Here is a 144,179-nt window from a genome sequence, read left to right on the forward strand (position 1 = left end):
TCACTGCAACAGTTCGTTCATAGGAATTTTTCTATCCACTTTTGTCTATTGCAACATCACCATCTCGAATTCAGTGTAGGAGTGTAACAATGTCATGATTAAAAACGGATACATGTCTGGTTGCTACTCAGAATGCCTTTTCAAGCTTTAACTGACTTTAATATGTTTTTTGTAGGGACAATAGCTCAGGGGCAACCCGCTTGTCTAGGAAACATGACGACGCAGGGTTCGATCCCCGGGTACGCGTTTAGAAACCCCTGGGTTTAGACCACTGTTATAAATAACCTATTACAATCACTGCATTGCAATAGTCTGTGCCACTGGGTTTTCAGACAGATCATGGTAGATGTGCTGGCTCAGACTGGCCTTATGGTAATGCCCGAAGTGCACCCCATAACACTAGTGTTGGCCCGTTTATTTGTTCAAAGTGGCCTAGTTTGATGAAGTACTTTCACTGTGCAGCTCCTAGCTCTGGCCATAGTTACTGAACAAACATTCTTTAAGTTGTACAATTTGGAACACATTTTACCAAAAAATGCCCATGTGGTTACTACTGAAACAGTCTGTCATCATTATTTCTTTATCTTGGAAACTGAGCCAAATTCAATAAAAGATAGAACAACATCTAAACACTTTTGGAGGACTCTGAAACATTAAAACAGTTCATAAAGAAAATGTTACATTGCAAATAATAAAATCAAAAATTCAATGGTTAAAAGCTGAATTTGATTTTGTGTCAGCGCAAAATACTCATTTACTCATAACAGCTGATATCGTACTAGTCATCGTCAATGCTTGCTCAATGAAATTCCAAACAGACTGCGCCCTGTGTTTACCCTGAAATGAAAAATGAGACACAACACTCTTTCAAACTGCCTAATCCCCAAGTTTCTGAAGGAAGGAAATACATATGTTCTTCTTACGGTTGCGTAATTCAGGCAAAATAGCAGGAAGTGAGAGAAATCTTCCTCGACTAAACATCACAGAAACACTTACAGTTGCTGGCTTGACTTTTACCTCAGAGACAATTAGATTTGCCCAATTGCAGCATATTCGATCTAAGTCTAATTAACAGCGCTGTTAGCCTCTTATTAACCACCAATCCAAATAGTTCCTCTGTTTGGGAAAGATAGAACTGAAATGTCCTTTTTCTGGATTGTGCTGTTTCTCTCTCCTGTTCCCTGATCTCCATGAATTGCTCCCATACCTTGTTAGTTCTTATTTATTAGCCAAAATATACTTGTGTAAGTGCAATGACCCTATCTTTGCCAACTCCCTATTAATGTATGCAAGCTACGGGCAACTTGTGCAGGTACCAGTAAGACAACTGTTGCCAGCTGTTGTGTTAGCTCTACATTTTTGGTGTGCCACAGGTGGAACCAGTACACTAGTGGGCTCAATGCAATCAGATCTTCAATAGATCTGTATCCCGATGTACTGGAAGGCCGGACAGTTTTGCAGGAGACCCATTATTCAGTGCAGGATATAATGTGTCTTGGTCTGAAATAAAAGGGGCCTTCAACAGCCCCAAAGAGCAGATCCATGAGTCGCAACTGACACAGCTTTTCCCTTGTGAGAGCCAATTGCCCAGTTTGCCGGCATACTGCCAATTTTCTTCCCAAATTCATCTAAGCCTGTTTCGTGCCTGTTTCAATTTAGGATATCGACTTATGGTTACTCCTAGATAGCTAAATTAAAACACCCATTCAAGATTTCCACTACTAGCCTTATGGGACGTCGAAAACGCCTGTTCCTACTCGCACACATTATTTATTTATTTATTTGAATTTTTGTAACGCGCCAACATGCCCGTGGGCCTCAGGGCGCACAAAGAACAAGAACAAGACAAAGACAAACAAGCATAAGAGGCAGATGGAGAAACGAGTCAGGAGATTATTCCAGGTTAAATAAGTGAGTCTTTACGGCACGTTTGAACGCTGTATTGCTCTGGATCTGCCGTATACCAGCTGGAAGTGTGTTCCATAAAAGGGGACCCTGAGCATCCAATGTAGTACCTCCAAATTTGGTTGTCCTAAATTTAGGATAATTGAGAGTGACCGCAGAAGAAGAGCGAAGGTTCCTCACGTGAGGTTTGATGCCTATACGGGATGACAGATGACATCCCGCTGAGACCGAGGCATTTATGGGTCGTAGTAAGCATCTTATCCTTTATGCAGTGTTTGACGGGTAGCCAGTGGAGTTTTTTCCTAAAAGTAGAGAAGTGTGTGCGACGTGACTGATTGAAAATATTACGCACAGCATTGTTCTGTGCCACTTGTAAGGATTGGATGTTAGAGGCTGTGGTGCCCGCCAGGAGCCTGTTACAATAGTCCAATCTTGAATTTATCAATGCAGTGGACAATAGAGCACAGTTCTCTTCCAATATGAATGGTCGAAAATTTCTAATTCTCTTGTTTATAGCACCACAACTAGATTTAATGCTAGAAATATGTGATTTCATGGAGAGTTCTTCATCAAGTACTACTCCTAAGGTTTTGACTTTCTTTTGAACTATGATGGTGTTATTGGCAATATGGAAAGAGGCGTAGTTAGGATCAAGTTTTGCCCGGATGTTTTTAGATGCCACAATAAGGAGTTCAGTCTTTTTATCATTAAGAGCAATAGAATTACAAGCCATCCAATCTTGTATGGCCTTATATATTCGGTTAACGGTTTCCGAATCGCTGCTGTATGAGACACTCAACTGAATAAGAACCTGACTGTCATCAGCGTAATTCGTATATTGCACTCCTAGTTTGTTCAAAAGATCGAGAAGGGGCGGGATGTAAAGGTTGAAGAGCAGCGGCGACAGACAGGAGCCCTGAGGGACTCCACATGACTGAGAGATAGGAGAAGATTGTTTATCACCCACGTAAACCCTTACAATTCTGGGACCCAGAAAGGAAGCAATCCATTTGGATGCAATTGCAGAGCAATTGGCGACCTCTCCAAACCTTGACACTAGTAAGCTATGATCAACTAAGTCAAAGGCTGCGGAGAGATCCAATAGCATGAGCAGAGCAGCTTGGTTTTTGTCAGCTATGCTAGCAAGTGTAGATTTGAGATCCAGCATAGCTGTCTCAGTTCCGTGACGAGCTCTATATCCCGACTGACGGGTACCCAAGATGTCGTATTTTTCAACATGGGCCTGTAGCTGTATGTAGGCCAGTTTGTCAAGTATCTTGAGAACATAGGGCACGTTAGTTATGGGTATGTAATTGTCACTGTTGGCTGGGTCAAGGCCTTCTTTTTTCAGTAGAGGAGTGATCCATGCTGACTTTAGCAGGTCCGGCACCAGACCCTCATCAAAGGAGAGGTTAACCAGTTTGGTAATCCATGGGACCAGGGTCTCTAAGGACTCCTTAAGAATGCTGGTGGGGCAGTCATCTGCTGGACAAGATGTGGCTTTGAGGTCCTGAATGATTTTGAATACTTCATCTTCAGTATAGTGCGTGAAAGAGAATGGAGGGATAGTATTTTCACAGGTGTTGGGTGAAGTGGTATCAGTAGTGGATTGTGTAATGGCTACGTTGCCAAGGGCTTTACTGATTTTTTCTTTATGAGAATCAATCTTAAGTAGAAAGGCATCATGAATGCCCTCACACCACTTATCATCCTTGATAATATTGTTTGTGGGAGGAGGCTGATTTTGGAATTCCGCTAAGATTTTGAATAGCTCCCCGGTGTTTGATTTAGCATTCACTATTCTTTCGTTATAGTGTGTGGCCTTTGCTTCTGTAATGAGCTTTTTATAGTTGATTACCTTTGATTTGGCCACATTTAGCTTAAGACCTCTTTGGTTCATATTATCCTTGTATTCCTTTACGAGGATTTGGATGACTTTTGTGTCCTCGAAATTAAAACCACATCATCAGTGTAATCTAGGACACAAATATCCCCACCCCCATTTTTGGTGTATCTGTTGTCAGTTTGCTTAAGTTCATAAATAAAGAGTTGACATAGTGATTAAAATGTAATGGGGCCAGTACACAGCCCTGTCTTTTCCCCAAGAATGAATAAAGTTTTGGGGTATGTTCCCCAACTTTCAATCATAGCAAACCCTTGCTGAAAGGTCTCTATGCATTTCAATTAGGAAAAATAATGGTAAGAGAGGCCTTCATGCCTTGCTCAGAGTGAGCCATGTGTTGCAATCAAATGCAAAAGAGAGGCCCATGAAATCCAAATAGATCCCAGATACATCCCAGAATTATAACTGTGCACATACATATCGATGGACCGTTTTAGTACCCCTTCCCTTGAAAAAACTGTATTGAAAATGTTATAGAGCTTTACACTTTCTTGCTCAATCTAATGTTCTAGAGTACAACACTCTGCCAAACAGTTTTTCAGATGTATCAAGGCCAGAGATTGGCTGATAAAAATTTGAATAATGGAACTATTGTAGCTTCCTTCCAATTAGGAGGGAAAACTCATACTTAAAGCATTGCATTACATTATAAAGTAAAAATTGCAGACCAGATCTTTGTCTCATTTTTAAATAATTCATTCGGGATTGCATCTGCAGCCTTCCCATTTGCTAGGGTGACCAAAGTGTCTTCTACTTTGGACAAGGTGAAGGCCACACACTCTGTGTCTGTCACTCCTGTATGAAGCACAAACACATCCAGGATTCTAGTATCCCAATGAATTGTATTGATTCTCAGGTTTTGTAATGCAACCTAATATTTTAACCATTTCCCTGAACCAATAACTACTCCTGGAACCAAAAGGACCCATTGACGGGGCCATGCCTTTTGCTAATATCCTTCACAAATTCCTAGGAGTTGTCAGAAGGATCAGCCTGTTCTAAAAAGGATAAGCTTTCTTGCTTCCATTCTAATTCTCTGTCCACAGTATTTTTATAGTTGTGTCTAGCCCACATTATTTGAGATTCCTCCCTGAAAAGATGTTTTAATACAGTTAGGAGAATCTTCTTTGCCAGCCTAGATTTCCTGTCAAACCAGGCCTAAACACTTTACCCAAAAGCCATTACCCACCTACAGATAATACAAACTTGTGAAGCTATCCTCTTAATATTCCCCAGTGCAAATGCTATTATTTGTGGTGAAGATTTGAGTCTGATGTACATTCTATATCATTCAAACAATGTGTAAACATGTGAGGACGTTGATCAACACATTCCCACTTCGATACCTTGAGAAATGATATCTGTTCTTTTGAGGAGTTGTACCATTTCCCTGATCATTGCCACTAACTTTCAATGTTAATATTAGTGGGTCGTTGTCGTGGCCGTAATATGGATTTGATTTCAATGTCTTCAACTTGGGGCCAAATACCCATTTATACTAACAAATAGTCAATGGTGGATCTGGATCTCATATTATAGTAGGTCACTCTCCCTGAGATGTCTGAAATAAATCTTACATTTTCAGATTGGAACCCAAACGCCACCAAATTAGAGCAAAACAAGTCTACCCACCTGATTTCAACATAGCTGGAAGTGGGATAACCACAGCTAGATTCTGTTCTCTGGCCACCTGTTGTTCCATTTCACAATCACTTAGTTTAGGTTAAAATCCCAACCCATGAAGTGTGCCTTTTTTTCAGTGCTATGTATTGTATTTTTACTATATGTTATGCCATCAATAAGACTGGTGAAAGGATCACCTAGAACTGGGCCATGCTGAGAGTTACAGAAGTTTGTTACTCGGCAGCATCCCTCACCCTCTGTAGTTATATCAACTGAGAAGAGTGTTGGGGACAGATAGTAGAATTGTCAAGCTTACTTTTCATATTTGATCGCAAGTATGTTAAAAGGCCACCACTAGTCTTGTGTCTCTTATTTATTGTGAAACGTTGACAGTGGAAGTGCAACCTCCCAAGTTTCCTGTAGCAGGACTACATCATTCTGTGCAATACAATCCATGCAATGCTGCACTTTTGATTTTTATCTCAAGCCATCTACATTTCAAGACAACAGTCTAATGGTGCTATCACAGCCAGTGTCTCATACTAGACCTTCACAGGCAGTGTGTGGTGTATGCACCCATACACCTTCTTCTTGGCTTTTTTCAATCTGCTTAATCCACCCATTGTTTTCAATAGCACTCCCAGCGAGGATGGACTTAGATCCAAGAGTTGGTCACCACTGTGTGTGGTCTCACCCCTTGTGGAAGTTGCCTCAAACACATGTGTTGGCCTGTGACCATATTTCAGCAGGAATTACTTTTTTGGGGTATACCAATCATTGTGCATTGACAGAACGTCACCTGTTTCTCTGGATAGATTCCTAACCCTGCTTCAGCCATAACTACGCTTTTACAACAGACAAAGTCATGTATGTGGGAATTAGCAAAAGAGACTCTCACACTACAACTGCACTATATGGAGTTTGACATGATTTTTAAATTGGCAAGGTCTTATTGGAGATCTCCAGATCCCTAAAGTATCTGATAGAACCTTTTGTTCATGTTCTTCTGTCCGCAATCTGAAGATAGTGGGCACGGAAAACCATGGTTGGAAGCCCAGAGAGCTCTGATGTCGAGCCCGGGCCCACACCACACACAAGTGTGTGCAGGGGCTGACCGGCCCGACCTCAGAGCAGCTTGAAAAAACAGAAGACACAAGCATGGAGAGAAGATAAGTGTTTGTGTGCGTGTATGCATGTATGTGTGTAGGCGTGTATGTATGTATTTATGTGTCTGTATATATGTGTGATGTGAGAGTCAGTAAGAAGGTTTGGGCAAGCATTGCAGTGGCAGAGGGGCACCAGCGTGTTGTGTTATATTGCTTGAGTAAACTGCAGTCCCTCTAGTTGGGCAGATCCATTGAAACAGAGATGGAGATGGTGATAACGAGGAGGGTGTGGATTGCTTTCATTATGGAAAATGTTATCCAGTGCTACCCTGGAATGGCATGAGTCCCACGGGGATGTGGCACAAAGCAGGTCACACACAAGTTTCCATGTTGCAGTAGTGGCCTCACATGCCAATTCTGGTTTAGCTTCATACTGCAGCTCTCTGGCCCTGTCAGCTACAGGTCATCTTTATACCTGCTTGTCCTCTATCTAAGCAGTCAAGTTTTGCTCTTCTCCAGGGACAGCGAATAAAGCAGTATCAGCAACTGAGACTTCCAGATGGAGCCCATGTGAAAGAAAAGACGAGAACCGGTTTTGTTTCCCAAACTAGAACTTTGACAGCAGGAGGTCTTGGAGGTTCGATAGCATGACTTCCTTTCTGTCTTTGTCTTCAGTTCAAGTGCCTTCTGGCATATATTGACATGGAGCCGGTCTGCCATATTCATGGACAATTTAATTGAGGATGGTGGCCGCGAACCTTAATCACAGGTGTAGTTCTTTTTAAAAATCCTGTCAGCACTCAGTCAGTGGTGGAGGCCACTTCAACTTCAATGGGATTCTGTTCTCAAGAAACTCATATATTTCCAGAAATGGCTTTGGCTCATTCTGCCCTTCCAAATTCCATGCATACGAACCAGGACCAATATGGCGACATCTTTGTTGTGCAAACACACAATCGGAGGAATAATAATGTCTGATTATATTACCGCACTAAAAAATGTAAGATTAGGCACCCTGTGTGTGAACCCTAGGGTGTAGTCAAACTCTACTTTCTCAAAATAATGATACTGCCACCAGAGTAGGCTCTTGCCACCCCGAAGAGACAGTTACGTGCCGGTGCACAATGAATTACATGATGTGACCTGTGCCATGCTGGGCAAACTGCAGGAACTAGAGTTTATAAAGGAAAAAGTCAAAACACAGATAGACGCTGGGGAGACGCTGGGGAGAGTTGCGGTTTATGACCTTCAAACTTACATTCATTCCATATGTGTGGGGTCCGATTTATCTCAAATACATTCTAAAACGAGATTCCCAATCCAAAGGAACACTTCTCATGTTCTTTCCCGATACCTCGGTCATCAATAATCATCAGCAATATGAATTTGAAAATGTTCAATAACCCATATCTGCATTATACGAATTATTTTACTTCTGACATCAGTTATCTGACTGTGAATGTAATAATAATAATATAGCTGCAGTGAGAACCCATGTTAGCAAACTGGGTTCTCATTGCAATGGTAGGTACACCTTCCTAAACTACCATACCGGTGTTATTGACTTAATGTCAAGCTTCATTCTGCGTTCACTTATGTAAGCTGATTTACAGAATTTCATTCATGTCAGCCGTCTTCAAGCTTTTTTGCTCTGGCCCTCCCTTTATTAGAAACGATTTACCCTGCACCCACGAAGTGGTGTAGGCACTAATATGTTTGAGCAGTTGGGTTAAAATATTCTGAGATCTTTTTAGACAATGTTTCTAAAATGTATTCTGTCATAAAGGATATTTTTTTGACTAATCGTAAACTAAACAATTACAAACAATACTCAGAAAATGCAATAAGCAGAGCCCTTAACTGGGTGGAATGTATTACACGTACTTAAATGAAACATTATCCCCCATCCTTCTGCCTTCCATCCCCCCTTCAAGAAGCATATTTATATCAAATGAGATACACAGAGGCAGTCTAGACGAGGAACAATGTAGCAAGTAGAGTAATTTCCCCCATCCCCACAGGCAGCGCTCCTCCAGTTTCACAGCTTGGCGAACAATACAAAAAGTAGAAAAATGCTCCAGGATACAATAGAATGGAGCGATTCCAAACGTTGACGAATTCAGGGGTGTCTTTCGTTTGTTGGCAGTTAAATCTCCCCAATAAAGACCCAACAAGTGGACTTAGTTGTGGCACAGACCGCAACGGTCCCAGCACTTTAGATAATGGGTGTATCGGCTACTTTTGCTCCCTAAAAATAGGCAAATACTCCCAAAAAATAAAAGCAGGGAGTAAAAATACTCCCAACAAAAAGTAGAAAACAGACACATGGAACCTTCTACCCCGCTTTCATCCACAAAGCTTCAAAGATATGTTTGGACCAGTAGTCCACGTAGTACCACAGGAAAGACACTAATTTTATTTCTGCTGAACAGAAGAAGTAATCTTTTAAGGTGCAAAGAAACAATTACTACAAAAACATTTGCGTTTTCCAGTTAAAACCTATTTTTATTTGCTTATAAAATAGTCTCATTGAGAATTGGGCATACATTTTTACTGCCTAAAAAAACATTTTAGTCTCAACTTTAAAAAATAGGTAGTAAAATACTCCCACTTCCAAATCTTATTTGGAGCACTGAGTGGTCCTATCTGAAATATGGCCCACCCCCTCACTATGACCCTGCACTCACTCTGGCTGTTCCTGAAGGCTACTATGTCACTAATATAGACAAAACAGCGGGTTGAAGTGGGGGATTGCACTCATACATAACACCTTTCTAACCTAAGCCTAGTAGTGGCTTTACACAGTTATTTATTAACTGATATTGCCTACCCCAAACCCATTTAAAAACATTATCCAAATGGGGTAAAAAAAACTTTTTGTAGCAGACTGCGCGAACACAGTGACAGAATTTCAAGCATACCCTTCCGTTGCGCAGCTAAAAGATGACCACAAAAAGCAAGGTACTTACCTGTCAATCTACTCTTATAAAACAGCCAGGTCTACTTTAAAGATGCTTTGCACGAGGGAAACACTGCTTAGCTATGGGCAGGTTACGGAAGACTCTGGGCCTCATTACGAACTTGCCGGTCTGGATACAATGGTACCGTAAGCTTGCCGGTACCGTTTTATCCAGACCGGCAAACTCTGAGTTGCGCTCACGGGTGCCTTTCATTCCGCCAGGTCTGACCTGGCAGAATGAAAGGCACCCGCCAGCACAGCATGCCTGTAGAAAGGCAAGGCATCGTTATGAACAGTGCTGGTCCTACAGGCATCTCCATTCCCACTGGGAATGGGGATCACCCAATTCAACTACCCACGAAAGGGCAATTACCAGGTCCGGCGGGACCAGAATACCCCAGTAATTGCCCATTGGTGGATGCCGGACTTTCTTGCAAGTTTGGAGGTAGCCTTGCCGGTTTTACAGGCAAGGCTACTTCCAACCTTGTAATGAGGCCCTCTTTCTCTTGCAGATACTGTAAGGTAGAGACAGCAAGAGAAATCGCAAAGCATATATTGCTAACTTGTGTAGCATTGAAGCCGTTAAGGCAAAGACTATTTCATAGGAAAAAAAATCCTTAATGAACATGCTATCCTATCAATAGATCACATTTGTAAATACTGGGGACCACCCCTAACATCAACAAACTCGGCCATAAATATACTTCCTTCAACATAGACAGCAATTCGATCCAGGTAATGAAGGAGGTCAAAAAAACTGGGTTTTTACCTTGACTCTAGCCTTACTCTGACAAAACAAGTGAATGCCATGGCATCCGCCACGACTTACACTGGCAAACTGATCAGATCATCTAAACCTTTCCTTTCAACGAGCAGTTGCACCACATTGGCAAAAGCACTCGTGCTTTCCAAGCTGGACTATTGCAATGCTCTTTACATCGGAGCTAACAAATACATTACAAATAAAATTCAAATACTCCAGAACAACGCCTTGAGAGCAGCGCTAGGAATATCTAAAAGAGTGCATATCTCCACAGAGAGGAGAAACAACAATTGGCTATCCACCATTGATGAAATCAAACTCAAAACTGCCTCCCTAACGTTCAAATTCCGTAACAATGCAGCACCTCTCTATCTCACAGGGAGATTTAACAAAAAACCGACAATCTGACCGACCAGAAGGGTCTACTCAAATTGCCTAACAATTCCCCTATTCAGACGAGCCACCATAGGCGGTAACAGCTTCCCGGTCAAAGCCCCCAGCTATAGAACTCCTTGCCCCCACATCTAATGGAAAACCAAACATACCGACAGGTGCAATCTTATCAATTGGTTCAAATCAAATAATATCTAAAGTCATCCTGACTTGAGAGAGAAGGCCATCTAACTTCTACTTCCCACTATCAGCTCCTCTTGACTTCCTCTCCCCCTACCCACCCTCTGCACTATAACCTGTATTTTATTTTTGATAATTTAGTGTGTAATTTGTAAATGTTGTAAATTCACTGTGACACACTCTTTGACACTGTACATTCCTTATGTAATAATTATGCAACATGTAAATGATATAAATTCCTGTAACACATACTGTAACCTGTAAGCTTAAAATATCCTTGTCTCCGCGCCCTCATACCTCCGAGTCTGGCACGTGTTATAAATAAGGAAACAAACAAACAAACTGTCTTACCAGCGGAATAACTTCAACTGCAAATGCAGTCATGTCATTCTTTAGCTCATTTATGCCGGCATTGGATGTTTAGTCGACTGTAATTGTTTCTTTTATCTCATTGGTTTTAGATGATTAATTGTTCCTTGTGATGAATTCTTTTTCTCTCCTCCTTTATTTGCTGTTTCTTTTATCTGTTTTTAATGATTCATTTCCTTTGTCTTTTTTTAATATGAGACTGTATAGTGTGTTTGAATTGTAGTATTGTTAAAGGGTGAATTAATTTGTAACCAATAAAAAAAGTATTCTCAGCAACTTCAATCTAGGTTTTAAGGACGCTGCAAGTCACTAAGTGTTAGATATTTGCTCTCCTCTCCAGAATCTAGGCTTTCAGCAAAACATTATCTTTGCAACACATGCCAAAGTCCACATCTTAGACTGGGTTTTATCAAGAAACTTTCATCTTACAAACACTCATGGCACACAATTGGACTTGACTGACCATTATCAAATCTCTTACTATTGCAGTCCCTAAAGAAATGAATGATAAACTATTAAAAAGTATTCAAGTCAGTTGCTGCAAGCAGAGTGATAGGTGCTGAAGTCAGACAACCAAGGAGCTCCAATCTTAACATAATGGTTTTGACCCTAACAGCAAGTTCTCAGATCCAGTCAACAATTACAAGGTCCTACGCAACACTGCTGTATGTATTTTGACTAATACATCGAGGCAAGTTTATATTTCGCTATAAAGATCCTGATATTTACAGCCAGGTATCTAAGTTCCTTGAACAAATATCTAGCAACCATTCCTGGACGATCATTCCAAGTTTTGTCCTCATTTCTTGGGATTCATTGCCGACAGAGATCTGCAGTAATAGTGCTCTATTAGTCTTTCATAAGAAACTAAGGACCTCCTCTTCCAAAAAATCATGTTGTCTTCTGTCACTTATTGTTATTTGGTAGTTGTCAGTCGAGCACATAGATACCAGGTTTATGGTTGTTAGTACAAATATTAATCACCCACAATTCAAATAAAATCAAATACAATCAAATTAGTGCTATTTAAGGTGAGATAGTTAGTGAAACAGTTGGAGATGAATTTTAGCAATGTTTCATGCTGCAATCCTGGTTTTGAAGAGCATCTTAAATTCAATAAAGAAATAAATGGGTAGACAGTGCATATATTTAGTGTACCAAATCCATGTTTATTTATTCATTTATTTATTTTTGCATTTGTTGTAGCGCACTGAACCCTTAAGTATCTAAGCACTGGTTACATTGCATGAAAATGTATACACAGACAGTACATGAAGGTTTATATACAAACGTACATGGGGAGGAGGGTGAGGAGAGACAGGAATGGAAGTGGCTTGGTGACTAGCTCAGGGACCTTTCGGCAAAGAGACAATTTTTTCGTTTTTTTTCTAAAGGAGGGTTCCTTTCTCAGGGCAATGGGGAGATTGTTCCAGAGTTTTACAACTGTGACTGAAAAGCTCAATCTACTTCAGTCTTGTTGGTGACGTTCTGGCTCATGATACATGATTGTGCTTGGACAAGCCTACGGTGGGCTGGAAGGCATTGTTGGGGACTTGCTCAAGTTACGCTCAGAAGTGCCTCCGAAGAGGGCATTGCAGTAGTCCAATTTGGCTCTGGTGATGGCTCTAGCTATAGTGAGGCAGTTGGACGTGGTGAGGAAGGACTTGCTTACATTCAGAGGTTTGGCAGTGTGACCTGGCATGAGAGGTCAAGGATATCGTCTAGGTAGATGCCCATGGTCTTGGCTGAAGATGAGGTATGGATCACTTTGCCGTCAACGTTAAAGGCTTTAGAATCTGGATCCATGTTGCAGAGAGTGGTGTGTGAGCCTACAATGAAGATCTCAATTTAGTCACCATTTAGACATAACTGGTGGGTTGCCACCCAGTTCTGGACAATGTCATAAACTGAGTTGATGGCTGCGACATATTGGTGGCAGGGGCCTGAGAGAGGGAGGAAGATCTGGGTGCTGTCAGCATAATTTGTGTAAGATATGCCAAGGGCATCCAGGCGATCAAAGATGGATTTAGTGACGCTTACCTGAGTTCTGCCAGAATGGACCGGGACCTACCTGCCTCCTGATGGCTGCCTACTCTAGGCTGTAGCTAATGTCCACACCTCCTAAAGGAGCAAACACTTGTGCTGAGTAATGCGCTAACGCTCTTGCCTCCAAAGGGATAGGATTGTATTGTGATAGTGAAGCTATGATGAGATGCTGAAGGTGTCTGCCCTTCTGTTGCTTTACTGTGTCTTGCTGACAGCCTTGCTGTGGATGACAGAGGAAGGCAATGAAGTATTGTGTGATATGAGTAGTCGTGGCTTCTGAACGACATTCGTTTCAGCTCAACTCAGTTCTAACAGTTGGTTTACCAAGTGGAGATCTCGCCAAAGGAATATAGTAGTTTTATGGAATGCCAATGGTTGTGTTTCTGGTATCTGCAAAAAATAGGATTCATGAAACAATTGTTGATGATCTTCTTCTAAGAAATGTTCTGTATGTAATTTGAGTTATCTTACTGCTGGTTGCAATTGTATCGCTCTCTTCATAATCATAAAATGTATTTTTCTTTTACAGAGGGTTTGTGGTGAAGATTTGAAGTGCAGGCAACACCACGGGTTAGTGATACTTGAGATAATGGGCCTCATTATGAGTATGCCAGTCCAGTAACAACGGTGGTGGCACCGTTGGTACCGGACCGGCATACTCTGAGTTCTGCGAGCTAGTGCCTTTCTTTTCACTAGGTCTGGCCTGGTAGGCTCTTGGGTGCCCGCTCGCCGACCTTGAGGGTAGCACCGGCGCCATCATGAATGGTGCTGGTGCTACCGTCCTCCCCATTCCCATTGAGTCCCATGGGACTCGAATGGGAACGGGGAGTAATATTTTGTAATATTTTCCGGTGCCTGGCAATGGGCAATAACTGGGACCACCGGGACTGTAATACTCCGGTAATTCCCATTGCCAGGCACTGAAAAAAAGGCTCTGGTGGCAGCCATGCCATTTCTACCAGCAGGGCTACCGCCAGGGTCATACTAGGGCCCAATGTCTCCAGAGCCTTGCTTAAGGCATTGCTTTGAAATGTCAGTTGAGTGTATAACTGCACTAAAGGTGTCTGTCTTGGGCGCTCGCGGCAGGGAGCTAACCCGTTAACATCACAAAGCGTAGTTCCACAAATCAGAGTGACAGAGAAGCGGCCAAGCTCTGTGACACCCGTTAACTTCATGGGTCATGGATGAGGCTGCACAGGGTAGACACTGTTCTCAATAGTGCATAGACGCTCAGTACCCACTGCGTATGAGAGACTAAATGTGAGTGAATGCCTTGCTTCTGGGTTTTCCGGTTTTCCATTACGTCACAGAAGCTGTTCTTTAGTTAAGTTAATCGCAACTTACTTGTAGAGTAGCTGCTCCTCTTCACCAACACGAGCATGCTACCAGTGAATCTAAAACGTGATGTTTGTTTGAATGTTCTTCTGATGACTGAAAACGAAGGTTAGGATCTAAATCCAAGGCACATAAAGTTGGTTATACTGGTATCACTTCCTGTGGCGTAATCTTCATGAATGGAGCAAGCTTTAACAAAGGTTCTCTCAAGTTCTGAATGTCGGTAAATGTCCAGACAAGTTTCCCTGAACTTGCCACTAATGCTAAACAATGGAAACCTAACAGGGTGGGGTTTATATAGTCTAGTCTTTTGCAATGCTACACTGCTCCCTAGTGTTTTAATTTGGAGGACCAAACAGGGGCCATTTTAGTGTATTTGTCTGTGAATAAATGGGCAGCCATTTTGGAATGATGTTCAAACAACATTGAAGCATATTAGATGCGGCTTTGGAGTAGCTGTGATGTGGCTTGCTACGCCTGTTTACCGACGCTTTGCTCTCGCTCACTTCTGCCACTGCCAGAAGAATTGGAAGTCTGGAGAGTCGCTGTGAAGGCGTGTGGGAGCAGGAGCATGTGTTCATTGATGGCACACTTGTAATAATATATCAAGGGAGGTGTGGGGGAACGCAGTATAGCTGAGGGCCAATCTCACTCGTGTTGTGAGTGCTAAGTGCTGAAAACAGAACACTGAACACTCTTTGAGCTGAGGAAGCTGCCATAGTTGCAGCACAGCTGTAGCTGACTCGGACCCGACTAGAGCACTGTGTGCATTCTGCGCCCTGCAGAAGGAAGGGTCCTAAGCCAGGTGGCAATAAGGGTTGCCGCCTGGAAAGTGGGAGTGAGACCTTAGCCCTTGGGGTTCAGGGCCATAACACAGCCTCCGGCCTGCACTTATTGGTGAGGTGGATGGGTTGAGTGGAAGTTTTTCCTGCTTCTGCACCCCCCCCCTTTCTCCCTTTTATTCCTTTTAACCGCTCTGACACTCCTCTGGTTAAAGGATCAAGTGCGTGATTGGAGTGATGAGGCAGCACCGTTATGCCCTCTGTAGTGGACCTATGGGCCCTCAGGGGCTGATAAAAGGCCTAGGAGTGGCAACAGACGTCATGCAGCTGGCAAAGACGTTCCGTTCTCTAAAAGGGGAAAAAGGAAGGGATGACTAGCACCATGAATCCAGCAATACAACCTAAAATTACAGGGTTCCCTTTGCCCCCCATTCCTTCCAGCATAAGTGATAAAAATGATCCTATAAAATGTATAAAACAGTGAATATGCCTAGCATTCCTGATCATGAATGACATGCATCATGCTTTTTCAATTGATAATGATGGCTCATTTCTAAACTTGGTAATGGCCTTCAAGTGGAAGTCTTTGGCCCATAGTTCGTTCTATCTGGCTGAAATTCCTGGCCACAATTATGAGGATTCTCTGGAGACTAATCTAGCTGCTACTCTGGATTTGAAGCACTTTGTCAAGCTCTGTGATCTCAGATGAAGGTACGACCCTCACCAACGAAAGAGCAGATCAACAGCTGGGGGCCCAGAAATGGAAGCCTGTGGTACCTTACGTGAGCACACCATCAACATGATCCTGGCAAAAACTGAGGCTCTTCATACATTATGCTCTAGACTTGCAGCTGAATAACAAGAGATGAAGGCCTTGGTGGCTAAGATCATGGATGCAATTCTAGACAATAGTGCACAATTTATGGTGAATAAGGAGAGCTCCTCGCCAGGGGTTGCTGTTTCAGTCCAGCCTGTGATAGGGATTGGGGAACAGACAAGGGGAACAACTAATGCACTTGCACGCCTGGAGGTGGATGCAGACCAGAGGGATACCTGGGCGAAGTTGGACCTAACCTCCGCCCGAAGGAGCGATTTACTTTCCATCACGGCAGCAGAGCAAGATGCTATTGGTGTGCTTTGCCATGTGATCTCCATGCTGAGAGATCAAGGGGCCTAAAAAAAGGAGATTCCTGCCAACTAGGAGAACTGCTCATTGGTTGAAACGACAATGGAAACATTGTAGATTTGAAGCCTGGTTGTCCTGGGCTGGTGGTCTTGGCATCTAAAGGTAGAAAAGCTGTGGTAACCTGAGATATGGGTATTGGTACCTCCAGGCAAGCAGATCTAAGGGGTCCCTTGGACAAATGGATCACCTCTGCTAGAGGACAAGAACAAGGGTAGTTGGATGTACCCAAAGCCATCAGGGACAAAAGGAGCCAATTTATGTGGACCATAACCCAAATCGACATGCAGATAGTAGCCTAAAAACTAAAATTGGTAGCTTGTTGATGGGCTACAAGGCAAATGACAACCCCATAGATCCTGAAATGGATGAGCGTGCATCCCTTGACCTTGGCCTATTCAGAATGTTGGGAAACTTAGTAAAGGTGCAAGAGACAGCCCTAAGGGTTGATAGTCCATTTTTGAAGAAAGATCCTGGCTTGTCAGCAATTAGTAGCAGATATTTGCTAAAGATTGAGCTTCCTAAGTGGCACGATGCCTTGAATTGGGCACTTATTCAATTAAGCTCCCCAGTAATTGCTTCTCTTCTATGTACTTCGGCGGGAGCATTACAAAACTTAGGATTCAAGCTAACAGTGTGCCACATTCCTACCCCAAACCTGGGTGGTGGTCAGTTAGACCCATAAGATGGGTCTCGGCTCTAGTCCTCTCCATACAGACCCCGAATGTTGGTTTGGTAAGTTGGAAATAATAGGGTTTCAATAGCTTTATGGGGAGCACAGATAGACACAAAATCTTCCTGGAAGACCAAATACTCTTCTTACAAGGAACATGGCTTTGTGTACCAATGGTGGTGGATAGCTTTAGAGCTTTTCAACAAAGGGTGATAAAAGGCTCTACAGGAAGATTGTCTGGAGAACTAGCCATATTGATTCAAAATTCCATGTTGATAGAAGCAGAACTTCCTTGTGTAGATACCTATGGCCTACTGGTCGTAAAAGTAAAACTGAAGGGGCTATGCCATTGTCAGCCGATATTGCTAGTTAATATATATATAGTAATGCAGCTTGCATAGAGGTGGGTGTCTTGGCTGAAAAATGTAGAGGAGTTTGTGAAACGTTTTGTGTGATTGAAAGGGTTCCAACATTATTATGGCTGGTGATTTCAATACGGTTCTTCATGGAGTGGAAATCAATGAGGGAGAGTGTACCCCAGAGAAATGAAGGAGGGGAAGAGGAAGGATACATTTGGTCCGTTTTTCAAACCACATGGAATTTGAGAATCTTGAATTGTGCAATAGAGGGAGATGTTACCCTGAGGTCAACTTGGTAGTTAGGGACGAAGATAGCTTATTTAGATTATGTGGCATTAATATTAGATCTCTTTGAGATATGTCAGAATTGAGGGTGGTGGCCTCGAATTGAAGTGATCACGCACAGCTATGACTGAGTCTGAAGGTCCCCCTTAGTGCCCCTTGTGGGCGTATGATGAATGGGTTGACAGTTAGTCAGACAGGAACTAGACTCTCAAGATATGTGGGGAACCTGGTTGGCTATAATAATTGTGTCCAGAATTTTATGGTAGGATCTTCCAAAAGACAAATGAACGTTTGGATTACTCCAAACCGTTTCAAGGCTTTTTTGGAAAGTTTTAAAAAGACCTCTCAGGGATACACGAAGGAGGGGAATAAGAGAACTCTTCATTATGATGCAGTGGTCCAAGAGAAAAAGAGACTGCTTAGAAGAGAGATTTGCGTGGTGAGAGAATCTGGTCAGGTTCGGTGGCCATTAAAAGTATGAAATTAAACATTTAAGAACTGGACAAAGAGCTATAGATTCATACTGATACAGAATGATGAAATTAAAATGCTGGAGACCCTAGTCAAAAGAGATACAAGAAACTTCTGGGAAATAATTAATTCTATGCAAAATACCCAAAGCCACCTGCAAAGTAATGTGATGGCAGAGGGCAAGCGGATAAAGCATTTTCAGTATGTATATAGAAAATAAGATTTTGTGGTTGCCTGCCCATTCGCTAAGCCAGTATGGCAATTGAATATGTCAGCAGTCCCAATGGAGATGATGATAAGAAGAGCATCAAACTCGAGGGCAGCTGGACTAAAAAGCTTTTTGAATCCTCTATTGAAGTGAGATCGTGCGCTATGGCCAAGGGTATTATTTATGTTGTTTGAATATATTCTGCAAGAGCGGGTGGTGCCGACTTCTTGCCGTACAGCCATTGTAGTGCCCATATATAAGAAGAGAGATAGTACGAATCCGGGGAGCTATCGTCCGATCTCTCTCCATGACACAGAGAGCAAGAATTTCTCAGGATTAGTCCTGAGGGAACTTGAGTGCTGAATAAATAAAAGGGGCCTTTTTTATTATTGTTTTAGCTGAAACTAGTCAACTTTACAATGTTCCTTTTCATAATCATATGAATATAATGAAACATAACAAGAAATTTGAAAACAGCCACATGAACACAAAGATTTACAGCATACAAAGTCGTATTTCAGTTGTACAATGTGTAACAGTTGTTATTAACACTTATCTTAAGATGAAGCAATTGTTTAAGAAAAAGAAAAAAAAATGTAATAAAAGGAAAAAATAAAAATAAAATTAAAACTTGCAAGACATCACAGTGAGCCAGTTCACTTCATTTCATTCCATTAACTTCCTTATGAATATTTGATACTGTTATGCTTCTAACAAATCGAATAGTGCCAATTCTTAAAGATAAGGACAGCCCAGAGATGATGATCATCCACAGGGTATCTGCAGTTAAGTCAACATATTCTTTTAGTGGCGGTTTTCAATACAGTAATATTTCTTTAGATAGGGCTTTACAATCTACCAATATATGTCTCAATGACTCTACTTGTCTTTCATTTTTGCATAATCGACAAAAGTTTTCTTGCAGTAAAATACATTTGCTTTTTGCGCGGACTTCTTGTGTTGCCCATAAATTTAATCTTACTCTCAGGTAGTCTGCTCTGTGGCGCATAGATGGACATTTGATCATATATGGTTCAGGAAAACTGTATTTCTTATGCGTAAAAACGCTTCCATTGAAGTCTTAGTACTTCAGGCAAGTTCGTCTATTTCTTGCCCAGTCCCATTGAAATAATGTAGTTTTAACGCATATGGGATTTTGTAGCAGTACTTCGATTGATGCATCTGCATAGGGCAAAGCATTTATCGCTTCCTGATGCCACTTTTCCACAAAAACATCTTTAGATTGCAAAAGATAACAAGCTAAGGACCCTAATAGCATATCTGAATTGTATGCCAATAGGCACTTCCGTAAAATGCATGTTATTTGCCAGAGATATCGGGCATATAGCGATATTAAACCCAACGCATTACGAATGAGCGCAATTGGAATACAATCTGGGAAGCCTAAAATGCCTCTCCAAAATTTGGCTTCATATTTTCCCCATGTCAATTTAGGTATAACTGGTAACCTTTCTGATCCATACAATAGAATTGGTGTAATTTTTTGTTTAAGAAAAGTCTGGGTTGGGATAATAGAGCATAATAGAGCATTTTCCAAATTTTGCCTGGATTATCAATAATTGAGAAGTCATTCTACTTAGCTTAAACCCCCAGTTTGACATTTGCGGTGTATTCATAGTGCCAGAAATAACAACACCCAAATTTGTATATTCTTGAATTTGTTCTAGTTGCATCTTTTGGATGGACCACTTATTTTGCCAGATTGAATTACATACCATTACTTTAGTTTTTTCTAAGTTAATTATTGGTACATTTCTATCAGCATAATCTCAGAGTGCTGGTGTTGGTATGTAAGGCTTGAATGAGTGTAATTATGTGAGTCAGGCATTTGTCTCGAGCTAATTTTCTTAACAGCAGTTTGCGTGAGACTGAGTCATATGCTGCTCGTAAGTCAACAAATACCATGTATAATGCTTGATTACTGGCCTGATGGTGTTTAATGATTGATGTCAGAGTTAGTAAGTTGACTGTGGTTCCCAGTCCGTGTCACGATTCCTGCCCCTCGTGTCCCCAGCCTTCCAAGATGTCAGGCTGGAGCCAGGCCACAATCACCTACATGGCCCTCAAGGGCCTCTCCATCCCTCCAAAGACCCACTTGGACGTGGCACTTGTGGCACCAGACCCACTCACTCCAATAGGATAACATTGGGTATTGGACTTGTAGTGCATTGATGGGGACAAGATGGATGCCCCAACATATTTCGGTTCCCAGAACTGCATGTACAGTCTAGTCTTTTGCGTGTGGTTCAGCCCAGAGACACCAGAGACTATTTAAGCCACGCCACGCCCAGGCTGAGAAACATGCTTTGCGTTTTCTGCAGCGTGACTGTGTTTGGATCACTGTGTTCGGATCGGTCTCCAGCAGGCCTGCATCTTTCTTCTGCGCTCAGCTCCAGCAAGAACAAGAACACCGTTAGGAACAGCCTTACCTTGTGGCGCTTCTGCCCATCATCAGCGGTGTCATTCCCATCCCAGCACACCGCTTCCTAAGGAAAAGGGAAAAGGCATTCAGCAAATCTTCGCTTATTTTTAAAGACTGTACGAGCTTCAAACGCTTACCTGAATCCCAGCCGCTCTCGGGGAACTCTGTCTCCGGAAATTCTCATCCATCTGCAAGAGGGAAAAGACACTCCAGGTTAGCGTGGAAACATATAGAGGCACCGCATACCGCGCTTACTCACTCCATTTCTTCTTCATAACCGGCATCCACGCTGAAAACGTCGCAGCACCTAAAAGACACAGAAAAATAACTCAGTTCAATACAAATACGAAAGGGTTGCATCGCGCTCTCTCTCACCTTCAGCCCTACTCATATCAGCAGCACGTCGCTATCCCCGGACGCCGGCCATCATCGAAGGAAGGAAAGGAATGAAGTTAGATAACTGTTAAAAGACTCATTATACTACCTTTCGGACTCTTTCCAGTGGAGTAACTAGGCAGCAACGAGCCCGCATTAATCAACGCGTCCCTGCACTGAAAGCAGGACAGAGAGCACACTTTCCAAGAAAACAAGGTGAGCTGTGGATCAAAGGGAAGGGTTGGACCCCTGGGAAGAAGGGGTTCAAGTACACAGAGACAACAGGGAGTTAAACTCTACCAATACTGTGTTTCAGGCCCAGTCTCCAGTCGAGTAGACTCCAGGGAAGGGTTCAAGGTCGTAAGAGGTCAGAACAGGCTGAGTGACAGAATGCAAAGCCACACATCAAAATCCACCTGGGTGTCATGGAAACATCAGAAACCGACCAGTTAGCCCACATGTTGAGGCAGCTACGTTCCGAAGTACATGCAGCCAGGCAGGAGACCAACACCCTGAGGAGAGAGCTGATAGTAGCCAAGGAACGCACTGATGATTTAAGTGGGCAACTTCTCCAGTCACAAGCAGGGCATGCACCATGGCCGGGAAGCCTGTCCTCGATGCCAGCACCATCAGCCAATCCCATTCAGATAACCCTTCCTGGGGCAGTTCCCTTGGCCCTGCCCGAACGATTTACGGGGGATCCCAAGAGGTTTGCAATGTTCATGAACAAGTGCCACCTGCACTTCCTTTGTAGACCAGGGGCCTTTCCGAATGACCAATCACGGGTCGCTTTTGTGCTATCCTAACTGAGTGGTAGCACCGCGGACTGGTCTGTACCCTTTGTAGCCCAAGACGATCCTTTGCTGCATGACTCCATGGGCTTTCAGCAGGAGATGGAAAAGCTGTTCGCCAGTCAAACTCATAGGCAGGCATTAGGCAACGAACTTCTGTCCCTACGCCAAGGGAATCAAGACCTAATAACATACATAGCCACCTTCAATAGACTTGAAGTTGAAACAGAATGGCCAATGGAGAAGAGAACCACGTTATTTCATCAGGGGTTGCGGGGGGAGCTCAAGGATGTTATTGCACAAGTAGTAACCCCCCCTGAAAGACTGCTCAGAATTCATTGACCTTGTTGTTCAACTGGATCATAGGTTGCAGGACCGAAGAGCAGATCGAACCAGACCGGACCCTCGCCCTATGTATGTGCGTTCAAAGGACAATATTGCCCGCACAACCGAAGGTTCAGGAGAACCAATGCAAATCGGGGGGTCAGATCCCCCTTGACTAAAGCGGAAAGGGATAAAAGGAGACAGCAGCAGTTATGTCTGTACTGTGGAAGGTCAGGTCATTTCCTTAAAGAGTGCCCTGTGAAGCCACCGATGAGGATGGTAGGGGCCACGGACAAGGAAGATACCATCAAGGTATTAGAAAACTCCCCAGCCCGGCAAGTGTAGGGGTCCACTTGTCGAGCGAAGAAAGTGAACTACAGACCTCCCATTTTGCATCTGTGGTCTTGATCAATCACCAACAACCATCTCGGATGCACGCAGTAAGAGCGTATAGTGACAGTGGAGCCGTTGGGAATTATATCGACCAGGATCTTGCGGCAAAGATGGGGCTTCCGTTACGCCCTAAATCAACCACCGACACTGTTACCACTGTCGACGGCACGGAAATAGCTTCTGGTCCAGTATCCCAATGCACTGCAGCTTTAACCCTTCTGTGCCAGGATGGACACCAAGAATCTATCGTTTTTGACCTCATTAAGGCACCACAGTTCCGGTTGATTTTTAGAATGCCATGGTTTGTAGCTCACAATCCTCAAATCGATTGGCGAGCAAAAGAATTGACCTTTCCCGAGACTTGCGCCCACACATGTTATCGCCAGAGAAACCACCAATCGACACCAGAACCTCCCCGCTTGCGACTGTGGCAATCGGCACCCTACCAAGTGAATACCAGGACTTTGAAGATGTCTTTCAGAAAGAACAGGCTAATACCCTGCCACCGCATAGACCATACGATTGCCAAATCGGCCTGATATCCGGCACACAAATCCCTTGTGGGCGAATTTACGCACTCACGGAACCAGAAAACCAGCACCTGAAGGCCTATCTTGACCAATACCTGGGCAACGGGTTCATCCGTCCCTCGAAGTCTCCAGCAGCCAGTCCTCTATTCTTCGTACCGAAAAAGGAGGGGGACTTCAGAACGTGCATCGACTATCGCGCACTGAACAAGATTACTGTAAAAAACCGCTACCCTCTGCCACTGATCTCTAAATTGCTTGATCAAGTCAAAGATGCCCAAATCTACACAAAACTAGACCTGAGGGGGGCATATCACCTTGTTCGCGTAAAACAGGGGGACAATGGAAAACCGCTTTTTGCACCAAATACGGCTTGTACGAATATCAAGTAATGCCCTTTGGCCTTTGCAGTGCGCCTGCAGCATTTCAACACTTCATGAACGATGTCCTACGGGAATTGATTGATGTCTGTGCTCTAGTGTACATCGACGATATTCTAGTATATTCCGCATCAAAGCAGGACCACGTTAAACACGTCCCATCTGCATTGGAGAAATTCTGTCAACACCAGCTTTACGCCAAGCTCGAAAAGTGCTCATTCCACGTCTCCGAGGTGGAATTCCTGGGCTTTATTCTCAGCCCGAATGGAATCCGAATGGATGTACACAAGGTAGATGCTATCCTGCACTGGCCATCCCCAAATTCATTCAAGGGGGTTCAAAGTATGCTGGGTTTTGCAAACTTCTACCGCCGGTTCATCCCAGGATTTTCATAAATTGTGCATCCCATCACGTCATTGCTAAGGAAAAGCAACAAAAAGTTCCAGTGGACAACAGAAGCCGAGGAAGTTTTCTAGGAACTCAAAGCAAGATTCACATCTGTCCCAATCTTACGCCACCCTCGCCCTGATCTCCCATACCTGGTGGAAACGGACGCCTCAAGCACAGCTATGGGAGCCGTTCTCTGACAAAAGGACCTCGAAACGGGCCAGTTACACCCTGGTGCCTTCTGGTCATGTAAATTCACACCCCCTGAACTCAATTATGCTATCACAGACACTGAACTCCTGGCCATTAAGTCAGCCTTTAAGGCATGGCGGCACTACCTCTTCGGCGCCAGACACACAATCACTGTAATAACTGACCACCGGAACCTCCAGTACCTAAAAACAGCAAAGGCCAAATCCTCACGACAACTATGTTGTGCTCTTTTTTTTGCCGAATATGACTACATGATTACATTTCGACCAAGGGTGAAAAACGGGAAGGCCGATGCCCTTTCCCTTATGGGGGTGGAAGAGCAAGGGTATCAGACCTCTGACCCAATAGCAATCAGCCCGGGTGACAAGCTCCTAGGAATCGCAGCAACCATAACTAAGAAAGAATTACATGAAGAAATCCAAAACCTGATGAGTCCGGAGCAATTACAAGCGTGGAGAACATTACATGATAAAAGATCAATTGCACTACTTCAGGAATCGTTTATTCTTACCAAACCAAGAACTACCAGAACAAGTCATGTCCAGTTATCATGATTCCTTGATCGAGGGCCACCCTGGAATCACTAAAACCCTAGCCAAGGTAAAACAAAATTATTGGTGGCCCACGTGGCGTAAAGACATTATCCAATTCATCATATCTTGTGGAGTGTGTGTTTAAAACAAGTCATCCAAGCAGAAACCGGCTGGGCTATTACAACCATTGGAAATCCCACCAGCACCCTGGCACACGTTGTCCCTCGATTTTATTACTGACTTACCACCCAGTCAAGGGTTTAACACTATTCTTGTGGTCGTGGACCTATTTTCAAAAATGGCACATTTCATTCCTCTTAAAGGGCTCCCAAATGCTTCCACTCTGGCAAAGGTATTTCTTGAAGGCATCATACGGCTCCATGGGTTTCCTTCAGGTTTGGTCTCAGTCAGACCGAAGTACTCAATTTGTATCTAACTTCTGGAGAAAATGTTGCTCTATGGCCCAGATCGACATCCGGCTATCCACCAGTCACCATCCCCAAATGGATGGTCAAACTGAGAGGACAAATCAGAAGCTCGAGCAGTATCTGCGTTGCATGTTACACCAAGCTGAAGGAAGCTGGTTCGACCTATTAAGGATAGCTGAATATGCTTCTAAAAATTCCCTACACACCAGCACTGGGCAGACACCCTTTTATACCATGTATGGCAGGCACCCATGTACTTCTGAGTTGGACGTTCCTACAACCCTGGAAATGCCAGCAGTCAAAACCTTGTACACAACCATTTCTCAAACCTTTAAAAGGGCAGCTGAATGCCTACTTCAAGCTAAGAATCGTCAAAAGAAGTTTGCTGATCAACACCGACCAAAGGCCCCTAACTACCAAGTGGGTGACAAAGTCTGGCTGGCATCTAAACACGTGTCCATTAAAGGAACCTGAACTTTCCGTCCAAGATACCTGGGTCCATTCACCGTCACCTCTGTGATAAATCCTGTGGCGGTCAGACTAGCTTTGCCGTCAAACATGCAGATTCATCCTGTGTTCCACGTGTCTCTCCTTAAACCTGTTCAACCTGGGACCCGGGTAGCAATGCCACCACAGCCAATGGTAGTCACTGGTGAGCCAGAATTCGAAGTCAAGGACATCCTGGATTCAAAGTACGTCAGATCCAAATTATACTACTTAGTAGACTGGAAGGGGTATGGTCCCCAAGACAGGACATGGGAGCCTTATGAGTACATCCATGCACCTCGCTTGCTTAGATGATTTCATCAAAACCATCCAAACAAACCAGGACCGGACAGAAGGGCTACCTTGAGATGGGCCTTGGGGGGAGTGCTGTCATGATTCCTGCCCCTCATGTCCCCAGCTTTCCAAGATATCAGGCTGGAGCTAAGCCACAATCACCTACACGGCCCTCAAGGACCTCTCCATCCCTCCAAAGACCCACTTGGAGTCAGACTTGGTGCTTGTGGCACCAGACTCACTCACTCCCATAGGATAACATTGGGGATTGGACTTGTAGTGCATTGATGGGGACAAGATGGATGCCCCAACATATTTCGGTTCCCAGAACTGCATGTGCAGTCTAGTCTTTTGGGTGTGGTTCAGCCCAGAGACACCTGGGATACCCAGAGACTATTTAAGCCACGCCCAGGCTCAGAAACATGTTTTGCATTTTCTGCACCTGCAGCGTGAAACTCACTGTGTTCGGATCGGTCTCCAGTAGGCCTGCATCAGCTCCTACAAGAATAAGAACACTGTTAGGAACAGCCTTACCTTGTGGCGCTTCTGCCCATCATTCATCGCTCCTTCTGTTCTGCGGGAATCTTCGGCGGTGTCATTCCCATCCCGGCACGCCACTTCCTAAGGAAAAGGGGAAAGAACAGGAAAAAAAGCATTAGTACAGTCTTTAAAAATAAGCAAAGATTTGCTGAATGCTTATTCAGCAAATCTTTGCTTATTTTTAAAGACTGTACGAGCTTCAAACGCTTACCTGATTCCCAGCCGCTCTGGGGGAACTCTGTCTCCGGATCTTCTCATCCATCTGCAAGAGGGAAAAGACACTCCAGGTTAGAGTGGAAACATCTAGAGGCGCCGCATACCGCGCTTACTCACCGCATTTCTTCTTCATAACCGGCATCCACGCTGAAAACATCGCAGCACCTAAAAGACACAGAAAAATAACTCAGTTCAATACAAATACAAAAGGGTTGCATCGCGCTCTCACTCACCTTCAGCGCTACTCATCTCAGCAGCACGTTGGCATCCCCGAATGCCGGCCATCATCGACGGAAGGAAAGGAATGAATTTAGAGAACTGTTCAAAAGACTCATTATACTTACCTGTCGGACTCTTGCGAGTGAAGTAACTAGGCAGCAATGAGCCTGCATCAATCAACTTGCCCCTGCGCTGAAAGCAGAACAGAGAGCACACTATCCAAGAAAACAAGGTGAGCTGTGGATCAAAAGGAAGGGTTGGACCCCGGGGAAGAAAGGGTTCAAGCACACAGAGACAAAAGGGAGTTAAACTCTACCAATCCTGTGTTTCAGGCCCAGTCTCCAGTCGGGTAGACTCCAGGGAAGGGTTAGAGGTCGTAAGAGGTCAGAACAGGCTGAGTGACGTCCCCGTGGATACCAGGTGAGCGTTACAGTCCAGCAATAAATCCGGTTTGGCAAGGGTCATGTAATGACTGTTTATTAATCCACTCATTAAGATCTCGTAGTATAAAGCAGGCGAATATCTTGCCAGATACATCTAAAAGGGCGATCGGCTTATAGTTGGTAGGATTGGCCCGATCGCCCTTTTTAAAGATTGGAATTATTACCAATCTTCGTCAAGAATCGGGAATTATGTTGGTTTTAAGAATCAGGGCAAAAGTGTTGTTTGATATCAAAGTTACTAAGACCGTCAGGTCATGGCGCCCTAGAGGAACTAGATTTGTTAATGAAGAATAAGATGTCTTCTATCAGGATTTGCATTTGCTCCAAACTCCGATTTGAAGTTTTAATTTTAAAATCTTTCAGACCAGTATTGGCATATAACCTTGTATAGTGTTGTATCCAGTCAACTTCTAGAACTCCATTTATTTGAACTGGATATTGAGTTTGGTTAGTTGCAATATTCAGAAGACTCCAAATTTCGGCAGAATTTTTTTATCTTACTGCTGATAACATAGTTTTGCTGTCATCCTGATAGAGCCAGGTTTTATGGGCTTTGGTCCAATTTCGATATGTATTTTTTATAATTCGAAGAGCTTCAAATCTTACAGAGATCGGAAGTTGTAAGACCAGTCTCTTCTCTCTGTGGAACAATGATTTCCGCTGTTGCGTTTCTGTGTCGAAGCTATGTCTCCTGGTATGCTTTTTTTGAGGTACAGAGCGAGAGTTTAGTTTGTATAAATGTAAAGCTGAAGTAAATGTTTCATCTTCCCAATTGGTGGTTGCTATTAATCTCAAAGGGTCCATATGAAAACTAGTTAACAAGTGTATATTCCATCGGAATCTGATTTGGCAATTATTCACGTTAAGTCTTGGAATGTATCTACTGGTTTGTGAGATCGATGATGTGCTATCAGAGTACCAGCATGCAGTAATCATTTCATGATCACTATTTGGGGAGTGCACTACTTCAAATTTGGACACTAAACTAAATAAGTTAGTATCCACAAACATGTAGTCAATAATTGAGGCATTTGTGCCCCTCAGCCAGTTATAATGTGCTGGACAATCGCTTTTAATTAAGCCATTAAGCATCAGTAGATTATAAGATTTCATGATTTCTTCCCATTTAGCACATGATGGGTTTGGGCTATAAGATGTCGACGCCAGACAATGTAGTTTTAAGTCACCAACAACAAAAAGGTTTGTAACCTCAGGGGATTGAAATATTACTTTAAGCAAATTCTCCATCTCACCAAAGAACGTCTTATCAGCCAGTCCCATGGGGTTCCGATAAACATTTATTAGGGACATGTGTAACGCATGAAACATTATTTTAACCATTTGTAGAAAAAGATTTGGCTGAGCCCATGGGTGTATCCTAAACCAAGATTCAATGTTAACTGCTACCATTAACCCAGAAGATGGTCTACCCTTAGTTCCTTTAATTGCAGGGGACAAAAGAATTTCATAACCATTCAAAACAGGTTCTGTGGTAAACCACATTTCCTGAAGGGCTATGATATTGTACCTTAGCAACTGTGAAGAGTCCCTCAGCAGATGACAGTGACCGCAGGTATTCCCGCTTATAATTGAAAATTCAGTGGGTTTTTTCTCCAAGGATATCTATGAAGTGTAACACGTGTTTGTTACAGCTTCATAATTTAGCTCGGGGTTTCCTTGACACGGTCTCCTAGAATTGCAATTATACATGCCATTATATAATTTCAGCTGTTGGATTTGGGTTGTAGAAGTTATCTCTACCCCTTTGTCCTTTTGATTCTCATAGACTGTTGGATCAATGGCCAGAATGAAGCCCATTGCAAAAAGGTCAATTCTTGCCTGCCAAAGAACGTTGCGAACAACATTTGAGCTCAACCACAGTCGAACCATAGAAAGATTTGAATCATTCAGAAATTCAACCTAAGTGATGTCGTTGGAAGAGACGGTATATCCTCAAATATTGCCAGAACACTAGCTCGACACAAGTTATATGCCTCAAATGGAGCTGCACGGCATTTCAGTATAAATCGATGATTGTTATTTTGATTTAGCATGTGTCTTGACAATTTATTAGAAGTTATTTGTTGTTTCTTTTGCACAGGATTCTTTTGATCAGGTAAATATAAAGGCATGGTAGTAATTTCTTTTTCTTTTGAGGTCATGTTTGTATTGGTCATATTGGACCATTCGCATTGCAGAAAAAGTATTCATCCATTGCATGATGGATTTCAGCTCTAATGTTCGTAGGTACATTTCCCATAATATCATTTTTCAGGACAGCTTCTTTGGAGGAATGTGGAGACATCTCAACCATTGATGGATTTAAATTCAAAAGGGGGTTAAGCTGTGGTGCATAATTCAAGTCACTAGAAGATTCGTTTGGTACCTCTATTATTATCTCGGATTGTACAACCTCATGGTGGGGCAAGGCAGAGTTCGAAGTATATGAAGTCAGAGTTGTTAGTTGTTAGCTTATGTTGTTTGCAATCTTCAAGAGTTCTTCGAATTTCTGCCTGAACCTCTTGCAGAATTTCTTCAGAGAAGAGAGATTTATTCTGACACACTCGTGCTGCTTTTAAAGTAGAAGATTTTTTCTCATTAGGGCAATGCATAACTATAGGAGATTTTGTTGGTGGCTCATTAAAGTTTTCCCCAGAATCTAAACAGTCTGTATGAATCGCAATGCAGTCTGCTGTAATAGCAGAAGTAGGTTGATTGATTCTAGATTCAGTGTCTTTTAGAGCACATGGAGTGTCAATCAACGTAATAATCTCATTTAAAGTCTTTAATATTTTTATTCAGGTGTTCCTTTTTACTTAGATGTTTGTATTTGTTCTGTATCACTTTCATTATATTTACATTTGAGTTTTTCACTGATGTTAAACGTTGTACAAACTGTTTGATTTTCGCACTACTTTTATTTGTAGGATTTTTTTTATTCTTTTTTTTTTTTGCAGCTTATTGGGGATGACGTTTATAACACAATCTTTATCATTCCCTTTTGGCTGTATATCAAACATATTGTACATCGTGCTAGGCCTAGCTGTTAATGATGAAACTCGTTTAAGTGAGGGAACATTAGTGTCTTCCTGACAGGTCTGAGGAACAATGACCTTTTCAAGTGTTGGGAGAGGACAGGTATGAGCCTGAGTTTTTAATTCACAGGCTTTTTTGACTTCTCTATGTCTATATAAGCACTTTTGGTTATATTGATCGGCAACACCGATATCACACTTAGGTTTAACATTTTGTTTCTTGTCGCAATCAACCATCCACTCAAGAATCCTGTCAGTTTTCTGCATTTGTTGCGTCACTTTCATATCTAAGGATTCAAATCATTTAGCCAGAGACGTGATTGCTGTACTCATTGCATTTAGAGTAATTTCCAATAGAGGATTGTTTTATTCACTAAGTCATTTAGCACAGGCAAGGGTTGAGGAGAACAAACATCAAATTTTTTCCTCGGTTTTGAACGGGCAAAGGATGTAGGGCTCTCGACTGGTGAATCGCTAGAGTGATTAAACAGACTTCAAGATTGGTATAAGCTTATCTCAGCCGTGTGAACAGACTCATCAATAGGAAGAAATGAGTTTCGAAGAGGTGGTAAACATTTATCATTAGTAGATGGAATCTCTATGATTTCCTCATCATTTTGACCATTACTAACGGCTGAGACATTGTTACCATAAAAAGAAGTATCTTTTCTTACCTGGGAGACTCAAGCTCTTAAAGCGGCTTGCGTGTTTGTTATTTCCAGTCCCCTGTGAAGTCATTCAAAGCCATAGCCATAATCTGTGTATCAGAGATAGTTAGATTTGGTGCATTTGTCTCTGAATTGTGAGCACTTAAATCAATACTTACAATTTATATCAGATGGTAAATCAGTAAGTATGCGTGGTGGGTAGAACTCACGAATATCACTTGTAGTACTTATTTTTTCTGAGGAGATGGGTGGTTGTCCACATATTCTCCTCCTGATGGCTATTACTGGAAATGGTTTCACGGGTGTTACCGTTAAACACTCTTACAGCTTAAGGGAAAATAAAATAAAACACGAAAATATAAACGCGTTACGCTGTCAGCTGAATCAGCTTAACAGCGTAACAGAGACTTGTAGAAGCGACTATAATGGAATTATATGAAAGAGCACAGCGACTGCAAAACCAGCAATTCTTTATGGGGAAGAAAACCTTCACAACTTCCAGAGGGGTAAAACAAAACGGCAAAGTTCAACTTTAGTGGTTTCTGCAAAAATAGTTCCAAGGGGGAGAGAACCCTTGCAGCCCCCAACCGTTAAGGAGTCAGTTCCAACGTTCACACACAAATTAAAAACATGTGAGAATGACACATTTAAACAGTTTGGAAAAGTCACTGTGTGGCTCTCTAGCACGCTATTCAAGCAGAGCAGTAAACACACAACCGTTAAGAAAATAGTTCCATATGCTCTCTGCACTCTAGAATGTATTGCAGTTACTTTCGTGCTGCAGTCAAAGCCGGCAAAATAGTTACAGGTTGCACCTCAAGCGCGCCGTGAGAGGTCACTTTTGTAGCCCAACAAGGGCAACGTGGTGAGATTGTACCGCTACTCAGCGGCGTGGTTGGATGCTTTTAATGCCAAATGGCTTACTTCGAGTCAGGTTCAAAAGTTACTTCCACATGTATTTAAATATTCCACGCTGTGTCCACAGTTATAAATAACAGCTTATTGCGTGTGACAGAGACGTGACTGGGATCAAAGGTTCTAGCCCCGCAGTCTCCTGTCGCTCTCTAGTGATGAATCAGACGGAGTGCAGTTTGCATGAGCGGCAACCAAAACCGGCAGTTGCAGAGACGGGAAGCACCAGGTCACATATAGCAGGTGCGCGGACGGGATCAAAGGGTCTAGCCCCGCAGTCTCCCGCTGCTCGCTATTGTTAAGCACACAAGCACCGCACTGAAACAAAGGTTGCAGGTTTAGTTAGTGTATTTACTGACTCTCATTTGCCGTCCTTTTGGCACTTGACTGCTGCCTTTCAGATGCGTCAGGCCAATTTAACATGTTGATTCAGAGGACCTCAGCAGCCTCAGCTCACAAGGATCACCGAAGATCACACTTTTTCTCACTTTTCACTCCGCATTCGCCTTCAAGGGTGCTTTTAAAGTAGGCACATGCTTCTGGGTAGTCTGCTTAAAGGGCCAGCAGGTACAGTCTCTATTCCACCGAAGATCACACTTTTCCTCACTTTTCACTCCGCATTCACCTTTAAAGGTGCTATTAAAAGAGGCCTTTTAGGAAAGTACCAGACTGGGTTTCGCTAGGGAATGGGAGCCGACCTAATCAGTTTGGTGGTTGGCTAGTTTAGAGAAGAATCTCTTAGAGCAGGCAATTTACCATTATTCTTGACAGCTGTTGACTTCTCGCATGCTTTTAACTGTGTGAACCGTAATCGGCTCTGACTCAAATTGTGAGATTGGCAGATTGCAGGGCCCCTGCTGGCAAACTCTGCTCAGAGGGACCTTCGATAGGGTTGCGGTGTAGCTCCTTGTCTATTCAACCTCTACATAACCGACATGATAAATACATTGATGAAATCCTCCTTTGCACCTCCAAGGTTGCGGTCATTGAGCATACCTCTTCTAGTGTATGCGGATGAGGTAATTCTCATGGATAGGACCCAGCAGGGGCTTCAAAGACTATTGGATGCTATTAAAGTATATGCTGCGAGAAATGTGTTGGTGATTAATGAGAAGAAAACAACTATAGTTAGATTCACATCAAAATAAAAAGATAAAAGGGCACCTAGGTGGCATATTGACACCAAGTTAATAAAACCATCAGCCTCCATTACTTATTTGGGGTTCAAGCTGGACGTAACAGATAATAAAGGTGTGGCCCTCTCACATATGCTTGCCAAGGCCACTCAGGCCGGAGCTCAGAGGAGGAAAGATAGATCTAGGTACTGCAGATTCTCTATTGGTCTTTTGTTGATATACTATAGGATGAAGGTGGTGCCAGCTATGCTATATGGAACAGAAATTAGCCACATATTACGCACCCAACAGTATGAGAGGCTTGAGGCCAGAATCTGGAAGAGGGCGGTCGTGGGCAGACTGGACTGTATACCAATGTCCTCTTTATGATTTGAGTTTGGTCTCACAGCCCTGAGCTTGGGTTTGGACTGGAGGATTCTGTTGTTATATAGAAAAATCCAGTTTCCCCTGAAGATTCCCTTTATGAGGATTTGACAGATATCCTGCAGTCTGGGCATCAGGTGTCGAGTAACTTCAGGGAGATCTGAAGGTGTATCCTAATGTGGTTACAAGGGTCTTATTAAGGGGAGACTGGATAGCTACAATTGCAAGTACAAAGCAATCTAAAATGTACTATACTTTATCATTCTTGGTCAAACCACTGGGGAGGATCCCAAAATACCTGGATCGATTTCCAAATGCATATTGGGCTCTACAAATCTTAAGATACCGGCTGAAGCTGCTCCCTACAGCATAAATTATACAAATAAGATGTGGTTTGGTTGCGCACTGTGTGGCGATATGAGTGTGCTTCAGAATAGAGAACACATGATTCTGCACTGCCAGGCACTTTCAACCTTCAGATGTTAGTCTTGGAAAATTTGGTTTATAACTATTAAGTGCTAGATGCTAAAGTTTTCTTCACCCATTTATCTAGCGTAAAAGAAAGAAAAGTGACAATAGCAGTCAAGAAAATCTTGAATAAAGCTGGTCTCATAAAGCTGAAATTGTAAATTGATTGCTGTAATTGGTATCTAGTTATCCCCTTCTTTGAGTTTATGTGGTTTGCTTCCTCCACTTAATTGTGCATTATTGGTAATGTATGATAGTTGATTTCATTTATTATTTTATGGATTGTTCTGATTAACTATTTTAATAATGACATGTGTTGGATGTATCTACTAATAGAGCAAACTGTTACGCTCACCTGGTATCCACAGGGACGCCACCCAGCCGGGTTACTCGCTGGTATGCTTGTCAGCTTTGCCCTGATGTGGTCTGCAGGGAAGGTTCTGCCTGAAAATACAGGAGGACTGTGTTCAAGACTGACCGACTGGGATAAGTATCCTCCCTCCACCCCAGTATGATTTCCGTCCCTCTGGCGCCCTCTCCTCACCTTGTGGTAGAATTAGGCATGCTCTCTGTCCTGCCTTCTTTGCAGGGGCGCGTTGTCTTTCATGGGCGAGTGCGGTCCAATTACTTCACTGACGCTGGCCCGTTTGATATTGCTCAGGTAGGTCTTATTGCTGTTCTTTAGTTTTGTTGCTATCCTGCATGCCTTTCTTTGTTTACAATGTCTCTTTTTTCTCCCTTAGGTATGCAGAGCTTCAGCGCGGCGAACTGGCTTGGTTGAGCCCCGCTGGTAAATGATGGCACATTAAGAGCGCTATGATGCGGTAAGTAAGCGCTATGCACAGCGCTGCGAAGTCCTGCCTTTGCTAACCTGTGTTTTCCTTCCTTGTAGGTCGCGGTGTTCTTCAGAGCGAGTGGAATGTCCGGAGTGGTGCCAGCCGAGACGCGAGCAGCCAGGTAAGCCTTTTGAGCAGTTCGTAATTTGTAAATGTCTCTACTGCTTTCTTTAATGTTGCCTCTATCTTCCTCTTTCAGGTCGTGCTGCCGGGAGGCGTGATGATTCGAGGAATCTGTTCTCAGTAGCTGCGAGTGTTTAAAGATGAAGACTGCAGGTAAGATGCTGCTGCTAATGATGTTCCTTTTGTCTCCTTGCAGGTTCTGCTTCTCTGAGGTTCGAGGGAATAGCTGGACACGGTGAGCGTCACGTTGCAAGCTGCAAAGTAACACAACGTGTGTTGTCTTGCTCGGGTGTGGTTAAAATAGCCCCGACAAAATAGTCCAGGTAAAGTAGTCCCTAGGCTACCACACCCAAAACACTAGACCACATAGCATGGTTCTTAGGAACCAAGCTATGTGGATGCCTCCATGTTGGCTGACAATACAAAAAAGTAGTTCCGAAGCACATTGTTTTTCATGGTGTATGAGCCTTGCGCCATAGGTGCCAGGACTACCCCATGAGGGCGTTTGAAGAGGATGCCAGGCTCTAGAGGCCCGAGTCCTGACTCCACCTGGCCAATGGGTTTGCCAGAGGGGGTTTTGGGCGAGGGTCGTGACACAAACAGGATCACAATCAAAGAAATAAAAATAAGCATAAAAGTTTTGAATGATGTTGGTGAGTGATGTTCAGCGCCACAATGCCCTTGGGCTGCCTGCGCGCTATACAAATGTAAAAAATAAAAAATAAATAAATAAATAAACAAGGTTGTCTCAGTTTGGCAGGGTTTTGTGAGCTACTTCACTGCTTGATTTGTCAGATCTATGTTTGGATTCCTGAGAGCAGGAGATGCAAGATCCTTGTGGAACTCTGCAGGTTACTGGCATCAGTGGGACAGCATGATCTTCCATGAAGACCCGGGAGGATCTATCTGCCAAAAATAATCTGATCCAGTCTGCAGCTGCAGGGGAGAGGTGTGCTGTTGTGGTGAGGTGGATGCACAGTGTCTGGTGGTTTATGAGGTTGAACGTCACTAATAGGTCCCCCATGAGAAGCAGGGAGAGTTTGCCCGTGTCTTTGATAACATCCAGCTGGTTTTCCAGGTCCATCAAGACAGTTTCAGTTCTGTGTCTTGCTCGGAACCCTGATTGGCAGGTGCCCAGGATGTAGTTTTCCTAGGAGTATTATTGGACTTCGATGCATGGTACATGGTCGAGGATTTTCAGAATGAAGGGTACTGTAGTAATGGGGTGGTAGTAAGTGGGGATGGTGGGCTCGAGGGATAATTTTCTTTAGCAGTGGGAGGATCCAGGCTTCTTTCAGGGAGATTGGGACAGTTTTTATGGTGAAGGATGAGTTCATTATAGCTACGATTATGGGGTGAGAGCCTCACACTCTCTTTAGTGACGGGCACCGGGCAGACATCACCTTTGCAGTGGGATGGCTTGAGGCCTTTGATGATGTGGGCGACTTTGAATTCCGATATCTGGTCGAAATAGAATTGAGTGGTAGGCAGACTAGTGGCGGCCGTGGTGGGTGTGCTGTATTTCCTTAGACCAAGCACTAGACGTGATGTTATGTTTTGGATGACTACTAATTGGATTTCTGCTACTACAATGGAAGAAGCTTGCACATCATGTCAAGAGAAGGATGCCAGCTACTAACAATGGCTGTGATATGATGTGTGAAGGACAGGAACTGGTTGAATAACACTCTGAGGCTCTTCGCTTCTTCACAGGGCTGAGGTCAGGTCTTAGGTCTCTTGGCCTTTGGATGGATGACTCAATTGCATGATAAAGAAGAAGGATTTACATTTTTCTAGCATTAAGGCAAAGTTAGCTTTCAGGGAATCAGGTTTTGTATGGCAGAGATGCAGGCAGCGAGATTTGAAGATTGAGATGGCACAGAAATACCCCGTCTTAGAGACAGCTCAAGGGTTTTCATTTTGTTTGTGGGTCCTAGGGCCACACCCTCTCTCTTATCTTATTAAGACCCTTCTCCCTAACCCAGGCATCTGCAACCTCTGGTTAGAGTTACTGGATGTTGACTCCTACTGTCTAAATGCTGGCTAATGATAGCTACTAATGGTTACCAAAATACTGACTATATGTGCTCCCTCAGGTACTTCCTAACTGTTCCTGCTCTATCCAAGGGTTAGTGTTCTAATGGGAATTAAGATATGGCCTTGCACCCACGCTTTTGGATTCAAGCTAGTTCAAACATGCCCACATTCATCTGTTCCCTCCATCCCTTGCTACTTCACCCTTGATCCACCCACCAATCTACTGTCCTTCCAATGTTTCACTCCTCCTAGTTCTCGCCAGCCATTCAAACATCCTGCTTTCATTCTGTACAATTCAATTTACTCCCTACTATAACCTCTCCACTCACCCACCACACAAACACACACACTCAAACTGCAGAACCACCTTCTCTCTTAAGCGAATACATCACCTGCTCCACGAATCTCGTCCACAAGCCGCCACTCTCTCCTTACACTTGCTGGTCTCCTGGTCATTCTCCACCTCTTAAGTCACCTTTCTGTTGCTAACATAAATTCCCCTCCCTCGACTCGGATTGGGTGACTCTACCTGGCCAATCTGGCCATGTCTTACCCACCCTGGGTGTGCATGTGTATCGAAAATCCATCTAAAGGGAGCTAAGTCCCACCCACTTTCTTGTACAACTGGAGTTCTCCCTGCTGTGGAGTGTTGCAGTCTCTGGTGTTGGTTTGGTTATATCTCTCTCTCTATTTTAGCTTCAGGCTTCTGCCTCTTTGGTTGCAGTTTTGCTGTATGGTTTTCCGTCTGGTAACCGTTCGGATAATCCTTGTGGCACAGGACCTATGCTATTAGGATAAAGATACTTGTGACTTTCTCACACTCAAGGCAAGACTGGAGATATGGGTCTATAAACAAACATGCTGGCACAAGGTGGGGAGGCAGAAGTGAGTTTGTCTCTGTTGCATCTGGCCTCCTCTGGGGTAGGACTTACTGTGGATCTCTCCCTGATAGGCTTCCCACACCAGGCTCAGAGGGGTTTCAGTCCCCTCTTGACAAAGCCACATGTCTGCCCCTGTTACAATAGCCGGTTAAGCTATAGATTAAGTCTTAGCTGTGTATCATCAGTGTACATGTTGAAAGCTATATATATATCTATACACATATAGATATATATATACATACATATATATATATATTACATGGCCACAGTAGTGGCCATGTAGTTATGGTTAAGTTGGTGTTTCCATAGGAAGAGCACTTTTTGGGCGGCTTATAACTTCGCTCTCCCTGGACGAATCCTCACCAAACTTTGCAAAAAAAGTATTTGGGTCACCCTGAATTTTTTTGAAAAGTTTGCTGAGGATTCGTCCAGGGGGGGCAAAGTTATAGGGGGGTCCCAAAACTTGTTTTATTCTATAGATATAATGGGAAAAAACTTTGCTCATGCCTACAGCCCAAACCGCTGGACGGATTTACACCAAATTTACACCAGGAGCAGCGGCTTGGTCCCAAAAGCATGCTTTGCATTATTTGGTGTAAATTCGTCCAGTAGTTTTTAAAAAAATGACAAAAATATAAGTGAAAAAATTAGTGATATATGTGTTCGCTTCGCGGACACACTTCCCTGTTCGCTCCGCGGACAGGATGGTGATTGGGCAAGCAGCTGGCGTGATGTCCGCGGACATCTGACGTGCTCTCTCATTGGATGCGGTGAAAGCGTGCAGTGCGTCTGGCTTCAGAGACGCCCGCCATCTTTGTTCCTCGCCGCCTGCACAGTAAGTCTTGTGTCTGTCTCCTGTTCCTCCCACCCCCGCTCATGCCCAGTGTGTCTTTCTTGTCCCCCCCACCCCCACTCATGCTCCGTGTCTCCCCTGTTCCTCCAGCCCCCCGCTCACGCCATCGGCACACAGTGGCCAGCGGAGGGCCGAGGAGCGGGATCTGCCGCCTGCACATGAACGCTGTGTGTCTCTCCCTCCCCCCACCCCCTGCTCATGCCCTGTGTGTCTCTCTCCCCTTCCCCCACCCCCTGCTCATGCCCCGTGTGTCTCTCTCCCTCCCCCCCACCCCCGCTCATGCCCCGTGTGTCTCTCTCCCTCCCCCCACCCCTGCTCATGCCCCGTGTGTCTCTCTCCCCCCGACCCCTGCTCATGCCCCGTGCGTCTCTCTCCCTCCCCCCACCCCCGCTCAAGCCCAGTGTGTCTCTCTCCCTACCACCCACCCCCGCTCATGCCCCGTGTGTCTCACTCCCTCCCCTCCACCCCCGCTCATGCCCCATGTGTCTCTCTCCCTCCCCCCACCCCTGCTTATGCCCCTTGTGTCTCTCCCCATCCCGCCCACCCTCCGCTCATTCCCAGTGTGTCTCTCTCCCCTTCTGCCCCCCCACGCTCATGCCCCGTGTGTCTCTCTCCCCTTCCCCCCACCCCCCGCTCATGCCCTGTGTCTCTCTCCCCCTCACGGCCACCCCCCGCTCATGCACGATGTGTCTCTCCCCCTCCCGCTCACCCCCCGTTCATGCCCCGTGTGTCTCTCCCCCTCCCGCCCACCCCCGCTCATGCCCATGTGTCTCTCCACCTCCCACCCACCTCCCACTCATACCCTGTGTGTCTCTCCCCCTCCCGCCCACCCCCGCTCATGCCCCGTGTGTCTCTCCCCCTCCCGGCCACCCCCCGCTCATGCTCCGTGTGTCTCTCCCCCTCCCGCCCACCCCCGCTCATGCCCCATGTGTCTCTCCAACTCCCGCCCACCCCCCGCTCATGCCCCGAGTGTCTCTCCCACTCCTGCCCACTCCCAGCTCTTGCCCTGTGTGTCTCTCTCCCTCCCCCTCACCCCCGCTCATGCGCGTGTGTCTCTCCCCCTCCCGCTCACCCCCCGCTCATGCCCCGTGTGTCTCTCCCCCTCCTGCCCACCCCCCGCTAATGCCCCATGTGTCTCTCCACCTACCGCCCACCCCCCGCTCATGCCCCGTGTGTCTCTCCCATTCCCGCCCACCCCCCGCTCATGCCCTGTGTGTCTCTCTCCCTCCCTCCCACCCCCGCTCATGCCCTGTGTGTCTCTCCCCCTCCTGCCCACCCCCCGCTCATGCCCCGTGTCTCTCTCCCCTTCCCCCACGACCCGCTCATGCCCCGTGTGTCTCTATCCCTCCCCCCACTCCCGCTCATGCCCCGTGTGTCCCTCTCCCTCCCCCCACCCACGCTCATGCCCCGTGTGTCTCTCCCCCTCCCCCCACCCCCGCTCATGCCATGTGTCTCTCTCCACTTCCCCCCACCCCCCGTTCATGCCTCGTGCGTCTCTCTCCCTCCCCCGAACCCCCCTCAGGCCCGTGTGTCTCTCTCCCTCCCGCCCACCCCCGCTCTTGCCCCGTGTGTCTTTCCCCCTCCCACCCCCACTCACGCCCCGTGTGTCTCTCCCCCTCCCGCCCACCCCCACTCACGCCCCGTGTGTCTCTCCCCCTCCCGCCCACCCCCCGCTCATGCCCCATGTGTCTCTCCCCTTCCCCCCACCCCCGCTCATGCCTCATGTGTCTCTCTCCCTCCCCCCAACCCCCGCGTGTCTCTCTCCCTCCCCCCCACCTCCGCTCCTGCCCCGTGTGTCTCTCCCCCTCCCGCCCACCCCACGCTCATGCCCCATGTGTCTCTCTCCCTCCCGCCCACCCCCTGCTCATGCCCCGTGTGTCTCTCTCCCCTTCCCCCACCCCCCGCTCATGCCCCGTGTGTCTCTCCCACTCCCGCCCATCCCCTGCTCATGCCCCGTGTGTCTCTCTCCCTCCCCCCACCCCCGCTCATGCCCCGTGCGTCTCTCTCCCTCCCCCCCACCCCCGCTCATGCCCCGTGTCTCTCTCCGCTTCCCCCCACCCCCCGCTCATGCCTTGTGTGTCTCTCTCCGTCCCCCTCAACCCCCCTCATGCCCCGTGTGTCTCTCCCCCTCCCGCCCACCCCCGCTCTTGCCCCGTGTGTCTTTCCCCCTCCCACCCCCGCTCATGCCCCATGTGTCTCTCCCCCTCCCGCCCACCCCCGCTCATGCCCCGTGTGTCTCTCCCCTTCCCCCCACCCCCGCTCATGAACCGTGTGTCTCTCTCCCTCCCCCCAACCCCGCTCATGCCCCATGTCTCTCCCCTTCCCCCCACCCCCCGCTCATGCCTTGTGTGTCTCTAACCCTCCCCCCGACCCCTGTGTGTCTCTCTCCCTCCCCCCCACCCCCACTCCTGCCCCTTATGTCTCTCCCCCTCCCGCCCAGCCCCGCTCATGTCCTGTGTGTCCCTCCCCCTCCCGCTCTTGCCCCGTGTGTCTCTCCCCCTCCCACCCACCCCCCGCTCATGCCCTGTGTGTCTCTCTCCCTCCCCCCCACCCCCCACTCATGCCCTGTGTGTCTCTCTCCCTCACCCCACCCCCTGCTCAAGCCCCGTGTGTCTCTCTCCCTCCCCCCACCCCTGCTCATGCCCCGTGTGTCTCTCTCCCTCCCCTCCACCCCCGCTCATGCCCCGTGTGTCTCTCCCCCACCCCTCCACCACCGCTCATGCCCCGTGTGTATCACCCCCTTCCGCCCACCCCCCGCTCATGCCCCGTGTGTCTCTCCCCCTCCCGCCCACCCCCGCTCATGCCCCGTGTGTCTCTCTCCATCACCCCACCCCCGCTCATGACCCGTGTGTCTCTCTCCCCTTCCCCCCACCCCCCGCTCATGCCCCGTGCATGTCTTCTGTTCCACCGCTCATGCCCCGTGTCTGTCTCCTGTTCTGCCCACCCCCCCGCTCATGCCCCGTATGTGTCTCCTGTTCCCCTCATGCGCCGTGCCTGTCTCCTGTTGCCCCCCACCCCCTGCTCATGCTCCGTGTGTCTCTCTCCCTCCCCTCCACCCCCCGCTCATGCCCCGTGTGTCTCTCTCCCTCCCCCCCACCGCCGCTCATGCCCCGTGTGTCTCTCTCCCTCCCGCCCACCCCCCGCTCATGCCCCGTGTGTCTCTCTCCATCCCCCCACCCCCGCTCATGACCCATGTGTCTCTCTCCCCTTCCCCCCACCCCCCGCTCATGCCCCGTGTATGTCTTCTGTTCCACCGCTCATGCCCCGTGTCTGTCTCCTGTTCTGCCCACCCCCCCGCTCATGCCCTGTATGTGTCTCCTGTTCCCCTCATGTGCCGTGCCTGTCTCCTGTTGCCCCCCACCCCCTGCTCATGCCCCGTGTGTCTCTCTCCCTCCCCTCCACCCCCCACTCATGCCCCGTGTGTCTCTCTCCCTCCTCCCCACCCCCGTTCATGCCCCGTGGGTATCTCCCCCTTCCGCCCACCCCCCGCTCATGCCCCGTGTGTCTCTCCCCCTCCCGCCCACCCCCGCTCATGCCCCGTGTGTCTCTCACCCTCCTGCCCACCCCCCGCTCATGCCCCGTGTGTCTCTCTCCCTCCCGCCCACCCCCCCGCTCATGCCCTGTGTGTCTCTCTCCATCCCCCCACCCCCGCTCATGACCCGTGTGTCTCTCTCCCCTTCCCCCACCCCCCGCTCATGCCCCATGTATGTCTTGTGTTTCACCGCTCACGCCCCATGTCTGTCTCCTGTTCTGCCCACCCCCCCGCTCATGCCCCGTATGTGTCTCCTGTTCCCCTCATGTGCCGTGCCTGTCTCCTGTTGCCCCCCACGCCCCCCGCTCATGCCCCATGTCTGTCTCCTGTTCTCCCCACCCCCCGCTCATGCCCCGTGTCTGTGTCCTGTTCCCCCACCCCCTGCTCATGCCCCGTGTCTATCTCCTGTTGCCCCCCACCCCCCTGCTCATGCCCCGTGTCTGTCTCCTGTTCCCCCCACCCGCTCATGCCCTGTGTCTCTCTCTTATTGCCCCCCACCCCCCTGCTCATGCCCCGTGTGTGCCTCCTGTTCTCCCCACCCCCCGCTCATGCCCTGTGTCTGTTCTCCCCACCCCCCGCTCATGCCCTGTGTCTGTTGTTCCCCCCACCCACCACTCATGCCCCTTGTCTGTCTCCTGTTCCCCCACCCCTCGCTCATGCCCCGTGTCTGTCTCCTGTTCCCCCCACCCCCCGCTCATGCCCCATGTCTCTCCTGTTGCCCCCACCCCCGCTCATGCCCCGTGTCTGTCTCCTGTTGCCCCCCACCCCCCGCTCATGCCCCGTGTTTGTCTCCTGTTCCACCCACCCCCCGCTCATGCCCTGTGTCTGTCTCCTGTTGCCCCCCACCCCCGCTCCTGCCCCGTGTCTGTCTCCTGTTCCCCCCACCCCTCGCTCATTCCCCGTGTCTCTCCTGTAGCCCCTCACCCCCCTCTCATGCCCCGTGTCTGTCTCCTGTTGCCCCCCACCCCCGCTCATGCCCTGTGTCTGTCCCCTGTTCTCCCCACCACCCGCTCATGCTACGTGTCTGTCTCCTGTTCCCCCCACCCCCCGCTCATGCCCCGTGTCTGTCTCCTGTTGCCCCCCACCCCCGCTCATGCCCTGTGTCTGTCTCCTGTTGCCCCCTGTTGCCCCCCACCCCCTGCTCATGCCCTGTGTCTGTCTCCTGTTGCCCCCCACCCCCCGCTCATGCCCAGTGTCTGTCTCCTGTTGCCCCCCACCCCCTGCTCATGCCCCGTGTCTGTCTCTGTTGTTCCCCCACCCCCCGCTCATGCCCCGTGTCTGTCTCCGGTTCCTCCCACCCCCCGCTCATGCCCCATGTCTCTCTCCTGTTGCCCCCCACCCCACGCTCATGCCCCGTGTCTGTCTCCTGTTCGCCCCACCCGCTCATGCCCCGTGTCTCTCTCCTGTAGCTCCCCCGCTCATGCCCCGTGTCTGTCTCCTGTTCCCCCACCCCCCGCTCATGCCCCGTGTCTGTCTCCTGTACCCCCCCACCCCCTGCTCATGCCCCGTGTCTGTCTCCTGTTGCCCCCACCCCCTGCTCATGCCCCATGTCTGTCTCATGCACCCCCTCACACCCCGCTCATGTCCCGTGTCTCTCTCCTGTTGCCCCCCACCCTTCCGCTCATGCCCCGTGTCTGTCTTCTGTTCCCCCCATCCCCGCTCATGCCAGGTCTGTCTCCTGTTCCCCCCACCCCCTGCTCATGCCCCGTGTCTGTCTCCTGTTGCCCCCACCCATGCCCCGTGTCTGTCTCCTGTACCCCCCACTCCATGCTCATGCCCCGTGTCTCTCTCCTGTTGCCCCCAACCTCCGCTCATGCCCCGTGTCTGTCTCCTGTTGCCCCCCCACCCCTCTACTCATGCCCCGTGCCTGTCTCCTGTTCTCCCCACCCCTGCTCATGCCCCGTATCTATCTCCTGTTCCCCCATCCCCCGCTCATGCCCCGTATCTATCTCCTGTTCTCCCCACCCCCCCGCTCATGCCCCGTGTCTGTCTCCTTTTCTCCCCACCCCCCCGCTCATGCCCCGTGTCTCTATCCTGTTGGCCCCACCCCCCGCTCATGCCCCGTGTCTGTCTCCTGTTGCCCCCACCCCCCGCTCATGCCCCGTGTCTCCCTCATGTTCCCCCCACTCCCCGCTCATGCCCCGTGTTTCCCTCGTGTTACCCCCCACCCACCCGCTCATGCCCCGTGTCTCCCTCGTGTTCCCCCACCCCCCGCTCATGCCCCTTGTCTCTCTCCTTCCCCCCCACCCCTGCTCATGTCCCGTGTGTGCCCTGTACCCTGCCCGCTCATGCCCCGTGTCTCCCTTGTGTTCCCCCCCACCCCCGCTCATACCCCGTGCCTCCCTCATGTTCCTCCCCACCCGTTGCTCATGCCCCGTGTCTCTCTCGTGTTCCCCCACCACCACTCATGCCCCGTGTTTCCTTCCGTTCCCCCCACCCCCTGCTCATGCCCCGTTTGTAACATGTTCCCTCTCACCACCCGCTCATGCCCATGTGTCGCCCCTGTTCCCCCCCACCCCCCGCTCATGCCCTGTTGTGTTCTTTATACACCCCGCCTTCCCTTTCCATGGTGGCCATCTTGGTAAAAGATTTTCCTTCCTACACCGGGACGCCTGTGGCATCCCGGTGTAGGAAGGAAAATCTTTTTTTATTTTTCTCACCGGCGTTCCTACTTTGAGGACATAAGATGTTAGTGGCCTTCATCTATTGAAAAGGATGTTATGGTGACGTTGCACTAATAAAAACCTTTAAAATGTAGTTTAAAATAAATGTTACAGGGACGTTATGGTTAAGTTGCACTAATACAAACCTATGAAATTCAATGAAAAACTTTGTTAAAGGGATGTTATGGTTACGATGCGCTACTAAAAACCCATGAAATTCAGTGAAAAAACTTTGTTAAATGACCGTTATGGTTAAGTTGCACTACTAAAAACCTATGAAATTCAGTGAAAAAACATTGTCAAAGGGACGTTATGGTTCCGAGTTAAAACCGAAAAACGCTTGAAATTCGCCAGTTATGGTAAGCTAAGCAACCATAACTCGCGCCACCACCGTGCACTGCTAAGACTAACACCCAGGACATTAAAGATGACATCACAAATGTCATTGATGACATCACTGATGACATCACATGTCTGGCTCACTCTTTTTTCTTTTGCTGACATATGTAGGCCACATGGTTTTCTTCAGTAACAGTCAGAAACTAAAAATGTTATTTTATTTGTAGACGTATCCTTCAAGTAGGTTCTTACAGTAATTCCCTTAGAGTCCAGTCACATCATATGAAACATATACATACGGGAAGACACACGCTTGAAAGACAGCAATCCTTTTTGTGCATAAAGATAATCAATAGATATATGAGCACTTTCTGATAGTTCTGTTTTTTTTATGGCTGTACTTTCCCTGTATATGGTCATATTTGTATACATTGTACTCACACTACTTTCCTTAGGGTCCAATCACATCAAGTGATACATATACCTAGGGTAAATAGCAGCTTTGAAACAGAGCAATCATTTATTTGCATGAAAATAATCAGTTAAGTTCTGAATTGTTTCTGCTACTACTTGTGCTTTTTTGCTAACTTCACTTTCCCTGTATATACCCATATTGGTATGTGTTCTTGTGTCTTTGTGTTTTGTCTATAGTAATGCAATTATGTAATACATGTGTTTTATTACCTACTTATTACATATTTCACAGTACACAAAAATCTATTAAGAAAACAATTATCATTTCATTATTCAACATATTAACATTATGAATATCATACCTTCATCTTGTACACTGCACACAATGTTATGTTCCTGTATGAGTAGCTTAGTATGCTAGATAGAACCCCATAATAGAATGCTATTTATACCAATGCATTGTTCAATGCACTAATTAGGGTATGATATTTATTGCAATGATCCTTGACACTTGTTTCGCAACATTATAATAAGAATCCTTTGTACACATATTTCATGAAAAATACATACCCATGTGATGTCATCAGTGATGTCATCAATGACATTTGTGATGTCATCTTTGATGTCCTGGGTGTTAATCTTAGCAGTGCATGATGGTGGCGCGAGTTATGGTTGCTTAGCTTACCAAAACTGGCGAATTTCAAGGGTTTTTCGGTTTTACTTGGAACCATAACGTCCCTTTGACAAAGTTTTTTCACTGAATTTCATAGGTTTTTAGTAGCGCAACTTAACCATAACGTCCCTTTGACAATGTTTTTTTCACTGAATTTCATAGGTTTTTAGTAGCGCAACTTAACCGTAACGTCCCTTTAACAAAGTTTTTTCATTGAATATATATATATATATATATATATATATATTGCAATATACTAAATACAATAGCAGATCTGTTCACCAATGTGTGTGCATATTAAATAGCTAAGGGAATAGAGAGAAAACCATTGGAAAGCCAAACAGGATGGTTAAAGGCATGAAAGAGAGATGCCACATTTTACAGTGGATGAGCAATCCATTATGAATTATTTGTTCAATTTCAGGGTGATGCCCCTGATGCCCATGTATGAATACAGTCTGAATAATAGTATTTTATGATCTACCCTTTCATAGCCAGCTTAGAGGTCCAGTAGGATGATCGCATGGGGACGGTTTGAGCCAAGGATCTCAGTTTAATTTTAACTCATTTTCAGTAGTTTTGGTACTCTTTCCTTGCCAGAGTCCTGATTGCTTGCTGTGAAAGAGGGCCACTCTTAAGTGTATTCCTGAAATGTTATTATCACTGTTTTTTAAAACAGTTTAGTCTTTATTGGGAGAAAAAGGATTTATCAGTACTTGGCAAGGAACAAATGGCTTATCGCTTGCTATATCAACGGGTACGAGAGTATCACTGGCTGGAGGTGAATTGCACAAAGGGTGTGAGGGATTATTCCTTTACTACTTTACCCACTCAGCTGTGCTATGCTACATCACTTTGCTGCAGTGGTGGAATAAACAGCAAAATGGCCGCGCTGACTCCTGGGCGCACCAGGATCTCTAAACTGGGTTTTTGCAACAAACAGAAAATGGCTGCACCACCCTGCCACACCCATTTCAGGTGGTGTGGAACAGAGTACTCACTGTAGGAATGTGCCAGTGTGCTCTACAACATTTAACATGGATTGCAGTGAAAGAGGCTAAAAACCTAAAATGCCTCTTTAAAATGACATCTTTCAACCTTAAAAGTGCTGTTTGGCACTAAATTCATACATTTCTCATGAACCACTGTGATTAAAAAGGCCATGCAATGCCCAGGATCATCCATTGTGTCTCAGAGGGACTGGGCCTCACTTGAATGACAGCTCCTGTCAAAAGTATCTTTAAAGAATCAACCAGGGGCTTTGTTGTCATTTTACACGAGAAACGCGTCTATTTTCTTTGCAAAAGTATCAAGAATCAGCTGTTCAGAGAAAGACTTTAAATAGATGCCTGTTAAATGTTTCCATGCTGCAAAACAACTACAGCACTCATGAAAAGAACTATAGCTGCAGAAAGTGTGTATTTGCTGGGGATGAAAACTGACTTTGAAGAAATAGTAAAATTTGCCTTATCTGACTGAAGAGAGAAAATCTGCTATTTAAAAGGAACTTGTTGGGTAAAAGCCTGCTTACTTAAAAATGTAAAAGGACTTGTTGCTGGTAAAAGTGCACCTATAAACTGTTTTGATTCCATAGGTCTAAGTCAAGATGTAAAATGTAAGTTGGCAAACTATATAAAAAAACTTGCTCTGCCAGTTGCTAGGTCTGAGAAAGGGTGACACATCATAAACTTCTGGCACAGGAAAGCGCTAATTGCTAGCTTGGAGGACTACTCTAAATGCACCAGGACAAAGGGACTTCCCAAGCTCATCAGACATTCGTCTTTGCTCCAGGCTGGGACAATAGCAGGCTGAAACTCTCACCTGTCAAGTGTGAGGGGCAATAAAACCTTCCATCAAGAGAGAGGCCCCTGATCCTGCTTCAAAGGAATTGACAGCTGCTTGCAGTTGGGGGAAAGGAAAAAAACTGATTAAGTGACATTTGGTTTTAAAGGTTATTTTGTAACTGAACTTTTAAAGACATTTAACTTTGCAGCAAGAATAAGGAAAAATGTGAAAAGTTTGTAGTTCTAAATCTAATTGTAAGCCTACCACTGCCGTATATTGTAGTGATGTCATCTGACAGGATAAATAAGGGCATCTGACAGCAAACAGCAAACAGTACACACACTGATTTCTGACTTTCGTCCTGAATTCCTGTGTGGTGTCCTGTTCCTAATTTCTTCATCATGCCTGATCCTGATTCCAGATTTTCATTGCAAAGCCACGGCCTATGCATTGCTGAACCCCTTTTCAGCCAGGCCTCAAATTCTAAAAGTCCCCAAAATCCAATGGAAGCATCCTGATCCAGACTGGCTTGCTGCTACTAAATGCATGCCTGCTCCAGACTCGCCATCCCATTGATCTGTAGTATCCAGTAACCAGAAGCGCCAGCCCAGTGCAGTCCGGTGACAAGAACGGCCCAGCTGACCCTGTTCTGCCAGATTTTCCCAGCTGTCCTTGGTTAGACCCAAACCCTGTGATGACCAGAACCCTTGACAGTCCAAAATCCTAAATTAAAGTGGACTTTAAGTATTAATAGGAATCATAGAAAACCATAGCATACCTTGCCTTGCCTTGTCCTATCCCAATCACTAAACCATCCTATCCTTACCTTCATAACTTATAATATTGTCAGAATCCTTATTGCAATCCTGTCTTTGATTTATCTTGCTAAGTGCAATTTCTTTAATCATTTTATCTTGTGTAAACCCTAAACTATCAATCCTATTTCGAGTGATCCGACTTGTTCCATCGGGGAGGGCGCTGGGGATCTGAGGGTATGTGTGGACTCCCCAGCTCAAGGGGGGATCCAACCAGGTAGGTACCACCCCAGCAAACTTCCCTCCAAACTTTCCCCAGGAGGGCAGTAATCCCCCAAATGCCGGTTTGAGTTTCTTTCTCTGGTACCCTCAAAGCCCCAACCTACAAAACAACCCTCCTTTATTTCCCCACTTTCCAATGCCCAGCAGCCCAATCCGGGAGAGGGGAGGCCAAGGGTGGAGGGTTACCCAAATTCTCCATACCCAGAGTACTATGGGAGAAGGAACAGTTACCCTTCCTGTGATTCACCTTGGATTCTCCAGAGACCCCCATACCAGTCAGAACAGGTGTCCCAACTGGAGCGCCAGGTCCAGAACCTATCCCAGCATCTGGGTTGCATGTTGAATGCTCAACAAAAGCCTGAGATGAACATGTCGGCTCAGAACCCCACAAACTAAGGGTCTGGTACTCCAGAACAATGACAGGGGAGTACCCCGACAACTCACCGGTTCCAGAGGAGGAGGCACGGGGAAGGGATATGTAAAGCCTTAGAGGAAGCTTCCTTCCTTGCTCGTGAAAAGCCCCTAGAAACCCGGGAACCGGAACATAAATCTCCTGCACCCAAAAGTCTGCAACCCAGACAACAGAGGGTGGGTAGGAGAAATAAAGAACCCAAAAAGGCCAGTTTTATGGAGGAGATTAGTGTCCTCCAATTTGAAGGAAAGGAATCCTTAGAGGGTTCTGGGAAAAGATATTCTCCTTCAGAGATGGGGGAACGCCTCCCAAAGAAAGATGGGTCCCAAGAGATCCTAATGAAGACTGGGGGGATGTGGTGACTGAGTCAGATCAGCCATTATTGAACCCCAGAATGATAGTCAAGGAAACCACACTGTCCAAACCTATTCTGGTGACTGCCTCCAAAAAGGGGGGGGGGGGAGGGGCAGCCCAGAACCAGAAAAAGGGGAGCCCAAAACACCCCAAATATCCAACTGTCACATTTTTTTTGCAGATCCCCAAGCTCCCACACAGAATCATGCCCAAACTACCCCTTTGTCAAAGTCGAGAATCAGGAAATTCACCAACCAACTTGCCAAAATGCACATTATCTTTGCCCCCTTGAGGAGAAGGAGGGAAGATTTTATGCCCTGGTCCAAGTACAAGGGCAGTATACAGTGTTGGCACTGGTGGACACTGGATCCCAAGGAACTCTTCTGTCAAAGAGGTCCTTTGATCAGCTGAATTTAGGAAGAGGGGAGAGATACCAGATCCATCTCACCCCTCTTCCTGGACAACTTCAGAACTTCAAAGGGAATGAAATTCCTGTCGAGGGGACTGGGCCGTTAGAGATAAAAATTGGGTCACACAAGGTGAAACACCCAGTCATAGTCATGACTCCAGAGGGCACACCCTGTCTACTGGGGAATGACATCCTACAAAGGTTGTCCACCCTAATAGACTATGTGAACAAGGTACTTTGGACCCAGACTAGCCGGCCAATAAAATTAAAACATAGTGTCAACCATGTTAGTTTAAATGGCACATGCCACATAGTTGAACAAAAACAAGATCATCTTGAGTTCCATTTTCAGAACAACCAAACACCGGACGTGACAGTAATTACTGTAGGACAACAAACAAAATGAAGAACTCCTCTTCATTTCTGAAAATCAACCTTCCTTCCAGTTTCAAGTGGCATTCCACACTGGAAGGAAATACTCTGAAATTCTATACTAATTCACAATCGGAAAATCCCAACTCCCTAGTCAAGAGTGATGAGAAACCAGCTCAAAATGCAGCTGACATTCAGAAAATTAGAGAACAGTTATTCATCCCTATTCAATTAAATGAGGGGAAGGGTCTGTTTTCGCCCAAGTGTGCATGAACAACGGTAAGAACTTCATGAGCGAAGCCATGTTCTGAAAACTCCCAAGAGTTCCTGCCATTCCCACATTTAAATTGATCGATAAATGGGAAATGGACCTGGAAACTCCCAATTCCAAACACCTCCTGCCTAGCAGGTGTATGCTCAAAATTTCTATAGGCAGCAAAAGGATAGTACATAATTGTTGGCTCGTGCAAGATGTGCCTGCTGCATTCTATTTAGGCAGTGACCTTCTCAATCGCTTTGCCATTAATTGGGATCTGATAAACTACAAAGCCTGGTCCCGATTAGGGGGTAATCCCATGGACTTTGATGATTCAGAAAAAGCATTTCGGTCAGTCCAAAAATCCTGAGGTATATGTTCACCTCAATGCCCATCTCCAACAGCAAGGGTTGGGGTTAAACCCAACCCCATTAGTCAATGTGAAACACAACACCATTCCAATATTCATGGATAACAGCGACCTTAGGTATTGCACTCTGGGTGCAGGCCCCATTATTGGAATGGCGGTTGATGACCGACATTTTTCCATAGATTTAAGTAATGAACTGATGGAACCAATCCCCAATGACAGTTTTGACAGTGATAGCGACAATGACATAACACCAGACAGGATCTTCACCCGGCATGGGGGGAATTTCCTGGTGTACTCCTCCTGCCCTTATGGTGAGGAAGAGGTGACCTGTGACTTCAGGAGGGATGAGGTGATCTTCCAGGTCCACAAGGACTGCCTTTCCTGCCCGAAATGCTCTTTCCAGGTCAATACTTTAACCAGGGACCTCTCCACCTGGCTGGAGGAGGCCGCTGAAATAGCCAAACCAGACGTCTTTCCAATCTTCAGGCACATGGTTGAAGAGAGAGTCAACCTAGCTGATGCCTGTGAGACTCTGGAGCAAAAGCAAAAGTTGAAACAAGTTTTCTTAGATTTTCAAGATCTCTTTGCGGTGGACTCATATGACTGGTTGCACCGAAATCCATACAACAATTCCCATGGACTCTGGCATTACTCCAGTGTTTGTGAAGCAATACCGCTTGCCTCTCACATCCATCGAGTCCCTCACAAAAATTATCAAAAACCATGAGTCCCGTGGGATAATTCGTCTAGTCCACAGCACCTTTAATAATCCAGTGGTGAGGATTTTAAAGCCAAACAGCCAGTGGAGACTCTGTGCTGACCTACGGGAGCTAAACAAATGGGTCCACATGTCCCAATGGCTTCCACCCTAAATTGACCAGGGGCTGGCCCAGATCCAGGGATCAAAGATATACACTGCCATTGACCTGACCAATGGGTACTGGACCGTACCTGTCAGTAGGGAGGACCAATACAAGCTCGCCTTTACCTTCGGGGGTAGCAGCACACATGGACCCAGGCTCCCTTCAGATACATCAACTCCGGCAATGCATTTAACATCTTCTTCCATAAGGTCATGCCCGACTTGGGCGAAAGGGGTAACCTGGCCTATGTATATGATGTCCTGATCAACAGCTCAACTGTGGAGGAACACATAGCGGAAATCTGTTATGTTCTTAATCAGATGAGGGTTGCCGGAGCAAAACTATCCTTCCAAAAGGCACAGTGGTGCAGGACCCATGTCAATTTATTGGGGCATGAAATAATTCCTGAGGGTCTCTGTCCCCAGGAAAAGAAAGTGGAAGCACTCCTGAAACTGAAAGACCCCACAACTCTGCGTGAGCTAAGGCTCCTCCTTGCACTGACTAATTACAGTAGGAAGTTAATTGAGGATTACGCAGAGATCACAAGACCCCTGATCCATCTGTTGAAGGGGGTGGTCAAGTGGGAGTGGGGTCCAGAACAAGCTAACGCAGTAAAGCAACTCAAAAGAAGCCTCTGACAAGTGCCCTGTCTAGCTTACCCTGTCAAAAACAATGAGTTCTTCTTGGAGACAGGGTTCTCAAATGCATGCTTGGCCGCAGTTTTATATCACAAGCATGACAAGGTCGATAAAGTAATCTCCTATGCAAGCAAGACTTTATCCTCTGTGTAGGAAAAATTCAACGATTGTGAGAAGGCACTCCGCCAACGGTATGGGCATTGAAAAATTACCGCCCATTCATCCAGGGGGAAAAAATCATAGTGGAGACTCCACACCAGCCTTATCTCCAAAGTGACAGAATCCGGGCCGGAAATGTGAGTAATTCCAGAATTACTTCCTGGAAACCAGAGGCATGCTATGTGCTAACAACAAACCACTCAAGCATGGCAAGCTATTGATGATCTGGTCACCTCTAGTGGGATGTACATCTACTGCAAAAAGGTCAAGGGTCATTCCAGAATAGAGGGACCAGACAAAACTGGAAATGACCTGGCTGATCAGCTGGCCAACACCAGAGCCATCCAGGGGGATCTCCTTGAGATCGAGTCCCTGTTGGCAGAAATCCAGGTCACTGCTATCACTAGATCCCAGACAAATTCTCACAATGAACTCTCAACTGCCCAGTGGAGTGAGGAGACCCCAGATGCTGATTTAATCACGGCTCAAAAAGGGTATCCAATCATTGGTAAGTTTTATCAACACATTAAGGACCCTGAGAACTTTCCCCTGATGGATACCGATTGCATTGGGAAAGAGGACCTCAGAGCATTGATGAAATGTCCAACAATGTTCTGAATCCAAGATGGTTTGTTGGTGAGGAGATCCATATCTGGCTGTGACCAGTGGGTGGTCCCCACCTCATTCCGAGGCCTGATGCTAAGTCACGCCATGATGCGGCCACAGCCGGTCATCGGGGGTTTCATAGTACATTTGAAATCTTGTGAGAGGTTGCATACTAGTCACACATGGGGCAGGACCTTGACCAATACTTGAAGGGGTGTCTTGTGTGTGCACAATTTTAGCCAACATCACTCACACACCGAGCTCCCCTCAAAAAGAGGGGGATGAGACTGACTTGGTCAGATTTACAAGTAGATTTCATTTGGCCCGTGATTCGCTCCTCTAGGGGGAACAAGTATGTGTTAACCGTAACATGCTTGTTTACTAAATGGGTGGAATGTCTCCCGGCCCCAAATTGCAAGGCAGAAACAGCAGCTGCCCTGATGATCAATCACATCTTCCCACATTTTGGACTACCCCGAAGGATTGAGTCAGACTGAGGTAATCACTTCACCAGCAAAGTGATGACAAAGATGTGGGAGATACTTGGGGTAAAAAGGAAACTACACATGGCATACTGCAGTCTTCTAATGGTGGAGTTGAGAGGTACAATAAAACCATTGTAAGCATACTAAAAAAGTGTGTGGCAGACTCTGGGCCAAGTTTGGACATTGATTACCACTTGTCCTGATCGCCATCAGATCTACTCCTTCTTCTGCATCTAAGATGTCTCCATTTGAGCTGATGACTGGACGAATGAGTGCTACCCCAGCATCTGCTCTATAGAACACAAGAGCAGACACTGATAAATGCCTCCACAACTCATGAGTAGGTTGAGAATCTGAGAAAACACCTTCAACATGCTTTTGCGTATGCTCAGCAGAATCTAGAAAGTTCTGCAGACAGCATGAAGACCCACTATGATCTAAAGACAACCAGAAAGGAATACCAAGTAGGAGATATGGTCTACTTGTACAATTTCCAGAGGAACTAGACCAAAGAGTGCACATTTTTGCCTAGCTGGCGGGGACCTTTTGAAATTGTGGACAAAATCTCACCAGTCGCCTACAGAATCTGCATCCCCAAGAGTAACTTGACAGAAGAGAAGTGGGTCCACATCAGTCAGCTAAAGAGTTGCCACCCCAAGCACACTTTGCAGCAAATAGAGGAGTCTACAGAAAACCCGTTGGGGATACATCTGAAGCATAGGAATATTTCAGTTGTCACTGAATACATGTGTATCCTACTGCTGTTATCCCGAATGGAGGACAGTTAGTGGACAATTGTCATAACCAGTTTGTGTTCTCTTTTATAGATGTGTACCGGTTGCACCGTCCTTACCAAGGAGGACCTCCTCTGGGACCGGGAAGGAGAAACCCAAAGAAATCCGGGGTGTCGCTCCACACCAGAAAATAAAACCTAAGAGAAGGCTGGGGGTATCGTTCCACATTTGAACCAGAGGCAGCAAGGAGAGCGTGTCACATCGTTCGCTGCTGGAAGGACTCATACCCGACTGAACCTGCTTTATCAAGAAAAATAAATCTGACTTGCCCGACTCCCCCACGACTGGAAATACAGACGAAGTCGGAGGGGGGAATCTGTTGGATATTTTGACCCACTCAGCTGTGCTATGCTACATCACTTTGCTGCAATGGTGCAAGAAACAGCAAAATGGCTGCGCTGACTCCTGGGCGCACCAGGATCTCTAAACTGCGTTTTTGCAACAAACAGAAAATGGCTGCACCACCCTGCCACACCCATTTCAGGTGGGATGGAACAGAGTACTCACTGCAGGAATGTGCCAGTGTGCTCTGCAACATTTAACTTGGAGTGAAGTGAAAGAGGCAGCATTACTTTGCTGAAAACCCAAAATGCCTCTTTAAAATTACATCTTTCAAACTTAAAAGTGGTGTTTGGCGCTAAATTCATCAATGTCTCATTAACCACTGTGATTAAAAAAGTCCCTGCAATGCCCAGGATCATCCATTGTGTCTCAGAGGAACAGTGCCTCACTTAAATGACAGCGCCTGTCAAAAGTATATTTAAATAATCAACCAGGGGCTTTGTGTCAGGGTTGTCCCCTGTCTGGTTTGCCTGTTAGTGTCCCTGGGTAGGGAAATTGTGGTTAGGAAAGGTAATTTGTGTGTTGCTGTCTGTCATTTTTCCTATTAGGCCTTAACTTTCCCATTATAGGTTCCCTTCGGTGGAGAGGAACGTATTTATTTTTCTTTTTGTTCGACTTGTGTTTTCAGGAATTTAATTATTTGGTTGCAGTTCCCTCCAAGCGCTTGGTTTTCCTTTGTGAAGCTTTAATTTTGTGAGTTAAAACAGACGCGGGCGGGTGGTCGGTTTTTCCGTGGGTCTGTTTTGAAGTAATTAGTTGTGCTCAGAATAGCACACACATCTGACACTTGTCAGAGTAATTTATTGTGCATGTTATTTTCTTTTTCTATTGTGCGCACGCACGTTCAGACTTGGCAAGCAGCTGATTCACTGGCATGAACTCTCTTTAGAGCCCAGTGATTAGTCAGCTGAATCTTGCTGACATTTTAATACAAGGATTCAGCGTAGAGCGATGACAGGATATATATTTCTATGATGAGCCAGCAGACTGAATGGATGTAACAGTGAGCATTCAAACATTGAATACAAGTTTGCAAACACTCTATTTTTGAACTTTGAAAAGAAACCAAATTCAGTCAATGATAAACTGTGCATAGTCTCCTGAGTCAAGAGTCAACATTAAATCTGAAATGTGAACTGAGTGAAACTGTAAAAGAATCTAGTAATGAGTCAACATTGAACTGTGGGCCAGCATAAGTTTAAAAGACAACTTCATTGAACAAAGTTCAAAGAACAAACCTTTAAGGCTTTCTGCTGAGGGCGAACAGGTAACAGAGAGTGTTTATGGTGCATTGTAAGACAGAGATTTAACATATTGAACTGTTTGCTTATGCAGGATTGTATTTCATTTGTCTTTGCTGCAGATTTCCAGAGGTTCCACATACCAGTGAAACCTTTCCAGTTTTTTATGCTCTCCACTTTCCCCTTACCCCCTGGGGTGTTAGATGTTTAACCGTATTTGTTAGGGTTGAACGCCTCACACCTTTGGTGGGTCTGTCGGGGTTCAGCAGCTTCCGTGGACATCAAGCAAGACTCAGCCTGACACTTTCTTTTCATTTTACACTGGAAACACGTCTATTTTCTTTGCAAAAGTGTCAAGAATCAGCTGTTCAGAGAAAGACTCTAAATAGATACCTGTTAAATGTATCCATGCTGCAAAATAACTCCAGCACTCAAGAAGAGAACTATAGCTGCAGAAAGTGCGTATTTGCTGGAGATGAAAACCGAATTTAAAGAAATAGTAAAATGTGCTTTTTCTGACTGAAGAGAGAAAATTGCCTATTTAAAAGGAAATTGTTGGGTAAAGGCCTGCTTACTTAGAAATGTAAAAGGATTTGTTGCTGGTAAAAGTGCATCTATAAACTGTTATGATTGCATAGGTTTAAGTCAAGATGCAAAATGTAAGTTGGAAAACTATATAAAAACTTGCTCTGCCAGTTGCTAGCCCTGAGAAAGGGTGACACGTCATAAACTTCTGGCACGGGAAAGCGCTAATTGCTAGCTTGGAGGACTTTGAATGCACAAGGACAAAAGGACTTCCCAAGATCATCAGATATTCGTCTTTGCTCTGGGCTGGCACAGACTCTCACCTGTCAAGTGTGAGGGGCAATAAAACCTTCAATCAAGAGAGAGGCCCCTCATCCTGCTTCAAAGGAATTGACAGCTGCTTGCAGTTGGGGGAAAGGAAAAAAAAACTGATCAAGTGACATTTGGTTTTAAAGGTTATTTTGTAACTGAACTTTTAAAGACATTTAACTTTGCAGCAAGAATGAGGAAAAATATGAAATGTTTGTAGTTCTAAATCAAATTGTATGCTCTTTCTTTGAAAACTTGGTAGAACTCATTACTGCATAAGGAACAGAAATTGTAAAAAATGACAGATTGAGGGGAAAGTATTGATTTCACGAACATAACATTGTGTACACACATCCCAGGGGTAAATGGGCATCTGTGTATTCATTTTCGGCCAAATCTTTCATAGTTAGAATTGCCAAAATAAAGCAGAAAGGCAAAACCAGGTCCCACAGACTTGGGGTTTGGATTGAAATATGATGCACAAAATATGTAACCTGTGCATCTGATTTTGTCAGAGGTTATAACTGCATAAATATGTATTTGTGGCAAAATTAGTTTTTGGTTCCAGTAGCTATGGGAGGTTTCTAGACATTATAAAAGTCACCCATAAACATGACATCCTTTTCCTGTAATCCAATCAGCTGGGGCAAGGCGGAAACTATTCTCTGGCCTAATCCTAGCATTTTGATTATGGGTAGTTAGCCTGCCCCTGCCATTTACTGTAGTGATGTCATCTGGCAGGATGCATAAGGGCACCTGACAGCGCACAGGGCACACACTGATTCCTGACTTTCTTCCTGAATTCCTGTGTGGTGTCCTGTTCCTGATTTCTTCATCCTGCTTGATCCTGATTCCATATTTTCATTGCAAAGCCAAGGCCTATGCATTGCTGAATCCCTTATCAGCTAAGCCTCAAATTCTAAAAATCCCAAAAACACAAGGGAAGCATCCTGATCCAGATTGGCTTGCTGCTACTAAATGCATGCCTGCTCCAGACTCACCATCCCATTGATCTGTAGTATCCAGTAACCAGAAGCGCCAGCTCAGTGCAGTCCGGTGACCAGAACGGATCAGCTGATCCTGTTCCGCCAGATTTGCCCAGATGTCCTTGGTTAGACCCGATCTGTGTGATGACCAGAACCCTTGACGGTCCAAAATCCTAAATTAAAGTGGACTGTAAGTATTCATAGGAATCATAGAAAACCATAGCATACCTTGCCTTGCCTTGTTCTATCCCAATATCTAAACCATCCCATCCTTACCTTCATAGTTTATAATATTGTCAGAATCCTTATTGCAATCCTGGCTTTGATTTATCTTGTTAAGTGCCATTTCTTTAGTCATTTTATCTTGTGTAAACCCTAAACTATCTATCCTATTTCGAGTGATCTGACTGGTTCCGCCTGGGTGGCCGCTGGGGATCTGGGTTTGAAGTCATGAATCAACTCCAGAACTTAATCTGTCCCTCTGTGGTATTCTAGCCAGAATGCTCTAGTCTAGAGTAAAATTATAGTAAATATTTTCCTATCCAAACTGAGTTTCTTTTCTTTTTTCACCACCCGATTTTTCAAAAAACGCCTCTCATTCCACATTGCATATCTCCCTCAGTTGAATAGCTAGAGACCTAATTTCAACTCTGGATTATACCTGAGACCTATAGCTACATCACAACCAAAAATCACCTGTTTTTATTAAAAAAGGTTTGGTTAATTTTAGGCGGGAATCAACATTTTTGCAAGTTTTACAGATGTGATTTGTATTCTAAATTATTTTCAACCTTCAAATTCAAATTGTTTACTTTTGCTCAAACTTTTGCTTATGATTGCTGGTATCTTTCCAAGGTTGCTCTCATAGAAATTTGTATTGATTTAGGGATTTTTGCACATTGTCAGTGTTTTGTTCAGCCATTTCCGAAATGTCATTTTAAACAGTAGGGTTTCAAATACGTTTTTCTCTCTTGTTTGGGGAGGGAAGGTTGGATTCGAATTCTGTTTTCTGTTCCTCATTCCTGATTATCTGTTGCTTCCTTATATCTAGTTGGAATTGCTTATTTGTGGGTTGAGGAATATTGCAGAGGGAAATCCTAACTTAAGTGCTATCCAAATAAGCCAAAAGTGTTCTTTTCTCTGGTGTTTTGCATGGTAACCAGTTAAATTTTCGAAAGCACATTTTCAAAATGCCATTTTTTTAAACAAAAATGCCCAAAAGAAATTCTGAATGTTTATTTTATTTTATGTTTTTTTTTGTTTCATTAGTAAAAAAAAAGTGTCTATAACAAATGGGGGGTTGAGGAGTACCCACCCATTTAAAAAAAAAAAACACTTTTTTTTGGTGTCAAAAAAATGGCATTTCGAAAATGTGACGTTTGAAAATGTCACTATAAACCGTTTTGCATCTGTTGTTGCTAAGGGTTAATTTACATGCATTGTTCACTTTCTTATCTGTTATTGTCACCACATTGGTGATTGCTGCTCCCTATTCAAATGTGTATGTTTGATTTGAATTTTAAATAAATATTACCTTTACCAACCAGCCTGATTCTTGGTCCATCGTGACCTGAGGTATTTGAAAAGGGGTGTGATATGAGTGGTGTTTCACTCAAAAATGTAACCTATATAAAATAAAATAAGCATTTTGGTTGTGCGCTGCATAGTAGGCTGAAACCAGGGTACATCGTCTGATTGAAATACTTAACAATTGAAATTCTAAGCGATCGTGCCATGTGTGCAGAAGCTGGGTTTGCTTGTGCTTTGGAAGATTTTTTAATGTTTTCTCAATTACAGATGGTCTAAAGCTTTAAATGTTACACTGACCGTAGGCTCAAACACTATTCAATGCCAATGGGAGAGAGTGGCCAAGTCCTTGCATTGCATCCCAAAAGAGTGAATATGTACAAAGCAATGCTCAGATGGTATAGAACCCAAGGTGACTGCATAACACTAACCCTGCATACTCATCCCAGTGTTGGCAACAATGTCTTAAAAATGAACCATTTTGTTTGTTTGGCGGTTTTGTCCAAAAATCTCAAGTTTATAGGATAAGATGCTGATGTTGTTATATAAAATCTCTCACCTTAAACTACCCTTTGTCCACTGGTGGAAAAACCTTAAAGCACCTTGCATATCTGTAATTTTTTATACCATTTGGAAACATTCAGTAATAGACAAAGTAACATGCTCACCTTTGAACAAATTCAACAAATGTATCCATATCTGGTCCCCCATGTATTGATTATATACAGACCTATAAAGGTCATGTTCATAGACATCAGCACATTTCTCATTTCATTTATATGAGGCCAATTTGGAACACGACGGAAACTGATATATGCAGTCTTGTATAAATGATACTATGAAGATATGATTACCATCAAACCTTCCTGTTGGATACTGAATCTAATATCATTCTCTGCCTTAGCCCACACGGGCCTCTGAGCCAGCAGATCACGTAATTTAAATGCATGCCTACTCTCAAGCCTAGCCTTGGCCAACCTTGCCCATTTGTGACACGGAACAGTAGACTATTGCCTTGCATAGCCACTGACCAACAGCCTCTGAAATCAAAAACCCCATTGATCAACTGGAGGAAAACACACTTCAACTCCAGGCCACCTTCCACTACACTACGAGATCATATCAACCACCCTTGCCTGACTCCCACGTCACCTTAAATGGCTACACCCTTCACTCTACTGCTACTGCATACAACTCGAAAGACACCACACATGGCTCCACCAATGCCACTATTGATCGGAACACCTCCAAGCTAGACCACACAATCGCTCTCTTGAAACCCACACCCTCTGAATCAAGTACAGTGATCCTACCAGCTTTGAAACACCCATCAAATACCAAGACCAATCTAGCCCCCATAGACAACACTAACCTGGAAGCAACAATGATCCAGTGTGCCCTTATTAACTCCTGGCACACGCTCTAAACCCTATCACTACAAATAATCTAGACTTCCTAGCCATCACTAAAACTTGGCTCCACGCAGCAGCTGGCCCGGCACGCGATCTCGCCCTCCCTCAAAGCTATACTATCTTCAAAACTGATAGATAGGCTGCCAAAGGAGGAGGAGTAGCATTTATTGCTAAGAACCAACTCCTCATTATGGAAATACCTAACCAATCATTCCACTCAGGAGAACTACTATCTATCAAAATGTCATTATCCTCCTTGGTCACCATGACCATCCACCTTATATACAGACCCCCTGGTCAGTGTTCTCCTTTAAAGATGATGTTGCACAACTCCTCTCAATGCCTAAATTTGGGACTTAACGACCCTACCAAGGACAATGCCCTTGCCCTCGCCAACACAGTTGGTGCATTAGGCTTCTTACACCGTATTATCAACCCCACACCTTTCAAAGGTTGAACCCTCGACTGGCTTGCAGACCGCAACTGCAACATGAACATCCTCTCCAACACCCAATGTCCCCTGTCTGACCATCATGTCATCTCCTTCATCATTCCTAAGAACCTTGCTGCAGGTACACCCACCCCCCACAAAGCACCGGCCGCATTATCCAGAAATTCGCAAAACATTACAGCAGAGAAACTACTACCTCTGATGCACCCGATCACCAAATACCAAGTTAACTTTGCCAATGACCACGCCATTATGGGAGAGGTATATAATCAAACTCTCCTAGCTGCCATTGACAAAGTAGTGCCACTGAGTATGTGTAAAGCTAAACCCTGAGCCCATCTAAATTCATGGTAGAACCCTAAGCCTAAAACAATGCGCAGCACCAAGAGAACTGCCAAGCCCAATTGGAAAAAATACCCGACTGAACCGAACAAAGAAATCTTTACAGCGGCATCCAGAAACTATAAACAGGCTATCCTCCAATCTGAAAGTGACACATACAATGAGAGAATTGCCAAGGCCAACTCAGGCACCAAGGAACTCTTCTCCATTCTACGAGAATTTAGTGCCACCGCAAGAATCGTGTCTTAAATACCCGGCCTGATGCACAGACATTCAAAAAGTTCTCCTTGACAAAATCGCCCTTCTGCAATCCAAAATCGAATTAAAAAAGAACTTAACATTGTCCAAATCCCAGCGGATTCCTAGCTACACATCCAAAAAACTGAAAATGATCACAAGCTTCAAGCTTTCCAAGTGCCAAGGCGAAATCTGCCCAGTCTCTCACATCAAAAACTGCAACAATGCCTCATTGGAAAGGAGTACTGCACCAATGAACCTTAAAGATGCGTGGGTCCTACCATTACTGAGGAAACCTACTTTAGACCCCAACATCCCAACAAACTACTGACCCAGAACAACAGTACCTTTCTTCCTTCAAATATTGGACAGAGCAGCTTATTTGCAGATCCAAATCCATCTGTAAACCAACAACCTCCTTGGCCTATGCCAATCTGGCTTCCGTCCATATCATGGCACTGATTCAGCCCTCCTGGACCTAAAAATACAAATGAACAAGTTCAAAGATAACAGCAATCTAGCACTCCTCCTCTTGCTAGACCTATCAGCAGAATTTGATTTAGTCAACCACAACATGCTATACAAAAACCTCTCCTCGGCTACCCATTTCTCAACCAAAGCCATACACTGGATACAGTCCTTCGTAACCAACAGAACTGTGAGGGTCTTCTCACCCACTTCAGCAGCACTGCCAGCCTCTGTCACCTGCGGAGTACCACAAGGCTCCTGCGTCCCCCATACACTCTATAATATTTTCACCAAACCTCTATTTCACCTTTTCAATGATTTGGGTGTCACCTACACTAAGTATGCAGACTACACCCAAATTCTCATACCCATTACAGGTTCTTATGGCACAGACACAAAATCATTTAAGGAATCTACGAAACCATCCAGGCTTGGATGTCCAACATGGCCTGTGCCTAAACGATGAAAAAACTGAATTGCTCCTCATAAGCTCGCAAAACCGTCTAAACAAACTATGCAACTCCTTCAAGTCTTTCGCTATCTATGGCATCACATCAGTGTCTCCAAGGAATTAAACCCCTGGGAATTTACCTTGACTAAGCTCTCACATTAACTATACAAGTCAACACCACAACATCAGTGGCAGCTTACAGCTCAAAGTTCATCAATGCCTGCATACCCTTCCTGTCATCCGACAGCTGCATTACACTGGCTAGAGCCCTTATCATAATCCAGATTACACTACCACAATGCCCTTTACGCAGGCACCAAAAGCTGCAAAATCAAAAAACTGCAGGTGATTCAAAATAATGCGGTAAGAGCAGCCCTGAACATAACAAAAAATATTCACATTACCATGATGAGACGGAACGCCCACTGGTTACCGGTCTATGATCGAATACTATTCAAAGGCCTTTCCTTGACTCACAACTGTCCGTCCAATTCAGCCTGCAAGTACTTATCCTTAAATTCTCCAAAAACCAATCCAACAGACCCACACGTTCATCTTACTCCCATTTACTCATCATCCCTAGATTCAAACTACAGAAAGCTGGGGGCAGTAGCTTCCCAGTGGTATTTGCCAAATGCTGGAATGCTCTGCTATCCTCATTAAGATCGGAATCTTCCTTTTGGTCCTTCAGCAAAAGTCTGAAAACTTGGCTTTTCACACAAGAACTGTTAAAGTAACTCTCTATCACAGTAACTCTAACTATATGCATGACTCTGAATAGAAAACTCTAACCCATTATGCATGATGTATGTATTTTTGCTTTACTGCCAAGAACCAGCGCCCAGATGCCTCAGGGTTTCAGTGCGCTTTACAAGTGTCAAAATAAATAAAATTAAATAAATAAATAATGTTTCAACCCACAGTCTATATCGAGTACAAATTACCATGTTTACTGAATTAGGTCTCATTCATTTCGATGAACACCCCTACGAATACACGTAATGTTGGCCTTTGCTTGTTCCGGACTGTTGGCCGAGTTACTGTTTAGTCTTTTTGGTTTTCTTTTGGTTTGAATGTATAGCTCCTATGCACATGATGAAAGCAATTGACATTTATGATTTTCATGATGAATCTTTTAGTTATTTGATCTGAACGATAAGACTCCCTGACAGGTGCAAATGGAAACATCAAACTGCTTTGACATTTTGAAATATATATATATATATATATATATATATATATATATATATATATATATATATATATATATATATATATATTTTTTTTTTTTTTTAAAAGCACATACAATGCAGCCAAGTGTGCATGAAATGGGGTAGGCTTAACCCTGTGTGTAAAATCTGGAAATATAGAGTGGTCCCCTCTCTGCTGGGTCCCTTAATAAGTCACCAAGGATCTCAACCCAACCTTTAATTTTCCTCTTTGACTGACACCTGACGGTCCTCATCAACTTCCAATCCTCTCCTGCTACCTCTCCTTCCTCTCTACTGCACCTCCTTCTCCACCTCTGACAGTTGTACCACACCCCTGTACCCCTCCTCAGAAAACGTTCAAAAGTGGTGACCAGCTTCACTTAGCCACTCTTATTGATCAATCTGCTGTCAAACACTCTTCTGACATCTGTATCCTTCATGAAGATTTTGATCTCGACATCTTCACTCTCACCAAGATGTGGTTCAATGCCAACTGCGTCACTGCTTTTGACTTCCTCCTACCTGACAGCTACAAGATCCTCTCCAAGCCTCAGCTCAACTGATCTGGTGGTGGGGTAGCCCTGATCTTCCCTGAGTGGGTCCCCACCTCTCTCATACCCAGCCAGCCCTACTCCTCCTTTGAATGTCTTTTCTGCAAGCTTGGTGTCTCTCCATCTCTCTCCCTCACCCTTGCTACTATCTGCAGTCCCTCTGTCTGCCTTCCTCTTGCAATGGGCTGACTTCACCACCTCTCTCTGACTTCTACCTCTAAACCCCTCCTGCTTGTTGACTTCAACATTCACCTTGGCTCCACTGTTCATGTCTCCACACCCTTTCAAGATCTCTGCACCTCTCTGTCCCTCACTATTCTCCCATCAGGCCATACCCACTCTGCCAGACACACTCTTGATGCCTTCATCCCCGCTGATCTCCTTTTCTCCAACCCTTTCAATAACCCTCTCTCCTGGTCTGACCACTCTTTCCTCTCCTCTTCTTTGGGACTTATCTGCCCCCTGACTGAGCCTTCACCAGCACTGCCAGACTCTTTCATGGTCATCCGACCAATGAAACAAGTGTCAGTGGCTGTGTTTTCCTCCACTGTCATCCCTCCTCCTTTGCCTGCCCCCAACTCTCCCACTGACCCTGTCCTTGACAATCTTCATCTTGCTATCACTAACAATCTTAACTTTCTTGCCCCTGTCTTGAGGATTCACCTGAAACCTGTCTCCAAATATAACAATTGTTATGAGTCTGATCTAGCCGCTCTGAAGCGCAAGTGCAGAGTTGCTGACTGGAAGTAGCAGACTTTGCGCTCATTCTCTGACAAACTGGCCTGCCCTCTGCTCCAATGGCAATACCGACTTGCCAACCACTCCAAAAATAGGATCCACATCGAGGACTGTATCTTTGGAGCCACTAACAACACGGCTGAACTCTTCAAAATCTGCAAAGAACTAGCCATAGCCAATCCATCTGCAGTTTCTACCTCCCCTCTTCCTTCTCAGGCCCTCTGTACTGCTTGGCCACCCACTTCACCTCTTAAAGTCAGGATATTCTGACCTCTCTCTCTCTCTCCGTCCCCCCCTCCATTCCTCTCCTCATCCCCCTGTCTCCCTTGGCTTCTCCCCTACCTGCACCCACTCTGTCCTCCTTCTGACCTATCACAAGGGATGAGGTCACTAGAGTAGTCCACTGTATAAAGGTCTCATCCAAACAGGTGTCTCCCTGTTCTTCCAGGAACATCAAGGATAACATCTCTGCCCTTGCACCGGCTCTTGCTGACTTCTTCAATGACTCTTTAGCCTCTGGCTCTTTCTTTTCTTCTCTCAAGCACTCCCTTGTGCACCCCTTTCTAAAAAGGCCCTCTGCCGACCCCTTGTGTCCAGCCAACTACCACCCTATCTCTACTACATCCTTCCTTGGGAAACTCCTGGAGGAGTTGGTCTTCCCCCAACTGACCCAACACACTGAGCTCGTTGGTTGTCTACACGACAATGAATCTGGATTCCGAGCATGCACAGGCATGGAAAATGCTCTTCTGAACACCTGTGAAGAATTATCCTGCTGTTCTCATTCTCCTTCACCTCTCTTGAACCTTTAACAACCACTCTATCATCATAAAGCGGCGTCAAGATACCTTGGGTGTCTAAGACCAGGCACTGTATTGGTTGACCTCCTTCCTCACTGGCCACCCATCTAAGGTTTGTTCTCCTCCACCATCATTCTCTCTACATGTGGTGTTCCCCAGGGCTCATTCCTCTTGCCTTGGCTTTTCAACATCTACCTTGTTCCTCTTGCTCACCTGATCTCTGCCTACTCCCCTCACTTACAGCTCTATGCAGATGAGACACAACTATTCTGCAAGCTCCCCTCCTCCTCCCTCTCTTCCTCCTCTTTCATTCCTGACTGCCTTTCTACTGTCCAGTCTTGGTGCACTTCCAATAGTCTCTGTCTTAATGCCAATAAGACTGAGAATCTTCCTTTTCGGTACACCTGTTCCCTGTTTCCCCCCTGCACTCTGGCTGCTTTCCTTGGGCTCCCCCCTTCTCCTTCTACTGAAGCCAGAAATCGTGGTGTCTTCTTCAGCTCCCCTCTATCCTTCATTCCTCACATCTTGGACCTTGCCAAGAAGGCCCACTTTCAACTTCACTTCCTTAGAGGCATTCTTCCCTTCCTCACCTTTCCGCCAGAAGCTCAATGTCTCTCGAGCCCTGGTCCTCTCCAGGCAGGATTACTGCAAGAGCCTCTTCCTTAACCTGCCTCTTTCATCCCTCCGTCCAACTAATCCAGAATAGGGCTGCAAGACCTATCGTTGGCCTCAAGCCCAGGGACCGTATCTCTCCAGCCCTAAAGTCTCTTCATGAGGCTGTCTGGGGCCTGGGACCATGCCACCTGCAGCTCTCTCTCACTAAATACTCTACTTCCAGATCCCTTTGTTCTTCTTGCTCCAACTCTCTGCTGGTCAAACGCTTCTCTAACCAGAGAGCTGAGGGCAGATCTCTCAGTCAGCCCAACAGGCAGTCGACCACTCACCACCTTGCCCTCAATTATATCACTCATCAGTACTACACACATGCAAGTTACACCACTCTGCAGCAAGGCACACACCATGGGTTCAGGACCACCATCATGGCCTTTGCCTGCGTTGCTACCCCAATTACCAAAGAGCAAAGAAATAAGTGACTCAGCAGCTGTACCCACCACATCAGCAGCTTCTAACCCCAATCATGTCCCGACAAACTCCAGGCTCATTAACCACACGCACATCACCAAGAGAGCTCTGTTGCAATGGCAGGCCCTCCCTAACCCACTGCCCCATCAACACAAAGGAAAGATATAAGTGACTCAGAAGAAGAACCTGTCACATCAGCAATTGCTTTGCCCAACCATATCTGGCAGAAACTCCAGGCTTGTTAACAGCACACTGCTCTCCAAGAAGGCTCTGTTCCAACAGCAGCCCCCTACATACCCTCTTACCCAGCACCACCCATCACCCTTGCATGCGCACCCTAGCTTTCCCTGACCAATGCTTTCGGTGTCACAAAACCCACCAACACAGCACAATCCCACAGCTACCATCCATAGATGTGTCTAAAATGCTCCTCGCCATACCAAAGGCACCCTTATCAATGCAAGATCTCTCCCTGCCCACGCACTTAACATTCATGACCTCTTCACCTCTCTTAATCTTGACTTTCTAGCCATCACTGAATCCTGGCTACATGCAGCCTCTGGCCCAGCCCTGTCCCTTGCCATCCCCCCTGGATTCACTATCCTGAGAATAGACAGACAAGACACCAGGGAAGGGATGTTGCCCTTATTTACAAGGACACCCTTAAAATTACACAATACACATCCACACTGGAAGGTAACTGTGACCTCCAATCTGCTAAATTCACCATCTTCCACACCTGCACTATCCTTCTCAATATTATCTACAGACTGCCCGGACCAACTAACACATTTGAGGAAGACCTATTACACGTACTTAATGCCAACCTCAAGCCCTCCAACAAAATCCTCCTCCTAGGTGACCTGAATCTGAGCTTAAATGACCTCTCAGACCACAATGCCACATCCCTATCTAAATAGTGATCTTCAAGAACTAAAAGCAAAGAAGCACCGGGCAGTAATAACCTGGAAGAAAATCCCCTTCTGAAGCCCACAAAGCCCTATTCAAATTGGCTGCCTGCCAAAACATACAAATCAGCCATCATTCATGCTAAAGCAACCACAGAACTTCCAATGCTAACTCCAATTCAAAGAGCTCTTCACCATCCTCAAAGAGCTAGAATCCTTCTACCCCTTCCCCCACCCATCACTAAAGCCAAAACCTGGTATGCAAACATCCAACAGGCCCTCTTCAACAAAATCACCTCCATACAGAAGAGAATCCTCACTAAATAATCTCTAATCACCACCACCCTGCCTCCCTGCCCTCCCACCCCCAACTACCACACCACACCCCACCCTTGCACCTCATTCCAGTTTTGTCAAGTATCAGAAACAGAGTTGGCTGCCATCCTCAAAAACCTCAAGCCCTCAATATGCAAAAGGGATACCTGCTCAGCTCCATCATTAAGGATTGTGCTGAAGCCCTCACCACATTTATCACCAGTTTCATCAATGCCTCCTTCGCCTCAAGCATGGTCCCTGCCTCCCCTAAGGGAGGCCTGGATTCTGCCTCTGTACAGGAAACCTATTCTATACCCAACAATCCATGATAACTAGCGCCCCATCGCCACAGTTCCTTTACTCCTCAAAATCTTAGAAAAAGCTGCCTACACCCAAATCCAACATTTTCTAGAGAGCAACCGCATCCTAGGTCTACGCCAATCAGGATTCTGACCAGGTCACGGAACAGAATCGGCCCTATTAGACCTCAAACATTAACTTGACAAAATTAAGGATGATGGCAAGCCTGCCCTCCTCCTCCTATTAGACCTATTGGCCGCCTTCGACCTAGTGGACCACAAAACATTCTGCCATCACCTCACTTCAGCTGCCAACTTCTCTCCTGAATCCACATCCTGGATCGCCTTGTTCCTGGCTGGCAGATCGATCAGTGTTTTCTCTGACGTTGCCTGTGCCCTAACATCCTCCATAACTTGTGGGGTGACTCAAGGATCCTGTGTGTCCCCGACACTCTACGACAATTTCACCAAGCCACTCTGCAGCCTCCTGGACTCCATCAGTATTTCCTATGAAACTATATGCCGATGACACTCAAATTCTCCTATCACTCACAGACAACCACACCAAAGACTCTCACGCCCTAAACAGAATCTACCTTACAATCCAAGCCTGGATGGCTGCCAACGGCCTCTGTTTCGATGAGAAGACAGAAATCTTACTTGTTGGGCCCTCATCAGTAATCAAAAATCTTGACCCCCAGTATACCACTTTCAGTATTGATGGATTGCAAATACCTGTCTCAGCTTTAGTGAAAACACTAGGACTGCACCTCGACTCTTCTTGACACGACAGGTCAACGCTATCGTAACATCAGCAGCCTACACAACAAAGCTGACTACTGCAGCCAAACCATTCCTTACACCAAATAGCTGCCTCATGATTGCCAGAGCCATTATCGGGACTAGATTGGATTACTGCAATGCACTCTTTGCAGAGACCTCAGCACACAACATCCACAAGCTCCAAGTGATACAAAACAATGGCATACGTGCGGCTCTTAACATCCCCAAAAGAGAGAACATAACCAAGGCTAGAAGGAACATCCACTACCTGCCAGTCAAGGAAAGAATTATATTTAAAACTCTGTCTATCACGCACAAATGCATATCCAACTCTACCACACCTTACCTTGTACAAATATTCTAAAAAGCCCAGTCCACCAGACCCGTCAGAAAGGCTTCCACCCACAGACTGATCCCACCCAAATATAAAAGGCTAAAGAGTGGAAGTGCTAGTTTCCCACTCGTGACATCCAACCTCTGGAGCACCCTCCTGTTTCACCTAAGAGAAGAACCCTCCAACTGGACCTTTACAAAGGCTCTGAAAACCTGGCTATTTGCTTAGCACCTGGACTTTTACTGGCTACCAACATAGCCATAAGTACATGACTTTCTACCACTTCGAGTGTAATTGGTTGTAACAGTGCTGTGATGCCCGAGGGTTTTGTGAGCTTTATAAATGTAAAATAAATAAATAATTAAATAAAACTTAGCATCACAAGTTTCATCAGACGAAACACATATAATGTACTTCTTCAATGATTTCATAGGGGGTCAACGTGACTTAACTGCTAAAATTGGAAGACCCTAGAAGTAATTCACTTCTCAACTTACGCTATTTAAAAAAGGTACAACTGATGGTGTACTATAGTGTTGCTCTATATATAATTGTGAGCATTCCTATGCTGCATACCACAATGGTTTTTAATTTGAATGCAGCATCTTGAAATTTCACGTTCCATAAGGCCCTTGAGTATCAAAGATGGACAATTCTAGTAACGGTCCTTCTGATTGCCATACAATGGCAATTATGATATGATATATGTTATTTATAACGCGCTTAATATCGAGAGCTTTCTAAGCACGGACACAGGGATCGAACCCATCGTGCTCTGTGTCGTCTTGTTTCCAAGGCGAGCACGTTGCCCAGAGCAATCCTCCCGAGACATTAGGCAGTCTGCATGTCTTTTGCTGCAGAGGGCATCAGAAATTCCATTGCCGGTCCTGCAGGAAAATCTAACCGATCAGTGCCCTCTATATTATATTATGCCATTAGCCATCAATACTATGCAAAAAGTGAAACGGTGTGAAAAAGGGGGAGTGTGAATGACTGTACTGAACTGCACACACCCCATATAGCTTCTGCTGCATATCCATATGTAAAGTGTCCTACAAAACCATTTTGTTAAAGTTGCCCACCCTAGGAGGTGGTCTAAATGCGTTTTCGGACCGAAGGGATCTATAATCAGAGTGGAATTGGAACCAATTAAGTTTCTACCGAAATGACTTAGGGTGGATTATGTGTCTACGCGCTCGCAAAAGTTAAACCAATCAATGGAGTGAGGGTTAACTTGCATGTGAAGTACCTGATAAGTAAGGGAATTTGAAAGCTAGTAGCATTGACAAACGACATGAAGAAAGAAAGGCTTTCAAGTTGTGCTCTGCCAGTTCTGAGACACTCTGCAAGTCCAGCAAGTTTTAGCTCATCATATCATCTTAAATTCCTGTACAGTACTTGTAGTTGCATTTCCTGAATAAGATGAAAAGAAAAAAAAAAGAGATGAAAACCTAAAAGCCAGGAATGGCTGATCTTCTCTCACCTGACGTGGGACGATTCTGTATCCCTCTCAGCTTTCCTCTGGTTTATAATAATATAGCATTTACTACTGTGCTGGGGGGAGGACAGCAACAGAGAAGGCCGGGCCAAAGGAAGGCGAGTTTTTATTTTAAGGGAAACTGAGGCTGGGACTTCACAACGTGCCAAATGTCCTTGAAAAAAGATCAAAAAGATGGCCATAATGGAAATAAGTAGAGGGAGTTAGTCCCTTCACTAGTTCCATGAAAGCCACGATGGGTGAGGGAGAGATCTGTGGAGTATGGCTTGGAAGAGGAAAGACAACCATTGCTGCAGAAAATGGGGGTGGTCAATGGTAGTTCAGTGCAACAAAACCCTTGAAATCCAGTGAAAAAACCTTTAGCTGAAGCACTGTTAAGATGAAACAATCTGATGCAATGAAACCCTTGAAATTCAGAGAAAAAACGTTAGCTCAAGGAGCTTTAAGGTGCTGAATTATTGCCACAAAACCCCTGAAATGTGGCAGTTGTTTGGAAGATTAGCCAACTTAACCATGGGGTCAGTAGCAGAAGGGGTCCATTTTCATACCCACCCAAATCTTGACAGTCATTTTTAATATCGATTTTATATCAAATGTATATTTTATATAAAGCATGTATAATTTATATAAGTTGTGATATAAGTGAATATAAAGATGGAAGCAATGGCCGACGATGTTGCTTGGTCGAGCATCGAGAGCAAAGTTAGTTCTGAAGAGTCACTCTAGGGATTTGGAGCGTGATGCAGTGATGATGTCACAGAGGGGTTCTGCCCGTGGGTGATAGGAAGCGGATATACATTTTATAGATGACATCATGATTTTATAATGGGAAGGGCACGGGCTAGCGAGATGGCTATAGATTTAACATAAAAGGATCAAGCTATAAATAGGTTTGGCGTTCTGGTATTTTGATGTGAATAAAATCTGAATAAAATGTATGTTTTAAATGTGAATAAAAACTGTTTTTATAATAGCTGGTTGTGTTTTTAGGTTGAACTGGGGCGAACATGCTCGGGCATGAACGCTGCTGCTTGACCGACTATGGAAGGAAAAGTGAGCTCCGAAGACAGGGACTATGAATTTAGGGTTTTGCAGAGTGACACAGTGATGAGGTCATAGTGGGGTTTGGCTTTTAATGTGATAGAAAGCGACTATACATTTTATATATGACATCATGATTTTATAATCTCAAGGAGGTGGGTTAGAGATTGAGCTTCTCCTCGGGATTGTAACCACGGGCCAGACATTTCTCTCCCATTTTTGCAATTTGTTCAGTGTATTCTTTAGAGTCGCTCACTATCCTTTTAACCCGAAGCATCTGACTGTATGGTAAGTTCCTAATGAGGGTGGGTTGATGAAACTTAAATTGGTGTAACAGATTATTTCTATTTGTATTTCTGTTTTTTGCAAGGAAACTGACAGACCTAGGAGCTCAATGCTGCAAAGGAAAGACTGGTTAATACTACACAAAAAGACCTACTGGCCCAAACATGGAAAGACAAGAAACCTCCAGCTTCAGTTTACATATCTAAATTTTCCATCCAAAGTGGCCATGTTAAATCTATAATTTTTCTTAAAAACCTCGATAACTTTGACCTGTGATACCAGAGTGGAACATTTATTTCTGGAGTTAGCCATATTTGCCTATAAACAGGGCACTAATTTGAGAGATTACTTGATGAATACAAGACCCAGTAAGACACTTACATTAACCAAGAAAACCGGGACATCCCCATGCCTCCATTGCACCAACTGCAACCAAAGGCTATACTGTCAATGAACTGAGATCAGGGGAGAAAATCAAAATCAAAAGTTATGCAAAATGTGACACAAATAATCTGATTCACACATTCAAATGCCCCTGTGGAATATACTATGTTGGACAATCGAAACGACAGTTCAAATAACGATGGAATGAGCATCAGTCCTGCATTAGGACCCGGAATATTAATTTGTCAGTGGCCCGACATTTGATAGACAAAAGGCATGATATATCCCAGATCAGATTCCAGGTGGTGGATGTGATCATGATAAGAGACACCTAATGAAGATTTGGTGAAAAGGGCAGCCTTTACTTCTAGGGTCTTCCAATTTTGGCAGATAAGTCACAGTAAGATTAGATGATTTCCTGCGAGGATCACAGAGGGTCCTTAAGTGGTGAGGCAGGGATTTAATCATAGTCTTCAATTTAGGCACATAACCTCATATCTTCACAAGTTTAGCTTTTGCATATATTTATGGTTTGTGTTTCAAGATCTAAAATAATACTCAGTTTATAGGGATGCCTTGCAAAGTGTACAAGCTACATAACAAATAAACCTGACCACATGAATCATAATAGAAACATGTTAAGCAAAAATGCTATGATTAAATATGGAGATAAAATACCTTGAAACTTGCAGCCTGATGCCTTTATGTGGCCGCAGAGCCCTGGGGAAATTTGCAACATCCTTATAACGTACAGTTGGGGCACTTTATTTCTTATAATACAATGTTTGCTAAACGTAAAACTGCGCAAACTGGAGGTTTAATGTTTCAGACAGTTTTAACAATAATAAAATGTCTGCCAAAAAACGTCTGTTTCAATGTTTTTTTTGTACGTTTATGTGCTCATTTTTGGTATCTTTGTGGCCGTTCAGATTGCTTTCGTTTTGTAGTTTTCAGTTGTCTTCAATAAGAAGAGTATTTTCGGATGGCTTGCGCAGTCCTTTTAATTATTGTTTTAGTGGGTATCGCTTTAAATAATTCACAGTGCTTGTGGAAAGTGAACATGTCCTGAGTGCTGTCTTTTTTTTTGTTTAACATGTATCACTGTCTATGTACAGGCACTGCAGATGAGTGAGTATTCTCCCAGTACTGACATGTTTTGCCTGCGTTTGTTTTGCAGGTTGACTGCTGCTGCAGGCCCTGCATGGGCACATAGATTAAACTGGTCACTCTGTGATGCACCTTTACTAGCAGACTGTCCGGCGATGTCTTTTCTATTTGTATAGCCCCGCTGTAGCACTTATACTCGGAGGCCTTTCAAGGAGCAGGGGTTGTGTTACTGGACTTCTTTGAGAACATAATGTCAAATGTGGACAGATGTCCATGTCTGTGTAAAATGGTGACAGCAGCATGTCCTCTGGCAGCGTTTCAAGAGAGAATCCAGCCGTGGCTAGTTATTGTTAGCACACTTTACCTTTAATTGGACGCCTCTCCGTTCCTCACCGTAATATGCGGCTCGACATCTGATGGGTTCTTCTAGCTTTGTGGGATTTCAGCTGACGTCACTACTCACTCCTCACGAGCTAATGCAAGTCAGTAGTCATTTTCCATTCTTATTGCAATCAAGTTCTGACGTCACACCTTGTTTGTAAGAAGAGGCGTTCTGAGAAGCATGAATAGAAAAAAATAAACAAACAGCGGTGTTATAGCTTTTTTTCCCCATGTTCAATTGAAGATTACAGTGACAGCCCGCAAAGTAACTTGAGCCAAAATACATCTCATGTGGGTTTTTTAATTGTACTATCAAGACTTGGGCACACAGTGAAAGCAAATGCATGATAGCTTCATCTGCCTGTAGTCATTATTTTATACAGCATGCAGTATTATGTACCCTCCCATTTAGAATCGTCTGCCATTCTCAAACCTTAGGGGACAGCACTCACTTCCAATGGCACACTCACTGCAGTGTCTGTAGCCAGCACCACTAATCTCTCGCATGTTAATGCCCTGCTGAAACAAAGTGGCGTGTTAAGAAGATATATATAAAACCAGGCACTTGAAATATGGCACGAAAAAGAGACAGAGCTTTCCTAGACTGAGCTTAGAGCGCTTGGAAGACCAAACAGCTGACACTGAAGCAGTTAAGAAAAGTGGCGACTTTTCCCTGCGCCAGAGAGTTTGTGTGTGGGACATGTGGCACAGCCCTAAAATTGACAGTCCCATAAAATAAGGGATGTTTGGCCATCCTACCACTTCCCCATGTTATTAAGTCACCATGACTGTGAGCTTGGGTTAGAAGTCAAGAAGGAAAAAAGATGGGAGGATGACCAACGTGCATGTGCCTCTGATAGGTTGGTTGGATTTGTCTAGGGTCATAATTAGCATGCTAGGATCCCAGCATGCAACTGACCCAACCAACTCTATGCCTAAAAGAGGATAACCAGTATCCTAGTTTTGAGCGGACATTCTTGGCTTTTCACAATACGTTTGCTGTTCAAATGTGACAAAAATGGATCTTTACATGATGGCTCACGCCGGTCAAGTTGCAGCTGCAAAGAAAGTCATGTGGCAGAGAAAATGTAAACAGTGGCTTTTTGTTATTGCAACCACAGGGGCAGGAAAGACAGTGTGTGAGTTTGATGCATAGCAAAGGAAGGAAGAACTCTAGAATAGAAGGTGGAAAAAGATAAGGTTGTGTTTGAGGAGACGAATGGATGGAAGCAATCTTGTGGGATGCAGGCATGAATATCATTGAAATGACATGTATAATGTGTCAGAAAGAATAGAATTGAAATGTAACGTGTGATGGAGCAGAGACAGGAATTTAAATGGTATGCTAGAGTGAAGGAAATACAGGGGTAAGATTAAGAACATCTACAGCAGGAGAGTGTACGATTGCACGAGAAAGAAAAGGGTTGACAGAGCAAAAGAAGAAATGTGGATGTTTGAAGGATGAAGGAAAGTTATAGAAGTGAGTGAAAATGGACTGTGGGACGGAAGAAGAGACTGACGCAGGACACAAGTATAGGTGGAGATATGACAACCTACAAAGAAAACAAAAGTATGAGTGAGAAGAATGAAATATCCGGTGTCACAATACAGTGTCTCCAAAATGTCTTCTGGACTGCCAAATCTGTCAGTGCTCAGCAGTTTGTGTCCCCTATGTCTTTACTAGTGACTGCCAAGCCAACCTGCAGTCATTCAGTCTACAGTCTGCTCTAGTTTTGATTTCTGGAAATCTGGGCACACTAGTTTCTTGGCTTTTTTAAGTCACCAACATGGTGCGTCAGTGTTACTGGGAGATTTGCTGGTGCTTTGAGGCAGCGAGGGCGTGGTGATGCAAAAAATATGTACTTGTTGGAGGCTACTGCTCCTCCTGCCTCTATGGTAATACGTATATGCAAGCACAGTTGCAACGCTTCTGCAGTGGCTCTGGTCTGCTGTGATGGAGACAACTGGAGGACGGATGGCCATGTTTTATTGGGCCAGGCAGGCAGCAGCTGATACAATGATCCTGCCTGACCCTGAAATGGCACCGGAGAGTACACCATGTTCTCATCATGTTCTTTTTGCTTTTCTAAAGACATGTTGGATCTCAGAGACATCTACCAAGTGTATACTTAAAAAATCTTTCTTCTGATAGATGGAGGCGTTCTTCAAATATGGCAAAATGTACCTTTTGATTAAACAAGCTCTCCCCTTTTCCCCAATCCACTCGATTCTCTCATCCCCAAAGGCCCTCGTCCCCTCCAGCTCCAATTGAAATGTAGAAATGTTGTGGCACCTTTTTTGGAATTCAAGATCCGCCGACGGATCCACTAAAGGGTGTTCATCACTTTCACCAAGGTTATGGTACACCATAACACACTATAGCAACATAACGCCTTCATTACCATCCCGGAGCATAAACACAATGGCTGCACTGTATTTACATGTTGTCCTCTGCTGGGAAAAGCACTGCATTGCTGACACATTCATACAGGGCCTACTTAGGTCCCATACTTGCATTTGCTGAGCATTAATTCAAGGTCTGTTAGTGAGCTGCATGCACTGGCAACAACTATACATCATCCTGAATATCATATATATCACAAACCTATCAAGTAAGTAATATATATTAAATACATTTCCTGAAAGCTGTTCAAACATATGTGACAAAGTGAAACCAACAACACACTTGAGATGGTTAGAAAGTGATGTAACACCTTTATTTTGATCAACATATAGTGGGGTGGAGTTGGATGAGTGCCTTTAGGTCTAGGGTGCCAAGCTAAAAGTGAAGAGGCCACAATTATGCTCAACAAATCAGGACATGATATGATAGGTTATTTATAACGTGCTTAATACCCAGAGGTTTCGAAGCGCGTACCGGGGATCAAACCTGTGTTGCTACGTGTGGTCCTGCTTCCAAGGCAATCACAATGCCCCTGAGCTATCCTCCCGAGACGATGTGAGGATAGTTCAGGGTTAGCTCAGCCAGTAATCCAGGATGGATAACTGGCTTGGCAAAAGGACCTATCCAAATGAAATCCTAGTCTGAGTCTCGATTGCCCTACTCCAAGGGACACAACCAAAGGGATAAAGCTCCCCGCAAAGTTATTGAGTTCTAAGTACAATGGATGTAGCTCCCTGCACACTGCTTGTCTTCAAGGCTATGGAACACTCGTTGGCCAAGATGTCACATTATGGCCATCGATTGTTTTCGCAAGCAATCAACAGCCAAATGAGGTCTGCACATGCCTACCAGCAAGCATGCCTTATGCATAATTGCCTTAGAGCTACTTTACCGGCTATTATTTCATCCCCCTGCCCAGGGTATTCCTGCTTAGCTTACCTTCAAGTATTTCTTCCCCCTTGCCAGAGTTGTTGTCAGTCTGAAGCTATGCTCACCTGAAAGGCTGGGGATGCCCTCCTGGACCTGAGCCCTCAGCAGATCCTATCTCTCTTTCGGGCCACTGGCTGTGGCCAGGGGCAAAGATATAGCCCAAAGTGGACCAGTGCTGATATTCCTTTCATTAGATGTGGTGTTTTCTCACTCCAACAGACGTATGGGTCACTGCCACTGTAAGTATCTTACTGCACCTCCTCCCTCGTGGAGTGCTGTCCTGGTTGTGCCATTCCATACCCTGAGCTCTTTCATGGGGATAGGGATTAGATGACAATCTCTAGGATTGGTCTGCTGGTTCCCAAGCTCCTTTCGGAATGGCTGTTGAATTTGGGCAGGCATATGTGCCTGTCTACATGTGGAACGTGCTTCTGAAACTCTTCAACAGTCACAGATTATTTCAGAGAGGAAGGAGGGTGATGTCTGTTACTGTTTGAGAGCTAGAACTTTTTTTAATGTTTTAGAACAATTTAAAGGAATTATGTGTAAGGCTGGCGCGGTAAAGTTTGCTAGGGCTTTGGTATTTTGCATGAGACAGATTTTACTTTATCTGTCAGGCCAATCATCAGATTTCGTGCTGTTTATGTGCTGCGGAGGCTGTATAGAATGTATGCTCACAAACACTTGGTTTGCCACAATAGCAGAAATAAACAGGTCGATCGTTCATTATTACCCAGCTTTTAGGGTAGGCGAACATTGTTTCGGGAATGCTGGGAAAATATGTTTTGCTGGGTCTTGATGATCACTTGCACACTGGCAATAGTGGTAGGGAGGTAAGGTGTGTCACACAACACACCACCTGTTTGGATTGAAAAGACATTTGTGCTGGGATGTCTTGATTGAATGGACACTCAAACACGAATTAATTCCGTGCAATAGCTGAAACAATCACATATATTATTTCCACACTTGCCGAGAAGAGGAGGAGTATTTGGGACATGCATTTAAAACATTGTTTGCAGAGCTCCGTTGATCACCAAAGCAGTGGCATTTGAGACATAATGATTAGGTGTGTGACACACACCACCTGCATGGACGAATGAAGAATTTGTGCTGGAGCAGCTTATGTGAATGCATATTCACACACAACTTATTTCAGTGGGTATTGTTGTGAGGAATTCGACCATCCACACAGTGGGTGTGCACCCATCTGGGCTTTATTGAAACTTTAAATGAAATTGAATGATGATAGATACACCTCTGGAAAATGCATGGGGCTAATGTGCACACATTGGGCCTCATTACGAGGTTGGAGGTAGCCTTGCGAATAAAACCGGCAAGACTACCCCCAAACTCACATCCGGGTCTGGCACCCGCCAATGGGCAATTACCTGGTCATGCCGAGTTTGGCGGACCCGTTAATTGCCCATTCGCAGGTTCCAGTAATAAGGGACTCCCATCCCCATTCAGCCCCCTAGGGCTGAATGGGAATGGGGAGCTCGGAAGCACCGGCACCATTAATAATGGTGCCGTTGCATCCACTAGTTGTGCTTGCGGGTGCCGCAGTGCACGCCAGGTCCGACCTGGCGGGCAAAGCGAGACCCGCAAGCGCAACTCGTAGTATGGCGGTACGGTAGCAACGGCGCCGGTAGCACTACTGGCGCCGTTGTTATTGTACCGCCATACTTATAATGAGGCCCATTGTCCTATGCTCACAGCACAACATGCACCTAGACCTGTGTACTCTCGGTGGACAAAGCCTACAGACGCAGCCCCCCCTGTCATATTTAGTTGGGATATGACAGCCAGTATTTCACCATGCCATCTCAGAAAGGGGAGGGCCAAACCTTCCCCTTGCCAGGGCCAGCCTAATTAAATAAGAAAGGCTCGATGGATCTGCCCTGTCCTTTTGTTTAAGCTTGTTGCTGGTGGCATCTTTGCATACTAATCAGAGTTTAATTCAAACAGGCCCACATGCAACCTGGCAACAGAAGTTAACAAAGGAAACCCCAACAACCTTTGATATGCACTGTGTCAACCTGAATCCAGCTTGTGCCCTTAGTGTCAATGGACAGTGAAATGTCATGTCTGGGACTGTGTGCATTACAGTATTGATCCTCGCAGGCAGACCCATTCAGAGGGTACGAGTATGTGGATTGATGGAGACAGTAAGTGTATTCTCGCTGCATCTTCGAGTGAGACCTGCTGCTTTAATCAGGAACCACAGAGAGCTCCATTAACTAAAGAGACCCTTTGATCTACAACAGACAGAAACATGGGTGTGACTTTTGTATGGTTTTCACCCCTTTACCTTTTCTGTTGCAAAACACTCTGGTTATGACCTCATGCATACAAGATATTGTTGGTGGGGACCCAGGATTGGTTCATTAAGCCGACACCAATCACTGTGGCCCATTTGGCTTTAAAAGAGGGCTGATCCCCTCATTTGAGCAGATAATCTGAAGACTTTTCAAGGAGTAGCAATCAACAGTGCACATGTTCCAACAAAACCAGATTACAAAAAACTGTTTTTCTTATTTTCACATTCAAATGGCCAAGTAATGACTGCAGTACTGTCACAAAGATCATCACTGAAACACAAACCTTTGGCATTGTGTAGTGGGCCCTTAGACCCGATAATGCAAGGACAATTTCTATGTGAACAAGCATTAACAGCAGCCACATTTGCAATACAGAAATCTGCCACAATAGTCATGGGATGTCCATTCACTTTGTACATCGAGTGAGCATGCATTCTTTTCCATACTTGAGAGAAACAAATCCACACTCGCCACACAAAGAGCTTGTGGATATGAGGTAATTATGACTAATCGAGCCATCACCATAGTGAGGTATGATATGATATGATATGATATGGTATTTGTAACGCGCCTATACACAAGTGTTTCAAGTATCACACAGTTAACCCAGCAACTTACATTCCAAAGCCAGTAGGACCAGAAGTCAAAGTTCATGACTGTGCAGTACATGAGTACTGACTCCTTGTTAATTTTATGGCTTATTTTACTAGCTGAACTTTGTTAAGACTATGACCATCGTTTATTCACCTTGTTATGCTCTGATCCCAATGCAGTGACTCCTGCTTGTCTTACATGTCTGCCTCATAGCTTAACACTTCAATTACTGCTGTATATACTTGTATGTAACTTGTATGTAAATAATTATGTAACTATTATATGTAAATAACTTTCAAGCTTTGTGCCCTGATGCCCCTGGGCCTGATGGTGCGCGTTATAAATAAACAAATACAAATACAAATAGGGAGAATCAAATGAGTTCAGCAGGATCAGTTAAGACCCCCTTGACACAGGAGAAGTACTATACGTAGATGGGTCAGCAAGCATAGACCAGGAAAGTGGTCAAAGGAATGCAGGCACAGCAGTTGTGAAATAATCATGCAGCAAAGATTGCCCTCACAATATGCAGCACAATCAACAGAACTCATCACGCTCATTGAAGCATTAGAAGTATCAGCATAGAAGTTACTATTTACACTGATTCTGCATACATGGCATCTACAGTACACTTTGGTTTATTAAGATGGAAGGGAAGGGGATATAGAAGAGCAGATGGGTCCCCAGTTCAGCATGCAGTTCTATCAGCAAGATTAATTGAAGCACCAAAAGGCCCTGTTCGCGTAGCAGTTGTGAAGAGCACAGTGCACACCACAGGAAGAGGCTTAGTGTCACGTGGAAATGCAGCTGCGGATACAGCTGCAAAACAGGCAGCTTATATAACCTTTCTAGAAGAAAGCAAAATAACTATTACTGCAGCCCAACAGAGAGGGTTACCAGAAGCATACCGTGCATTATCAAAGGAGCATAAGATTGAATTTTCAGGAAAGAGCCCCAGCAGAGGAAAAATCTTTATGGGAAAAATTAGGATGCATTATATCACCTACTGGCATTGTGCACAGACAAAGCAGCACAGGTAAAGTAGTCATGCCCTTAAAGTTGTTAAACATTGCACTAGAGCAACTCCATTACCCCACGCATGCACCTAAGCAGCACACTGCTTCTGACATAAGTGAGGACTGGTTTGTGCCAAATATGGCCGAACATGTTGACAAATTTGTAGCCAACTGAACTACATGTCACACATGTTATACAGGACGCACACTCAAGACATTGAATAGAACACTGCCCCACCCTACAGGGCCATTCAAAGAGCTTCACAGAAAATGTGCTGGTATGGTGAATGGTTGCAGCACTTACAGGTATGTACTAATAGTAGTTTTCCCATGCTCCTACTGGAGAGAGGCAGGGCCCTAGGGATGCTAGATGCTAAATGTCAATGCAGATGCTAAATCTGCTACAGGGTGTTTAGTTAGGGAAGTGTTTCCTAGATGCGGCATATGTGAGACACTGAGGTCTGATAATGGCCCTCCTTTTGTAAATTCATTTCTGGCAGAGGTTACTCAATTCAGAGGAATCAGTCACAAGCTGTGTACATCATACCACCCATAAGCAAAGTGGAAGGGAGACTAAATTGTCTCATGAAATCAAAACTTGCCAAATAATGTGACACCATCAAAAGGAGTTGGCTTCACTGCCTACCATGAGCCCTTTTTAGCTTAAGAAATCAACCAAGCAATGACCACCACCTCACACCTCACAAGTACACTCACGAACAGTGCTAGATGCTCATCGCAGTGCACAACTGCTAGGAAGTGAGTTTGATGTGTATCTTAAGAACCTGCCAACCTGTGCAGAGTTAATCTCTTTACAGATAAACAGCACAACTAAGAAAAGGTGCCCCACCGGACCAACAAGGCACCATGAGAGAGGTACCTCTTCAACAACAATGGGGCGACAGAGTCTTCACAAGGTAGCACATTCACAAGTGCCACAAATCTACATTTTTGGGTCCATATGAAGTGGAGCAAATTACCCCAACTCCAGCAAAGCTCAAGAATCATTGTGCCTGGAGACATCCCACAGACTTGCATAAAGATACAAGCACAGCACCTCAACTCTAATTACCAACAGTCTTCAGCATCAAAACAAGTCACGAATGTTGAGTTCACTAAGTAACTTTGAAATCCAACATAAAATGAAAATGTGGCCCTTTGGCCTAGCAGAAGAAGTGCTACAGTTGATATGCAAGAAGCTAAAGAAAATAGTCACAGAAATATGAAAAATATGTTGATAGGGACATGTTTATTTTTCTCTCTTCTTCTCTCTCCTTCTTTCCATCCTTAAGTTATTGAGATTAGGGCATAGAGTTACCAAGACTAGGTATCCAGTCATTTTACCGAAAAAAGTTAAGAGTGGTAAATTGTAGTAAACAATGTTGAAAACAAAATCCCAAAAATGTTAAATAAATATATGTATGGTAGTGGTCAAGGGGTTAAAATGGGTGGGGATGGGGTTAAAATGGTAGTAAACCAGGAGTTTGGGGGGATCCCTTTAAATAAAAAAAAAACGTACCACTCAGAATTTTATTTCAGTAAAATCACACATAACACTTAGAAGATGATACGCAAGTAGAAAATGTATTTGCACTTAAGAGTAATATTTTTTCCAGACATAGATGACAGGTAAAAACAGAATCAAGAAAAATATTAGATGAGCATCACTTAGATGGAGTAAATGCATGGTATCATTTGATGAAAGAGTTTAGCAGAACTCAAGCAAAAGAGTTGTGTTGTATTTGTGGATTAATTCCACATGTGGTTGGCACCCCAGTCTATTCTTAGCACAAGAAGCATGGACTTTAGAGGTGCAGTGCTTAGCACATTTAGTAACTTGCAAAGTTTCAGGCCAGTTTCAGGGACACACAGTGTATATTAGAATGGAGAAAAGATCAGCAGAAGACTGTACAAAACCGGGAAAGCAAGAAGGTATACAGTGTTCAGGAAAACCATTAGTAGCAATATAAGGTTCAACAGGTTTGTGCAAGAAATGGATTAAGGGGCAAGCAGTATCCAACCCCGAGGGACTGATGGGATTTACAGAAGCAGAAATAAAATGAACAGATGAACTTTGTAGAAACATATGGGCATCACACGTGAACAGATTGTCAAGTTTGCATCAACATGAACAACCTGTTAAAGTACTGAAAGTCACTCGATCTTCATTTTGTTTCAGAGGCAAAGGCACTGTGCCTGTTTGCACCAACTCAAACTGTAACCAAACTGACCAGATGCCAGCATTGTATGAAGGCACCACTGCACTTATGGACATCCTCTGGCAGTGTGGAAACCAAGCCTATCATTATTTGCCACCATCTTGGAGCATCCTCTGCTCCCTTGTTACCCTACAAGCACCAGCAATGATTTCTCCCACGAACCACATGCAATTACCCAAGAAGGAATCCCAGCTCCCTGAACACTCACTCTCCAACGAAGGCAGGACACTTAGACTCACCTAGGGCGTTATGAGAAACCTGAGGGTATTCTCACTCCTAAACTCCCTGGATCCTCTTCTCAGGTGGCCAGGGAAAGGCCATCACTTTTGGATCCTGACCCTGGGGTTGGAGAAGCGAGGCAGGATCACGTGGATGGAGGGTCCTCTGAGAGTGGGAGGGGGGTACTGGCAGGTGAGATGTGGTATCCCCCTTTCCCCAATAATAACCAACCTTGCCCTCCACCGACCTTCATTGGTTATTGCAAGACATCTCCCCTCATTTTTTCCCATTCAACCATTGAAAGTACTAGGACGAAGAAGAGGAGACAAAGAGCAATGAACAGTACCCTTTCATTTTACCACTCTTGTACTGGGACGAAGAAGATGGCTGCAGAGTATGGTGAGAGTCAGGCATGTCCCCTATATTGAGATCAGGCAAACCTAATTAATGATCCACACCTGCAACCTTTTAGGAGGTTGCAGGTGTATAAAGAGAGAGCCAGAGAACACTGTGAGGAGAAACACTGAGGCCTGTGCGGACGAGACCAGCTGGGGACATGTTTTCGCTGGAGGCAGCCATGGTGGGACCTGTGAATACACAGTGCCCAGGTCACTCTTCAGGGATATACAGTGACCAGCACACTGCTCTGGTATATACAGTGCTGAGTCAACACATCAGGGATATAAAGTGCACAGCTTTCTCCTCGAGGATACAGAGGGCCCAGCTCACTCCTCAGGGATATACAGTACCCAACTCACTCCTCTGGGATAGACAGTGCCCAGCTCACTCCTAGGGATACACAGTGCCCAGCTCACTCCTCATTGATATACAGTGCCCAACTCACTCTTTGGGGATAGTAAGTGCCCAGCTCACTCCTAGGGATACACAGTGCCCAGCTCACCCCTTGGGCAGATACAGTGCCCAGCACACTCCTCAGGGCTATACAGTGCCCAGCTCACTCCTCGGGGATATACAGTGCTGAGCTCGCTACTAGGGAAACACAGTGCCCCCCTCACTCCTCAGGAATATACAGTACCCAGGTCACTCCTCAAGGATGCACCAAGCCCAGCTCACTCCTCAGGGATATACAGTGCCCAGCTCACTCCTTGGAGAAACACAATGCCCAGACACTCTTTCTGGATACACACAGCTCAGCTCACTCCTTGGGGACATACAGTGCCCAGCTCACTCCTCTGGGATATACAGTGCCCAGCACACTCCACTGGGATATACAGTGCCCAGCTCACTCCTCTGTGACACATGGTGCCCAGCTCACTCCTCAGGGATATTCAGTTCCCAGCTCACTCCTTGGGCATTCACAGTGCCCAGCTCACTCCTCAGGGATATACAGTGCCCAGCGCACTCCTCTGCAATACACAGTGCCCAGTTTACTCTGCAGGGCTGTACAGTGCCCAGCTCACTGCTTGGGGATACACAGTGCCCATCTCACACTTTAGGGATACACAGTGCCCAGCTCATTCCTCTGGGATATACGGTGCCCATCTCACTCCTCGGGGATATACAGTGCCCAGCTCACTCCTCAAGCATATACAGTGCCCAGCTCACTTCATGGGGTGTATACAGTGCCAAGCTCACTTCACAGGGATATAGTGTGCCCAGCCCACTTCTGGGGGGTATACAGTGCCCAGATCACCCCTCAGGGATATACAGTGCCAAGTTCACTTCTCAGGGATATACAGTGCCCAGCGAACTCCTGAAGGATATACAGTAACCAGCTCACTGTTCAGAAATCTCACATTGGGAAGGGCTTTCAGGCTTTCTAGCCACTTGGACTCTTCAGCTCCTTAGGGGTCAGAAGCTTCATTGGGCATTTTCCATTGTATTTTATTGTATTTTATTTATTTGAAGCAAAGGGATGTCCATTTTCGATCAGAAATTGCTTAGAATAACACATTTACAGATGGCAGAGGCATTCCCACAAGGAATGCCTGTACAATACCACAAAGATGAGAACAAGTGGTGAGCCAGTTTATGAGGTTATAAAAAAGTGTGTCATATACAAAGTACTAAACAATATATATAAGACAACACGCAACTTACAAAGGTAACATTAATCTAAGGGAGAAAGTGCTTAAAACTAAAGAGGAGTACTATTTAAATATACAAACTTAAACTATTAAGCATCATTGGTAGCCAGGGAGTGGTCAGGTAGGGAGGATTAGGGGGAGGGGAGGGCAGCCAGAGCTCCCTCTTTAGCAAGTATGCTGAACTTTGAACAGACCACAGTTGGCTTTGATTGTTATGGGCAGTGGTTCCAGTGGAGCGGGGCAAGTAGGTAGAAAGAGCGGAGGAAAGTGGAGGCACAGGATGGTATGGAACGGTGAGGTTGACTGTAGAGGGTAGTGGAGGGAAGTAGATGGTGAGTAAACTGAGACCCAATCAGACAGATACAGAGGAGCAAGATAATTGACAGCTTTGTAGACTAGGAGAAGGAACTTGAAAAGAGAGCGTTTGTGCATGGAGAGTCAGACAGCATGAAGAATCGGGGGATGGTGTGGGTAGGTTGTAGAGAGCAAGGGAAGCAAAGTCGAGGACTTTGTCTAGAGGGAAGAAGGAGTAGAAAAGAAGGCCATGCAGTAGGCTTGAACAGTACTCACATTTATTGAGCACAAGAGTGCAGATTAGAGTTTTTGTAATGTGGATAGTAAGAAAAGGATGAATTTTCCAAATATTGGAGCGGTTAACACGAACAGCAAAGGTACTGATAGTGATAATTTGTTTCGTCGTAGGTCACAATCAAAGAGGATCCCAAGATTGAGAGCCTTGGCTGAGAGAGCGAGAAGGTTAGGTGGGAAGGAGATAGGAGAGGGGAGGGATGGCATTGGAAGCAGGGAGATAATTGACTTACGTTTTTGAACAGTTCAGCATGAGGCAGCGTAGAGCCATCCAGTGAGGAATTGGAGTGAGACACTTGTTCTGAGGTGTTCTGAGGTGTCTGGGGTGAAGGAGGGAAAGGAGAAACATATGTCAGTGCCATCAGCAAAAAGGTGATAGTGAAATCCAAATGATGAGATAGGTCTTCCTAGGGCAGAGCAACAGAGGGTGAAGAGCTGAGGCCCAATGACAGATTCTTGGGGGGATGCCAAGAGAGATGGGGGTAGGGTCAGAGGTTTGCTAGTTCCAGGAGATTTTAAAGGACCAACGTTCCAGGTAGGAGGTGATCCCGGCAAGAGCAGATTTGCAAGGTGTTGGGAGAGTGAGGAAGAGAGAGGAGTTGCTGATGGTGTCGAAAGTGGCAGAAAGGTCCATCAGGATGAGTATAGAAGAGAGTTTGGAGTGGTGGGGTTTAGACAGAAATCTGTAGACATGCATGCGTGTATCCTCAAGGTACTTGGTGATCCAGTCGCAGAACACCCGCTCATGAACTTTTGACTAAAGGGGAATGAGAGGAACAGGATGATAGTTTGCTAGGCAATTTGGAGAGCAAACTGCTGACAGGAGCACAAGATGTGTTGGCGCTGCGAAGGACGGGCGATAATTCAATAGAAGACGTAGTCGAGAGTAGAAGAGGAAAGGGGGAGAGGTGCTGGACAGAAGGAGTCCTGTGGGGGCAGAGAGAGGATGGCTGTGAGAGTCTCACAAATTTTAGAACTTTTAAAGGAAAGTAGAGAGCAAAGTCATTAGCAGAAAGGGAGGAAGCAACAGATATTGACTCGGGAGCTGTGAGCAAAGATTGGCGGGTAGATCAAAGTTTGCTGGGTGATTGTAAAGGGAGAAGATTAGTTTTATGAAGCAGGAGCATTTTACAGAGTCCAGTGCAGAGGTTAGGGCAGTAAAGGACATTTTGGTAGGCCAGGAGTAGGGTACATGTGGCAGGTCCCAGTTGCACGCAGATGTAGCACGTACTCCTACCTACCCCAAGGGTCTCTTGGCACCTGCGTCAGTGACTACACAGGGCTGCTGCAACCCCTGTGGGCAAAGAGTGTTAGGGTCCATGGGTAGGAAAGGGGCTGTTTAGGGAAATGCTGCTCTTCCCAATGCTCCCGTTGGTTGTGGCCATGTGTGGTGGCCTAAAGTCTCCTCATACATACCATGCCATGCATTCATACATACTGTGCCCCGGTAGTGTCCAGCCCAACAGCACAATCTACTCACACTGTACTTGCACCTGTGTACGTGGTCCAGTTGCTTACCAGGCATTACATGAGTCTAGTTTCTACTCTAGGTTACCTCACTGGGTTTGCGTGTGTGTGTGTGTGTGTGTGTGTGTATCAGAACCTAACCATTCGATGCTAACCACGCATCGACATTGCATAAAACACAAGCTTTGAGCAACAATGTATTGAATATGCACTTAGCTTCGTCTGCTATCTTTTTCCTGTGGGCGTGTCCATTGCGATGCGTTGACTGGTATGGACTGCGAGCACCAAACCGCCGTCTATGGGGCTGCAGAAAAGAATAGGATTAGGCGGGGCGGTTCACTCTTCTGAGCAGTAATCTAGCTCTCACAAGCGTCACATCATGGATTAACTTCACTCTTATATGCATGAGTCAGTAAGCATTCAGAGTCAGTAAGCATTCAAGAAGTTTGTGGTATTTCCCATACGCTTTGCGGGTTAATGTCCCCATGCAGTTAGTTCCCTCATAGTGCATCGAGCGGATGAAGCAGTGTACTTATCTCTTAGTGAGCGGGGCCTGAATGGTGGGAATCAGGCATGGTGCAGCCCTGCTGGAAAGTCACCTGGGGCGGAGCTCTCAGAACACATCTGCTGGGTCTGGAAGCTTGAGCACGGACGGCTTTTGCTGTGCATGCATGCACGCTGCTCTGTGCATGGTCTGGGAATCTCCCAATGCTGCGGGGCTCGCGTGGCTCTTGGAAGGTATAGTTCCAGATGGAATGTCCCCTTGTCTGGCAGCCGGTGCAGCTGAGACTTCCCCCTTCCTTTGGGGTAGACTGTGCCTTTCTCTGCCCTGCTCCAGGCCTGCACACCTACATGAAGGCCAGATATGGCACCTACTATGAGTGGCAGACTGCCTGGTTTTTCCTGCGTGTGGTTTTCTGGCATATGTTCTGTTTTTCCTTTCATGCATACATCTGCCTTCTCACTCAGAATCACTTGTGTGCCCCCTACTCTCTGTTTCCTGACAACATGTCTGCAATTTGTGCCAACATGGTAGTTCACAGCCCATGTTTGTTTTGAGGTTCTGAATTTCAGAGGTCATACAAGGCTGAGAACGGGAATGGGAAGGTCTGAATGTGCAAGCAGGATAATGTTGGTCAAATGGGGTCATAAATGTATAGTGAGAGTCAGAGAAAGCATGGTCAATGGAAGAGGCATGAATAAGGGAAAGAGACAGGAGAGAGGTCTTCACATCACCACAGTAAGGGGCAAGATGGGTCTGAATGTCATCTGTCATTTGAAAGGGGAGATGAGGTGTAGAAGTTGGAGGTACAAAGATATTAAAGTGAAAAATGGAGTGTCAGATGGAGAGGGGTAAATGGAGAGGCCAGAGGAGAAGCGTTAATTAGTGAGAAATACCAAGTCAAAGTCAAGCGTGTTCCCACCAGTTTGGGTAGGGTGGTCGTGGAGGTAGTAGAGAGAGTGGCCAGATAGGAGGGAGTTAACTTCAAGGCAGCTGGCTGCAGAGGGCTTGGCAAGGTTTGAGGCACCCAGCATGACAATGGTAATGTCAGTAGAAAGTGAGTCAAGGACAAGGGTCAGATCAGGGAAGAAGAACTTGAGAGGACCAGGGGGTTCATAGAAAGCCAACACCGTGAGAGGAGTAAGAGGGATGAGCTGAATAGTGGCATATTCAAAAGAGAATAAAGCTAGAGAGTGTAGAACCTTTATGACCATATGAGAACATGAGTTGTCAAACATGGAAATGAAGGGAGATAGGATAAACGCCAACAACTACAACCAAAGCCTATTAGAATGTATGAAACTTCTCTCCACCAGGGTGCAATAGATGGGAAGAAAAACACACAATTATGCGTATGATACAAGGCTCAGGTAGGTGAAGCAGGCTAAGAGGTGTAACGCAATTAAAACCTCTCTTAAAAACACAACTAGTGGGCCTGTGTTCCAAGAGGCCAAGAGGCAGATCTTATCAAAGTATATTTATAGTATAGTTGCAACACAGACATGTTACACAAATTGTCTTATTTAACACATATGAAGCATCAAAACAAATTCAATAAAACTTGCCCAATACAATACAGCAATAAAATAAAAACCAAGAATTAATAAAACTAATAAACATAAGGAATATCTATGACATCTTGCAAAGTCATCAATCACAGCAACATTTTAATAAAATGGAGTTCATTTAGGAACTTTAATAAGTCAATAGATAGCGGAAACTCCTTCCCAATTGAAATCTGATGCCAAAAGACTTTAGTATAGAGCCATGTGGGATCAGGGGCAACATTTTTAAAGTATTTTATTCTCAAGGGGTAGGTGGCGGAACAGGATATTAACAGATGATGGCAATCCTGTGTGAACCCCTCACAACAGAGAGAGCATTCGGCAGCAGATGTATGTAATTTCTGCCAGATGCATTGTGTTTGATTTGTCTTGATTAAATTAAGATGGAAACGCAGAAATTCAGCACGACAGGCTGCATTTGGAAAGTGTCTGATGTACGGGAGAACATAATTACTGGGTTTCTCGCATGGTGTATAGCTTTTAGTATACAAAGAGTAGATAAAGGCTCTGGTATGAATCCAATCTGCACACATTAATGCACGTTTCACCTTATCAGGATTCTCTTTTAGAGTCTCTTTGGTACAGTCACAGTTGTTGAGAATCTTTTCGGCATCATTTTACAACGTTGTCAGGTAAGTGTTTTGAAATGTGAAGACCTCAGCGTGGATGTCTACATATATGGACGGATCATTTGGGATTAGAATAAGTCTATACAATGCAAGCACCTTCCATTGATAATATGACTGTAAAGAAAAAAGACCCAACTCGTACCTTAATTTTGCAATTGGCAAAGGCATCGGTAGAGATAGAGTGTTCTTCCAAATAGGTCCCTCCAACCAATCCCAATTAATTGTGTTGGCACATGGATAACATTCCATGTCATACATAATTGAGGGGAGAATCTTACCTTTGTAAAATCTAATAAGAGGCATGAGGGAGAATCTACAAAATGAAGAAAAACGTTTTTTTCATCTGGCAAGTGAATTGGAGGGCCCTGCTCTCAAGTTCTCTCATGAGGTCCAAAACTGGTGCTTAGTATGAATATTAAATCCTAGATACTAGATCTTCGTCACTATCATGATTGTTTGATTGGCTAATTACCATTGCAGCTTTGGAGTTTTCATACAAGGTTTGTCAAATACTATGATAGCTGATTTATTTGGGTTGACAACAAGCTTGATTTTGATTACATATGACTTGAGAGCATTGAGAAGATGTTGCAGCCCTACAGGAGTGTTATCAATAATGGCAATATCATCTGCATATGCCATCAGATGAATTTTGCCTATAACTGGAGAAACAAAAGTACAATTTTGAAGAAAGGAAACCAAATCAGATAAGTATAAATTAAAAAGAAGGACAGCCAAAAGACAGCCTTGCCTAACTCCTTTGGTTATAGGAATAGAAGAGGATAGATTGCCTGCTTGATTTAAGCGAATCTTGATTGTAGTGTTCATATGTAAAGCAATGATAATTTGCAATAGATTTTCAGGAATGCCCCAGGATCTCAATTTGAGCCAAAGTTTGGATCTGTTGACAAGGTTGAAGGCCTTGGATAAATCAATTAGTGCGATGTAAGTGGGATGTGCATTGGTCTTATGTTACTGGAAGTATTGTGCCATTCGGTAGTGTGGAAAGGCCTTTGCAGAACCCAACCTGAAATTTGGACAGTATTCCCTTACTAAGGTCCCATGTTTCAAGGTCCTGCAAGACTATCTAGGCAGAGATCTTGCTATCACAACCCATTAAAGCAATTGGTCGGTAGTTTGCAGGACCTGATCTAAGTCCCTTCTTATAGATGGGGATGACTATTGCTTGTTTCTAAGAAGCTGGGAAATTTTGAGTCTTGATTATTTGTTTAAACAGATGACCGAGTATTACTTCCTAAATTTCAGGTTCCGCTCGTAAGATGTTATTTGTAAGTCCATTTGGACCGGCCGCACGAGATTTAGATGAATGTACAATGATGTTCAGTAAATCCGCCTCACAGATATTTAAGGTTTGTGATGGTTTGTCCTCATTGATGAAGTCAGGGCAAGTAATTGCGTGATTATGATCAGTAAAATATGTTTCCCATGTCGATGAGGAAATGATGGATGTTTGGCGTGAGCTTTGAGATTCATTTTAGAATTCATCAAAGCCCGAAAAATCTTTATGTGTGAAGGTAAGAGGGAATTTAACATATTTTGCCCGTCTTGAATGTTCCCCAGTATTCTATGCTCACGCGACCAATGTTTATAACTATTGATTAGACTTGACTTTTGAGCAAGGAAAATGTTCGAATCAAGATGCGCTAGTTCAAGGGAGCGCAAGATTCTTTTCAGAGCTTTTTTTTGCATGAGTCAGTTAATCGAATTTGTGTATGTGAGTTTTAACGTTACTTATTAGGTTGCATATAGGTGGATTTAAATGCCAAACAACATTCACAAACTCTTCTGGGGAGCATGACCTCTCTAAATCACATTCCTGGCCATGATTTACAATGAAGTCTGATTTCTCGTTCAATAACTGACCACAATTTACAAAAGAGACAACGCGATTCCCTTGTACATTGCTATATAGTTTTGTGGCATATGAGTCAACAGGTTCATGCGGTACAATGGAAAAAGCAGATTGCAAATAGGAGTGGTCACTATGTGACATCAACACTACATGTACCGATTGACAGTATTGGAACAAGTCATTGCAGAAAATTATGTAATCTATCGTAGAATACCTTTTGTTATTCGACCCTGTCCAATTGGGAGGGCAATCAGTTGGAATTTTGCCATTAATGATAGATAAATTCCATTCCTTAAACAGCTAGTCCCACATTTCTCCATGATGATTGTTGAGCTTGCATTTGGAAACCTGCCTGACAGAATCAGTACAGCAGGCATTTAAATCTCCTCCAAGGAATGATAAATCCGCTGGAAAACAGATTTTACTTCAGTCAAAATAGCTGAAAGAGATTCTTGCAAAGAGAAGAGATCGCAAGATCCTGCATTCCAGTATATGTTGAATATCAGAAGACCTTGAGTTACTGGGCCCCATGCAATCGAGCATCTGAGAACTAAAATGCCACGAATATCATTGCTAAAGCTACAGAATTGCAGATAGCCATCATAAGGCCACCAGATGGACGGCCACCATTATGAAAAATTGCCAGTTGGGAAATTATGGTAAAGCCATCCATATATATCACATTTCTGAGCCAAGTCTCCTGAAGTAAGAAAAAATCAAAGTCTCCAAAGATCTTGAACCACTGGGCAAATATATTGATTTCTTTTTACAACCCATCATTCAAAAGACTAACACCTACATCAAAGATTCCACACATTTTTTACAGCTACTTGAATCTATACCATTCAACTTCAATAACATTTGTTTTACTATAGACATCAAGAGTCTATACACATCTATTCCCCACGATCAGGGCCGAGAAGCGATGGAATGGCTACTTTTGCAAGAAGAAGATATACCAGCTCAGAAGGAGTTTATAATGGCATTGCTAGAATTTATTGGCAACAACTCCTATTTCCAATACAAAAACTCATTTTTTCTCCAAATAGCTGGTACTGCAATGGGGGCGACAATGGCACCTGCATATGCTAATGCATTTATGTATAAATTTGAAACCGACTTTGTTCTGAAAAAAATCCAATGGAATAACAACATAGGATTGTGGATCAGGTATATAGATGACATTTTTGGCATCTGGACAAGTACAGAAACCGAACTGCTAGAATTTTTCAACTATCTAAATGGCATTGACCCCAGGATACAATTCACTCATGAATATTCTAAAGAAATCATACATTTTTGGGATGTTGAAATAAAGATCACAGACCATGGGTATCAAACAAACATTTTCAGAAAAAGTACTGATCGCAATAACCTTTTACAGAGGCTCAGTTTTCACCAACCAAGCTTAATCAAAAATCTTCCCTACAGCCAAATGCTAAGGGTCAAAAGAATAGTTAGTGACCCTATTGATTATGTAAAAGCGGTGAAAGACATGGGAGATATGTTTTTGGAGAGAGGCTACTCTGAAGTTGAAATAGAGGCGGCGACAGTCCGCACAGCGGCACAAGACAGAAAGGAATTATTAAAACCTCAAACTAAAAACAAATCAGCACCTCCTCTAGTCTGTGTACCTAAATTTTCCAGACAAAGCAATCAAATTAAACAAATAATCAAGAAAAACTGGAACACGATAACTTGTGATCAAAGAATAGAGCATCTGTTCAGGGAATTCTCAACCTTCGCATACCAACGCAGTCAGAATCTGAAAGACAAGTTGGTGAACACCAAACCTCCACGCAAGAAGAAACTCACAGACCGTACTGGCACATTCCCGTGCCTTAATTGCAGCAATTGTCAGTACATCATGAAAGGACCAACCATTAACCATCCGCATTCTGGAGAAAAGATCAAATTAAAGGATTTTGCGACATGTGACACCCAAAATGCCATCTATGGTATAAAATGCCCCTGTGGGCATTTTTACATCGGACAAACACAACGTACAGCGAAGATACGCTGGAATGAGCATAGATCTTGCATTAGGAATCGAACAGTTACCTCAGCGGTAGCTAGACACTGGTGTGAGAAACGCCACAGTTTGGCACAGATCAAATTTGTTATCCTAGAAGTGGTACAAAGGTATAACAAATATGAAAATTTGCAAAAGAAACTTGATCAACGTGAAACTTGCTGGATTGATCGTTTGGGGTCCCTGGAACCTAAGGGGATCAACGAAGAAATAAACTATATGTGTTATCTATAATTCCTTTTTTCCTTTAAGAGTATTTTCTTAAAATTAGCCGTGATGGATTTCCAATGATACAGTGGGCTGTTTTTACGAAGACATTTACTGACAGTTTTCATTTGAATACAGTATATTGAACTGCATTACATTTCTGTTCACCAACTTCTAATGTTATATGTGGTTACACATGTCTTATGTTCTATTTTTTCCCCACTTGACCAGGATACGCATTGCTAATATATGCATCAGGAAAACGATTTTGATACAATTGCACTGATTGAGCTAATTTGTTGTTTTGTTTGTTATGTATTTCTATAATATATTGCTACATACCGATGTGATAGCTGTCTACACACACGACTATGCTGTTCACTTTACTGCTCAGATACACGAGAATGTTGTGCGCCTAAGTTACAAAGATTGAAACACTCACATGAGTAAGCATCCGTTCTACGGATCACATTTCCATGGTGATGAGTCCCACCTCCCGTGACGCCACGGTGGTGGGACCCAAGGCGTACGTGCTCTGACACGACGCCGTTGTGGTCACCATGGTAACGTTTAAATTCCCAGACTGACATTCACGGGCGCACCTGTGCGAATGCGGCTGACATTGACTCAGCGTTGCTGCACGGTAAGGCTGACTCTACTTCTCTCACTTCTCGGTATACATGACCTGAATTGTTAAACTACTTGTTACTGATTAACTTTCCTGTGGCTTTGCAGGAACTTAATTCACTGGATGGTAATACGAACATGAGCCATTTGGATACATAGGTACGAACAACAGTCTTTTATTTAGTTCTGCCTAACTTACGCTATGATAGCAACTAACGCGTTTTGATGTGTAGTTACTGACATAGAATTTCTCTCTTTTTTTACATATCATCCTCATTATGGAACATTTGGACCTGGTATGTGTTTGGAATCACTATTATAATGACTGTTAATGTATAGATATATGTGAACAGATTTTTGATTGAATGTACCGCCCTGATGAAGGTTTTTTACAACCGAAATGCATTGGCATATGTACATATAATTTCAGCCTGATATTGGCACAGCCTCATGGAATATGATACAAAAATATTCATTTGAGTAACTTTCTAACCAAGAACCACCAAAGGAGATGTGAATAAACATTTCTTTGATACATTTAATTAATGCTAACAATTTACTTATCAATCTTTGGCAATTGGTCCATATTTAATGTGCAGCCCTATTTTAGGGCCAACTGAGATTGGTAAAGCAAAACCGTCCAGGGCCTCTGGCCCCGACAACATTCCCCGGCATTTATCAAAAGAAAGCTGGAGGTCTGGGTCCATCCCTAATTGGACTCATTCAATCACGTCAACCTAACACTCACTGTTCCACATACATGGAGAGAATCTCTGATCATTCCAATCTTCAAGCAGGGAGAAAAGAGGGATCCTAAAAACCTCAGACCTATAGCCCTCTTGTACTCCTCTAGCAAAATATTTGGAACCCTTTTACTAAGGGACCTTAAGGCACAAATTACATCACAAAACCTGCTATCACAATATCAGATAGGGTGTTGAGCAGGAATGGGGACCTCTCTAAATGCCCTGACCATGTCACATCTGCTAGCAGCTGTAAAAAGGCGAGCGGTGGGCACAGTCTACATGGCATCGATAGATATCTCAAATGCCTTTGACATCGTAAGTAGAACGAGGCTGTGGAAGAAACTCCTAGCAATGAAAATGCCAACTAGACTAGTACAGCTGCTGGCATTACTGCATACGGACACCACATTAAGGTTAGGCTGAGCAAGGAAGGAGCTACAACGGACCCTATAGCTAACTGTGTTGGTTTTTGGCAGGGATGTGTCGAGGCCCCAACCCTGGTCAATCTCTACTTCGCTGACCACAAAAAGGTCTAGGAGGGAGGCACCACTAACTCAATTAAACTGGGCTCTCTTTCCCTTCATTGGATCGTCTTTGCAGATGGTATAGTCTTGTTTGACTTGACACCAATTGGACTGCAAAGGAAGCTAACTCTCCTTTTTAATTATGCAGCAGAAAACAACCTCAAGGTGAACGAACAAAGCCCCAAGGTTATTATCTTCTCCAATAAGTGGCGGCCTAAGAACATGATATGGCATGTGGGAGGAAACCCCCTTGAGAGGGTACAATCATTGAGATAAGTGGGGTATAACATTACCAACACAAGCTCTAGGAAGGGCTGGAAATATTCAATCAAAGAAAAATGTGCCCCTTTGTTAGTAAAAATGAAGCGGGTTTACTCTCAGCTGTGCCATGTTTCCTAAAAACCCCATCTGCAGTATTATTTATCAAGTGTAGAACCCACCTTGTTGTACGGTTTAGGTCTCTCAGTAAGTGACCTGGTGGCTTACCTTAACTCTGTCCAAGGGATGCTCTGGAAAAAAAACATTAGGACTAGCAAACTCAGTTACGCACTCAATCATCGGAAATGAGTTTGGCTTAATCTTCTTGGGAACTAGAGCCAAGTGGAGGAAATTGGCTGAGTTTGCTAAATTACTAAATCTGCCATCGATGTCCCTCTACCAGAGTTGGGGAGAAGATCAGACAAGAGTGTCAGGTGCTACCATTACAGAGTTTAAGGCACAGATGAGAGAAACACTGGTCATTGGCACCTCCAATAAAGAGCTTATTATTAACATGGTCTATTGTATTCTATTTAACTTTTGTAAAGCGCTAGCTCACCCACAGGCCTCAGAGCGCTGACAAATAACATAAAACCGACAAGACAATCATCATAGCATGTTGTGATGGATCCAGATCCCAATAGATCCAAGGTTACAGGGTGACTTTCAGAGTGTTAAATCTAAACACCTCTGCCGTTGGACAAACTGGTTTTGATGGACATTCTAAATTGAGCATATAACAGCAGTTGGAGGTTATTCCAAGCCTTAGGCCCCCAAGCATTAAAGCTAAGGGGCCTCATTAGGAGGCTGCTGCCGGTATTTTCTTTTTTCCGGCGCCCATGAATGGGCAATTAACGGGTCATTACAGCCTTGCTGGACCCAGTATTTGCCCATTCCTGGGCGCCGGAAATAATTCTTCCCCATTTCCATTTGAGCCCCATAGGGCCCATAGGGCCCAATGGGAATGAGGAAGCCAGATGCACCGGCACCATTATAAACGGTGCCGGTTCATCCAACATGCTGTGCTCGCGGGTGCCGCTCTGCCCGCCAGGTCTACTAGACAGATTGAGCAGGCAATTTAGTCCATGATCTTAAAAAGAAAAGGCATGTTGGCTATCGGGTGGTAATGTAAGGGTTCCTCTGGATCCAGACCCTCTTTTTTCAAAAGGGGGGTGATCCAGGCCTCCTTGATGCCTTCAGGAACAGCTCCTTCCAAGAAGGAGCGGTTTACAATAGAAGCAATAGGAGTTGCTATGCTCGGAAAAAATGCCTTGAACATGGTTACAGGGAATATATCACCCTTACAGGTGGTAGGCTTTAATTTTTCCACTGTTGACAGTACATCCTCAACTGTAACGTGGTTGAAGGAAAAATCTCTGTCCTCATAAGTCTCATTGGCACTGGTGATCTGATTTTGTGCAGCAGAGGAGGTACCACTCGCAATGTAATTAATAGGGTTAGTTGCTATAGTCTTTTGATGTTGCCTGACCTTAAGTGTAAAGCAGTGATGGATTATTTGACAACATGAATCATTTACCTTTAAAGGATGTTCCTGAACTTTCTCTTTTAGCACACCTAATATATGAAAGAGCTCTCTGGTGCTGGATCTAGCTCCCAATATACTCTCCTCCAATGTTTCTTTTTTGGCTAACAGGATAACATTCTTGTAATGTTTAGCTGCCTCTTTGTAGAGGGACAAGGTGTTTTTTTTGGGAGTTTTCGGCAGCCTGTTTAATGTGTCGAGCTGCTAAGACATCTGAGGAAAACCATTGGCTTGCACTTGGGTGTATATCTTTCCTTCTGTAGCTGGCTTTAAGTGGTGCTAGTTTATCAAAGGCCTTGTTCAAAATACTGCGCAAATGAGATGTATAGGAGTCTAGCGAGCTGGATTCATCAATTGCTGAGACTAAAGGCAAATATATGCAAGTACATGCTTCGTGAGTGACCTTGCTGGTACATCTACGCATGGTAAATTTGGTGCATACACAAGCTTTCTTTACCATAAGATCTGGTATAAGGAGTGAAAAAGAGATCAGATAGTGGTCGGACAAGCAGCAGGTTTAGACCTCTATGGGTGAAATCAACTGGTTTCTAGACAATATCCAGTCTAACCTATTCCCGCCTTGATGGGTGGCCGTGCTGACACATTGATTAAAGCCCAGATTCGCCATGACATTCAACATAGAGCATGCCTCCAGATCAGTGGCATTGTTAGCCCATAGGTTGAAGTCTCCTGCCATTATACTTCGAGTAAGGAGTTCGATAAGGGGACCCCAAAACACCAAGAATCGCTCACAAAAATCTGGCTGGGAAATTGGAGGCCGATAAAGAATTAATAGGCTGAGGGTAGTAATAGGATTAAAGTGAAGTTCAACTAACAGACCCTCGCACGCATTTAATATTTGTGTACTTGAAGTAAAAGAATTCAAGTAATCTTTAAAAATAATGGCAACACCCTCTCCCTTCTGTCCCTTCCGATCTGTGTGTAAGGCTCTGTACCCCACTTGAGTGGCAGGTTGATCACAGTAAAGAAGAAGCTCTTCAAATATGATTGGCCATTTCCTACAGACCAATTGGGCACCTATACTCTGTATGGCGAGTGTGCCAGATTCCTCACAAAAATGGAGGAGATACCTAAATATATTCTCATCTTCCCATGTCCAAAATTGCGGGCTATCTACCTATGCTTTCGAATCAACCAAATTCCTATGTTCGAAAGAACAAGTAAGTGGGATCTGGTTCTGGGAAATTGTGCTGCCAGAGAAACCATTAAACATCTAGTAATCAATTGTCCAGCATTGGGGGAGGAAAGGAACAGATACCTTGGGGCATCAATTGTGAGTGATGCTATGTGGTCTGGCCTGATGGGAGGACAACGGCAGAGATTGATTCTTGCATTGTGTCGGTTCCTTAGAATATTGAAGATTTTAAAAACCAGCTAAAAAAACTGCTTAAATATGCCCCATCCAACTGTCAACTCAACATGTGATGAGTCTAATGTAATCAATTTTAACGATGAAAACTGACTTTGATTTTTCTTAAGGAACATGTAAAATGATGAATGGCATTTGTATTCCTTCTTTTTGTATGTAATAGTGAAAGGTTTGCAGACTTGTTGATAATACCATAACACTAATAAATAAATAAAAAAATATTCAAAACAGACAGAGTTGATGCTAGAGGGGTAGAGGGGCAGTGTTGTGGGCCTTATTGATAAGGGATTCCACATCGCCACCCTTCCCAATAGATGGGAAATATTGGGAGAAGGTAGCAGAGACAGTGTGGAGGGCTGCTAATTTAGCAGAGTCATGAGGGGATATGCAGGTTTCTGTGATACCAAAAGGTGAAGGTTAAGGGTGATGAGAGTCAAAGTGGTCAGTGATGTAGACCATTAGTTGCATAGGGATTGTGCATTCCCGAGGCCAAGTGAAAAGTGGTGAGAGGTGGAGGAGATGAGCAGGTGTGCAGTAGTCGATGGAGATAGATGAGGTTGATCATCCTGGGTGCACGGGAGTGTCTTATTTGAGGGATACAGGGGGGAAGGAGGAAGATGGTGAGGCAGGAGAATGATGCAGCAGTATGTCAAGCACTTCACCTGGCGGGTACGGAGAACCTGAGGACTTGTCCAAGGCATTTCCTCGATGTTGCACCCGAAGATTAAAGCAATGGTAGGAACCAGCCCCTTCCTTCCCTGAAGGTGTGAAACTCAGGGATAGTCGGGCACCAGCTCTGCACACCATGTCCTAGCCTCCCAGAATTAGCATGGCGTGGGAACAGTGCGGACACTGGTCTATGAGGTATTGCAGTCCAGAGATCGTAGAAGAAGTGGAATAACTAAAAGGAGTGAAGGAATGGGTAGTAAAATGGAGTCTGAGCAGGATGAGAGGGCTCAGAACCAAGCCAGAACTGGAGGGATGGAGGGCAAGGAGAGGAACTGGAACATAGGAAAGAGCTACCAAGTGAGGCTGACAAAGGGCAGAAACAAGGAGCAGGAACAGAAGAAGAGAAAACAGGCCATGGATGAAAACAGAGTGCTACTCCACTGACTGAAAACTGACAGGCACAGAGAGCATTAAGACGCTTTGTGTCAGAGCAGCATTTCCCTTTTATGGGATGCTGCCATTACAACGAGACTGTGGAACCGCAGTTCATTGTAAGAGCAACAGGCTACAACAACGAGCTGCACACAAGTGGGTGTCATGTTGGTGAGGTCCAACACGCACCAACATGTATACAGATGCCAGCCTGACAAAGGTAAGGGGAAACAGTGCCTGTGCGGATGGTGTGTGACACAGTAAAACCAAGTTGAGGCTGAGAGCTATGAGAGCAGGGAAGGAGAAGAGAGAGCAGAGGAGCAATGGAGCAAAGTTAAGATGTATGATGAACGTTTGAAGAAATAGGCAATTGAAGACAACGAAGGAAGGGAGCAGCCCACGAGAGAGAGAGGGGGAGGGTGGGTTAGTGAAAGGGAAGGGGTGGATGGTTGGCTGAGAAGAAGCAGGAGTAAGTTCAGATTTGGGCTATAGGTAACTAAAAAACAGCTTACAGACACAAAACAGCAATGTCCCTTGGTCCTGAGAGGTAACAGAAGCGACATAGTGAATGGATAGTTAATGGGTGGAAGGATCCCTATACTTGGAAGCAGGAGTCTGGTAAAGGGTGTGCTTGGTACTGTCCTGGCTTGAGCAGGGATTCTGGACCTAGGCCCTTTCCAGGCCTCACCGGCCCAACCAGGAGCTGGCCTTTGATGCTTTTGTCGCATGGCTGCAGGTGCCCTAGGCTGGACACCTGAGGGAGTCTGTATACGTGGGGCAGTGTGTCCCATGTCCCTCTGGGGCTCCACACATGGCTTCCACACTTGCAGGCAGTGTCCTGAGTATTGTAAGCAGGATGCTCAGATGGTACACAGGGCCATGTAACTTCACCAGGGATTTCAGAGTATTCAGCTTTTCTGGGACACCAAGCACCTTTAGGCCTCTTAACCTTCTGCCTATGAGCTCTCCTGCACCCACCTTGTGATTCTTGCTGTCCTGGCTACTGACTCAGCTCGGATGCCTGCTTCCCTCTCAGCCGGCTGTACCAGTTTTCCTCCTTTCTATGGCCTGATCAGCGCTGGCCCCTAATTTAATGGGGCCATTCTCAGATTGTGTGGAGCCTCCGAAGAGGCTTTGGCTCCAATAGCCTCCATTTGCCTCAACTGATGCTAGTCCACGTCCATCTAAGGTTTTAAAGGGTCAGTGGACATCTTTGTTCAAGGTGGACATCCCATCTTCAATCTGCAGCTCCATGCAGGCAGATCACAGTCCCTCAGTGGCGTTCTACCCTCCAGTCTTAATGCTGCCTTCCAACTCATGGCTCAGCAGAGTGTAACAGTTCATTTCCGTTTGTTCCCCACCCCCAATATATGACAGTTTAAAAGCATTGCTATGCTAGATTTCCCTATACATTTTCATGCAACCTGCACCAATATTTGCAATTATTCCCATACAAGAACATACTTGTGTTTGTTTTGGGCATAATGCCAGTAATGATACTATAAGAAAATGAGCAAGACTCTGCCAGTATATGCTAGTACCCCACGTAGGAACATAGTCCTGTTGCCTTTTCCATTAAAAATGCCATGTCACAATAAGAAAACATGTCAAACTGGTTGCAACTATGTAGGCCAGTCTAGACTCATAATAAGATTTATCATGCTTGCTTTATCATAGGTGCCCAGTAAAAAATGCTATGCAACATTAAGATATTATAGCTAGTTTGGCTGCACCAAAATGCCAGTCAAGCAATGTAATAACATTGATCATGCTTACTTTATGGTAGAGGCCCAGTAAAAAAGGTCATGCCAGAGAAAGAAATAGCTAGACTGGCTGCACCGAAATGCAAGTCTAGCCACGTGATAACAATTATTTTATTCTTGCTTTATCTTAGATGCCAAGTAAAATATGTCATACCTGCCTCCTAGGTCCCCCAACCACTCACACGTACATAATTTCTCTCTGTCCTGTGTACTCTGGACAAGATCATTTACCTCACTACCAGGACTCTCTTTGAACTATCTCACTTCACACCTACTTCCTTCTACCGTCACCAGGCTGGATAGATGTTGAGGCAAGACAGGGTCAGATTTAAATGTCTTCTTCTGGTTCACAAATCTATCCACAGTAAGGCACCACTGTATCTATCCAACTCTGCAAGCCTTCTCGTAATCTCTGTACAGTCTACTGGACTACCGTTGTGGCTCCTTGCCTTCCCCGTGCTTCCTCTCTCTTTCTCTCTTCATGCTCCACTTGCATGGAATTATCTTCCCGCGGACATCCGAGAAACAGCCCACATGGTTTTGTTCAAAAGCAAACTAAAAGCCTACCTCCTCGCCTCTGTGTTACCCCCTTAACCTATCCCTCATCTGCCTACTAGCTAAAATGTTTACCTCGCCTCTAACCTGCCTCTGTCTCCCACTTCCTCTGCCTCCATTCTAGCACTTCACCCATGGTGGTCATATCCCAAGCACATCTGGCCGTACCGCCCACATGCACTTACTTAAAAATGTCCAATGTTCATTGTCCTTAATCTTAATCTTAATATTGTCCCCAGTGACTGTTACATTTACTCCCCTGCACAATCTGGTCAGAATGCCCCTCAAACTCACCCCATTTTAAGAAGCCCATTGCTTCCCGTCAAATCTGATTTCTCATCTATGTTATGTGTTCTTTTGTGATCAAAGAGCATTATTCCTCCTGTAGATAAATCAATAAATAATCACATTCAAATTAGACATATTGCATATAGTCATTACAAAACATTTCCAATGCTTTCTAACATGCCCCATTGCGATTGTCAGGTGCGTGTTTTGTCCTAGTTTTTTCGTTACATTCTGGGACTTGTAAACCCAGATTTATAATGACACAAGAAGAAACACAAGGAACAGAAAGCAACGAAAAAACCACATTTGGAGAAGCAGCTCATGAATGGAATGAGGCACGTATTTGCAAAAGCTCTATCAGGTCCACGAACGCTGATAGCTGTGAAAGATTATTACACTCTCAGCTTCTAGGATCTGTACTTCCTGCAAGTCATTCACTGCCCTTTATCTATTCACATCTATTTTTTCTGTGCAATCTGGAGCTTGTAGTTTGTCCCAAAATACAAAGAATAAAATAGGATCACGTGATCATGGAGCACGTTGGCATGCATGTTTCAGTTGCCTGTGCAACCCAAACCTAGAAACAGTCGTTTTCAGGTGTTCTCGAGATAAAGAAGACACACTGGGCCTCATTACGAGGTGGGCGCAAAGGGATACCGGGCACCGCTCAGGACATCGGTGCTGGTAATCCCTTTGCGCCCTATTCAGAGGTCGCTTAGCGAGTCCCTCCCTTAACGCCTGGTTTTACTAGGTGTTATGGACGGGGCCCATTAAGGGACTTCAGAGCTAATAACGGTACCGCAATTTGCAGTGCTGCTATTAGCGCCTTCCCATTGAGCCCTACGGGGGCTGAAATGGGAATCGGGAATGGCTTTTTCAATGGGGACTTACCGGTCCCGCAAAGGTCGGAATAGATCGGTAAGTCCCCATTGAACGAGGGCGGACTCGGTACCGGTATTGGAGGTAGTCATGGCGCTAATAGCGCCATGACTACCTCCAACCTCGGAATGAGGCCCACTGTTATTGTTTTGGGTCATGATGGCCTGCAGAGCCACCGAAGGAAATCAAACAGGCTCGTACAGATCTTCCTGCCATTTCCCTTGCCACCTCTGAGACAGGGGTCACAAGGGCAGTGCTAGGAGTACCAAAAGAGCAGTCACCAGTAGAAGCTGCTACCCCTGGCCACCCTTAAATCACGACGACAATGCCCTGTTCCCTCAAAAGTCGAAAAGACGCCCGTATGCATCTCTTGTAATGTTCTCCATTCTGGGTATTTGTTGCAAAGGTAAATAAAAGGGCTGCTGATTTCATGATTTTTTCGGAATTCACAGAAAAATAACAGTCAGATAGCAATTTTATTATCTTCTGTACGATATGGAAATAAAGCGTTTTCTGAAGATTACAGTTGAAGAATGTGCTTCATTTGTAGGACGATCTATGTCCACCAGATGGCAGTGTATACCCAGAAAAGGCTGCACAGGACGGTGTCAGAGTATGGCTACCTTGGGCCAGATACACATTTCAAGATCATTGGATCTGAGTTGCAGAGTGGACTTCCCAAACCTGCAAAACGGAAGGCAGATGGAGTGAGTGTGCCAGGCGATAAACACAAACAAAGCGTGAAACGCCATTATGATCACAGACCTACATGCATCGGACCGTGTACATGCGGTGCTTCTGCTCGGCGAATACTCACTCCAGACAGATTTCTAGACGGCCCAGGACAAAGCAGATATTCCCAAAACATATGACCAACGCCAACAGCAGGGAAGATCTCTGACTCTCCTTCACCTTGGAAGGTCGATAGACTGCAACCCTGCCCAGAATCAAAGTCTCGACCGTCTCTGCTGAAAGTGCATTAACTCAATGAGATAGCTTAGAAGATAACTTTCCTATTTTTCGTTTGATGTCCAGGATCCCACCCTCATGCCGTCACCAAGCTCCTGGAGATTTTGACCATATCCCACTGGACAGATTGAAGTGCAGGACATTACCCTCAGAATGTGCTCCATCAGGGGGTCCCCAAGAACCCAGCTAAAATGGTGGCCCATTTCTTCCATTCATTGGAGGGAAGGGGGCCCTGATGTGACTGTTAAGGTTATTTGGCTATCTACAACCCAGGTAGGCACAACCAATGACAGCCTGGTGAAGGCCCGTTTCGTATCCCCATGTGAATGGAGTCGCTGCTGAGCACCTTTATCAACTGCACGACCCGCACCAAAATGAGGGACACGGAGACCACAGAACGTACTGATTTCTTGATTATATCATGCGCATCCACAAGCACTCCTGCGTAGGCATGAGCAAGCACTCCTGCGCATGCACAAGCACTCCTGCGCATGCATGAGTCCCATTGGCTGTGGCCAGCGTGACAAGGCTCCTCGTCACAACAAGTTAACTGTGTCTGTGCTGGACATGACATGACATCTCCCCAACTCGGGCAAAACAAAATTCCATTACTCACAGTCTCACATTTCCTCAATCAGTCTCACATGCCTTGTAATGCATTGCTTAGGTCTCGTAGACATCGCCCACCAACTGTAGCTGTTTGCAGTGTTGACAGCTTTGCTCCCCGCTTTTCATCAGTGTATCTTTTCATCTCAGTTTCCTAGCTGCGTCCTTGGCCGTTGTGAGGTCGGTTTCCCGAAGCTCTTCTCTATGGGGCAATCTCGTTTTCACTTTTCTTTGAAACACCAGCTCTGATGGGCATCTTCCCCGTTGTTCCATGTGGTGAATCCTGTAATCCGGAGCATGTTGCACAGCGCTTGATTTAGTGACCTCTGACTCAACTCGTTTTGTTCCACCACTTTCTTTAAGCTCCTCATATACTTCTCAATCATTCCGTTGGCTTTTGGTCACAACGGTGTGATGTTCCGGTGGCATGTGCCTTTGTGGTTCATGAATCGAGCCAACTCCTGATTGCTAAACAGTGGCCCATTGTCTGATTTTAATATCTCACGAATGCCTCAAGCCAAGAATATCATGTCCAACTCAGGGATGACGTGGTGGCTGCTAGGAGATCATCTGTATAGGAGGGAACTGAGAGAATTAATCCATTACCACCATCCAGTACTTTCCACCACCAAACGGTCCGAAGAAGTCAACCGCGACATGTGTTCCCGGAGCCTCTGGCAGTTCTGACAATCTGAGTGGTTCCGGATTGCTTGGTTTCAATGTGCACTGACATAAATGGCATCTTTTCACAGTGCTTTCCAACATTGAGTCGATCCCTGGGAACCACATTGTGTCTCTTATTTGCCGCTTGGTGGCCACCATACCTCGATGCACCTCGTGTGCCGGGTCCACTACTTGCTGTTGTAGGTCCTTTGGTATTATGATCCGCCTCCTGTGCATCACAAGGCTTTCTGCAGTAACCAACACTGCATCTTTCACCTGTCTGAAGGCTTGCATTTCTTGCTTCAAATTCTCTTCTTTCCCTTGTGTGTATTCCAGTTCACTGTCTCTTCCCCTTCGAGATGTGATGAGTTCCTTCACCTTCTGCATTGTCCAGTCAATCATGGTGTGATCTCTCACCATAGTCGTCATAAGTGGCCTTGGAGGTCCCTGCTGAGTGAGGAGGTTTAGGTATTCTTGCGCATGGACAGGTCTCGATATTGTTTCACAAGTGGGTGCCAAGACATGCAGTTGGGCGGATTGTATTCTTTTCCCGGTTTATGAACAATGGTGAGGTTGAAGTCTTGCAGCCTTAACTCCCACCTCTCAATCATAGGAGGCATTTTACACTGAGGGTTCCCATAAATGGTGATACTTTCTTTTGACTTCTGTCAGACTTTTGGACGCATAAGCGACGATGGCCCTTGGACTGTCTCTGCCAGGTATGTGTTGCACCAAGATGTCACCAAAACCTTTTGGGCTTGCATCCACCATTAGTTCAGTGCATTTGGGTCAAAATAGGCCATGCACTCAGCAAATTCAATTTCTTTCTTGATCTGTGCGAATGCCTTTTCGCAGGATCGGTCCCACTGAAACTCCTTCCCTTGCTTGGTGAGTTCTCTTAATGGTGCGCCAATGGTAGCAAATTATTACGGTTATCTGCTACAATAGCTTGCCATACCCAGATATGACCTAACATCGCTTACATCCTGCGGGAGCAAAATGTTTTCAATCACGGTTACTTTCCCAGGGTCAGGGCTCATCCCCTCTTGCGAAAACACATGTCTAAGGCATTTGAGGTGCTTCTTGTGAAATGCAGATTTTTCAGCATTTAACGTTACCCTGCCTGAGAGAGAGCTAGACATACCTGATGCAATGCTTGATCATGTTGCTGAAGGTTCACTCCAAAGACTAAAATATTGTGACTGTAGTTAAAGCAATTCCTTATGTGCCGAATTACCCTCCTGATGCGTCCCTGGAAAATGTTGCCAGCTGACAATATCCCAAAGCTGAACCGCTTATAACGAAACAAACTTTTGTGGGTTGCAAAAGTGGTTATATAACATGATTGTTCAACTAACTATATCTGGTGGTACCCTTTGTAGAGATCAAGCGTTGTGAATACCGTGGTTCCTTTTAGCATGCTTATCATGTCATCCAGATGCATACTTTGGTGTCTCTTTCGTTGAATTGCTTTGTTGGCCAAGTACATGTCCACACACAGGCAAATGTTTTCAAATGATCCTTGTTTGGGCACTGCCATCACGTGCGAGACCCACGGGGTGGGACCACAGGCAGGTTCTATGATGTCCTCCTTTAACAAACACCGAATTTCCTACACGTGCGGTTGCTGGTGTCTAGGTATCCGCTGAGGGTGTTCCGCCACTGGAGGTATTGAACCATCTATGTGAAGGGTGACTGGGTCTCCTTTCAAGCACCCAATTCCTTTCAAAATTTCAGGAAATTGTTGCACCACTGAGACTCCATGTTGCATTGTGTACATCACGGCAGCAATCTTCATTTCAAGGGCCATGGGTCAGTCTAGCAGATTACTTCCCGGCACTTCTCCTTGAAGAACATGCAACTCTGCCATGGCTCGTCTCCCTATGTAGTTCAGTTCTATTGAGAACTTTCCATGGTTTTAAACTTGCTCCCGGGCGGCCCAATGAATTATCTTTAGGTCCGATGTCTCCAATTCCGGTGGATGTGCCATCTTGTGAAATTCAGATATGCACATAATATTCAGTGTGGCTCCCGTGTCCATAACGAACTTGGCAGGGTGTTGATCTAATTGAATGTCGATGTCTCCTTCTGGGGCAGTCACCACATCATTCATCATATATTCATATTCATGTTGACTTCTTTCTTGCAGGGGTGGAGGTGACAGTGACTGCCCAGTGATCTGCTGAACTTGGCTGACCAGGTCACTTCTCGCATTGGTGTCTTTTATGGATCCTTGAGTGTGTGGGTTGTACTTTGGTCTAGTCCCACTAGCACCACCTCCTTGCGCCCTGTTTGGTGGCGCATTGCATATTCTCGCCATGTGATTTTCGTGGCCACAACTGGTGTACTTTTGTCCAAAAGCTGGACATTGTGTTCCTTCCTCATGGGGCAAAGACAGATCACACCGGTGGCACTTTCATGTGGTGCCATATCTTCTTGACGGGGTGTTACCAAAGTTGTTGCTTCTCCCGCCATGACTGACGTAGTACACTTGCTCCTTCACCTGTCCCTTGCTGGTCTCTATCTGTGGAGTTTACGAGCCTGCTCTCTCTTCCATCCGTGCCATTTGTAGAATGGTGGCGAGGGGAAGCAGTTTACAGAATAGTTTCTTCCTAAAGGTGGACGATAAAAATCCTCCTATGATCCTATGCTTGGTGGCCTCTTCGTTTGAGAATTTTTGAAAGTCAGAATGAGCCACCATTTGTGCAGTCAAGTCGCAAATGCATCCATGGACACACCAATCATTTGACAGGTTGTATTGAAGGTGTGTCTTTCGTGGTCTATGTTGCACTGAGGGTCAAAATAAGTACACAAAGCCTCCTTGAGCCCCTCGCATGTCTTGACATATTCAGGTGGGAATGTAGGGATGAAATCTTCAACTTCGTCACCAACCAGGTGTTAGGCAGAATCCTGTGCAGTGCCTTTAGGGACCACTACACACAATAAAAACCACAAGTGGTAATACAAGTTCACCTTTGGTACAAGCCTGTACTACTATGTTAAAGTGGTAGCAGTAGCGAAGCAGCCAGGCTTATCTCAAGAGTATATGGGCAGTAGCAGAGATTACACAAAGCGACCACAATTACTGTGCCTCAAGCAAACACTGACTCAAGGTTTCAGGTAAAAAATATAAGTACATTTATTTTTTAAACCATTTGTAAAACACACACTTCTATTAATTCCAAACCACACGTAAAATACACTACCAACAACCAATTCTCTCGGCACAGACTAACTCAAGGTAAGCACCTTAGGTTTTGGCAGACCGGTGTTGTGAAACAAAATACGTTACCGGGAATACATATGCAATCACTTTTTGACAGCTCGGTCGTATTAAAGAAACGCATATCCGCGGTAAGATATGTTAGCGGGGCAGAAACACACTTAGCACCTGGGCTAACCAGAGAGAGTTGGGGGCAAAAATCAAAGGCAATACTTTTGTCAAGGCAGACAGAATCAGAGAACACTCACTGACAGAACTACAAAAGTCAATAGGCCGGAGCCAGTGTCAAGTGGAACCGGTTCATGTTGTCGAGGATCACACAGTCAGACAGTTCAAGACTCAACGTTGCCAGGAGTACTTGGATATTGTCAACAGAGGAAGCAAAAGTTATAAGAAGGAGGGAAGATAAGGGCAAGCCTTGGAGGAGGAGGAGAAAAAGGGATTCACCCTAGTTCTTCAAAGCAGAACACAGTAACTTATTCAAGGAAGAAGCTGGTACCACAGGAGTTATTCCTGGTAGTTTCCTGCAGACCCACGTTTCCTGGAGCTTCAGCAAGAAGCAGGACATCTGAAGGGGTCTGCACCACACACGGATGAAGCCAGCAACAGTGAATAAAAGGTATGCTCCTTTAAAACAGGAGAGGCTCTTCAGGTGGCTATTCGGACCACTACAGCAGTGTGCAGCGATTTCGACCATGAAGAGGATCCTCTGGCTGTGAAAGATGAGCTGGTTGACCCCACCAGGCTCAAGGGAAGAAGACTCCGGACTGGATCTTCTCTGGTCGTCGAAGGGTAGATAGCTCAGGACTGCAGCAGGGCTTCACCGGGACGGGGTAGTTGCAGCAGTCATCTTCTTCTCTGCTTCTCTTCAGCTCCTTGTAGTTCCAGTGGCGACTCTGACTTCCAGCCCAAGAGTCCTGCCTTTTATGCGAAAATCCCCCATTCACACAGCCCAGCTGTCAATCACTCAGCATGGGGGTTGTCCAGCCCAGACAACCACCTTTGCCAATTACGGCAAAGGGCGACTTGGGTTTCCTAGGATACCCTGTGCAACGGGTGACTACACCCCTCCCTCACATTCAGCCCACCTAGACACCCAGGCGCCCAGAGGAGGGCTTCTTGGCAGAAGCCCGCCAAAAGACGGTGAACAAAGAAGGCAAACCTGGTTTGCCGCGCAAAGTAAAATACAAGAAGGACTTTAACAAAAAGAAATGGCGTATAAACCTGACCAGAGCCAAAAGAAAGAGTATTTGGTCAAGCGGGTTTGTGTTCGAGGCTAATATAATAGCCGAAAACAATACCACGTTTATATAGTATAATCGCGGTAGAAAAGTTAGGGTAGATACCACTGCCACCAGCCAAGTCTAAGGGGGTCATTACGAGTTAGGAGGTAACCATGGCGCTATTAGCGCAATGGCTGCCTCCAAACCTTTACCGACTCCGCCCTGGTGAATGGAGCTATTACCGCCCCATTCCAAGGTTGGCGGGGGCGGTAATTCCCCATTCACCAGGGCCCTTCCCCATTCCCATTTGAGCCCCCATGGGGCTCAATGGGAATGGGGAAGGTGCTAATAACGGTACCGCAAATTGCGGTAACCTTATTAGCTCTAAGGTCCCTTTGCGGGTCCTGTCCTTAATGCCTGGTAAAACCAGGCGTTAAGGGAGGACCCGCAAAGGGAACTCGTAGTAGGGCGGTAAGGGATTACTGGTACCGGTGCCCTTACCGGTACCGGTAATCCCTTACCGCCCGGGTCGTAATGAGGCCCTAAATGTTAAAAGAGCAAAACAATGCTCCAGGAGGGACAGATAAAAAGGGCTAAGGATTAACCCTTTCCAATACTCCATGTAAGATGGGGTGTACTAGATCTGTGGTTATTTGACTATGTAAAGTTAAAGGCAACTTTACCCTTTTCTGGGGGACAGTAGTCAGTCCCAGAAATTGAGTTGTTGGGAAGTCTCAAAGACAACCCTGTGTCACTGCACTGAAGGTGCTGTGTAAAACACAAGAGAGTGGGGCTACTGAAGTGGGGTGCTCCAGAGTCCACAATCACTAAAACAGCTGAGATACACATGGCAAAAGACAGGTAAGAGTGGGGGGAAAGCTCACACTCTTACCAAGTGGAAAAAGTAAACTCCAGAAATCCAGCAAAGCTGCTGATGACTCACTAGGTAAGGGAAATTAGCCATTGAATGAGAATTCTCCCTAACACCAGGTTGGTCAGCAGTCTTCTGGCAATCTTGTCTGGGGCCATTTAATCATAAACTGCCATGTAATTCTTGAATCTCCGTATCCATCTCTCCCATCTCTGTCCCAGGGCTTATTGATCACCCATTTTGAAAGGTGCTGGCAGGCGTAATGCAGCTGCACTAGGCTCTCCATCATCAGATGCATCACTTGTCCTCCTCTGACTGTTTCTCTCATCATTTGCAGACATCTTACCACAGTCAGGCACCTCTCAGCTGCGCACATCTTTCTGAAAGGACCAGGGTACTCACCAATGCTGTTTTACTTTTTCTTCTTTTATTTTATTTGTTCCTATGTGAGGAGGTGTGTGGATCCCATCCTCGTCTCCAGATTTAGGATCCCCATGTGAATGGAGTCTCCGCTGACCCCCTTTATCCACTGCGCGCATCCGCGCCTAAATGAGGAACACAGAGACCGGAGAACATACTGATTTCTTTATTATATCTTTCACTTTCTGTCGGGAACGTGGAAAACCACTCAGGCTCATGTGCGAGCATGTGTGAGTTCAATTGGCTGTAGCCGGCGTGACAAGGCTCCTCGTCACACCAAGTTAAGTGTGTCCATGCCGGACACGAAAGCCCTTAAACCACCTGACTCTGATCCCTTAGTGACTTGTGGTGTGCCGTCATGTATACATGGGCAAATCAGTCAATGAAATGCACTTAACTGACGAGTTATCTAAAATCCTGGCAGACAAAACACCTGTAGCAAGACACACAAAGCAAAGTATGCATGTGTGTATTAAAAAATACCTGTTATCTGAATTTTATTCAGAATCCTTGTGAGGGCTGGTAAAGTAAAACTGAGCTTCTCAGGCTATGGGATGTCTTGTGCAGAAAAACTGATGTTATACAAAATGTGAACGACATGTGCAAAACACCAAAACAACGTATTAGTACAACGACAAAACTAAGCGTCAAGGACCTTATAATCAAATGTTGGGAATGCCCATTTTTATTACAAGAGTCCCATGTTCAGCCTGATTGACATTGCACTTAAAACAGCTTCTAACCTCCAGTCTGTAATGGTTGCTGACAGTTGCTTTGTCCTTGGATTCCCTAAGTCTATTGCCTTCTTCAGTCCTCTGGAGCATATGGGATTGCTTTTAATGCACGAAGAAGGTCTATTACATTAAAACAGGTTATTGACAAGGCAGATGTTTTTTATTTTTTATGAAGTGCCTCTATCAAGCAGTAAACCTGCCTTTGCATCCATATAATACTAGGCTAGTAATAATATTAATCTATGCACCCAGATATGCTTGAGATGCGCTATATCCGATCGAAGTGTAACATCAATGGCTGGATATTGAATATGATGCAATGGTCCAAAGTGTGCTTTCCATAAGCCCAGGCTCCCCTCTTAAGACCAGGAGAAGTAGTCTACCGAGTGATGGCTCCTATATTTATGCAGATGCAAGCATTTTTTAAAGCCTTCGATAAAAGGTGCCATAAATATGCTGGTATGTAACATTGATATTATTTGCAAAGTGGATGTCTGCTATGAGTTTCAACACGCAGACATGCATCCGGCCTCCCTTTACTGACAGAGTCAGGCAGTAAGAAAATGATACAAACCCCCCCCCCCATTTGTGATTGTTCCTTCATTTCACCAACACGACACCCATAAGAAAAAGCCAGGGCCATCTCAGACTCACAAGGCCGACCCATGCCAAACGAGAAAATTGAAGAAATACCATTGCAAATAAACATGAAAATCCACAGAACACAGGTCATGAACTAAAGTATGATAAAGTTAGATATTCACACTTGACAGTAACATTACGGAAATGAATCAGTAAAGCATGTGAGGAGACCTGCTGTTATAAGCTGTGAAAAGATAAAGAAGGATAGTGTGATGTTGTGAAGTGGGGGAGATAGTCACGTGTTCAGGGAGGGAGCCGAAAGGCACAGGGAGTGGGGTGAGAGGAACAGGAGGAACAGGAGGAGTCAGCATGGAGTGGACGTTAGAGGAATAAAGATATACTTCTGTTACCATGGCTGTCTTTGCTTTATTTCAGTATAGCTCAATTTGCACCGTGCGGGATCCACATGCCAAGGTGGGTGGCCCCCACCTAGAATGGAACACTGGCAACAACGGAGTTTGTTCCTCCTTGTGCCGTAGCTCGTCAGGAGGGGAGCGTCTGCATGAAACACTACGATTTTAACAACTGCTCCAGCAAAGAGGCCTTAAGGTCACAAATCATTGCAGGATGTGAGTGCACTGACTTTAGGAAGAGACTTCTTCAGAAACCACGCACCCTGGAGGAGATTTTGCATTTGGCAAGGTCCGACGTGACATTGGCATGACAGTTGGAAGCAATGAGTTATGTCAAAGTAAATGGAGGGCAGTCGGATGTGGTCAACAGGTTGGAATCGATTCCATCGCACAAAGGCAGTGGAGAGCCTTTTTTTTCTATTGCTGCAGTTATGAATTCCTGCACGAGGGTGCATGATCTTCCCTGGGACAACAGTGCTTGGCATGTGAGGCGACAACCACTTCAAGCTGTCTGTCGAATGGCTCGCAGCCAGGCACAAGGAGAAGGCAGTGGCACAGTGGCAGTGTGCACGAGAGAGAAGCCTGTAGCGTCCCAATCAGGGACAAGACAATTCCACTAGCCACCTCCAGTGAGACATAGGGAGAGAAAGGAAGAAGGGAGAACACAAGAAAAAGCAGCACCGGAATGGTGGTCATGCCGGTCATCTACGTCACGGGTGAAGAGTAGACCTAGGAGATACATCCGCTACCTGGTAAAGCAGTCTCAGTCAGAGAGTGGATCCAGTCAGTCATTGGCAGACAATCCCAAGAAGAAGGGGCATCTCTACGCATTAGGGAATCGTACAGTGAAAGAGCAGAGGCCAATGCTACTATTTACAGGACAATGGCCTCTCGGCTGAATTCCTAGTTGACACAGGAGCAACTGTCAACGTTATGTAGAGAAGCAGATGTACACATCATTGATCAAGCCCGCCCCCTCACCTCCGCCATACTGGATTGACGGCAGATGAGCCCTGTGCATGTCACCAAGTGTAATTCCACTGCTGCATCAAAGATACGAGAGACGTTATGTATCCTCGTACTGACGTGGTGGAAGGTTGACTGCATACACCATCGGACACTGAAGAGCTATAAATGGAGTCGGACGAGAATAAAGTGACGTTGCGAAGCGAGAAGACATATAGTAGCACTCAATCTGACGAATGAACGATCAAGAAATTAAGATGTAACTGAAACTACGAAGTAAAACATATATAAACACAAGGAAATCATGTATACTGAGAAGATACATGACAAGAGACGCAATGCATGTACATATGCTTAAACGCAAGGTAGAAAAGACAACCTAGAAGCTTGCTAAAGAAGAAAATGTAACGCGACTAAAGGAGCCATGATGAAAATATGGACACCAGCATCGTGTTAAAATTCACCTGAACTACCTCAAAACAGAGGAATCCTGCAGAACCAAATGGTGATTGAATCTAGCTGTGTGCAAAAACCAAGGGCACAGGGTTTGGCTCAAAATCAAGGACGCCAGAATTGGAAATAACTGCAAGGCACAGGGGAGTGAAACGGATAATCCAAGAACGCCAGACATATTTCTCTTAAGAGTAAGCAAAGTAGACAACATTGGCAGATGCTAAAAGTTGGACATTTAAGAATAAAGATTCCCATTTGAGACGGAGCACACCAGTCTCCAGAGGTCAAGAGGAGCAATGGTACCAAGCATAATTGAATTCAATAGCATTTAATTAAAGGTTGAAATGGACATAATTGTGGTCTCCCAACATGTGATGCCAGACTGGAAAATAAGGTCTATTCATTAAGCCATGAAAGTCAGTTGCCTGACGTTGCTCCCTTGCACCCGGTTTTGTGGCTTACGTGCGGCTAAAGAAGTCGCAAGTCCACAGTTGGAGTAGAGTGCCAACCAATCATGAGGGCGAAGCAATGATAGACCATACATTGTTACAGGAGCATACCCGCTGCAAGTATTACTCTGCTATCTGCATTTTACATAGTAAGAAGAATGCCTATGAGATAAGGGCTTGCAATTATGATTTCAACCCCTATGCAGAATATAGGTATATGTGTTCCTTTAACCAATCCCATCCCCTGATAGGTTTCAGTATTTGCCACATAGGATGATGTCATAGCTGACATACATTGGAGTATAAAGGTTTTCCTGCAACAAGACAAAAGCAAAGAGTGAGTGAGCTACAATTTGTTTGTTTGCCAGGTTGTTCCTACTTTACTGAATTGAGAATAAAGTAGCATTTTACCACATTCTTTGAGTCTGTCCGGTTATTTGTGTCTGAGATTCGTATTGGGTAATTCTATTCCAGCACTTGTAACGTTCCAGGTGCTCCAGCACAGTTAACAGTGAGGAATCTATGGTGAGATTCCACAGTTCCCAAAACTCAGACCCGCCATGGTGAACATTTACCCCTATGGATCAAAGATCCTGCTACCGTGCAAAGCGTATTTCATGGCGAAGTGCAAATACAAAACCCAGTCAAGGATGATACCCATACACATTCTAGAAGCTGCCACAGACAGAAGATGCATCCTAAGCTTTACAGCAGCACTAGACATGCAACTGATACATGTACTATACCCACTCATGGCTCACAAGTACATTGACTCATCAGCGAAAATCAAACAGCTATTCCCCTCACTCACTATTCAAAGGCATGGGAAAGCTAAAGGACAGACAGATCACCATCCACATCGACCCAGAGATGCGCCCCTTTGCGCAACACTATCGAGGAACCCCCGTGAATATCCAAAGACAGGTGAAAGATGAGTTGCACAAACTGCTAGAGCAGGACATCAAAGAGCCTGCAATGGGGCCCACCGTGTGGGTCTCACCGATAGTTCCGCTACCCAAGAAAGATTCAGACGCCATCAGGCATGTGCCGCCCCAACAAGGCCATAATGAGAGAAAGACACCAAGCCCTGAGGATCACTGACATGATTCATCTACTTAATGGAGCCACTGTGTTCTACAAGTTGGACTTGAACAAAGGATACCACCAGCTGGAACTCATTGAAGAGTCCAGGTACATAACAACCTTCATTACACACCTGGGCTCGTACAGATACAAGTGACACTCAGCTTTAGGGTGTCCTCAGTGGCTGAAATATTCCAGGTGAAAATACACAATGACATAAAGCACATTCCCAACTGTCTCAATTACAGTGACAAGATCCTGGTGTTTGGGATGGACCAGGGGATGGACCAGGATCAGCAAGACAACACACTGACGAGAGTGTGAATAGCACTGGAAGGGGCCCATCTCACATTCAATAAGGAGAAGTGTGAATTTAGAAAATGAGATCTCTGCTTCTTTGGACATGTGTTCTCAGCCCAGGGCATGGCACCTGATCCTGAAAAGGTGAAAGTGCTCCAAAATGCAAAATCATCATCCAGTCTACCGGACCTGTTCTCTTGGTTAGGGTTTGCCAGCTTCTACACGTGGTACATTCAATATTTTGCATCTGTGAGTGAGCCACTGAGGGGTCTCACAAAAAACAATCCCCGTTTGTATGGCGAGGGGCATGCTAGCAAGCATTCAAGATCATCCACCAATGCATCTCTTCCACAGAGATGATGCATACTTCAACCCTGCAAGAGAGATGGAGCTCATTGTGGATGTCAGCCCTCTAGGGCAAGGTGCAATTCTGACACAAGTGGACATGGATTATGCTAGAAAATGACACATAGTGTCACATGCCAGCAGGAGTCTCTCAAAAACAGAGAAGGCATGCTCAGAGGCCAAACAAGAGGGACCGGCAATAGTATGGGCCTGAAAACACTTTCACTAGTTTTTGTATGGCAAAGCTTTCACAGTGGTCACTGACCACCAATCATTGATGTTCATATATGGGAATCCGTAGGCGAAAATGCCTCCCTAGATCACATGATGGGGCCTGCGGCTTCAACACTATAGTTTCGGGATTGTTCTTTGGCTGGGGAAAGAGGAAACCCCAGCAGACTTCCTGCCATCCGATCACCTCAGCTAAATCGAGCCCATCAATCGTGCATCGGTGCATACACTAGATTGTGCAAGCAGCGACCCCGATGTGGGTGACCTCCCGAACATTGTGCAGGAGACAGAGAACGACCAGGCAATTCAGGTCATCCTGTAGTATAATTTATTGTGTTTTGGAGTGCAGCGCCACTGAATGTGATAACATTATTGACAGCAGTAATGTGGCACATATAGCCAGCCCTATGTTGTTAGCATAACATATGGGTATGCAAATGGAGACAGGCTGCAGATTTAAAAGTACACCAGAATATTTGTTTTTTTTCCCTCTTTTTCTCTTACTTGAAATGCCTCATTCACAGGAGACTACATTAGCTGTCTAATTGACTGACTTAATTAACAAATACTAATACTAATACTAACTCAATAACATTATAATGTAATCTCTATGTGGAAAAGAGGCAGAAGGACATGCTCTGAGATTCATTTTAAACATGCATTTTCTTTCTCTCTCTGTTCACTGTGTTTGCAGGAAGCAAAATCTGCATGCCAGGAAATTAGTTTAGCTGCAGTTTCTTACTGTAAAAATTGAGCTATTGTGGAAGGAAGGAGGATACGGTCTTTTGAATTTGATTGGTGCAGAGTGTCTGCAGTGATTCCACGTAAGCATAGGGGGATGAGACAGATGTTTGCTGGTTAAGTCTGACAAAAAAAAGTTTCAGTTTGTTTTTGCTGAGCTGCTGACACGAACCATCAGAGACTGGGCATTCCTAGTCACACTTAACACCGGCTTGAGAACTGCAGATGAACTGCATGTTCTCGCTGTGCACTTCAAACTTCAAAATTACGAGGACAACCCTGGGCCCATTCCTTGGAGGCGGCGAGCGAAGGGAGGTCGCGTGTGGGAGAGCTACAGATAGCTGGTAATTATCCAAGTGAATTGATGTTGTGTGCTGTACGGATGACCTTCTATAAATATCAGGCAGGGAGAGTAGCAATAGGGAATCCCCTATGTTTAATTGCCACGCCGTAATGTTGCAAAGTGAATATTGTTATATCGCTGTAATTTTTCCTTCTTATTGTTACAAATTATGTGGACTGATTTTCGTTTTATTGCTGCATTTTTTTTCTCTTCTGTTTGTTAGATAAGGTGGCAGCAAGAAGGGTAAGGTGTTATTTTGAAATGCAACTGTTTATAATACAAATATTATGGACACGAACCGTGTAGAGTGTTTTTGCTTTTGTCTTTTCTTGGTGCATTTAGGATTATATTTCGGGAGAGGGGGACGATTTTTAGGTAATACATGTGTCATGTTTCCCATGCAAATGGAATAATAACACTAGCTATTATAAATAGCTGTGTGCGTGTTTCCACTCAGTGTGTGGTGTCTGAGTGGAATTTAATACAATAGACATTGCTAGGCGTACATGAACCAGCAAAGAGGCCTATGGAAACATAGTTCACTAATGTATATAAATTAATGATAATACCACAGGTTATTGGGAATGCTATATGTGAAGCTGTGGTGTTTCTGAATGTTAGTCCGAGGCCTCTATGGATCGCAAGAACAGTCTAATAAAAAGAAGAGTTTTGTGTATATTGAGCCACAAATAAAATAGAAAAATTATGCTCACCAAAATACCACCAACAATAATGTATACCACTAACTGATCCCATATAATGTAATAAGGAATGGTCACTGAAAGGAAATAAGGCCAAACCCAATATAAATGAAAGGAGTAGTCATCGTCAAATTACCATTATTTTTGGCGGCAAGAAAATACCGCCAGACCCCAAATCTACACAAAATATCCAACAAATGTATGGTGCATTGCACGCCCGGAAAGTTATCATAGAGCTTTTGCTGGGTGTGGCAAGCGTGACTCACACTACCATTTGTACATAAGAGAGAACCCATTTCATAATAGCAGTGTGTCACTAAAAACGAATTTCAGAATGTCTCAAATAGAAGCCACATTCTCAGAACTAGTGCAATATTTAGAGGCAAAGTTATATGCACATGGGACGTGGTCATCAAACAATGCCACAGAATGGCAGGACTGCATTTATGGTGAAGTGCAGAAAGAACCACTAGACAACATTTTTTGTTGCATAATTCAGGTCTGCCTTCTGAGATTATTAAATGCAACTGATAAACATGCAGAGAAAGATTGTCTGATACGGCTATGCGCCGAGAACTGGTTTATTTTGAATAGGTCCCTGCAAATGCAAGAAAATGATACTAAGCTGATTAACAGGTTAAAAGCCAACCTAGATGGGGCAAGTAAAAAGGAGGAAATGTTAAGAGCAGAATTAGAAGGATGTCAAAAAGACATGCAGTTAAAATGCAGATATTTTGATATTCAATTGTCCAAAAGCAAGAAACAGTTTGAGGACAGTGAACAAGAATTGGTACACTTAAAAGCATTGGTGGACCACATTAGACAAGATAAAGATGAGATTACTTCAGAAATGCAGATTTTACCAAAAAAACATTATGAAAAGGAAAGTGATCTTCAAAATGCAGAACAGGAAATGGTTCAAATGTTTCAAGAAAGAGACAAGAGAAACAAAGAATTCAATGAATGCCAAATGCAAATGTGCGACACGCAGGAGGTTATTAATAAAATGAGTGATGAAAACAACTATTTGCAAAATGAGGCAGACAGGCTCCTTAAGAAGTGTAAGGATTTGGAACAGCAGATATGCATTTCCAGGTACCAGGATAGACGGCAGGGCACCACATTCAATGGAGTTGAGGTGAATTCTATTTCTACCCAAAGAGCTAGTGCCCCAGTGATTGGGCCGGTGACTGAACTTGGTTTCAGCACCCTTGGGGGATTTGATACACCCATTGGGGGCCGCCACCATCCCATACACCTGGAACCAGGGTTGATTCACCAAGTAGTGCAATTCCATGAATTGCAACAAGTAGCCCCATAAAGATAATGAAATCTATCAAAGCCCTGATCAAACCATTTCAAAAGGGAGGGGAATGATGCATAGAGGATCACCTAGAGGCAGTGCATGACATATTTAAAGCCCTCTAGATACCTAAGGAACAATACAGACAGAATTTACATTTAACTGTAGATGCTCCCACAGCCAGTATCATAAGGGGATTGAATAAACATCAGAATATGACATGGGCAGAGTTTGAAAAAGATATTAGGTGTCATTTTTCTCCTTTCCAGTCATTGCAGGAGGCAAAGAAAGTTTCTTAGACAATCACTGCTAGGCCTAATACATCCCCTCGCCAGTTTTTACAAGACTTAAAAAGAGCATTTTCTCGCTTTGATGTATCTTTTGACCCCAATTCTAATGAATTTAAAACTGCCTACTTCTATGGGCTACAGAAAAACATCATATCACAGTTGGTCCGTGAATTTGACCGTGACAAGTCCCTTGAGTGAATTGTACACCAAAGCACAAAACTATATGAAGTACTCTATTGTCAGGGTAGGGAAAGTGATAAAATGAAGGACACTAGACCAAAAGCTAAAGAACCCTCAGCAACAGTGATGGAAATCAGGTCAGCCAAAATGTCCCTTGAGTCTGCTCAAAGTCCAGGTTAAAATAATTTGACACCTGAACAAAGGGGTACTCAACAAAGGTTGTCACTTCCTGTTGTCATGATGCCTACCCCTGGGGACCCAGACCAAGTCCAGCTACCCCAGAAGCAGGCATCAAGTTACCCCAAGCAAGCCCAACAACCCCCGCTAGGGGCTATTTGGGTGCAGTCCTGGCGCCTATGGCGCCAGGCTCATATAGAGAGTCAGTCCTGGCGCCATAGGTGCCAGGCTCATAGATTAAAACTTACCTGATGCAGACCATGCTGCAAACTTACCTGATGCAGACCATGCTGCAAGAGCTCCAAGCCAAACAAGGCTTGGAAGGGACTATTTTACCTAGGGACTATTTTTTTACTAGGGTGGGGCTGGGGAGGAATATTTGCCTGGGACTACTTTGGAGGCTATTTAAACCAAGCCCGAAGAGCAGCACACGCTTCGCGTTATTCTGCATCCAGCAGCATAACGCCCACCATGCCTGCAAGTCTGCATCCAGTCTTCTGCCACCACGCCCGCCTCGAGTTTGGAGCTACTAGAAAAAGGGAGAAAGAAGGAGAAAGGTTAGAACAAGAGCAATACCATTGATCCTTACCTGAATTCCCGATCCATTGCGCCTTCGAGCTGGAAGAAAGAAGTTATTTTATGCGCGTCGCCTCGCCTGCTGCAGCGCCGCGCTGAACACACCGGCCTTCGCAGCATCTTCACATTTCACTGCATTCTCCTGCATGTTACCACCGTACTCCGGCACCTAAGGAGAAGACAAGAACAGCAAGGTGAGCCAAGGGAATACACAGAGGAATACCCCCCATAGACTTACCTGATTTTACCACCGGGTGTACTATTCTTCTTCACGGGTCGGCGCAGCTTCTACTGCATTCTAGCCGAACCCCGGCCCCTAAGGGGAAACAAAAGGACAGCAAGGTGAAACAAGGGACTAACAAGGGGAACCCTCCTCACCACAAAAGACTTACCTGATTTTACCGCCGGAGGCATTATTCCCCCGTGACTTCATACTTTCTCTCAGCGCCTGAATAAGGGAGAAAGCAACAGGTTACATATGGACATTATTTTATCGAACTGTGTTGGATAATACAAATCCTTACCAGAACATTACCGGTTGCCACGAGGAACTCTTCAGTAGGGTCAAGCTGCAACCTGCAAGGAATCGGACAAGAGTGAAAGTCAGGCATTTGAACTCTTACGAACTACATACTCACGGCGTCTTGCCGTGAATATCGGAGTCAATATTGTCCTGGAACTCCCCAATTCCTTTGAGCCAGTGAAGCAACTGGTTATCCCTGCGCTCAATGCAGGATGGAGAGCTCATCTTTTCAAATCATCAGGTGAGACTATAAGAGGGAACATCCAAGGTGATCAGTGGGGAGAACAGCGGGGTGGGGGGATTTACGCTCAACTCCAGATGGTTAATTCCCTTTCTCCACTTGCAGAAGTATATTGCTACGGGCCAAGCAAACGAAGCTAGGTGGGCCAGTCCAGTCCGTCATCTCGGCCCTACACGTCACATTGGTGGAGACCGCAGCAGTCCAGTCCAGATCGACGCTTCTGTGGGAGCCAGGTGAGCGTAACAGAACGCGAAGCCTACCCACAAATTCCCACCCGGGCGTTATGGATACCTCAGAGACTGACCAATTGGCCCAATTACTAGGGGAACTGAGGGCTGAAGTGCATTCTGCCCGTCAAGAAACCAATGTTCTTAGGAGAGAACTGATTTTGTCAAAGGAGCAAACTGATGATCTTGCTAGGCAACTATTGCAAAGCCAGGCTGGACAAGCACCCCTACCTGGTTCCGGGGGAAATCCAGCTCCTGTGTTATCGAGTAACCCTGTGCAAATAAACCTACCAGGACATATTCCATTATCCCCACCCGAACGCTTTGCCGGAGATCCCAAAAGGTTTGCCGTGTTTATGAACCAATGCCGCTTGCACTTTTTATGCAGACCTGGAGCCTTCTCAAACAATCAAGCCAAGGTAGCCTTTGTATTGTCATATCTCAGCGGCAGTGCAGCTGATTGGTCAATTCCACTAGTTACTCAGGATGACCCAATTCTTCAGGATTTTCAGGGCTTTCAAACTAGCATGGAAAGACTATTTTCCCGGCACTCCCAAGGACAGGCCCTGGATAACGAACTTTTGTCCCTACGACAGGGTAACCAGGACCTTCTATCCTACATCGCAACCTTTAATAGGTTAATAGTGGAAACTGGATGGCCTGAGGTAAAACGAATCACGTTATTTCATCGAGGGCTTCGAGGAGAACTCAAGGATGTCTTGGCTCAAGTCGTGAACCCACCTCAAGACTGCGCGGAATATATAGACTTAGTGGTCCAGTTAGATCACAGACTTCAGAACAGAGAGGCTGATCGAGCCAAGTTTGAGAAACAGGTGTTGGTCAAAACCCACGCTAACCCCAAAGGAGCAGATGCTTCAGAACCCATGCAAATCGGAGGGGTTAAAGGACCCTTAACCCAGAAGGAAAGAGAAAGGAGACGGCAAATGCAATTGTGTCTATATTGTGGAACTTCTGGACATTTTCTACAGGATTGCCCTGTAAAACCACCCAAGAATTTGGTAGGAGCTGATGATAAAAGCCATATGGAGTCAGACTCGGGAATCGACCACGCCCGACAAGCGTAGAGGTCAGCTTGTCGAGCTTGAAGAAGGATACTCAGACCTTGCATTTCATCATACCAATGATCCTCGTAGATCCAGGGCAGCCATCGCGTATGCACGCAGTAAGAGCATACATTGATAGCGGGGCCATAGGAAACTATGTGGATTATGATTGGCTTCCAGGATCAATCTACCTCTCTGCCGAAAAAACCACCTCAGATGTCATCACCACAGTCGATGGAACTGAAATTGTCTCTGGGCCTGTAACTCATTCCACCGCAGAGATGACACTATTGGGTCAGGATGGGCATCGAGAGACTATTGTGTTTGATCTAATCAAAGCCGCACAGTTCCAAATAATACTGGGGATACCTTGGTTGGAAACACATAAAACTTGTATTGATTGGTGAGAGAAGAGAATAACCTTCCCGGATTGTGCACAAACCTGTTACCCAAAGAAAAATCAGAACGCAGGCCTGGCCACAGTAACCACAGCAGTCATGCAACTACCTCCAGAATACCAAGAATTCCAGGATGTCTTCCAAAAGGAACAGGCAAACACCTTACCTCCTCACCGATCGTACGATTGTCAAATCGATCTCATACCCGGTGCACAACCCCCTTGTAGCAGGATCTATGCCCTTACGGAACCTGAGAACCTTCACCTACGACAATACTTAGACCAGTACCTTGCCAATGGCTTTATTCGCCCATCCAAGTCCCCTGCATCTTCAGCTTTGTTCTTCGTACCCAAAAAGGAAGGTGACCTCAGAACGTGCATAGACTACCGTGCATTGAACCAGATAACTGTTAAGAACCGATACCTTTTGCCTCTGATCCCTGAGCTACTAGACCAAGTGAAGGACGCTTGTATATACACTAAATTAGATCTCCGGGGGTATACCATCTGGTACGTGAAAAAGAGGGCGACGAATGTAAGACTGCTTTCCGCACTAAGTATGGGTTATTCGAATGCCAGGTGATGCCTTTCGACCAGCAGCCTTCCAATACTTCATGAACAATGTCCTTCGTGGACTCATTGACGTTTGTGTTGTCGTGTATATCGATGATATTCTAGTGTACTACTCTTCAGTATCTGACCATGTGAAGCACGTCCAAGCAGTCTTTGAGAAATTGCGCCAGCACAAACTATATGCAAAACTAGAAAAATGCGTTTTTCATGCCACAGAAGTTAAATTCCTTGGGTTTATCCTGAGATCAAATGGAGTCCGAATGGACTCACGGAAGGTGGACGCAATCCTTAAGTGGCCATCACCAAGTTCAGTTAAAGGAGTACAAAGCATGCTCGGCTTTGCCAATTTCTACCGCAGATTCATCCCAGATTGTTCACATGTTGTACATCCCATCACAGCACTCTTGCGAAAAAATAAACGCTTTATGTGGACTGCAGAAGCTGAAAATGCCTTTCAAGAGCTGAAAGCCAAATTCACGCCTGCACCTGTGTTAAATCACCCGCGCCCTGAACTTCCATACATAGTGGAAACTGATGCATCCAGTCTAGCCATGGGAGCTGTCCTGTCTCAAAAGGACCCTGAAACTGGCCAGCTTCACCAGGTGCATTTTGATCCAGAAAGTTCTCGGCACCCGAGTTAAACTATGCGGTTATCGACAAGGAGTTATTAGCCATTAAACCCGCCTTCAAGGCTTGGCGGCACTATCTTCTCGGTGCCAGGCATACCATTACTGTGATCACCGATCACCAGAACTTACAGTTTTTAAAAACTGCCAAAGCCCAATCGTCACGTCAACTCCGATGGACATTGTTCTTTGCCGAGTTCGATTTCGTGATCACCTATCGACCAGGTTGTAAGAATGGTAAAGCAGACGCCTTGTCCCGAACAGGGATGGGAGAGGCAGAAGTGAACCCAGAACCAGTACCTATAATTTCTGAACAAAGGATTCTTGGCATGACTACTCTACAGACACTAGAGGACATTCAGGTAAAGATCCAGCAACTCTTTGATCCGACAGCCCTGCAGGACTAGGTAAAGAAAGGCCCGGACTACTCTGTCACCAATGATCTGCCTTATTACCAAGGGCGGCAATTTATGCCACACAAGGAACTACAAGAACTAGTCATTTCCCGTTATCATAATATCCTAATGGAGGGGCACCCAGGCATTGCAAAAACTGAAGCTAAAATTAAAAGACAATTCTGGTGGCCCACCTGGCGAAAGGATATTAAATCATTTGTAATGTCTTGTGGCATTTGCACCCAAAACAAAAGTCAAAAGAAAAAATCAGCTGGACTCTTACAACCTTTAGACATTCCGCCTACACCATGGCACAACTTATCGTTAGACTTTATTACCGATCTACCTCCTTGTAATGGGTTTAACATTATTCTAGTTATTGTGGATCTTTTTTCCAAGATGGCCCACATTATTCCTTTAAAAGGACTACCTTCAGCCTCAATCCTGGCCAAAGAATTCCTCGAAAACATTGTTTGCATACATGGATTTCCGTCCGTGTTGGTCTCTGACCGGGGCAGTCAATTCATTTCACATTTTTGGAAAAAATGCTGTCAATTGGCGCAAATCGATGTTAGGTTATCGACCAGTCACCACCCCCAGACCGATGGTCAAACGGAGAGGACCAACCAGACTCTCGAACAATACCTGCGTTGTATGCTACATCAGACGGAGAGTAATTGAAAAGACATTCTTTGGATCGCCGAATATGCATACAATAATTCAGTACACTCTGAAACTGGACAAAGCCCCTTTTATACCTTATATGGGCACCATCCTCGAACCTCAGACCTTGACTCACCCCAAAACTTAGAAATGCCCAAAGCGGACCATCTGCACGCTATGATTACACACGCCTTTAAGGAAGCAACTACACATTTAAAACAGGCGAAAGAAAAATACAAGAAAGATGCTGATCGGCATAGAAGTGATTCTCCACAATACCAAATAGGGGACCAAGTATGGTTAGCCACAAAACATATACCTCTTAAGGGAACACGGACCTTTAACCCCAGATATTTGGGACCTTACTCTATTAAGGCCATTATCAACCCGGTGGCTGTCAAGTTGGACTTACCTGCTAATATGCAAATTCATCCCGTCTTTCATGTGTCACTTTTGAAGCCAGGATAACCAGGGACAAGACTAACCAAGCAACCCAACCCCATCCTTGTAGACGGAGAACCCGAATTTGAAGTTAAGAACATCCTGGACTCCAACCTGATAACAGTCAAAACCTTTTCATTTAATCGACTGGAAAGGTTATGGACCACAGGAAAGGTCATGGGAACCTAGTGACCATGTTCATGCACCCAGATTGGTGAAAAAATTCCATCGAAATTTCCCAGACAAACCGAAACCACAGGGAAGAATGATTTAGGAGGGGCCTTGGGGGGTGTGCTGTCATGATGCCAACCCCCGGGGTCCCAGACCAAGTCCAGCAACCCCGGAAGCAGGCATCAAGTTACCCCAAGCAAGCCCAAAAAGGGGCTATTTGGGTGCAGTCCTGGCGCTGATGGCGCCAGGCTCATATGGAGAAGTCAGTCCTGGCGCCATAGGCGCCAGGCTCATAGATTAAAACTTACCTGATGCAGACCATGCTGCAAACTTACCTGATGCAGACCTTGCTGCAAGAGCTCCAAGCCAAACGAAGCTTGGAAGGGACTATTTTACCTAGGGACTATTTTTTTACTCGGGTGGGGCTGGGGAGGAATACTTACCTGTGACTACTTTGCGGGCTATTTAAACCACGACTGAAGAGCAGCACACGCTTCGTGTTATTCTGCATCCAGCAGCGTAACGCTCACCGTGCCTGCAAGTCTGCATCCAGTCTTCTGCCACCACACCCGCCTCGAGTTTGGAGCTACTAGAAAAGGGAGAAAGAAGGAGAAAAGGTTAGAACAAGAGCAATACCTTTGATCCTTACCTGAATTCCCGATCCATCGCGCCTTCGAGCTGGAAGAAAGAAGTTATTTTATGCGCGTCGCCTCGCCTGCTGCAGCGCCACGCTGAACTCACCGGCCTTCGCAGCATCTTCACATTTCACCGCATCCTCCTGCTTTTACCACCGCACTCCAGAAGCTAAGGAGAAGACAAGAACAGCAAGGTGAGCCAAGGGAATACACAGAGGAATACCCCCCATAGAGTTACCTGATTTTACCACCGGGGGTACTATTCTTCTTCACGGGTCGGTGCAGCTTCCACTGCATCCTAGCCGAACCCCGGCCCCTAAGGGGAAACAAAAGGACAGCAAGGTGAAACAGGGGACTAACAAGGGAAACCCTCCTCACCACAAAAGACTTTCCTGATTTTACCGCCGAGACTTCATACTTTCTCTCAGCGCCTGAATAAGGGAGAAAGCAACAAGTTACATATGGACATTATTTTATCGAACTGTGTTGGATAATACAAATTCTTACCAGAACATTACCGGTTGCCACGAGGTAGGGTCAAGCTGCAACCTGCAAGGAATCGGACAAGAGTGTAAGTCAGGCATTTGAACTCTTACGAACTACATACTTATGGCGTCTTGCTGGGAATATCGGAGCCAATATTGTCCTGGAACTCACCAATTCCTTTGAGCCTGTGAAGCAACTGGTTATCTACGCGCCCCTGCGCTCAATGCAGGATGGAGAGCTCATCTTTTGAAATCATCAGGTGAGACTATAAGAGGGAACATCCAAGGTGATCAGTGGGGAGAACAGCGGGGTGGGGGGATTTATGTCAACTCCACGGGTGGTTAATTCCCTTTCTATACTTGCAGAAGGATATTCCTACGGGCCAAGCAAACGAAGCTAGGTGGGCCAGTCCAGTCCGCCATCTCGGCCCTACGCGTCACATTGGTGGAGACCGCAGCAGTCCAGTCCAGATCGACGCCTCTTTAGCGTAACACCTGTACCAATGTTTCAATCACATGATCCTAGTAATAGGGAGAGCTACATCAGCCCTAGCTACTTAGGAGATAGGCCCCGGGCAGGCTATCGGCCTGATATGTCAGGTATGAACAATAACCAGAGACAAAATCAGGAGCAAAGAAATAATGGTCCCTACCAGACATTGAGGACACAGAGCAGATTTTATCCCAAAAACATGGCATATGGTAATCAGGATAGACCCCGATATGTGGTTCGATTTACTGATAACGGGAATCAACATAGGGGTCAGTACCCACAACATGAGAGACAGGACATGAGGCAGAATATGAATTACGCTCCACGTCAGTACATTGGTTCCCCACCAGGGGACTACAACCAGATGATGGGTGCACCCCGCTCCCCTACACATATGAATAAAGAGTTGAGGAACAATCCCAATAGAAAACATTCCCCTGAGAGGTATCAGAATAGATCCAATGAGGGGGAAAACAACCAATATCGAGCTAGGCCACAGAGATAGGATTCTAGAGAGTTGGAAAGATTCCAGTGTCTCAAGGCCCAAGTGAAAATGTTAGCTGAGCAAATAGGAAAGCTCTGTACAGTACAAAAACAGTCATCAAAGGAGGGGGCAGAAGGCCATAGCAATGACCGGGTGGTTTCTGAAAAGTGACTAAGTACTTATGATACCTGCAGTGGCAAGAAAACAGATTGCTCTGATGTGATTTTCCATAATGACTCTGAGATGTATAAGGATTCAAAAATAAAGATACCAGTAAATGAACATGTGACAGAAAGTGCAAATACCCTTATGAAAGAAGTTCTGTTTAACCTAGAGCTAAATCAAACATTGGAGATGTGTACTATTAAAAAAGGAAAACCTGAAATTCCAAAGGAACAAAGAGACAGATTTAAGAAAAATGACTCATGCATGGGGAATACCAGTGAACAGGGAGTAAGTAGGGATGCTATAACTCCTTCCCTGGGCAATCAGAACAATAACCAAACACAGGCAGAAAAAAGAAATACTCAAAAGGAGGGTACAGGTCAATCACCTGGAGAATTCTTTGAGCCACATATTTTAAAGAAGTTAAAAGGACTGGTACCATACTAAATAATCACAAATGCGCAACGTTAGACAATGACAAATTGCCAAGTGATGTTGTTACACATGTTCAGTTGGAGGATTATAATGTGACCTCTGATGATACCTGGATGGATGGGCGAACAGTGGCCACACTCCAAAAAACCTCTGAACATGGAGAAATGAATAAAGTCTCTCACACAGAAATGGGCAAAAAGGAGGGAAAAATGTCTTTCCATTTACCAATGTGCTTATCCAAAAGTGAAAAAGGCCTGAGAAAGGTGAGCCCTGAAATCAGTAAGAATTCGCACTTCTTATGTGTGTTAGAGGAAGTTGACGACAGTTATTATGCTCCCATCACTGTAGAAGAAAAATGCAATACATTTGGAATGATTGACACTGGAGCACAGGACACAATTATGTCTAAAGAATTGTTAAAGAGTATCAATGAAGGGAGATCCCCACAGAACCAGATCACAGTGAAGGAAAATCAAGATCCAGTGCATAATTTTAACGGGGAGGAGGTGCCTATTATAGGTGTCACCGAGGTTGACATAAAGATAGGAAAACACAGAATGAAACAAGAGGTATTGATCACATCTATTTGTGAAATTCCATTTCTGATGGGAACAGATTGCCTGAAAAGATTGTCTCCACTCACAGATGGGGTGAATGGAGTACTGTGGTCCTTAACCAAAAAAACATTGAGACCTAAGAAACTAAAACCACAAAACAGCAATATAAATGAATGTCACACCATTGCCAAAACAAATGATGCAGTGGAGGCATATCTCCAGAATAGCTGTATACCTAGCGTCACTGTTATCTTGATGTGTCAAGATAAAATGCAGAGTGAAGATGAGAAACAATCTGTACAAATATATTTAGACCCAAGGAAAAAATGGCAAACTGCCATAGATGAGCACACATTACGTTTTTATTTAAAAGAGAAGACATGCAAACAGCATACTGTTCCTAAAACAGATACAGAAAAACACATCACCACTCTTGCTGAAATACACATGGAAGATGAGCAACCATGGGTTCACATTAGTATAAATGACTATTTTAAAACAATAAAAACCACTTTAGCGCTTGAACAGGAAAGGAGCTTCATTAATGAGAAATAGTTGCAAAAAATAATGGAGAGGGAGGCGATCCTGAAATTTCGAATTAAAAACCAATATGTCTCTGGTTTAGACAGTCCAGACTTTGAAACCCGAATTGCAGGCATGTGCATGCTGAAGATTAGTATTGGACAAAAAACAATTCACCATAATGTTTGGATAGTGAGTGGGATACAAAATAACTTTTACATGGGCAATGATATCATGCACAGAATGTGTATGGTATTAGATCTCCTTAATCAAAAAATGTGGTCACGCCTAGGTGGCCCGGCACCTGAATTTGAAGATAAAAGAAGGGCTTATCATTGTGCACAGCTGGTCCCATATGCAATATATTACAGCTGAGGAAGGATACTATTATCCCCGCATTCACCAAGCAGTTTGCAATAACGCTAAAGTGCAAAAATGGACAACAGATGAAGGATCCTGATGCATTTGTGTGATATTTAAAATTGGCAGCATTACAGAGAGACACAGCCACACAGTTAGAAGAAAGCACAGAGATTCCCCCACTGGAAGATTTCCCAAAATTTTCAAAAATGGTAGAGGAGCAGATTTTATCAGCGGATGCATGCAACAGCGATGAGGATAGAAATGAATTGAGGAGAATATTTATGGAGTTTAAAGATGTCTTTGCTAAAGATGCTTATGATTGCGGCCTAACTAATTTACATGTTGCCACACTACCGGAAGGGTGTAGTAGAAGCCCAGTATTTGTGCACCTGTATAGATTACCACTGGCATGTTTAGAGTCATTGGCAGAGATAATTAAAAATTTGGAGTCTCGGGGAATTATCAGACCTATTCATAGCACATCCAACACACCTATTTTAGGTGTGTTAAAGCCAAATGGTCAATGGCGGCTATGTGCAGATTTGAGGGAATAAAATAAAAGAGTAGCAGTATCCAGATGGCCACTGCCATTCATTGATCAAGGCCTGGCTCAGGTACATGGCTCAAAAGTGTTTACCACGTTAGATCTCACTTCTGGATATTGGTGCGTGCCATTGGCAGAGGAGATTCAGAATTTATTTTCATTTTCATCTGATAAGACTCAATACACATGGGTTAGAGTTCCATTCGGGTATGTCAATAATGGGAGTGAATTTGGAATATTTTTGAGAAAGGCCATGCCTGATGCAGCGGAAAGAGGTACCATAGTTTATGTGGATGATGTATTGATAAAAAAATGAAAGCTTGAAAAACCATTTTGATAAAATAAGACATGTTCTTGGCCAATTGCAGAAAGCAGGCGCTAAAGTATCTTTACAAAAAGCACAACGGTGCAAGAAAAAAGTGAATGTTCTAGGCCATGAAGTGACTAAACATGGACTAAACCCACAAAAGAAGAAAGTAGAGGCCATACAAAAACTAAAAGACTCTAAAAGTGTGAAAGGGGTAAAAAGTTTATTAGGAATGACGGGCTATAACAGGAAGTTCATTGAAAGTGATGCTGAAATTACTCAACCATTGAGTAAACTGTTAAAGCTGAATACACCCTGGAAATGGTAAAAAGAGCAGTCTGAGGTAGCGGCTAAATTAAAGGAATGTCTTGTAAAGGCACCATGTTTAGCATACCCCATAAAGGATAGGGATTTCTTTATAGAAATAGGTTTCTCTGAACATTGTATGTCAGCAGTGTTATCACAAAAACATGATTTGAATCACAAAACCATTGTCTATGAAAGTAAGGCGTTTTCCCAAGTTGAAATTAAATTCAATGGGCCTCATAACGACCCAGGCGGAGGACCATGGTGCTAATAGCACCCTGGTCCATGCCGGTAACTTACCGACTTCGCCATGGAGAAAGGGGGAATTACCACCCCATTACAAGGTTGGTTGGGCGGTAATTCCCCCTTCCTCCATGGCCCTTCCCCATTCCCATTTTTGCCCCGTAGGGCTCAATGGGAATGGGGAAGGCGCTAAGTACGGTACTGCAAATTGCGGTACCGTACTTAGCACCAAGGTCCCTTTGCGGGTCCCTACTTTAACGGCTGGTAAAACCAGCCGTTAAGGTCAGATCCCGCAAAGGGACCTTGTAATCAGACGCTACGTGTTTAACGGCACCACAGCCTTTTACAGCGCCGTTAAACACTTAGCGCCAGGGTCATAATGAGGCCCAATGAATGTGAAAAGGCCCTTTTGACCAATGTGTGGGCGCTACAGCATTTCCACCCCATTGTTCAGGGAGAAAAGGTGATTATTGAGACAAATCATCAACCTTTGCAGTTTTTAGAGAGTAAAAGAATTAGGTCAGGTAACCTAGCAAAGTCCAGAATCACTTCATGGACGCTGGCATTGCAGGGTTTTCCAGTAGAAGTGAGATATGGCCAAAATAAAAAGAGCCCAGCTGCTCAAGGTTTGGCAGATCTACATGACTGTGCAGCTGAACATGTATCAAACGAAGTAGAAGTGGAATCTAGTTTACAGGAATCTGGGCAATCACCACACAAAGCTTTTGATGAAAAGACATGCAAGGATTTGCCGACTGTATATGTTGAGGGTTGTGCTTTTCACATTGAAAATCACAATAATAAACAATTAGTGTCAGGAATAGGAAATGTCTGGTTGAAATGTGAAGACATCCCCAGTATAGGGATGAGAATTGGAGCTAGGAGCAGTCAAGTAGCGGAATTGGCAGCCATTTATAAAGCAATTACTACTGCAGTTGATAATAAATTTAGTGAAATTGTCCTGGTGACAGATTCTGATTATGCACGGAATAGCTTTGTGGAATATTTACCTGGCTGGAAAGCGAGAGGCATAATTACATACAACAAGAAGCTCCTTAAACATGGAAAAATGATACAAGCCGTAGACAAATTGGTGTCAGAGAATGATTTGACAATATACTGGAGGAAAATTTGTGGACATTTAAAAACTCCAGGAGAGGATAAGGAGGGGAATGATAAGGCAGATCACTTAGCTAAAATTGGAGCTGTGATGGGAGAGTTGCTTCCTATTGAACATTTACCAGAAGTACGATGGAGTTATGATACACCAGATCAAGATCTGACTAAGGCACAAAAGGATGATCCAATTTTGGGAATATATTATAATCATTTGATAGACCCTGAACAAAACCCTTTAACAGAAAATGATTGTGTGGGAAAAGAAGAGTTGAGGGTGCTATTAAAGAATAAGAAACGAATTAGACTACAGGATGGGCTCATGATTAGAGAGTCCATAACAGGACAAATACAGTGGGTGGTGCCCCTTTCATTCAGGGGGCTAATGCTACACCATGCACATGATGTAATAACTGCAGGTCACAGAGGTTCACAGAAAACATTGGAGATACTGAAAGATTATGCTTACTGGCCACATATGTCCCAAGATGTGGAAATATATACTAGAGGATGTCTAGTATGTGCCCAATTTAAACCTGCTTCACCAATGCATAGAGCCCCATTAATGAAAAGAGGCTTAACTCTTCCATGGTCATATTTGCAAATAGACTATGTAGGGCCTGTAAAGAGGTCGAGCAGGGGGAACCGGTATATTTTGAGTGTGGTCTGTTTGATGTCAAAATGGATAGAGTGTATTCCTGCACCAGATTATAGTGCGAAAACAGCAACTACATTACTGGTGAATCATATATTATCAAGATTTGGGTTACCACAAAGAATAGAATCAGACAGAGGAAGTCATTTCACAAGCACTCTAATGAGTAAGGTATGGCAAATACTGGGAGTGAAAAGAAAATTACACATTGCATATAGGCCCTCTTCTTCTGGGGAAGTTGAACGCTGTAATAGGTCAGTTGTGGATATATTAAAGAAGTTTGTAGCAGAGGCAGATACCAGCTGGGATTTACGTTTACCTTTGGTTTTGATGGCAATCAGATCAACTCCTGCCAACGCAACAGGTATTAGCCCCCATGAAGTATTGACAGGTAGGAAAATGGTATGGCCACAATACCTGCTATACGGAACACATGAACAGACACTTGTAAGCGCATCTACAGCTCATGAGTACATGGATGAGCTGAGGCAGCATTTACATCATGCATTTGCTTTTGTGCAGCGGAATCTAGAAAGGGCTGCTGACAGTGCAAAGTCATATTATGATAAAAAGACATCGGTGAAAGAGTATTGTGTGGGGGATCAGGTGTATACATTTCATTTTGGAAAAGGTAAACAGAAAAATTCTAAATTTCTGGCAGCCTGGCAGGGGCCATTTCGAATTATAGATAATATTTCTCCTGTGGTGTACACAATTTTGAAAACTGTAGGTGAAACAGTAACTGAACAGTTTGATCATTTAAATCAAATTAAACCCTGGCACCCCAAACATGAGGTAAAGAGGCTTGAGTGTGTATAAACAGATAAAGCCCCTTAAATACATGAAAGAAGATACATGAGTCTATTCATAGGGCAGTGATAAAGAAATAAAAATGGAAGTGATTGTTGTAATAGAATAGATGTCAACAAAAATACGTTATGTGATGATCATTAAAAGAGTGTTGAAACTAGTTATATTTTACAAAGTTGAAATATATTAAATGATCAATGATGCTTTATGTATGTTTGTTTTCTCTCTAACGTGCTTAATTTCAGAAGGGGAGAAGAAAAGGGCGAAGTGTTTTACAAAGTGCATGGATATTTTTTTTTTGTAGTAAAAGGGTAAAATTAGTATTGTGCTATATACTTAATGTGTTTCTTTTCTATTTGATTTAGAATACTAACAAATCTTTGGTCGGAGGTCACAGGACCGGAGGACACGGGAGACGATGGAGTCCTGGAGTCCCCTGGATGAAGATCAAGTGATACCTACCTCCGGGTGGAGGTGAAGACAAAGTAAACGGGATGCCAAAAGAGATGCCTCCTATACAAAAAGCATCCAAGAAATGCCAGGATGAAAGAGTGCCCCAAATGAACCAGATGATGGGATGTGGCTGATCGGGACGTCTCAGAGGCAGACAACAGTAGAAGAACAATGAACTTGCAGCATTGTTGGTGCATGAATTCCGATATGTCCTGGAGTATGTAGTTCCTCATCTTTATTGTTTTAATTAATTATTTTAATTTGTTATGTTAATTCTTTATTTTAATTATTTATTTTATTTTATTGTTTTATGATTGACTTCAAGTATAGGAACAAGACTCTGGACTATGAACACCTCGATTGTGAAGATATATGTAAAATATTTTATGAGGACTGATGGACTCAGAGATGAATTTCGATATTACGGTGGTTGAACAGTGATTTATTGTGAAATGTGTGAATATTCATTTTGTTGAATTGCTCTGATTTAAAAGAAGAAAAGGAGCGTGTTTTGAGTTTCTTCCAATTGTGGCTTGGACCACTGCCAAATCCTCAGAAAAGGAGAGATAATGTAGTATAATTTATTGTGTTTTGGAGTACAGTGCCACTGAATGTGATAACATTATTGACAGCAATAATGTGGCACATATAGCCAGCCCTATGTTGTTAGCATAACATATGGGTATGCAAATGGAGACAGGCTGCAGATTTAAAAGTACACCAGAATATATATATATTTTTCTCTATTTCTCTTACTTGAAATGCCTCATTCACAGGAGACTACACTAGCTGTCTAATTGACTGACTTAATTAACACATATTAATACTAATACTAATTCAATAACATTATAATGTAATCTCTATGTGGAAAAGAGGCAGAAAGACATGCTCTGAGATTAATTTTAAATGTGCCTTTTTTATTTCTCTCTTTGTTCACTGTGTTTGCAGGAAGCAAAATCTGCATGCCAGGAAATGAGTTTAGCTACAGTTTCTTACTGTAAAAATTGAGCTATTGTGGAAGGAAGGAGGATACGGTCTTTTGAATTTGATTAGTGCAGAGTGTCTGCAGTGATTCCACGTAAGCATAGGGGGATGAGACAGAGGTTTGCTGGTTAAGTCTGATAACAAAAAAAAAGGTTCAGTTTGTTTTTGCTGAGCTGCGACATGAACCATCAGAGATTGGGCATTCCTAGTCTCACTTAACACCGGCTTGAGAACTGCAGATGAACTGCATGTTCTCGCTGTGCACTTCGAACTTCAAGATTACAAGGACAACCCTGGGCCCATTCCTCGGAGGCGTTGAACGAAGGGAGGTCGCGTGTGGGAGAGCTACAGATAGCTGGTAATTTTCCAAGTGAATTGAGGTTGTGTGCTGTACGGATGACCTTCTATAAATATCAGGCAGGGAGAGTAGCAATAGGGAATCCCCTGTGTTTAATTGCCATGCCATAATGTTGCAAAGTGAATATTGTTATATCGCTGTAATTTTTCCTTCTTATTGTTACAAATTATGTGGAATGAATTTCGTTTTATTGCTGCATTTGTTTTCTCTTCTGTTTGTTAGATAAGGTGGCAGCAAGAAGGGTAAGGTGTTATTTCGAAATGCAACTGTTTATAATACAAATATTATGGACATGAACCGTGTAGAGTGTTTTTGCTTTTGTCCTTTCTTGATGCATTTAGGATAATATTTCGGGAGAGGGGGACGATTTTTAGGTAATACGTGTGTCATGTTTCCCATGCAGATGGAATAATAGCACTAGCAATTATAAATAGCTGTGTTCATGTTTCCACTCAGTGTGTGGTGTCTGAGTGGAATTTAATACAATAGACATTGCTGGGCGTACATGAACCAGCAACGAAGCCTATGGAAACATAGTTCACTAATGTATATAAATTAGTGATAATACAATAGGTTATTGAGAATGCTATATGTGAAGCTGTGGTGTTTCTGAATGTAAGTCCGAGGCCTCTATGGATCGCAAGAACAGTCTAATAAAAAGAAGAGTTTTGTTTATATTGGGGCCATAAATAAAACAGAAAAATTATGCTCATCAAAATACCACAAACAATAATGTATACCACTAACTGATCCCATATAATGTAAAAAGGAATGGTTACTGAAAGGAAATAAGGCCAAACCCAATATAAATGCAAGGAGTAATCATTGTCAAATTATCATTATTTTTGGAATTCTTGGCTATATTATTTTCTAAGGTTTGTGCAGAGGGTATTATACCCTGCTCAAGGAAAACCTCATTATTGGTGCCAGTGTATATAAAGGGGGAGAGAAGTGACCCCACAAACTTTAGACTTTTAACCATATTGTTATTATTATAGGTTATTTATAACGTGCTTAATACCCAGAGGTTTCTAAGCGCGGACCGGGGATTGAACCTGTGCTGCTCCGTGTTGTCTTGTTTTCAAGTCAAGCACGTTGCCCCTGAGTTACACTCCCGAGACATTAGGGGTAAGATATTTGCCTCAATAATTTTAGAAGAACTCACTAGATGGGTACATTTAAATAATATTCTGGATAAATTCCAAATGGGGTTTAAAGCTGGATCGGGTACGATCCATTATCTATGAGTATTGGAAAACTAATAAGGAAGTCTAAAGAAAAATAAAACCCATATCTGTATGTAGCCATGGTAGACTTTAAAGTGGCATTTGATAGAGTTGACCACAATCGATTAAGGACCAAGTTAGTGTCCTATCATTGCCCGGAGAACTTGGTATGTGCCATTCACGGATTGTACAAGAACACCACTGTCCTGGTTAAATTGGACGGTGGTGGCGCCTACACGACTCCCATCCCAATCAATAGGGGAGTAAAGCAGGGATTCATGTTGGCGCCCTTCCTGTTCAATATTTACTTGGAAAACCTACCTGTAGTTCTGGGAAAAGTGGAAAATGGTCCTCCTAAGTTAGGGGATGATATAGTGGTGTGTATATTGTACGCCGACGACGTGGTAATCTATGATCATACCTTCACAGGTCTCCGGAGCTTGCAGGAAGAATTATACCAGTACGCCAATCAAAATGGCTTAGTGCTTAGCTTTGAAAAAAATTAAGATGATGCACTTTGCCCATAAATATTTGAGGATGCCTAATATCTACTTGCTGGGAAATTATGTTCAGAAGGTGGAATGTTATAAGTATATTGGCTTAGAGTTAAGAACCAATGGCAATTATGCGGCCGTAATAGCTAAAAAAAAGAGAAAAGCTGTTGCTCTGATGGCTATGATTGGGAAGCATGTGAGTGAATGTGCAGGATACAGTTATTGTGGGGGCACTGCTACTGTATAGGCAATGTTTTTGCACTACCATCTTGTATGGACTTGGGGCCCTTTGTTTGCGTGATTTGTCTTGGTTGAAGGTAGTGGAGCGTACATTTTGGAAAAGAATATTGGGATTTTTCCCATGAATGTCCCTGTTAAGGTATTTAGACTGGAATTAGGACAAATATTCCTCCCTGCACTGGCCTTAAAAAGAAGATGTTTATTCTATATAAAAGCTAGAACTAGGCCGCTATGCCCTGTGTTGAATTTATTAGGAACTATAGCAAGTTCAGAAAAGCAGGGCACATTTGCTGAACTGGTTAGTGTAACTTTTAGGGATATTGATTCAAGCCCTAATTCGGAGGATGAATTTAATATTCTGGAAATAAATGTGTACAAAAACTGAAAGCATGAGAATGAATGCCCAGTTACAATCATCTTGCCAAATTGAAGAGGGGTGGTGAAATTACTACATTATCCCAAAAATGTAAGGTCCTGCAATATTATGTTAAGCCATGCTCGTCACCAGCTTTAGGTAGATTCCTGTTGTTGTTAAGGGTGAACAAACTATCGGTTCTGGCAATATAGGCCACGAATAGGGAATCTCACAAGAAGAAAGAACTTGCTGTATGTGTAAATCTAGTAAAATAATCAAAACCCCCGGCATGTGTTGACTGAGTGCTCCGCGAATGGATCATTATATATGAGCATGCTTGGGAAGTTTGTGAGTAACCTGGTTAGTATTAAAAGTGTAGATTCTGGAGCTATTGTTTAAACCCCGAAAACAAGTCTGTACATATTGAATTGTACCATGTGTGGCTGAAGTTGAAGGATATTTTGAATTAGTTAGAATACATAATATGATAAGGAGTAGGTAGCTGATCAATGCATTTTTAAATATGAGGATTCATTCATTGTGGGGTGATGTGTAAGAAATGTGTGGAGAGTTTTACTTTTTGTAAATTCAATTAATATGTGTATCAGAATCAATTATTATGTAGTATTTGTTTAATCTTGAAATGAATGTCATTGTAATTTTAATTGTTATGTGAACAGTTCTAAGAACTCAACACATTAATAATACAAAAAATCCTCTCCTCTTGACGGAACAGTGAAGCTTATTGTCATTTCGGCACCTTACTGCATGGGCGCTATGATTATTCAACCTTTTCACAAAAAATATTATAGTTATGAACATGCAATTTAATCTCCAGATACCTAATTTTATTAACCCATCAGCTCACCAATACTAAATTTCAGGATGTTTTCCGGGCAGCCAGAAACACTTTTGAGCTTTCTATTGTAATTCCATAAATCACATGTGGATGAATCTTATTTTAACACATTGCCTTGAACTTATCTTTAAAATTACATATGAATAGACACAGTGTGACTTATAGTTGCTGAGAAAGTCACTAGTTATGATAGTCCATTTGAAAAATGGGACTGGGTCAACAATTATGAACACTTGCAGACACTCCACAACTACAGCCAAGTGGTGCAAGTAGTTCACAAGTACATAGCCCATTTAAACAAAGGGAAATCTTCAGCATTCATGCAAATCTTAACTCTCATTTCCCTTAATTTCTCTGAAAGCTTGTGACCAGAGCCACTTGGGCTGAATGTTAGTTTAAGGCTAGGATAAAAGCAATTAGCCTTTTGTTCTCTGAAAGTTGATGGGCGGAAGAGATCCTTATCATGCAGCAGACTGTTCACCTCTGCCCTGTGATGCCATGAGGCCATGCTGACACTTGGCATTTTTTCCTGTAATCTGAGTTGACCACAATACTGATCTAAAACATTATATTTCTAAGCATTTTCCCCACACAAGGCTGGTTCTGTGTTGATCTGGCCCTGTCGTAAACACTTTGGTGTTCATCAGGTTCACAGAGATTTCACTTCCAGCTAATGAGCCAAGCAGGCTTTGAGAATCTGCCCAACAACAAGAAATAGGGTCTGCCTCAGGGCTAAATGAGATTTACATGTCATCTATGAAAACAAAGTAGCCTTTTCAATTGTTGCCGGTATTTAGCATATGAAGCATATTGTCCATTTTAATACATTGCATCTTGTCACCACACACCAAGTATTTTCCCTGATATCTTTATTTTAGAAGGGGAACATGTTTTCAAGTCTTGATTTATAACTGCAAAACACACATGCAAGCCCATTTTAGTTTCAGTATTTCAAATCCCTGCTTTTCATGTAAAAGGGGCCTTTGAATTTCTCTTGAAAATGTGAACTAAAGGCTGCTTTTTCAATTCAACCTTTCCCTTTGAATGGAAAGATAAGCCTTTTCACTTCCAGTCCTTCACCATTGACATATAATTTGCATTTTATCGCAACTCTTCCTTGTGTTACTTGCTGAAACACACACAGTCTGCTTTACTAGGCCCATTTTTAGGGTGGCGGCTTTTGATGTCTGGCAGCTCATTGTCCCGGTGGGTCTTTCATTTATATTTGGTTGTGCTGTGATTAAACCCCACAACCAATAGTAGATCTGGGTGTCTTTAGAGTAGTGCACAATTCTAGAACAGGTTAATCAAGAGCTGTTGCGATTCTGACTTGCCTTTTTTTATGGTACAGAGAACAGAACCCACATGACCTGAGCACACTTTCACTCCTCTCTTAGTGTCAGGTCATCTCACTGTTCCTTTCCCTGTGTAATACAGCAAGAGTAAGTTCACCTGTCCCAAGACGTTCTGTCTCTTATCGTCAAATTTCACTCTACCCTCAGCAGATTCAGTGTCGAACCAACCAGTAAATACTCTTAATAATTTTCTTACAGGCTGATTAGAGTGGGAGTCTTGACACTTCTCGTCATATTCCCCTCCTAGCAGAAAATTGCCCTGTTGATTCGCCATTCATTCCATATTTTACTTTTGACACAATACCATTATGAGGCACCTCTGGTATCTATCTCCACATACCCTTCCATCAGGCCTTTTTTCACCAGTGACTCCCACAAGACATCCCTATGCAGGGAATCAAAAGGTGCCCCAGATGTACATATTTCATTCTCTACCCCTTCATCTCACTGGTGAGTGTTGTACTAGTCAGGATGAAAAGTTCAAAAAAACCTTCTAAAGAATTAAAGGCTGAATGGAGAGTGTGTAAGGGATCTGCACACTGTAAGCATAAAAGGTACCAAAGTTTCACTCTGTTATGCTGAAACAACTCCTATCTTTGAATCCTCTATTTGGATCTGAGCTGTGGTATTTGTAAGTGTGGACCTCACTTGGTTGAAGGGTTTAAAGTTTCTTTGGAATTTGAGTTCTGGTATTAAGCATGAAACTTGCAGGCAAGGACTAGTAGGTCAGCTGATTCAGTTGTTGCATGGTAAACGGGGAGGTATGAATGCTGCTCTAATGTTTTTCAAGTTGAAATGGGCATGGACCTTCATGCTATTATATCTTTGATACATCACTTATACCGAGCATGCTTCCAAAGGTTTTGGAGGCCTCTTTAAAAGGGTATGACTAGTAAACCAGTATTGGGTCTTGCTACAACCCAACATCCATATCTTACTGCAATAAATAGTGCATTTCTTTCAACACATGATCTCATATATTGTTTATCAGTGTATTCTATTTGGAAATGGTACAGTCAGACTATTTGGCACTCTAGTATATGGATTGTTAGCGTTACACCATTCTGTCATATATTGCTTACAGACTGGGTCATTGGTTATTAAAGGTGTGCTACAACCATGTCCATGTTAAAGAGATCAAAAGAATTGTATAGGCCTATGACTACATCACTCATTCCCTCATTGAACTGCACTGTCTCCCAATGCAGGCCTGTATCATCCCCAACTCCTGTTGCATCATCTACAAGGATTCCACCCAGAAGTC

The sequence above is a fragment of the Ambystoma mexicanum genome, chromosome 7q (genome assembly GCF_040938575.1).
Source record: "Ambystoma mexicanum isolate Mex_15411 chromosome 7q, UKY_AmexF1_1, whole genome shotgun sequence".
NCBI lineage: Eukaryota > Metazoa > Chordata > Amphibia > Caudata > Ambystomatidae > Ambystoma > Ambystoma mexicanum.